Source organism: Antechinus flavipes, chromosome 3 (assembly GCF_016432865.1).
Source record: "Antechinus flavipes isolate AdamAnt ecotype Samford, QLD, Australia chromosome 3, AdamAnt_v2, whole genome shotgun sequence".
Taxonomy (NCBI): Eukaryota; Metazoa; Chordata; class Mammalia; order Dasyuromorphia; family Dasyuridae; genus Antechinus; species Antechinus flavipes.
Window position 1 is genome coordinate 593,726,455 of NC_067400.1, and position 141,910 is coordinate 593,868,364.

Sequence of the window (141,910 nt, forward strand, 5' to 3'; positions counted from 1 at the left end):
GGTACATCCAATAAGCCATAAAAGTTGAACAAATTTAGTTAGAATCACAATCGCATACATTCCCCTACTTCTTTGCAACTTCTATCTCTTTTCAAGCTGTTAAAGCTTAAAACTACACCAAAATTTTTGGAAATTTTTTTCCTTTTTTCCTTCAATAGTATTTTATTCTTCCAAATACACATACAGTTTCTAATATTCATTTTTGTGAGATTTTGTGTTCCAAAATTTTCTCCCTCCCTCCTTTACCTTCCCATCTCCAAAAGACAGCAAAAAATCTGATATAAGTTAAATATGTGTATTTCCTTATTTATGTTGTCCAAGAAAAAAATCATATCAAAAGGGAAAAACCATGAGAAAGAAAAAGCAAGCAAACAAAAAAGGTGAGAATATTCTGCTTTGATCTATATTCACTCTCTATAGTTCTCTCTCTAGATGCAAATGACATTTTCCATCCCAAGTCTATTGGAATTGTCTAAGAAGAGCCAAGTCCATCATAGTTGATCATCACAGAATCTTGCTATTACTGTATACAGTCTTCTCCTAGTTCTGCTCATTTCATTCAGCATCATTCCATGTAAGTCTCTCCAGGCCTTTCTGAAATCATCCTGCTGGTCATTTCTTATAGAACAATAATATTCTATAACATTTATATACCAGAATTTATTCAGCCATTCTCCAACTGATGGGCATCCATTCATTTTCCACTTTCTTGCCACTACAAACAGGGCTGCCACAAACATTTTTGCAGGGTCTTTTTGCTTTTTTATGATCTTTTTGGGATATAGAACAGATACTGCTGGATCAAAGGGTATGCAATTTTATAACCCTTAAAAACAAAAATAAAATAAAAATTTAGTTCCCTCCATATATCAGGGAGGTAAGGCCAGCAAACCCCAAAATATTTTTGAGGTTACAGCAATCAAAACAATTGGACCAACAAACATGCTATATTGTATCAGTTCACAACTCCACCAACAGTGCATTAGTCCCAGTTTTCCCACATCCCCTCCAATATTTATCATTATCTTTTCCTGACATCCTAGCTAATCTTAGAGGTGTGTAATGGTATCTCAGAGTGGGACAACTTTTCTAAGGAAAAACTTCTAAACAACAAAGATTTTCCTGATTGAAATGGGCCATCTGGGAAGGAGCAGGGTTTTCTCTCAATAAAAATCATTTGGAGGTGGGGAAGAGAAAGGGGTCACTTTTTTCTCCCCTTGGGTTATTCCTACACTTCATGTTCCCTAGCCTATAGTCCCATAAGGTAAAAGGAAGCATGAGGAGAGCGCAAAGAGTGACATCAGAGAAAATGGGGAGAGAGGGAGGAAGGGGACCTCCACTCAATCCTGACTGCCTCCAAGAACCACACAATTGGAGATGAGGAAGGGACCTCAGCAACCACGTAGTCTAGTCCCTGCACTGGCTGAATGCAGCTGGCTACGCTTTTTGATCAATTTAATTGTCAGACCTGCAATCCTAAATTGGACTCTTTGTAGCTAAGTGGCACTATGAACTGGGCCTGAAATCAGGAAAGACTGGGCTCAAATCCAGCCCCAGACATTTACTAGTTGTGTGATCCTGGGAAAGGAAGGAAGGGAGGAGGGAGGGAGGAAGAAAGGAAGGGAGAAAGCGAGGAAGGTAGGAAGGAAGGAAGGGAGGAAGGAAGAGAGGATGAGAGGGAGGAAGGAAAAAAAACAAAAATAAAATAAAAACTTTGTCAATGTCTCATGCTTTTTATATCCCAAGCACTTCTTTATATATACCTTTCTTGCTCTACTCCTAACCCTCCCTTGCAACAAAGAAAAACTGATCAGTATAGCATCTTTGTTGGTCCAATTGTTTGATTGCTGTAACCTCAAAAATATTTTGGGCATTGCTGGTCTTACCTCCCTGATTTCATGGTCCTTTTCTGGAAAGAAGGACAAACAACATAGTGCTCATCAGATGTCTAGATTTGTTACTGGTCATTGCATTGATTCTGAGTCTGTTTGCCTTTTTGGGTTGCTTTCTTTACAATTCCTTAGGATTATGTGTGTCATTCCCCTGGTCCTACTTACTTTGCTCTATATCAGTTCATACAAGTATTTCTGAGATTCTCTAGTCCTTTCATGTATTGTTCTTCTCCACACTTCATTCACTTTTGACTCTCCTCCTAGACTTTCTCTATTATGTCCCAGAAAATTTTTCACCTTCGAAGCTCACACTAGCCCTAGACTTCACAAATTGGAAACACGTATTTTATGTGGTTCCATCCAGAATCTCCATTTTAAAGGAGGCTACCTATGTTTTCACTCCTCTGCAGGTTGTATTGCTGACGCTCCTGGATTTTGTGTTGTCTTCCTCCATTTGAATATAAGCTCCTTGAGGGCAGAAACTATCTTTCTGGTTGTATTTGTATTTACAGAGCTTAGCACAGTGCCCAGAAAATGCTTATTGACTATATTTCTTTTAATTTTTATATTTTTTCAATTACACAGAAAAAGGATTTAAACATTTTTTTTATTTTGAGTTTCAAATTCTATCCCTTCCTCCCTTCTCTCCCTCACTGAGAAGGAAAGCAATTTAATAAATAGTATACATATGTAATATATGTGCAGACATGCAAAACATATTTCCATATTAGTTATGTTACTAAAGAAAACATACTGAAAAAAAAAAACAAGAAAAAAAGATGGTCTTAAAAAGTATGCTTTTGAGAAGGAAAGCAATTTGATATATATTATACACATGTAATCATGTAAAATATATTTCCAGATTAGTCATGTTGCTAAAGAAAACATATACTGAAAAAAGATGATTTAAAAAATATGCTTTCATCTGCTTTCAGACTCCATCAGTTCTTTCTCTGAGGGTGGATAGAATTTTCCATCCTAAGACCTTTGGACTTGTCTTGGATCATTGTATTTCTGAGAATAAGCTAAGTCAGTTAATCATCACATGATGTTGCTGTTACTGTGTACAATGTTCTGATTCCACTCCACTTTTCATTTTAAAAATATAAATCACCATCATTAGTTTATTCAATTTATGCTATAGTTACAGACCACTACTCTGACTTTCAAGAGTCAATTATAACAGTACTTCATATCCACTTCAAAAAAATTTGCTAAGTATTTTACATATCTAATCACATTTGATCTTATAATCCTTGATGTATTTGTTCAAACTAATTCCTAAAATACACAGCAAATAATACTAATGGCTCAGTGATATGCATTTAAATGAATATAATTCATGGAATGTGTAATTTTATTACTGAAAATGAAAAATGAACTTTTTCATTGGAAAGATAAGGCCACCTTTTGTGATTTATTGGGATTTACATTTGAGTTTTTAGATTAAAGGTACTTTGGGAAATAAGTAGAATAGCTGAAACTTGAGAATAAATCATCTTGTATGTGCTTCTCTCCTAGATGTTCCCACCACTGAATCTGTGACAGACAAGCAAGTTCAGTTCTTAGGGCTAACACTGGATGCCACCAATGCAGAAACAGCTTTATACATACTCTTTTCTTTCTTGATTTTCTTTCTGATTATTGGTATCTGTGGACTAGTATTCCATCACAATCTTTCTTGATTTTCTTTCTGATTATTGGTTTCTGTGGACTAGTATTCCATCACAATCATATACTACAACTTATTCAGCCAATTGAAAGGCATCCCTTCAAATTCCAATTTTTTGATCATAATAAAAAGAGCTGCTAGAAATATTTTTGTATATAGAGATTTTTTCTTTTTTTTTCCTTTGGGATACAGACCTAGTAATTGTATTATTGGATCAAAGGCTATAAACATATATGGCCCTTTGGACATAGTTCCAAATTGCTCTCCAGAATGGTTGGATTAGTTCACAATTCCCAATGTGTCCCAATTTTTCTGTGTCCCTTTTAATATATGTTATTTTACTTTTCTATCATACTAGCTAATCTTATAGGTGTGAGGTGGTATCTCAGAGTTGTTTTAATTTGCATTTCTCCAATCAATTGTGTTTTAGAGCATTTTTTCATATATTGTAGATAGCTGTGATTTCTTCTGAAAACTATCAATTCATATTCTTTGACCATTTAGAAATTGGAAAATGACTCATAAACTTAGAAATCTGATTCAGTTCTTTAGAGAAATGAGGGTTCTATCAGAGAAACTTGCAATAAAATTTTCCCCCCATTTTCTATTTTCTTTATAATTGTGGCTGCATTGGATTTGCTTGTGCAAAACTTTTAAAATTTAATATGATAAAAAAAATAATGCTCTATTGTTTCATCATAAATTCTTCCCTTATCCACAGATCTGACGGGTAAACTATTCCACCCTCTCTGTTTAAATAATGTGCACATTTTGACCTTATCTTGGTATGTGGTGTGAGATATTAGTCTATGTCTAGTTTTTGTGAAACTGCTTCACGATTTTCCCAGCAATTTTTGTCAGATAGTGAGTTCCTGTCCCCAAAGCTTAAATCTTTGGGTTTATCAAACACTAAATTACTATGTCACTTTCCTACTATGTATTGTGTACCTAATCTATTCCACTGATCCATTACTCTATTTCTTAGCAGGTACCAGATTGTTTTGAGGATTATCACTTTGTATAGTTTGAGACATGGTACTAGGTCATGTCTTCTTTTATATTTTTCTTCATCGAGTCCTTTGATATTCTTGCCTGGTTGTTCTTCCAGATGAATGCTATTATTTTTTTTTCTAGCTCTGTATGTTAATTTTTGGTAGCTTTATTGGTATTGCACTGAATAAGTAAATTAATTATATTAGCTTGGTTTATCCGTGAGCAATTAATATTTCTCCAGGTGTTTAGAACTGATATTATTTGTTGGAAAAGTGTTTTGTAATTGTGGTATTTTAAATGGGATTTTTCTCTCTACCTCTTGCTGCTAGATTTTGTTGGCAATATATAGAAATACTGATGATTTATGTGGGTTTATTTTATATCTTGCAACTTTTTTGAAGTTGCCAATTATTCAACTAGGCTTTTAGCTGATTCTCTAGGATTTTCTAAGTAAATCACTATATTATTTCCAAAGAGTAATAGTTTTTTTTCCCCCTGCTTCTTCCAATTCCTTTAATTTCTTTTTTCGCGTTATTATAATCACCATTTTTGGTACAATATAGAATGCAGCAACAGAATTATGATATTGGACATCCTTGCTTTCCTTCTGGTCTTATTGAGGTTTCTAGCTTATCCTCACTATAAATAATGCTTTCTGACAGTTTAAGATACTACTTATTATCCTAATTATTTTATTTATTACTTATTTTAAGGAAAGTTCAGTTTTTCTTATGTTTTCCAGTGGATTTTTAAAAATAAAAAGGAATGTTGTATTTTGTCAAAAGCATTTTCTGCATCTATTGAGATAATCATAAGATTTCTGTTGGTTTTGTTATCATATGGTCAATTATTCTGACAGTTTTTCTAATACTGAACTAGCACTGCATTTTTGGCATAAATCCCACCTGATCTTAGCATGGAATATTTATGATATATTGCTATAATCTCTTTGCTGGTGTTTTATTTAAAATTTCTTGCATCAGTATTCATTAGGAAAATCGGGTAGTTTTTTAGTTTGTTTTTGTTCTTCCTGGCTTAGATGTCAGTACCACATTTGTGTTGTGTAAAAAAAAAAAAAATTGGTAGGGATTCCTTTTTTGCCCAGTATTGGAATTAAATATTCTTAAAATATTTGATGGAATTAAATCCATTAGATCCTGAGGAATTTTTTTTTTGGGTGCTCACTGCTGATTTGTTCAATTTCTTTTTCTAAAATAGAATTATTTAAGTATTGTATTTCCTCTTCTGTTAATCTGGGCAGTTTATATTTTCATAAATATTCTTTCATTTCTTTTGAATTATCAGACTTAGCAGTGTGTAATTGGGCCAAATAGCTCCTAATAATTTCTTCTTCATCAGTGATGAATTCATTTTTTTCATTTTTATATTAGGAATTCGGTTTCTGTCTTCAGGGCTAGCTCTGGCAGTCTGTAAGTTTTTGGTTCTTCCAAGGCGGTATGATTTGAGGGGGGTGACCACTTCTCTCCTGGCCTGTGGTCTGGTCTGCAAATGGCAACAGTTACTTTTCTCCACCCCGGACCTGCGATCATGGTCTCTACACCCCTGCAGCTGCAAAAGGTTCTTTTAGCTCTGGGACCGCAAAGGGTCCCCCGTAGTCTCCTTCTGACCAGTGGTCCGACACATTTGCTATCTGTAAAGTAAGAGCTCCTGAAGCTGATGCTGTGACTGATAAAAATGGCTCCAAAGCCTGATGCTGTCGCCTTGGTACAGCACCACACTATTTGCTCTGGGATCCAAGTCCAATCATCACCCTGCTTAGGCAGGCCTTTCCTGACTATCCCCTAAATTATCCTTGGCTGGAAATTTGTTTCGAGCTTTCTTGAGCTCTCGACCGGTGTTTTAAAACCAACTCATATGTAGCCCCAAGTACAGATGTTATAATTATTGTTCTAATCATCAGTGTGTCCAATTATTAACAGATCAGAGCTGAAAAGGCCCTTAGAGATCTCAGCCAGTTCAAGCCTCTCATTTTAGAGGTAAGAAACCCAGTGGACTCAAGCGACATGTGATTGGTCACTGGAAGAGCTATGATGTAAACCCATGTCAGTAACAAATTGGGTGATATAATTTGGAAAGAAAAATGAAAAGAACTATGATTTGTGGACAGAATGGCCTATTACTGAGGAAGAAGAAAAGATGAAATGACAGGGTACCTGATATGTGGAAAGAGCACTGGCTCTACAATCAGAAGGCCTGGAGTCAAATCCTATATGCAATCATCATGTAACCTCTCCAGGACTTACTTCTTTATATATATGCATACAAACAACACACACATGTCTATATATATATATATATATATATATACACATATGCATACATGTACACATATACATAATAAATATGTACCTGCTGTCATCCTGACAAGAATTCTTTCATTTGTGTTTTTTGTGTCACTAGCACCTGATACACAGTAGGCATTTTAATGAATGTTTACTGATACATGAAAAAAAGGGATTGTATCTGGTGATCTCTGGGAGGCGTAACTGGGAGCTTTTCCAGGTGATCCTATGAATACGAGGGATTCAGAAAAATATAGGAAGATTGGTTCCTAATTCAGAGCAAAATACACAGAACAAACAAAATGTAATAAACATGATAACTACAACAGTGTAAGTGAAAAAGTCATGAAAAGAAAATGAAACTCTGAATAAAGGAAAAAATAAAGGTACTTGAAAAGAATGAAACAAATAATCCTGTTAGAGGTAACTAAGTGTCAAAGTGGATAGAATTTTTAATATTTGTAAAGTACTTTGCAAACCTTAAAAGTGCTTTACTTTTTTATTATTTATTAGGAGGTACAGCAGATAAAATGCCGGACTTGAAGTCAGGAAAACCTGAATTCAAATCCAGCCTCAGATATTACGAGTTCTGTGACTCACTTTTGCCTCAGTTTCTGCAAAATGACCTGGAGAAGGAAATTGCAAATTACTGCAGCATCTTTGCCAAGAAAATTCCACATGGGATCATAAAACAACAAAAAAATGGCAAGGGACTGCTATCCAAATATTGTATACGTGTTCATGTGTAGTCAGTGCACTGGATATTTTAATTGTCTTTGTTTTTCAAAGAAAAGGTTCAGTCTGGAGTATAGGAGAACTTCCCCAGAAATAACCATGATTCAGAGATAAATGGCATGAATTAAGAACACTTGAACAAAATTGAATCCATGTTAGTCCACATTCTGTTTTCATTTAACTTGAATCCATTCATTCCTTTTCAGTTATGGACACAGACATGTGGAGTACATTTTACACAGCTCCGTTTCATGGCATTCAGAAATTTTGGTTCATTGGCAAAATTGCTGTATTAGGAGTCAGAGGAGCTGTTTCAAACCCCGGCTTTATTGCCAGCTCCTTGTGTGATCATATACAATTTCACTCGCCTTCCTTATCTGCACAATGAGGTTGTTGGACCCGATGACTTCAGATTCCTTCCCAGTCTAAATCTATGATCCTGTGACCCTAAGTCTTTTAGTCAATCAACAATCATTTAGTAAATAAATACCTTTAGATGAGTCAGACATTGTGCTAAGTTCTGGGGATACAGTTAAAGAGCAAAAGTCGGTCCCTGACTTAAAGGAGCTCACAGTCTAATGGGGAGGTGACATGCCAACTAGGGACATGTAAGACAAATAAGATGTAATCAACAGAGCAGAACAGACTAGCGTGAAAAGAGAGTTATACCTTTTTCACAAGAATTGGACACCAGGCTAGGTTTCATTGGGGTTTTCCAGTCCCAGTGCTCTCAAGAGCAATTCCGAAGAACCCCTCCTAGGCTGCGGATTAGAAGAAAGGCAGACAATTTAAGCATCCTCCATCTTCTTTCAATGATTAGTTGAGGATGGACATTTTCTTTCACAAAAGCCTGCCACTAAACTAAGGTAGATTCCCTTTCACTGGGAGCTAGAAGCCAAGACTTATGTCTCATAGGCAGCAAGGTGACAATGAAGAGAGAGGAGTGGACCTAGAGCCATTAAAACCTGAGTTCAAATTCTGATTTAGATATTTAAGTAAGCAAGTCAATAGCTTCTCAGCCTCAGTTTCCCCATATGTAAAATGAAAATAACAGCACCTATTTCTCAAAATGAACTTTTTATAAAACTCTTCATCTACCTTAAAGTGCTGGCTATTATTATTAGCTTTATAATTTCTTCAGGGCTTCTTTACCAAGCCGTGGGCTTCAGAAATAGTGGGAAATGGAGGGGAAGGGGAAGTCAGAGCTTCCCGCAAACTATCAGCCAGATGACAACTGCTGCTACTCATAAAAGATGGGATTGCTTTTACCAAAAGTCCTATCAGTGATGGGATCAACCACAAGGGGTACCTACATTAGCCACCCTCCATTCCTTCCCAGAACAGGTAGCAGCATCCTGATTCACTTAATCCCAGGAGGACTCCCATTTCCCTCTAGGTTGGATGGGACTTTAGGTAGGATCACATTCCCAGCTCTCCTCCTCTGGATTTCCCCTCAGCTGGCTTCCTGGTCACAAACAAACTTTTTTTAATTATACAAAAGCCTCTTAGATCAACCACGGGCTAGTTTTCCCATGGGAAAAAAAATAAATTTCGGTGGCTGATTAATATCATTACTTTCTTTTTCATTTTTTTTTCTTCTTCAGTCAAACTTTGTGATTTCGTTCAGCGTTTTCTTAGCAGAGATACTGGAATAATTTGCCATTTCCTTTTCCAGTTCATTTTAAATATGAGGAAACTGAGGCAAGCTGGGTGAGAGACTTCCCCAGGTCACAAAGCTAGGAAGAATCTGAAGCCTCATTTAACACAGGAAAGTCCTCCAGCACTTTATGCACTATGGCGCCACCTGGCTGCCTCCTTGCTTCTTTTTTCATATCATCTACTAAATTCTCACCTGGATGCTGTTGCTCCATTTACTCTGAGCCACTAGAAGGGGTCCTCAAACTACAGCCCGCGGGCCAGATGCGGCAGCTGAGGACGATTATCCCCCTCACCCAGGGCTATGAAGTTTCTTTATTTAAAGGCCCACAAAACAAAGTTTTTGTTTTTACTACAGTCTGGTCCTCCAACAGTCTGAGGGACAGTAAACTGGCCCCCTATTTAAAAAGTTTGAGGACCCCTTTTGAGAGGAATGGGAAGTAGAAGAGAAGGTCTTTTATACCCAACTCTTAAAGGCCTCTTTCCTCATTTCTTCCCTATTCTTCAGGAATGACACATCCTAGAGAGATGGCAAAATGTGCTTATTTCCTGGGGAACAGCTAAACAAAATGGAACATTACTCTTTTGTAAGAAATGGTGATTAGTAAGGATTCAGAGAAACATGAAAAGTCTTAGATGAAGCAGTGCAGAGTGAAGGAAGTAGAACTAGGAAAACAATATCCATGGTGACCAAAATGGGCAAATTAAAAGCAAAGGCAAACTCCAGACTGAGTGCCATATAATTGTAATGACCAAGCCTGGCCTCAGAAAAAAAGTTGAGAAAAGGACCTATCCTACATATTTTATAGAAGTGGGGGACTTTGGTTGTTAAAAAAAAAAATTGCTTAGTCTGTCAGACATAACTGATATATTAGTTGTTTTTTCTGAACTGTTTCCCCTCCGCCTTTTTATAATTTTTCCTTCTCTTTTCTTTTCCCGTTCTTTCTTTTTCTTCTCTTTCTTCATCTTCTTCACAACAGATGAAAATAATAATTAAAAAACCCCACCAATGGATGGTTTATTATCAATTGGGGAATGGCTAAACGAGTTATAGTAGGTGAACAAAAGAGAACCTTATTGTCCTCTTAGAAATAATTAAAAGAGGTTTTGTAAAACTTGAGAAGACTTGTGTGAATTGGCACAGAGACAGTAAACAGAACCAGAACAATTTATATTATTATCAATACCGTAAAGACAAAAGCTTTAAAGGACTTCCCAAGTTTAATCAATTCGGTGATGAGTCATGATTCCAGAGGATTGATGATTAAATATGTTACGTAGCCTCTGACAGAAAGGGGATGGATTCAGGATGCAGAATGAGATGTTCCTTTTTTGGACATGGCCAAGGTAGGAATTTGTTTTACTTGACTATTAATATTAGTGACATTGTATTTTTCTTTTCTATTTTCTAGTGGAAAAGTTGGGAGAAAAAATTTCATTAGTTGAAAAAACTATTTTTCTTTTTAAAAGAATTCAAACAATGGCTTGCTGGGGAAGAGGGAAAAGGTTAAGTATATTTTGAAAAGAATGGTGATGTAAAAACAAAATCTACCAATAAAACTTTTATAAAAAAAAAAAAAAAGGCGGCGGCTGGATAGGAGCCGGAAAAAAGAGAGGAAGGGCTACTTAGGAAGGGGTTTGACATCAGTTTGGGAGGCAATGCTATATTAGCTGTAGCATGAAGGGGACTGGAAAGGAAGAGGGAGGTCAGGAAGCTAAATAGGCATTTGGACTAAAGCTCGGCACAGCCTCCAGTTACGGAATGCTTCATGTTAGGGAGGAGGGTTCTTCTATGACAGGTCCTCGTGCCATTCTGGACACAGAAAATTTCTCCAGCTGCCCTACATGTCATTGAATGAATGGAACTGTTCTGAAATCCCAGGTCGTTAGACATAACTAGCATATGTCGTGTCAAAAAGCAAATCCATCTCTCATTCGTGGGACTTGTTCTTGGCCCAACTGCTGTTTGGCGTCATACCCTGGTTTTCCCCCACAAAGACTGACGGATAGTTGAGAATCTCCATGTGATTCTCCCTGTCCTGTTAGGACAAAAGAATCCATATTCAGTCATGGCTGACTGCGTGCTCTCACGAATTTCTGCCCATGGAGTTTTTCTGACAGAGATACTAGAGTGATTGGCCATTTCCTTCTTCAACTCCTTTTACAGATGAAACTGAGGAAAACAGGATGAAGTGACTTGCCCAGGATCACACGGCTACCAAGCATCAGGGACTGTATTTGAACTTGGGTCTTCCTGACTCTAAGCCCAGTGACCACAATTCCAATGTGATCCAGAGAACAAGCATTTATGGAATTTCTCATTTTCCAGCCATAATATAAAGAAATCCCAGAAAAGAGATTCCCCCCATCCAGTACCGGTTCCTAAGTGCACTGGTCAGTAGACCCCCCCACCATCATAGCCCACTTTATCACTTGGGTCAGTGCTACACTTTAATGCCTAGAAATCCCAGCTCTGATAGCCTGGTTCTAAGGGCCCTCCCAGCTGTGACATCCTATGTTCTAAGGGCCCTCCCAGCTCTGACACCGTGTCCTAAGTGTTCTCTAGGCGCTGACCTCCTGGGTTCTAAAAGCTTTCAGCTCTGACACCCTGTGTTCTAAGCCTCCCCCCTCACCCACCCTGGCTGACATTTATTTGTACCTCTAGATTGTCAGTCCTTCGAGTACAGGTTCAATCTGTCTAGATCACTTCATACTTTGACCCCAAGCCCTTAGGAAGTACCCATCATTCTTGGTTCTCCCATATTTTCTAAAGAAATCTGGCTGAAAAATAACTGTATGGACATGTACACATATATTTAACATATACTTTAACATATTTAACATGTAGGGGGTCTACCTGCCATCTTGAGGAAAGGGTGGGGAGGAGCGGAAAAGTTGGAACAGAAGGTTTTGCAAGGGTCAATGCTGAAAAATTACCCACGCATATATCTTGTAAATAAAAAGCTTTAATTAAAAAAAAAAAAACTGGCTGAGGGGGGTGAGACAGCCCCCAAGATCCTGTGTGCGAGTCCAGCCAAGGAAAGCACAAGAGCTGGGGCTCTGGAGATGCTCCCAGAATGGGGTCCCCTCCGCCTCGGGTATGGGGGAACTTGCTCCCATCAGCACAGGGGTTGCTAAGGGGGTGTGCAGACAGGGTAGCAGGGCCCAAGCTGGAAAGCCTCCACCTCCCACCCCCACCCCAGGGTTGTCTGGCAAAATCGCAGTCACTTTGAGGACTCCCAGGCTTGGAGTTCAAGCAGCAGCGGACCTTAAACGGCTCGGCTCTGGTGGCTTCCCCTTCCAAGGGGCCCAGGCTCCTTCCCCCAGCGGGGTCTCCCCTTCATCCAAGGTCCGGGGACCTTGGGCTAGAAGCCAGCACAGAGTTCTCGGCAGCACAGTCGGAGGTCCCGGGCTGCCCCCAACTGCTCTCTCATGCTCTCCCCTCTTCTCTTTTTGTAGAGTCCCGGCCCAGGCAACTTCTCTTCTTCCATGTCTTTGACCGAGGGGCTTGGTGACTCGCCCCCACCCCTGCTCGGCTTGCCCCCAAGGCTCCTGACTAGGATTTGCTCAGGTCCCCGGGGTGCGGGGCTCTCTAGGGTCATGGTGCAGGAAGAATCCAGGTGGGTTTTTAGAAAAGATGAGGAGCCACTGAAGAAAAAGGGGAGGAGTCTGTGGTTTGGGGGTGGAGGAAAGGAGCATGAAATGGCCCCCTCAGTTCAATAAGCTAATGGGCAGCCCAGGGGCAGCTAGATGGCGCTGTAGTGGATGGAGCACAGACCCTGCAGCAGGAGGACCCGAGTTCAAATCCACCCTCAGATTTGTGTGATCCTAAGCAAGTCACTAAAACCCAATATTCCAAAACGGAAAAACAAACAGTCCCTGACCCCAAGGAGCTTAAACTGTGATGGGGGTGGGGGATGTGGACACAGAGAAGTCAATACAAAATAACCTCTGCAGCCAAGCCCAATGGGACGGACTCCGCTGGCTGGTGAGACGAGCGCGCTCCAGTTCTTGGCCCGCGTCCCCTTCGGGACTGGCCCAAGCTCCCCATTTCTCGGGCCCCGCCCCTCGGCCACTGCTGGATTACGGAAGCCAAGCCCACCTCCTGCCGGCCCAGGCCCCCTCCCCAGCCTGCTACTCGCGAGCCTGGCTCCCTCTTGGGTGGGCTCTGAGCCCCTGTCTCGGTTGACAAGTCGCCTCCCAGAATGAGGGCTCCTTCACTGTGACTGCCACCTGTCCCCCCCCATACTTTCCTTGGTTTCCATTGGTGCTAATTTGGATAAATGGTTTTCCTTGCTATTCTGTGTTCATTGCAAGCTCCGGCAGTCGGGGCGCCCCTTGTGAACCGGGGCTCTCGGCTCCTCATCCTGGGGCCGCCCTGGGCTCAGCCTCGCCCTCACGGGCCCCACGCCTGCCGTGGGAGAGTCTGACTTAAGGCAGGTCCTGTAACTTCTCTGCAGGAAGCAGGAAGGCCCAGGCTCCTGAGAGAGCTCAGCTTTATTTTTAAAAAGGCACAAACAGCTGCCTCTGTCCTCACGGCCCTCACTGCACACAGGACCCAGGGGTGCCTGGGCCCGAGCCCCAGCCCATGCCCTTGTCTCCCAGCTCCTTCCCTGGGGGCGGGGCCAGGGGGCGGTGGACACCAGCGTGAGACGCCTCTGGATAACTCCAGCCTGGAAGTCTGGCCCCAAGGAGAAGGAGCCCCCGCTGGAGGGGCAGCCGGGGGGATCTCGGCCTTTCCCTCCTAGGGGCCTGGGCCTTTCCCACCAACAGGAGGGGGCTGGGGATGGGACGGGCCCTCACGGCCGGGGGAAGCGCCTGCCACCCGACCAGTAGCGCTCAGAAACGTTGCTCAGCTGGAACTGTGTGGCTCGCGACATGGAGAGCAGCGGGTCGGACCAGCACCAGCTGGAAGTCCTAGATGACTAGAAGTGAGAAGCAGAGTTAGGGCTGGGGCGGGAAGGGAAGAAACCAGCTGCTGCTTCCAGGGGCCCCTCCTCTGGGCAGCACAGACCCCCGGCCCCGCCTGCTGCTCCAGCCCCTCAGCTCTCCCCGGCCCCTCAGCTCTCCCCGGCCCCTTGGGGCTCCCCGCGCTCCTCTGCCAGGCACTTACTGAGCGGTAGTGGTCTAAGAGCTCTGCCCGCTGAGCACCGGGGTCCAAGGAGGTCCGGAGGTCCAGACTGCTCAGGGCAGAGCTGCTGGACGCCGGCATGGGGATGTTGTCCCAGCCCATCAGGCAGTGCTGTGAGGGGGAGGGGAGAGAGCAAAGGGTCAAAGCAGCCCCCGCAGGAAGCCTGATGAGGTCACCAACAGCTCCTCCTCCTGCGCCCCCCACCCAGCCCCAGCTCATCCAGCCCGGCCCCCGGCGCTGAAACGCGCCCAAAGGATGCTTCATGTGGCTTTGATGGCTGGAGAGACGGACAAGAGGGTGGGAGGGAGGCTGCTTAGCAGCCGGTCACTCACCCGGGGCAAAGCCATGGTGTCGGAGCTGTCGAAGCTTTTGCGTCGATGAATGGGGTACTGGTGGGGGGGCAGGAAGGTTGACAAGGGGACGCTCACTCTGCAGGGAGAAGGGAGACCTCAGTCCCGTCCTTGCCCCGAAGGCCGGAGGTGACAGAGCCCAGAGGGGCCTCCGGGGATTCGCCAGGCCCAGGCCCAGCAGCCCTTCTCCCACCCTGAGGGGGAGGGGGGGACGCAAGGTGTCCATGGACTCACAGCTGGGGAGCAGCAAAGCCCAGATGCCCAGCTCGGGGGCACCACCAGAGACAGGGAGATGCCAGAGAAAACCCTGCTCACAACGCACACCGCCCCCACGTGCAGGGAGGGCAGCAGTCGGGCAGAGACCCTCCTCTGAAGGTCTCCAGGGGATGCCCAGGGCCCCGTGCAGAGAACACAGAAAGGGAGGAGGGGTTTCTCTGACACTGACCTCTCTTCCAGTAGCCCTAAACCTCCATTTCCCCCTAAAGGGGCAGAGGAGCTGGCCCAGATCAAATCTACAGCCTTGGAAGCTTTGTGTACAACCTCCTGCTGACTTGGCTAAAGGGTCCCGAAGGGGACGGGGAGATTCGAGGCCCCTTCCCCCAGACACCTGATTTGGGTAGGGTGATCCAGGGTCTCCCGGCCCTTCTGGCCGCGGGAGGTCTTGCACACGGGGCAGGTGGCCAGTGGATCCAGGGGAACTGTAAACAGACGCTGGTTCACTCGATAACAATGTAAACCTGAAAGGGAATATTCAAAATCGCTCCAGGTGCCCCCTTGCCCAGCTTTCAGCCCCTGCTTTCAGCCCACTCTCCCCCCGTCCCCAGCCAGGGTCGGGGCTGGCCTTCAGAGGCCCAAAAAGGGAGGAAGCGGCTGGCCAGGCCCATCTCCAATTACTGCCCCTGCTGCTGGGAGACCACTCCGGCCCTGCCTCACGCCCGCTGGATTCTGCTGGCAGAAAGACCCTTGTGATGGCCAGTCCTCCCTCTCTCCCCGCCCCCAAGTCCCTTCCGCCTTCGGCCTGTGACTGGGGTACCAGGTCCTCTCAGTTCACCCCCCAGCAGGGAGCTGTGTCTCCCAGGTGCCCATCCTGGGTGCTGACCATGCCCATTAACCTCCCAGGCTTCAGTCCCCTTTGAGGGACGCTCTGTCCCTGGACTCTCTCCCTGCTGCCCTGGGGCTCCTTCCAGCTCTGGGCCCAGCAAACAAAATGTGGGCACCAAACACAAGCTCCCGGGGCGGGGGGTCAGGAGAGGCTTTGGGCTGGGGGGGAGCACCAGCCTTAGGGGAGCACGTGGGCTAAAGACCATTCCAGGCAAACAGCCAGACCTGGGCGATGGGGAAGAGGGCAGTTTGGCTCAAAAGCAGAGCTAGACTGTGATGTGGGAGCCAGGGAAGGGGCACGTGGCAGGCGGCAGGGAGTGGGGGGCTGGGGGCGGCAGGGAGTGGGGGGTTGGGGGCAGCAGGCAGCAGGGAGTGCGAGGCTGGGTATGGCAAGGAGAGGGGGGCTGGGGGCGGCAGGGTGCCACTCGGGGATGGGGGCCCACAGCAGGCAGCCTGGGATGGTTGGCTGGCTCAGCCCAAGGGTACAGTGCAGTACCCCCGAGGAGGGAAGGCTGGCCTTTCCCAGGCCACCCCCACACTCTCACTACAAATTCATGAGACACACAACATGAAGGTGGCTCCTGCTTTCTCCCAGCTCTCTGTCTGGCTCTTTGGGGCCAGCGGCAGCTGAGGGGGCGCCTCCGAATCTCTGAGCCGGCTGGCCTGGGCGTCCCGAGGGCAGCCGCCCCAAAGCCTCCCCAGTCCTCGAGCTGTTTCGGCCCTGGGGCTGAGAGGAAGGGAGGGAACCCCCTTGGCCGGGCCCTTGGGCGTGACTTACACTGATGGGAATCTGGAGTTCCCTTGTTTCTAGAAGAGGGCAAGTCCAGAGGATCCAGCCTGTGGGCGAGAGAGGGGACAGGTGTGAGAAAGCCTGGGCGGCCCCTCCTCAGGCGGCCCCGGCCCACCCGCTCATCCTGCTCCGCTCACTCTGGGTATCTGGAAATACATTCTTCCTTATTAGCCTTCCGAAAATCCTGAAGATCCGAGTAGTAGTTTTCAGACTTATGGATGACAGGAGATGCCGTGTCCAGCAACCCTAGAGTGGGAAAGGAGGGGCAGTGAGGGTCACCGAGAGGAAGCCGAGAGTCAGCAGGCGCAGGCCGCAGGCCCAAAGCCCAGCACAAGCCGGGACCCTGGGCACCGGCCTTAGCCAGGGGGCCTCGGTTTTCTCCCCAAGCCCAGCCTCTGGTCCGCGCTCAGAGGAGCCTCCCCATCCCAGCTCTGGGGCCGGCAGGCAGCCATACAGTCCCTCCACGGCCACAAGGAGACCTGAGGCTCCTCAGGACCTGCACAGCAGAGGCCCCGAGGGCTAATCCTGCCTGTGCTGCCCAGAAGTGGCTTCTGCAGTGCCGGCCTAGGCAGTTTCCAAGGGTCTCTCCCCGCTCATGATCCACAAGCGGCTCCTTCACCTTCTCCACTCATTTTAGACAAGTCCCAGAGTCTGCCCAGCCCTGGCAGCTTGTCCGGCAAATGAAAACTCCCTGAGGGCAGGGACTGTTTCCCCTGAGTCCTGTATCTTTGAGTTGGAGCCTAGCATACAGCAGGTGCTTAGTACATGGGCTTGAACTGGAAAAAAGCTGAGGAGCCTGGGGTAAAACATTAGTGATAAAGGCAAGTGTTGGGAGCTTCAGGGAATTACTGCTTTCCCCAAGTCTCCATCGCAGCCATGTGGGCAACAAGATATTCCCCGCCCCGCCTTTGTGTCTCAGCCCAGGCCATGCCCCCTGCCCGGAATGCTCTCAGCTCTCTTTAGGAAGGAGCTCAAGGAGCTCCGACTTAAAACATATGGCCCTATGACTGCCAACCCCGCCCACGGTCTGAACACAGGAACACTCTTCCCCTTCCCAAAATCACTTTGTGTTTCCGTATGTGCTTTAATTTATATACTGACTTTACGTTCACAGACTACATTGTCTACCCCCAGCTGAATGTGAGCTTCTTGAGGGCAGGGATTGCTCCATTTTTGCCTGGGGGTCCCCAGCTCCTGGCACACATAGCACCTGGTACATACTTAATGATTATGGATGGAGTTAAGCAGTAAATCCGGGACCTTCCTCAGTCCGGGACCTTTCCCCTCGTGTCCCTGTGATGTGGCCCGGGCCTACTTTCCCAATCTTAGTGTTCACCCACTGGCCAAAGCTTCCATCACAAAGGGAGAGAGAGAGAGAGACAGAGAGAAAGAGAGAGAGAGAGTGTGTGTGTGTGTGTGTGTGTGTGTGTGTGTGTGTGTGTGTGACAGAAGACAACTCACCTGCGATCACATCATAACCTAAATAAGGCTTCGTACGCCAGCTCTCATCAGGAACCAGAAAATCTTTATGTTGGGGATAGTAGGGCACTTGTTCTCCAGGCAGGGCCGAAGAGGTGGGGACCCAGCGCAGCTGTGGCTGGATGGACTGAGAACCAAACCAGGGAGGCACCTGAGAGGACAGAGCCGGCTGTCACATCCCGCTCTTCCCTTCGTGGCTGCCCTGGCTCTGCAGGACACTCGAGCCCTGCCCCAGGACCAGCACTCCACAAATGTTCATGGAGTTGTCACCCCCAGTGTGAACAGGGCCCGGATGGGACAAGCGGAGCCTTTCTCTGGAGGAAGGGGCAGGGTGGGGGCCCAGCTAATTCCCACGGCTGCCGGAGGGCTTCGGGGCGGCCTCACCCACTACCTTCAGCCCTCCAGGTGGCCGAGGGCCCCCACGTGCCCGGCCTATGAGAACAGAGGAGGCCCACTGGGCAAGATGTGGGCAGGGCTCCCTCTGGGGCAGAAGAGGGCCCAGAACTGGATGGCGGCTCCGCCCGCCCCGAAGCACCGCCCACTGCGCTTACCTCGAAGTTCTGCCATTGCTGGATGGAGCTGAGGCCTCCCACGGTTTCTGTTTCGCGGAAGGGCCTCTGGACCCCAAAGGTCAGGGGATCAATGGTGGGCCCCAAGTCCAAGGCCTTGGGGGAAGATGGCAAGATTGCTGAACTGAGCCTGGAACTGGGCCTCTGGAAGTCCTTGGGTTCCTGCCCCTGGGGCTGGTTGAACGGCGGGGACTTGGCCAGAGACATGCTGCTGCCCAGGAGGCTCTTCAGGGCTGTCTCCTGGCTCCTGCCTTTGTGTTCCTGCTCGGAGGCTTCTCCGTCCCCAGTGGCGGCACTAAGGGCTGGGCGGCGGCCCAGGTGGCGCGGGGACGCGCTGGACACGACGGTCTCTTCCTCCTGGGCGCACCAGGCCTCGGGCACCTTGCGGCTGCCCCCCTACGGAGAAGGGAAGGCTGCTCCAGGCCCCGCCCCCGCTTCTCCTCCTCGCGGCCTGCTGCCCCCAGCCTCAGCCCCCCAGGAGGGAAGCGCCTACCTCTTTGATCTTGCGCTTGGGGAACAGCTGGGCTGCCCCCTTGGCCCAGGCCACAGACTTGCGGATCTCCTCCTGCCCCACCCGCAGCTGCCGCAGGAGCTCCAGGTTCATTCGGCGCAGCTGGCTCAAGTCCTCCGACTCTGGCATCTGGAAGGTGCTGTCCGGGGCTTCTGCAGGGGAATCGAAGGGCCTGGAGAGCGGTCCACGCGGGGAGGAAGGCGGGAGAGCGGGTGGGGGGCTCTGGGCCACCTAGGAGAGGCCCTGGTCAGTGCTCCGGCCAGGCCTCGGGTCACCTCGCGATGCCCCTCCCTGAGTCAGGAGCTATCCATTACAAACCGCCCAGGGCGGGTGCAGAAGGCGCACAGGAGGACACAGGGGGGGTGGGGGGTGGGGCAGAGGTAAGTAAATGGCCAGTCCCAGGATACCCCAGTTATAAGTGATAGAATTTGAACCCAGGACCTCTTTCCTTCTCACCTCACGGCAAAAAGGCCGAACTAATTACGAGTGAGATGGGCTGCGAAAAGGGACGAGGTTACCGCCTCTCTATTTCCTGCCCCCCATCAGTTGGACCTCCCATAGAGGGGGTAGAGGCAATCATTGAACTCATTTCAAGGGATGGAAGGTTTAGAGCCCCTTCCTCCCTCTCCCACGAGGGACGCCAGGACTCCAGGCAAAACCCCCAACTCTAATGCTCTGTCTGCTCTTCCCTGCGTGGCCCAAGGGACTATTTTAGCTTCCGGACCTCAGTTTCCTAGTTTGTAAAAGATGGGGGGAAGGGGGAGCGGGTCAGCCTGCGCCTATGGGACCATGGGCTCCAATCCTGGGACACTCCCCCCGCCCCAGCCCTTTTTTGAGGGATCTTCCTACTCCTTCCCACACTCACGCAAGGGGCTACAGACTAAGCAGTCCAGCTCGGGCTGGGCTCTCCGGCCCGCCTCAGTAGCAACACCTTGGGTTGTTTGGTTTTGATTTTTTTTTTTTTAGCAGGCCTCGGTTTCCCCGTCTGTAAAATGGGGAACCCGGCCAACCGAAGTGCTCAGACGCTAGGGCTGGAGTCACGTGGAAGCCGAGGGGAGGGAGGGGCCGGCGGAGCGCACGTGGACGGGAGGCGCGCGCCACTCACCGGCCCGCGGGGGAAGAGTGTAGTCTCGTAAACCCCACAAGCACCCTCCTCCATAATGTCTGCCCTTCCCTGCCCCCAACAAGCCCATCCCCCGCCCCCCTCCGACCGCCCGACCCCGGACCCCGCTTCCCGGGACAAAGGGGGGCAGCCGCCCACTCCTGGGTAAGACGCCGGGGGCGGGGCTGGGGCGGGGCGCGGAGCCCGATCTCGGCGTCCTATTGGTCGGACGCGCAACATGGAGGGGCGGGGCTTCCGGCACAGAGGGGCGGGGAATAACAAGACCATCCCCCGGAAAGCGACCCAGGACCGTTCGGAGGCGGGAACAGAGGCAGAGAAGGCGGCCTTGCGCTTCCCCCTCTCTCTTTCCTCCCCCGCCCCCTTTTCTGCCCCCTTCCTCCCCCCCTCCCCCGGACCAGGGCGGGAGAAGGTGCGCACTCCGGCAAAGCCAGCCAGGCCGGTTCACCCACCTGAAGAAACTGAGTCTGGGGAGGAGGAGAGCGGGAAGCATGTGACTCCCAGCGAAGGCGGACCCGATTTCCTTCCCCTCCCCAACACGCACGCCCTCCCAGCCAAAGCTCCCTCCATGCCGGGCTGCCCCCTACCGAGTCTCCCCGACTAGACTGGAGGCGCCTGGAGGGCAGGGACCACGTGCTCTCGGCTGGCAAAAAATGGCTCTTTCGCGCGCACAGTAGGCCTCTGATCACTAATCCCGGGGCGGTGACGTCACAGTCGATGTCACATGACCCTGAAGCCCCTCCTCGGCTCCTGGTCCTTTCCCAATCCGGGGCTACCTTGGAAACCGCTGACTACTGGGGGGAGGCTTTGGGCTCATCATCAAACCGCCTTTATTCAGCGTTGCCCCCCGCAGTCCCCACCCGGCCCAGTGCAGAGATAGTAGCAGCCAGTACTGGCACTCGGGAAAGTGGCCGCGTCCGCCCCCTGCTCCACCTCCCGCGGGCTGGATCCGGCTCTATCAGTACGCAAAGCGGCCTGAACATCAGACTTTTAAACGTCAAATAACGTGCGACAGCGCGAGGAGACAGGTCACCGTCCGGCTGAGATGTCATCGGCCCAGCTGGGCAGCCCCGCCCCCTGCCTGCCTGCCCCACTCTGCCCGGTCCAAGCTCCGGCTTCCTCATCTCCCCGCCCGAAGGTTGCTCCCGCACCCGTGCCACCCCGCAGCACCTCGCAGGCGTGTACGTTTACCTGTGCCTACCTGCACGTCTCACCCAGGTGGAAAGCCACCTGCGCACATGTCCGCACTAGATGTATATGCGCAAGTGTGGGGGGCACCAGGCGCGGGTCCAGAAGCCTCATCCTCCCGAGTCCAAACCTGGCCGCGGCCGCTGCCTAGAAGTGGGGAACTCTCTTTACCTTGTTTACCTCAGTTTCCTCATCTGTAAAAGGAGCTGGAGAAGGAAGTGCAAGTGGTAGGTGTGTGTATGTACATATACACGTGCATGTATGTATTGTGAATATACATACATGTGTGTTTGTGTCATGTACACAAGATACTGTGTTGCATTGTTTGCACATGCCCGTTTCTTTGTTTACAAACATGTTCATGTGCACATAAATACTACACGTTGTGTATATATGCATGTGTGTGCAGTTGTGTATATATGCATGTGTGTGCAGTTGTGTATATATGCATGTGTGTGCATATAGTGTATAGTACACACACACAGAGGCACGGTGGACAGAATGGTCCTTGAGTCAGGAAGAACTGAGTTCAGACCCAACCGTAGATCTTTATTAGTTTGGATGAGTCACTTAACCTCTCTGCCTTAAACTATAAAACAGGGATTATAATATAGCCCCTCTCTCCTGGGACCATTTTGACAAAGAAGATAGTTTTTGTAGAGAACTTAGGACCTGGCACACTATATACATGTCAGCTTATGATGAAGATGATGATGGGAGTTAATGTGGCTGATGCTGCCACAACTGGTGGTGGGAGTGTGTTCCAATATGAACTGATCAAAGAGGCAACAGTGGTTAATGAATGCAGTGAGGAAGATCTAGTTGGGTTCAAGTGTGGCCTTTAACATTGTGATTCTGGGCAAAAGAAATATATCTAAACCTCAGGTACCTCTTTTGTTAAAAAAAAAAAAAAAAAAAAAAAAGACCTCACCGGGATGTTGCAAGGATCCTTACATTCAATAAATATTTGCTTATTAAGCACTTGCCATGAGGGTGGCCCTGGGCTCCAAGCTCAGGATAACAATTCCTGCTATTGAGAAGCTTGCACTCATTCCCCTGTGACAGCACATGACTTAGCAAGTCCCTTGAATTCATTGAAAACAAAATTGAGTTACTTAAGACCTAGAGTTCTACACTTAAAAATGAAAAATTCAGCGTGCTGCATATGCCTGAAATCAGCATGAATTCCACCAAAGAGATCTGAGGAAGGAGGAAAGTCTCATCTTGATATAATTTGTGAAATGCAAGTCCTTGTATGTACAATTTCAGCAATTACGTGGTAGTTGACAGTATAACACAATATCATTGTATCTGATCTGAGTTCTATTATTTTACGTTTTATCTTCATTGATGTTATTCTAGTCAAACAGCTAGATGGTGCAGGGGACAGAGAACCCTGGACCTCGTTAGGAAGATCTGAATTCAAAACCAGCCTCATCTGACATGAATAAGTCACTTAACCTCTGCCTTAGAAAAATAAAAGAGAATTAAATTTTATTGTGAAGATCGAGTGATAGAGTATATATATTGTTATCATTAGTGGTGTATGTTGTTCTCCAGGTTTGCTTTCTTCAACTTCATCAGTTCATATAAATCATCCCATATTTTTCTTAATTCCTCATATATCTCGTTTCTTATGGCATACTAATTTTCCCAACCAACGTGAACTCCAATCAGCACCTTGGTTTCTGATTTTTTTGTTACTACAAAAAACTCCACAGTGAATATTTTGGTCCATATTGCACCTTTTGGTCTTTGAGTATATGTCTGATAAGGGATTGCTGGGTCATTATTGTCACTTTTCCAGTAGTTAGCAGGAATGGCATTGAGAATTTTTAACATAGGCATGTTTATAGGCAGTGGAGGAAACAATAGAAAGATTGAAAATAAGTGCTAAGAGGAGGGATGATGGGGACAGTTTGTTAGATGAGACACTATTGAATAAGATTGCTTGTGCGGGCAGAAGGAATTGCCTTGGTAAGAAGTAAAGCCATTTCTCTGTATGAGACAATTGTAGGACAAAAGGGCAAAAGACATTTGAGAAATAAAGAGATGAGGAACGAGGGAGTAAAGGGAGCTAATATAGAATGGCCTCAACTTTATCTTTTTTTTTTTTTAAACTTTGATATTTTTATTTTCCTCTAGTCTTTTCAAAAGGAAAGTTTGGAAATTCTGTATTTCATTAAAGGTGTGTTTGTTTTTCCCCCTGTAGCATTAGACTTTTTTTTTTTTTTAAGGTTATATATGTGCAATTATATTATGGGCCAGAACTCTGAACTTGAAATAAGGATGCTTACCAAGGTACTGAGTAGAATCGATGAAACGATAGTTATCTAGTTTAACATGGTTCAGTATGATTGATTTAAAAATCTTACAACAAATAATGGTTTCCTAGAGATATAATGATTGGTTTATACTCAGTGTGGAGCATATAAGCAGGGACTGAGAGCTACAGAAGACAATGACACTAGAAGCTCTCAGAGCCAAGGAGACAGAGATTCATTTCACCTTTAGTCAGGCTCCTGGTGGCTGGCCTGGCCTCCTGCACTTCCCCCACTGAGACCAAGGCTGGTCTGAAAGGCTGTCCAGAAAGCAGTTCGGTCCCTGGAAGGAGTTAGTAAAGGATTTGAACTTTAACCCCTGGCTACTCTTGTGATTACTGAACTGAAATGAAAGCTGCTCCCAGAAACCCCAAGAAAACCGAACCAGAGAACACTACACAATTATGTAAAACATTATGTATAAAAAAATGAAAGTGAATATTCAGTTTGTATTCAAAAATACTAGTTCTTCTTTCTCTGGAGAGGGATGGCATGCCTCATCATTAGCAGTTAAGGACCATGCCAAAGTGTGAAGGGGCAGGTCAATTCTCCAAAAGCCCCCACAGCCGTGAATTCTAACATCCATGAAGGAATTGCAAATCAGCCTTTACTGACACAGATATTGCATGTGGATTGGGAATAAAATAAATTGGAGGCAAAGGGAAGAGGAGAGAGTCAGAGAACGCAACTGCATCTTAGTCTCCTTGTATCATTATCATCCTCCCACATGACATGATCTATTCTGCTGGTCAGAAGTAGATCCCCAGCAGCCATTAGCAGGTGGCTCCCATGACAATTAACCCCTCGGGATTGTGTTGCTGAGACTAACCAAGTCATTCACAGTTCATCAAACAGTGTTGTTGTTACTGTATACATTGTTGCTGTTACTGTATACATTGTTTTCCTGTTCACTTCACCATGCATCAGTTCATGTAAGACTTTCCAAGTTTTTCTGAAATCATTCTGCTTGTTATTTCTTGTAGCACATTACAATCATGTGCTACAGCTTATTTAGCCATTCTCCAACTAATGGATATCCCTTTGATCCCAATTCTTAGCCACCACAAAAAGAGCAACTATAAATATTTTTTAGAAATAGATCCTTTCCCCCTTACTTTTTTGGACATTTTTGGAATATGTACAAAGCAGTGGTATTGCTGGATCAAAGGGTATACACAGTTTTATATATAGACGTAGTTCAAATAGCTTTCAAGAATGGTTGGATCAGTTCACAATTCCAACATCAATGCATTAGATTTCCACACCCCCCCTCCAACAATCCACATTTTCCTTTTTTTTTTTTTTTGGCATATTAGTTAATCTAATAGGTATGAGGTGGTATCTCAGAATTATTTTGATTTGCATTCTCTAATCCAGAGTGATGTTTCTTGTAAACATGCTGTAGGATTTGGGTCTTTAATCCATTCTTCTATAAACTTCTATTTTATAGATTGAGTTCATCATTCACATTTATAGTTACTTTAACTATTTCCCTCCATGCTTTTTACCCTTGGTTTTTTTGTTTTTTATCCCCTTCTCTTACCTTCCATTCTTTCTCTCCTCATGTGTTTTACTTTTGAGCACTGCCTTTCCCAATCTACCCTTCATCTTATCAGTCCCTCTCCTCCTTTTATTATCCCTGTCTCTTTTTATGGGATAACTATCAAATTGAGTGTGTATATTATTCCCTTTGAGCCAATGTTGATTTAAATAAGGGCTAAGTTTTGCCCACCACCCTCATCTCATCTTTCTCTCTTCTCATACCTCTTTTATGTAGAATAACTTACCCCGTTCAGTCTACCTCCCCCTCTTCCAGAATGATTTTCTTTCTCATCCCTGTTTTTTTTGTTTGTTTGTTTGTTTTATCTCCTCAATGTCATTTTATTTCCATACCTTGTCGATATTCTTTCTAATTGCTCTTATAATAAAAGTTAAATTATATTATCTTGCTATATCAGAAGATAAAGTTTAACCTTTACTGGATTTCTTACGTTTTCTTTCTCGTTTCTTTACATTTTTGTTTCCCTTGATTATTTGGAAGTGAAATTTTTTATCTGGCTCTGGTTTTTTAATTAGGTAGAAAGGCTTGAAAGATCTTTTTTGTTAAATATCCATTTCCCCCCCAAAGATTGTTCAGTTTTACTGGATAAGGTAATTCTTGATTGTGATCCTAACTCCTTTGCCTTCCAATACATTACAAATTAGTATTTATATCATAATACTAGGAGATGGCAGATTAGGGTCTCAAGCCCACTCTTCTATGAAGGTGGCCTCAAGACTACTAGTGAGAGGGGGGGAGCCTACTACCTTGCTGCTTTGGGACAGTTTTGATCAGGAAGGGTTTTTTACAGGTAATTTAATTCTGCTCTTATAAATTATACTTCTTCCTCTTAGCTTTTCCCCTGGGGTCCATGTATGTCTTTTTAAAATGATAGTTCTGGGGACCATGTCTCTTTAAAATGATAGTTCTTCAAATACTTTAAAATCGTTTGTTTTTCCCTATTAGCCTCATTTTAAAAATGTATTCTAAAGTACATATAAAAACTCAAGGGTTAAGAATTCCTAGACGTGACTACACAGCAGAATAAATTATATTTATTCAGCAATTTAGGCTTACAAAGTGCTTTATGTACAATCTCATTTGATAGAGGCAGCTAGATGGCATGGTGGACAGAGCACTACCTTTAGAGTTGGGAAGATTCGAATTCAAACCCTATCTTGACACTTACCATCAGTGGAGGGCTGGACAAATCCCCACCTCTCTAAGCTTAGCTTCCTCTTCTGTAAAACCAGGGGGTCAGTGGCCTCAGGTTTCTTTCAGCTATAAATCTATGATCCTCACTTTCATTTGGGAAGAAATTATTCTGAGGGTATTATCACCCCCATTTTAATGATGAATCACTTGTGACTCAGAGATTAAATGGCTTGCCCACTTCTTGTCTGTGAAGTATTTTAAAGCTTATAAGGACTTTTCAAAGAATAAAGTATAACTTCACAGAAAAAGACAATGACCAAGAGGGGAGTCAGCTTCCACCCAGAAATCTCACAGCCTAATGAGCTTGATAATCTCTCGGACTAGGTTTTGTTTCCAATCAGTTAGAAACGAACAGGCAGTACACACAGCCGAGTGCTCATTATGGTGCAAGTACCCTGGACAGCAGGTTGTAGAGATAATAGCTATCGAATTATTCTATGACTAATAATGATTACAGGATCACACACACAATAGGAGCCAAGGACTGAGAGGGGCCATCGGAGATCATTTAGCCAACTCTCATTTAAGAGAAGAAGAAACTTGGGCCCAGGAAGGATCTGAAGTGAAGTGGCTTTGGGGTTTCTAACATTGGCTCCATTACTTCTGTAACCTTGGTAACCTCAGGAAAGTCATGTTAGCTCTTCTGGACTCGTTTCCTCATCTATAAAATGATATTGGGGGAGGGAACCTTTAAGGCCCCTTTCTGCTCAATCTTCGATGCTGGGATTCTAACTAACTCCCATTTTACGTATACTGTGTGTGAGGAAACTTGTAAACAGGCCTCAAGTAGGGGATCACACACACGGCATATGCTGCATCTGGGTCCGTTGTGGTAGCAACCAATCATATGGGTCTGTGTTCAGAGTAATCATGATAAGTAGTTCTTGAGAACTCCATTTGCTTTGAAAAAAATCACAGGCAGTAAACTCTCTGAATTTAGATCAGGTTTGAATTCCTCAACTTTAAGAAATTCCGTGATTTGGGGTTACTAAAAAAATTCAGGTTTGTTGGTTTCCTTAAAATGTTTTTGATCTCTTGAGGCCCTGCAAGCCCCACTTCAGAATGCCTGGGCCTCTTATCAGGCATATTTTATTAAAAGCCTTTGGTTCCAATACATAATGGTATAATCTCTGTGCTCAGCTACCCTTTTAATCAGAGTGATTCTCAAGGTTTCACAATGACTTTAAATAGATGAAATGCAAGCTCAAAGCATTTCCCAACAGCTTTTTATTTCAGTTTCCAATATTCTCAGCAATGATAGAGGACTGATTCAGGAAAATCTATCACCTTAAATACAACAGAGAGAACTCATTATTAAGCTTAGGTCTTGGTAACCCAACAACTTAAAACACACACACAAAAAAAAAAAAAAAAGAGAAAAAAGTTAGCAGCATTAAAATAAAGTGCAATTTGCCAAACTTCTTTTAGTAAAGGGTCTTTCTTCATTGTCACAAATTAAATTTTACCCATTTATCACATAAGAATCTTAAAATTCCCATTTTCTCCCCAGAATTACATTCAAGACATTAAGAGATGTTTTCTTTTTAAAATTTAGATTAAAAAAAACTTCCCACAAATATGACAAAATTCATTGACAACTGTACTTTGTTACAGTGATTTTTAAATCGACCTTTGAGGCTACCACTGGTCAATCCTGGCAAAATATCAAAAATATCTTCTAACCATGTTTCAATCTCAGCAAAGACCTACTATGTATCCATCCTTCTGTTTTTATGCCAATGAGATAGGGAAACAAGTAGGTACATGAATACCACCTAAGTCCCTGACCAATAGCATTATCTTGAGGGATTTTCCTTCACCCCTATTATAACTGCACCTCAGTCACCAACCACTGAAAACTCGGTAGTGGGATCTAAGTTACAGAGAGGTCAGTCTGCCCTCAAATTGCTTTTTTATGTGAACTACCAATGCCAGGAAGATGAAATGGCAGCAAGATGCAGAAGCAAGGAGAAAAAAGCTCCACTGTATGGCCAGCTGGAGGGAGTATGCTGGGGTCCCTGCCTCCCAGCCAAGCTATTTCCTTTGGGACCATCCCATCTCCCCATGATCAGTCAGTCACCAGCAAAATTGCTGTCCTGTTCTCTAGGGCTTCAAGATTCTGCAAGATAGACACGGCTTTTCCCAGGCTCTTTCTGGGATAAGAGAAGAAGCCAAAGAGGGCAGGAGCTCATCTACTGCCAGTGAAAATCATCCCAAAATTTAATGACAGAAAATAGTCTTCAGTGGGCTCAAGTTGCCAAGGTGTGTCTCAACTGAAACTAATGGGGATAGATAGTGGGACATGAACAGGGGAAGGTTGGATTTTTCCAAATTCTCTCAAAAGATTCCCAAGAGTGACTGGCACTGAATGCTGAGCGAGGAACAGCTGCAATGACATGGAACAGATTCTTTAGGACAGACAGGCGAGGCGGGGAGGGAGGGGTGGCAGGCTGTCTGAAATTGGTGATTTCATTTCTCAGGAGGAAGATGCAAAGCAAAACATGGCAAGTCTAAGCTGGGTGAGGAGGAAGGCCTACTTCAGGCACAAATTAAAACTAGCTTGGTAACATCATCTGAGCTGCTCTTTCACTATGCTCACAGATGTCCTGCAGGAAGGCACCATAATCTATGCTTGCTGCCCATGTTTCTTCTCAAGCCATTTCTGTCTTATCTTCCTTCAGCAGCTTCCTTCCTTTCTTTAAACCTACTTGTCTTTCATAAAGTGAGAACTCACACAAATGCACTATAGAAACCAAGGACTTGAACCAGCCACGCAGTGGGAAGAGAATGGCAGAACGCCGTCTTTTTGAAAGTGAACACCACACACATGCACTTCATTTCTCACGTACTGACCTACTGCTGACTATTCTCTCTAAGTGATTTTCATCACCTAAGTTTCCATTTGCAGCAATTCTTCAAATCCCAAACAGTCCTCAGTTGGCTAAGCCTCTCTGGCCCAGCCATTTCATGTGTTAAAGCACTGTCTGGAAGAATGACTCAAGTGCTGCAAAAGGGAAAGGATTAAATGTGATCAAACCAAATTAACCCAAGTAAGACTTCTTCCTAGGCTGGGGCTGGCTATGACTCCCGACTTACTGTAGCTATTTCAAACAAACATTTGTATCTGAGAAGCAAATACAAGCACTCACAAGAGGGACTATTCTCTACTGTTGTATTTCAGCTGAAGAAGAGCAGAGGACTGTGGGTCTACACAGGCTAGTGCGAATACCACAGGAGGAGGGAGGGAAAGTGGGGAACAGGAGTCTCTATTTGAGCACTGAGTTTCTCCAATACTCTTAATATGGGCTTTGGCCAATTCTGAAATCAGGAGAATCATTGTAACAAGTCATTTACCAAATAATCAAAAGACTGAATCAATTAGAACTTGATAAAGTTTAGAAATGACAAAATTTAAAGAAAGCTCAGTACCATCCACAGTTATCTTTACAAGAAAAATTCTTCTGTAAGCATATGGAGACAGACATTCTTCCTGCAAACCACCTCATCTCAACAGCAGGCAAAGGAAGGGTAATAAATAACTAGCGTTTAAAGGCTCAACGCCCTATCAGAAATTGGGGTGCTATCATTTATGTGGCCACTACCACAAGGATTGGCGTCCGTGTCTTGGCCTGAGGCCCCTGCCACTGTCCCGCCTCCGTCTGGGCCCCAACACCCGTTCTTCACACCTCCTGGAGCTCCCAGCTTCCCACACTATCTGCTTGGCTGTAGGTACTGATGGGTGAACATGTTGAGTTCGCTATCCAGCCAACCAGCCTTATTCCTGAAAAGAAAATAATCATCACATAGATTCAATCTGAATTCAAAGTGCCTGTTACATATGTAAGGGAGCCTGAGCTGATCGTCATCATAATAAAGATTTATATAAAATATTAAAGTTTGCAAAGCACTTTATCTAGACTATCTTAGTTGATCCTCACAGCAACTCTGCACACTGGTATTACTACACCCATTTTGCAGATAAGGAAACTAGGCAGAAAAAAACCTAATTTTCAATTCTGTTATTTCTTTTTTTTCCCAAATATATTTAAACACACCTTATTGGATCCTCATAATCAACCTATGAGAAAGGCTGCGTGGGTATCATCCCACCGAGCAAATGAAGAACTAAGGTGGGACCTGCTTGGTGACACTGCTAATCAGCCAGAGCTACAGCTAGACCCTGGGCCTCTCACCCTGTTCCCTCACCCACACACCAGGCCTGACTGTGTGGCAGTTTGCCGCTAAGGTGACTAGCGAGACTGCGAAGAGCCAATCGCAGCAGCTGGCTTCCTTGGGGCCACCAGCAGCCCGCTCACCTGAGGAGTTTGGCTTTGCTCTGCAATGAATCCAGAACCTCGATTTTTTTATTCAGGGCGGCAATCTCTTGTTCCAAAGTCTCCCGAGTCACATCCACTTGTTGACACAGGTGAGCAAAGGTCCCAGACAGTTCCCTAGAGGGAGAGGCCGGGTCATTAGGAAGTGCAGACATTTAGGCTTGTGATGGCCCTGAATCATGAGGCCCTTCAATTCCCTAGCACTAGTGCAGCCAGTCCCCAACACATGCCACATGATCAATGTCCTCAGTATCTCGCACAATTTTTATCTGCACTGCCAATTAGATTAGATTAGATTTACATTAGAGTTAATCTAAAAGAATCATTCCCACTTAATTTTCCAGCTATGGGAAGAGTCATCAGTAAATGTTTATGCCCAATTATCCAAAGTCAGAGAGCTCTGAAAAAGAGAGAGCTGCTCCTGACTTTGCTCAGGTCCTGGGGCATCAGCCCCTTACTGATCTGACCATAAGCCAACCAGCCCACCTCCCTGTCTCTCCCCCTCCCCGCCCTTGCCTCTTACGGGCTGTGTCCCCAAGTCACAGGAGTACATGCCCCTGTTCCCTAGGCCTCAGGGTCAGGGGCGCTAACAGAGAGGTCTGTCTAGTCTGCTCCATCTTGGAGTAAGGCCTCTGAACTCTGGACAGGCTTTGGGACCAAAGGGGAAGCAAGAACTACTCACTGTTGGACCTGGTGGCTGCAGTTGGAGCCAGTGTAGCTAATGATGAGCTGCAGCTTCTCACTGGCATACTCCACAAACTGGCGCTTGAAGGCTCTCTCCTTGGCTCTGGTGGTCCACGTCACGCGCTCATAGACATAGAGGAGGCCGTAGAGTCCCAAAGAAAGGGCGATCAGCCTCCAGCCCACTGCCTTCCAGACCTGGGGAGGCAGAGCACAGTCAGAGACAGAAGCAGAGGCCGGCACTATCTTTTTAGGGAACCCCAGCAATGGCTGGCAGATAGATACAACATACAAGGAGAAGAAAAGCTCCTTTTGGAGTAACAAAGGCCTGGAAACGCAGTGGACACTTGTTAGGTGGGGAAGGATTAGAGAGGAGTGGGCTGTAAGAAAAGACATGTGTGATGAACCTGGAAAAGCACAGATATGTCCATGTGGACTGATGTAGAACCTGGAATACAAAACACAAGCAGCGCTCCACATCACCCCGAGGGGCCTCGGGAGCCTGGCCCTGAGCAGAAGGACGGCTCCTCTGGTCTCTTTGGCCCGGCTGCCTCCACCTCTCCTCAGACCTGCTAATGTTTGCTTTGGCTCATTTTGTTTTTTCTTCTTTAAGCAATTCATTATTCTATTGGATAACTGTGGGAGGGGAAGACTATGGAGAGAAATCCAGCTATTAGCAAACATTTATTTTTTAAAGTGCTGAACTCGAGATCTGAGAGCTAAGTTCAAGCCCTGACTTTGCTGTTTACTGTCTGCATGACCTTGTGAAGTCACTTGTCTGAGACAGTTTTTTCATTTATAAAACCAAGATATTTGCCTGTAACACTGTGAAAGGAGGTCTGATAGAGTGAAGGGACTTTGTAGGCCAAGAACCATCACATAATGATCCAGCTTCACTTTTGAAGAGTTATTTTTCAGTGAACAAAATCAAAGATGAAGGCCCAATTCCCTTCATTGGGAATTGCCCTGCTCGGGGGACCTCGTTGGAGATTTCTGGAAGGCTGGCAGTAGTGCTGTGCGAGGCTCGGCACTCCCGACGCGCACAAAGACCATGATCATGAAAGCCGGGCAGGGAGCAGCTCAACAGAGCACTTAACTACACGCCACCGAGTCCTCATTGTTTCCCAAGTGTTTGCGAGTATGTGTGTCAACACGGTCTCACAACAGCCCTAAGGATGCAGGCAGGGCAGGGGGTCTTATCGCTCTCCAAAGATTACAGCATCGAGAGCTAGGAGGGACCCTAGAAGTCACCCAGTCCAACCCCCAACACTTTCACAGATGAGGAAACCGAGGTGATGAGAGACTAAAAAATCCAGCAGCACACCAAGGTCTCAGCAATTTCACAGAGATCTATGCCAGGACTCTGGCTGCTGGACTCATCCTTGGCTTGACTAGAGCCCAACTTACTCCATGGAAACAGACTAAGTCCACATGGCGGCTCTCCTACTAAAAAGGTGAATGCCCTCCCCAGATGTCCTCTCCAACCACTCTTCTGGTGGGCAGTGCCCTGCACAGACAATGGAAGCTCAAGGAGGAAGGCCGGCCATGAATCCCAAAGAACCCAGCACTGCAGCGTACCCCCGATCCCTGGCTTGGCCCCCTGCCAGCAGCCTGATCCTCAGGTGCTCCTCGTCCACACCCTTGGCACGTCTGGGGGGAATGGAGCTGCAGATGCGATGCTTCTATCCCCCCACAGAGCTCAGGGTCTCACATTCACACACACTCAATGAGTGTCCGCTGGAACTTTCTTGGAACGCCCCTCCCCCCAAAAACTTCTTCCTCCACAAGCCTGGATCGTGCTGAGCACCAAGTGAGGTCATGACATCTTCAGGATCTGCTTCTTAACTGGACTCCTGCTGGCCTCTCAGGCCAGTTGTGACCACCCTGCCCTGGCTGAGAAACCAGGTGACCAAGCTTGGCTGAATCCCAAGGCAGCTTCTGCTTATTTTCAGATGGACAGAGCTCTGGGCCTGGGGCCAAAAGACCTAAATTCAAATCCTGCCCCAGACTTAAAACAAGCCCCTTCGCCTCTGTTTGCTTCCATTTCCTCAAAGGGACTGAGAAAAGTGCCTACATCAAGGGCAGTGGTGGGGTCAGACTGCCTAGCATGGAGCAGACACTAAATGCTGGGCCCTGACATTAGTATCAGATTCACAGACCCAAAGGACCACAGAAATAGAGCAAATGGGGACTCCAGGAGCCAGGTCCAGCCTTCTCACTTTAGAGATGAGGAAGGCAGCCTGAGACGGGCCCCGTGCTAGGACATGGCTGAGCCCATTGAGCTCGGCCCGAAGCCAAGCCCAGCTCACTAAGCTCCCGAGAAGGGCCAGCCCGGCCAAAGCTCTCCCCCTTTGTCCAGGGAAGGCAAAGGTGCTGCTCGGCCGAAGGCCCCTCTGAGAGCGAGCGCCCTTGTGTTCCTTCCCTCACGCAGCCTGAGCGGTTGGCACGTCTCTGGATACTGAAGGAAGAAGAGGGTGACAAGGAAGGCCAAGTGTCTAACAGCAAGGACAAAGCCTGGAGCTCTCGGCAGTCCTGCCCAGCCCTGGCCCTTTCAGATAAGAGAATGGGGTTCTTGGGTTTGGGCCATGAGCCTACCCATCACTTCAAGTCTTCTTAGAGGACAGATGGGGCTTGGCCAGTCAGCCGAGAACATGGTTCTGCAGGAGCCACCGCGCCGCAGCCGGCACGAAGGTGTGCGTGTGAAATCCCACTGAGAGGATGCGATCACAACAGACACCCTGGGCCCCCGGCCCCACTGATGGGATGGGACACGAGAGAAACAAAACAAAAGGAACCCAACTCTTTGGGAAGTTTAAGAATGAGGTGAAATGGGCCTGGCCCAGAGCTCGGCTGTGCAAGGGGAGAGGGCAGAGCTGGGCCCTTGAGAAGACTGGATGCCGGGTGCTGTGGAGGGATTGGCTGGACTGGGAGGAAAACGCAGGAACAAGAGCAGAGTGCAGGGTGATGGGAGCCCCAAAGAAAGGCGGCTTTGCCCTTACCCCTTCAGCTGTGGCAGCCATGGGTGCAGAAGGAGAGAGACGAGGCCGTGCCGGTGTTCCCCACAGTCGCCTCCTTCCCTGCCTGGGCTGCCTCCTTTCAGCTTGTCTGCCAGACAAGGGCCTCATAGGCTCCTCTCTATCTGAGAGTCTGACTTCTAGCAAGGACCCATTGCCCCACGATGGGGAAGTTTGGGAGCTGGGCCACGGCGCCTGGAGACTCCTCTCTAACTGGCCACAGCACCCACCTGGTCAGGCTGCGACAGGGCCCCGAAAGCCCCCATCCCGCTCCCCTACTCACCACTCCGCCGACAACAAGGATTCCCATGGAGGTTCTGGAGGTCAGAGAGGCCAAACCAGTGACCATTGACACCATGAGCTCTTCCTGCGAGAGAGAATTCTGAGGCAAGGGAGGCATGCTGGGGTTTGCTGGAGTTAAAGGTATGGGACGTTGGATCTGGATGGAGAGAAAGGAAAAAAAACCAATTGACATTCAGCCCTGGGGTCCCTGCCACGGGAAATCCCTCCCAAGTCCAGAACGGGCTTCCTGAAGCTGGTGGAGGGAGGGTGAGTCCAACCATAAAGGCAGATGGGGCAGGAAGGCTGGGAGCCAGACACCTGGAGGAAGATTCTGGCCTGAGGCTGGACAAACAGGGTCCCAAAGTGGGGGGAGGGCTTCTCGTCTGCAGAACTGTCAGAGTGGATGCCACTGCTGGACAGAGATTCTCCTGCCTGGCTGGGGCTGAGTCAGCCTTCGTGTCCACTGAGGGCCTTTCTCTAAGCTCGGGGTGTGCTCCTCGTCCCTTTCCCCACTGGGGAGCCTGTGCCTGCTGGAAGGTCGCTCACCTGGTCATTATAGCCCATCAAGGCCCGGCGGCTATTCTTTGGTCCTAGAAACCTATTCACAAGCATAGTCCACCCAAGAGAAAAGTGGAACTCGATGTCTTCCTGAAAGTCAGCACAGAGCTTGTCACAGTTGAGGTCATAACTAAGTGAGAAGCACTGTCGTGGGACCAGCATGTCTATCTGACCCCTCAGGGCTACGGGAAGGAGAGGTCTCAAGCCATCTGGTACAAATGAGAAACAGGAAAAAAAGAGTCAGAATTTACCAACTGATGCTAGGGTAAGCAAATGGGAGCCACCATAACAATTTTAAAGAGCTCTAAAAAGAATATATGAAATTCTACTGGTGCCACGAGCCAAATGAACATCTTAGCTAATCCAAAGGCAGACAAGATTCAACAGTGGATTCTGTATTAGAATATTATTCTAATAATGTTAATATAATTATTTGAAATTTAATATCTAATAATATTCTAATAATAATATTATTACTCTGATGCTATTTAAATTCACCTAATACTTCTACTACTATGAGGCTTACTTGAGGGGTCCATGGGATAGAATATTAAGACTTGAAATCAGGAGATCCTGACTTCAAATTCTGCCTCAGATCTGAGGGGGGTAACCTGGGTAAATCACTTAATATCTCACAGCAGCAGTTAATAATAGCACCAACTTTCCAGTTTTGCTGTGATGGTCAAATTAGATAACACACAGAGTGCTTTGTAAACCATAAATTAGTAGAGATATATATATCATTATGTGATTTCTATTCAGCTTTCCTATACTTAAAGACATCATCTTTGTCCATTTGCAGAGGTAGATTCGACCCCCAATCATCTTCATTGTCACCCTAACAGACCATGGGTTACCGCCCTCTGTTGAAATCCTCCTTCAAATCCTCATGGTGGACATACTAGGTCAAGGGAGAGCTGGGGGCCACCAGGAGACTGGCCAAAGGAGGACTGACTTTTTTTGATGTAGTAGCTCAAAGGCAAGGAGAAGCATTAGAATCCGGTGGGAGGGAAGATAAGCACCGCCCTCCCGGGCAGAGGAAGCTGCCCATGTCCACACCACTCTTAATGAGCTCCCAGAGTGATGGATGTCTTTAACTCCGGGTTGGCTGGCTTCCAACACTCTCCCTCTATGCTAGCTGCCTTTTCATGGGGGGCTACCCACCATGGTGTTAGAGGCCACCAGCCTCTCGGGGTGCCAAGGTGTTAACAGAAGGGGTCAGGCAGGCTTTGCTCAAAGGGAAGCCATGTTTTATGCTGTCATATGTGGATCCCTCGCTCTGTCATGAGGAAGTAGCACAGGCAGGCAGGGCTCCACAGCCCACCCCCCCTTCGGGAGCCCCAGGACAGCCTGGCTTCCTTCCCCACAGTCCCAAGCCCCCGGGGACACTGACCTATCATGTCCTGCTGCATGGTCTTCAGGGACCCGGTGATGGCATTGGAGCAGCGGTCGGAGAGGTTGCGACCCAGCCCCTCCTCGATGTGGCGATGTAACTCCTACAGGGGAGACAAGGTCCCCGTGGCACAGGTTAATGTGTGTCGAAAGCCTGACAACCTCCAGAGCACAAACACTAGCCATTGTTATTAACAATGGCGTCCCTAAGGAGGGAGTCCTGGAGGCTGGAAAAGGCATTTCCGAGAAGCTGTATTTCCGGGAATCTGCTGCAGACACACATGACTACTTAAGAAGCCAGGGACCCAGGGTCAGACTTAGCCCAAGGATCCTCCCGAGCAGCTGGGGCTGAGTCACTGGTTGGGGCCAAGGGCTCTGAGGGCTGGGGGTTTGGAAACTGTTTCATGACTCACATTCTTATAAACCTTGAGAACCACAGGAGAGGGGTGAAAGTCCATCTGGTACTCATCCACCAGCACCGAGAGGCGCCTGATCTCTTCAGCCATGGCGTTAGATACCTACAGGAAACAAAACCCCACCAAAAACAGGCTGATGCCGGGAGCCATTCCCAGGGCTGGGCAGATGGACTGAGACCCGACACCCACCCCCCCTCCCCTCCCAGCCAGCTCACACTACTCCTGAGAACTAAAAGGAGGGGTCAGGAGAGCTGCATGTCCACCCCTTCTCATTGGGCAGATGGGAGGAAATGAACTGCCCCCTTGTAGCCATAGCTCAGGCCCAGCGGGATGACAGCAGTACCAGGCTGGGCAATGAGTGTGCCCCGGCTGCCATGCCCTAAGCCCGGTCCCTTGGCCTGGGGCTTCATCCTCTCCCCTCCAAGGTCTTCTAGCACAGAAGGGTCAAACATGAGCTAAGACACCCCAGAGTACTGAATGCTTACATCAAATGAAAACAAAATTGGGAAATACAGGGAAAAAAAACACTGTGAAGCACCCCTAACATTGCAGCTTGAAGCCGAGTGCGTATTCAGCAGGCAGGGGCCTAGCTCTAATGCACAGGCAGAGCTCACCTGCCTTTCCACCTCCTCGGTGATCTGCTTAATCCGAACTTTGAAGTCCTGAGTAAGGAGTTCTAACTGCTTGTCAATGAACCCCAGCCTGTCCTGTCTCTCTTCTCGTGTTTCCTGGCAGTAAACTCTGCAGAAAGAAGGTGTCGATTAGAAAACTTACTTCCATGAGCCAGCTGGAGCAAAATAGGAAGATCAGAGCAAAAATGCAAATTTGGGAATTCTGACAGTTAACTGTCCTATTCACTTAAAAGAACAATGAGGGAGTCTTCAGAACCCACAAGTTTTTATCCTAATTACTGGCCTCTCAAATCCTACCTGTAGATAAAGATAGGGAAGGGAAGGAGGAAGGGAACAAGAATTTATTAAGCACCCACTATGTGCCAGGCATTTGTTAAGACCTTCATAAAAAACAACCCTGAGAGGGAGATGCTGATTTTATGTTCATTTTATAGTTGAGGAAACTGAAGCCAACAGAAGCTAAACGACTTGCCCACTATCACACGGCTATTAAGAAACTGAGGTAACATCTGAACTGGCATCTTCCTGATCCAAGGCCCAGCATTCCACCCATGGCCTCACAAGCTCTGGAGCCTCTCACTGCCCACCTGGCATCAGAGAAGGTAAGGGTAGGACAGGCAGGAACCCTAAGAGATTAAGACCAGTCTTCTCCTAAGCTTCCCCAGGGTCCATTCTTAACTCCCACCACTGGCCGGCCAGAGCTGCTGTTCAAAACGGGGTCCCCATCTTTTTAAAATGGGCCGCCTCACAGTTGCTGAGATTAGTGGGAGTAAGTCCCAAATCCACAAGTCAATGGGAATGTCAAGAAGGTTTGATATGGTGTCATCCAAGAGCATGGAGTCAGGCTCATGACACTCTGCACAGCCCCAACTCTCAAAACATTGCGGGATCTTGGGCAAGTCACTAGCTCCAGAGCCCCAGCCTCCTGGGACATAAAGCTGGCAGACTCGATGGCCACTAGGGCCTCTTCTACAGTGGCTTGCATACTTGCTTAAAAATAGTTTAAGGGATTTTTTGACAAAGAGACCTAACTCAGTTTCAACTGATCAATGATGGACAGAAGCAGCTACACCCAAAGAAAGAACACTGGGAAATGAATGTAAACTGTTTGCATTTTTGTTTTTCTTCCAGGGTTATTTTTACCTTCTGAATCCGATTCTCCCTGTGCAACAAGAGATCTGTTCGGTTCTGCACACATATATTGTATCTAGGATACACTGTAACCTATTCAACATGTAAAGGACTGCTTGCCATCTGGGGGAGCGGGGAGAGGGAAGAAGGGGAAAAATCGGAACAGAAGTGAGTGCAAGGGATAATGCTGTAAAAAATTACCCAGGCATGAGTTCTGTCAATATAAAGTTATTATAAAATTTTAAAAAAATGAGAAGAAAAAAAAAAGAAATAAAAAAAATAGTTTAAGGGAATTTTATCCCTAAAATTCAATTATTCACTTGACAAAAATAAAAAATGATGGGATAGTCAATGTGGGAAGGGCTACTGCTGGGCCTATGAATTGTCCAACTAGTCTGGAAAACAATTTGGAATAATGCAAGAAAAGTGAAGGAACTGTGCGGTCACTGACTCCGCCTTCCCATTCTTGGCCACATCCCCTAGCCTGCCTGAGACAGAGTGTCCTGATGTAGATCAAAACCCTCCCAGCAATCATTTCTGTGGGAGGAAAAACCTAGAAAGAAAGCTGTCCATGAAGTGGGGAGTAGCTGGAGAAAGTGTGGTACAAGCATGTCATGGAACAGAATCCGTGATGCTTTGAAAAAAGGAGGATAAAAGGGGAATGCACAGAACTCAGAGAAGCAGGGAAGGCCCTGGAGGAGGGATCCAGAGCAGGGTAGTGGGCGAGCAGACTGTGGTGACGGGCCGAGGGCAGCGCAGGCCCCACCCTCCTCCGGTTCTCACCGCTGCTCCTGCGCCGCCACGTGCAGAGAATCCATGATGAGGCGCGCATCCTCCACCATCTGCTTGGCTCTCACCGTGTGCTGCTCAAACTTGGTCTTCACGGCTGACTGCGAGATGCACTCCTGGAGGAGAAGGGCCTGTGAGCGGCCGGCTGTCGGGCAGGGGGTGGGGGAGGGCGGGACAGGGGAGGGCTCACCTCAAACCTCCGCTCAAAGTTCTGAAATTCAAACATTCTCACTTGGAATCCTTCGGCCAGAGCGCCTCCTAGGGGAGCAGGCCAGCGTTAGTGGGTGAGGCTTCGGCGGCGGCCCGCGTGGATGCCCCGCCACCCCTGAACCACTCATGCTGTGCCCAGAGCATGGGCAGGAAAGGAAGCCACTGTACCGAGAGCTCCTCGCCCGCTCCATTAGTGGAGGAGGGAGCACTGATGGATTTCTTGGCGTCCCCGTAACTAGAGATGAACGAGGGCGCCATTACCTCCTTCTGGCATCCCCTGCGCCTTCTGGATCCTGGCGTTGACCACCTCCTTGGCAGACACGAAGAAGATGCGGTCTCCCGCCTGCGCCCGATCCACCACTCCCAGCTCATCCACCAGGAAGCTGGTACAGCGCTCCATGTGCTGCCTGCGGACCTGGAAGAGGCCCAAGGCCAGGAAAAGTGAGGCGTGAGCCAGCCGAGCCAGCCCGCCCTCCCGGGCACCACCTCTGGGCAGCTCCTGCCCCCAGAGGGAAACCATCAGGCGGCCCCTTTTCTGCTACTTGTGCATGAGAAAAAGTCGAGGTGGCGGGTGAACCTGCGCTAAGCCGGAGAGCAATGACTGCCGTCCAACGGGTGCTTCCTCGAGGCCGATCCACAAGGCCTGGCCGAGTTGGGCCAGATGGCCGACAGGCCTTCTCAGCTCTAGGTGCTGTCGGCTCAGACATTCTGTGACGCCGAGGGGAGATCCCGGGGGAAGGGAGGGGAATGGGGGAAGGAGAAGCTGTCCCGAGTCTGGGCTTCCTCCCTCCAATACCAAGGCAGTCTGAAAGCACATTTATGCTGGGGAGACCCGGAGCCCCTTCCGGGGATACACGGGCAGCGACCACCCACCTCCTCCATGTACTCCGGCTCCGAGGCAGAGGCGTCCCAGCGGTTGTTGAGGATGAAGATGTTGGGGCGAGAAAGGCGTTCGCTCACCTTGTGGAAGAACTGCTTCTCCTGTAAACAAAGAAGCCCTATCTCAGGGGAGCCTCGGCCACAGTGGGAGGAAGAGGGGGAGGACAGAGAGGGAGGAGGAAGGGGGAAGGGGAGGGGGGAGAGGAGAAAGAGGAAAGGAGAGGAGGGAAGAGGAGGAAGAGGAGGAGGAGGAGGGAGGGGTTACCGTCTGCATCAGTGTGGACTCCGAGTTGGCCACCAGTACAAACACATCAGCATCTAGGCAGAACTTGTCGATCCAGCTGTCCAGTTCTGTAGTGACATCAATCCCAGGGCTAAAGGGCACAAAAGGAAAAGAAGCATGTCATCACTACAAAGAGAGCAAAGGAGGAACTCGTTTCTTCCCCTGTGGAAAAATCAGAAGGTTCTACACCACCCCCGCATCTGAAGCCATGAGCCCACAGAGCCAGAAAAATCAGGCTGAGCCTTGACGGCCAGCCGGCTGCGAGTGAAAAACCCGCCTTGGGAAATGTGCCCGTGAAGGCCGGCAGCTCATCACCACCAAGCACCGACAGCCCGGAGCTCCTACGGGGCTCGGCACGCCAGTGACAGAGGGCGGCCCGGGCCCGGCCGGCCCAGCTCCGCGGCCGCTCGGTCTCCCTGCTCCTCTCCTCTGCCCCGGGAAGCCCCCAGCCCCAGGGTCCCCAGGTCCCGTGCTCTCGCTCACCTGTCCATCAGCACCAAGTCATCTTTCAGAAGAGAACACTTGGAATTGGGCCACATCACACTCACCAGGCTGCCAGCATTCAGGAGCTCATCCTGGTGGAGGGCGTGGGCCAGCTGGTTTACTGTCTGTGGGGAGAGGGGAAGGAAGATGGCGGCAGATTCGGGAGCTGCTTCCTGAGGGACCAGCCCGCCGCGGCTCAGAGTGAGACCCTAGAGCTCCAGAACCGGAGCCAGAACAGGCTCCACACGTGGGAATGCCCCAACTCCTGAGGCAGCGCCAACTGAAGAGGCGCCTCCTGCTTTCCAGGGCCCATCCCCAGCCTGTCCCAGCCGCACAGACCTGCTCTTCTGCCCCTCGCTTGCCCCCCCACCCTTACTGACAGCCAGCACCCGGGTCCCTTCTCATCCCCAGCTGGTCCCTCTGCACGGCGCGGCCTCTGGGGCCATCCTGGATGACCCTCTCCCAGATCCTAAATCTGGCACCCAGAGGACCGGCCTGACCAGAGCCAACTACAACCGGACCATCTGCACTCCTGGGGCCGACCCTGGGTCTATTTCTGCACCCATGGGTCCTCCCTTCCATGCAGAACTATCCCCTTTTCATCCCCTCAGCTGTACATGGAAGTGAAGTCAAGGGCGGGCAGTTTACAGAGACCGTTCCCTCCCCTCTTCTGAAAATCGGGGCATCAGGCCCCCTCCAACCTGCAGCACCTCCCTGAGGACCAAGCCCCGCCCACACCCCAACGCCTTCCCCAAGCTCCGATGTGAGACAGAGATCTCCTCAGACCTCTAACGGGACCCCGAGACCAAGCACATACTGCCCTTCCTCTAACCAAGTACATCAAATGACAAGTCCGGGGCCACACAAGGAGGGTCCATACCCCCGGCAGACTACCTGCCCCTTCATACTCTAGAGAACAATGCCGGAAACAAATCGTCTGTGCTCAGGAGGCCTCCAGAGGGCTCAGGGCCTGCTCCGGGCCCCCCGCCCCTGGGCCCTCCTGACCAGGCCCGAGGCCCCCCGGGGGCCCTCGGCTCTCATTACCTTGACGCTCTTCTTCTCTTCGGAGCCCTCGGTGAGCAGGAAGGCCTCGTGGCCATCTGTCCCCTCCACCCGGAGGAAACAGTTGGTGGTGTGGCCAATCCCCGAGGGCAGGACTTTGTCCCAGAGCATGGCATTGATCACGGTGCTTTTTCCATTGCTTGTCCTGGAAGAGAATCACAGCCATCAGCAGCCACCCACAAGGACGCTGTTGGCTAAGTGCAGACTGCCGCCAGGCAGCCCACAAAGGGGCTTCTGGGTTTGGGAGGGCTCTTCTGGGTCCACAACTTCTTCTCTTCTCCAGACTCAATCACCCCAAATCCTTTCTCATTTTATTAAAGGGAGATAAGGTGAGGGGGAGGGAGAAGATGCTAAAAAATAAACCTTCATTTATTTATTTTGTTTTTAATGCCCCTCTAAAAACATGGAGCCCCTCCCTCTCACCCAAAGGTCACTCTTCAAGGAAGAGTGACACAGAGGGAAGAATGAAGGGCTCTCCCATATGCTCTGAGAGCGGTGCTTTGTGGTTTACAAAGTCTCTCCTCACAACAACCCGGGAAGCCGGTAGTCCGAGCTTTACTCCAACTTGGTACATCCCAGGATACGAAGTCCTTTTAAAAATAGTTCAATCTTGCTGACTCATCCAGCTTCGGCTTCCACCTCCTCCCAACCTCTCCCTCTCCCCCCCTCTTTTTTCCTCTCCCTTTTCACGGCATTTACAGGTGTCAACAACTTTCTCTTCACTCTAATGAGATCGTAAGATCTTGTTTTACTGGTTTTTATGAGGGAATACTATGTACTGTTATTATGTGTTGGGTTCCTCCAAACCAGGGAGGTCAGCGCCCTGAGGACAGGGACTATGTCTCATTTACACTCTCTCTTCTTCAAGCATCTGCTGCCCCGGGCTTTGTACAAAGGAGGTGCTTAATAATGTTTATAGATAAGTCAAATGTCCAAAAAAAAAACGCCATGCTATTAACCCCCCATGGTGAGGGGCTGAAGAGCTAGATTCCTCATTGCCCAGCTCCCCGAGCAATAGAAGCCAAGCCGAGTTTCTCCCTGCAGTTTCCAGATCATCCCAGATCAGTCTGCACACTGAGCCCAGCTCAGTCTCAGCAGCTTTTATTTTAAAAGAGGATCTCTGGGCTCCAATGTAGGAAGAACAAGACAAGCCAGTGGGCCTGGAGGATGCCATATTTGCTGCCAGTGTGGACCCTCAGATCCACAAAGGACGGGGCTGAGGGGGCTGGGGTCTCACCTGCCAAAAAAGGCCACCTTCATGTGCCGCCGGGCCAGGACCTCACTGATGCCCTTCACCTTGGCCAAATAGGCCTTGACCTCCAGTACCTGCTCTTCGGTGGTGACGGGATCAAGCTCCACATTTCTGTGAGTATCTGGGGGAGGCAAAATGAAGTCGAAGAGTCAGACATACAGAAGAGATGGTGGCAAAATGAAAAGGTTGGGGTTCAAATTCTGCCTCTAATCTTTGTTAACCTGAGCCTGTGATCTTCTCAACAATACAATGATTCGAGACAATTCCAAAAGAATCGATGGGAAATGCCATCCACATCCAGAGAAAGAACTAAGAAGTTTGAATGCAGATGAAAGCAGTCTAATTTCATTCTAAGGTTTTTTTCCCATGGTTTTCCCTTTATTCTGTTTCTTCTTTTACAACATGACTAATGTGGAAATGTATTTAACATGATTGCACATGTATAAGCTACATCAGATTGCTCATTATCTAGGGGAGAAAAAAAAAACTAAGGACTCAAAATCTCATTAAAAATGAGTGTTAAAAACTATCTTTATGTTTGTTTACCAAAAAATGGAGCTTTTGGGCCAAACACCTGACTTCCTCAGGCCCTCATGTAAAGGTCTGCAAAAAAAAGCCCAGCGGCCACTGAGATTCTTCCTAGTTCTGGGTCTATGAAGTTTCGAGTTTGATAGGACATTTTTATTAATAAATGACACAAAGAGTCAGGTGGTCAAAATAATTCCAGAAGAAAAACCTGAATGGTACCCTGAAGCAATGAAGCATCCTTGAAAAGATATAAACCTTTATTATCTCATTAATTCTCAGAATTGTAGAAGGAGGAGAGACAGGAAGGATAAGCCCAATTTTCTAGACAGAGAAAACAAGGCAATGGCTGACGTGGGAAAAGAACCGGGGCCTGTGGGATTCTCGGCAGACTGCAGTCTGGAGAACCTGGGAGGCTCTAGACTCTAATCCTTCTGGCTCTGGAAGACCCCAGGGTTCAGATACATTGTGTCTTACTTCCCTGGGGCCACCTAGGTAGTAACTACTATTGGGAGATCTGAAGCCATGTCCCTGGACTCCAGACTCGTGCTGGAGTGAGTTAGCAGTGGTAAGGTAGGAGACTTCAGTAATCTTGTGAGCCTCCTGGCAAACTCTAAGAGACCATTGGGACACGCCCCCAATTCCTTGTCCATTCTGAAGCCTCTGAGACATGCTCACTAGCAGCCCTAACACACCCGACTGGCTGCTAACGCTGAGCAGGCCACGGCAGAAGCTAGAAAGCCCAGCCGTCTCCTGGTCCACACGCCCAAGGTCAGATACTTCTGCCTTGATGTGACTGCAGTGACTGGAGCGTCTGGAATGTCCAAGTGACGAGCGGGAGCCCTTCTGGCTGGACATTAGCTGCTGTATTAAAAACAAACTCACAAAAGCAATGACCAACCCAACTGCACCTCCCCCACGCTGCTATTAATCCAGGATAATCTGGGGACCATGGGGCCTGGGAGGCTCAGCTCTTCCACCAGCCCCTCCCACTGAGAACATTCCTTGCTATCAGAGAAGACAAACAGGAAGGCCCCATCCCCGGAGGCACAATCCACAAGCCTTCATCAAATGCCCAGTAGCTTTTGTCAGCTGGGCCCAAAAGTAAACAGCAGAACAGCAAGCCAAATGATTCTTCGCAAATCACACAAACTTTCTCCACCATCTTTTACAGACCAATATTCCCCCTGGGATGCTAAGTAGCTAAGAGTCACAGAAAAACAGGATTCACCTCAAAACTTCAGGAGATCCGAAGGGCAGCAGAAAGCCGGAGTGGATGTGAGTCAGCCATAGCTTATGCCCAACAATTTATGTCCACAAAGTGGCTTTTACAAGCGATATCCTTTAGGAGCCACAGAGCACTTCCAAGTTTAGGAATCCTTTCGATAACATCATCTTGTTTAAGTTTCTTAGTAATCCTCTGAAGGGGGGACTATCAAGTTTTATGCCCATTTCACAGATGAAGAACTGGAAGCTCAGAGAGATGTACCTTTTTCAAGACATGTCTAATTCAAGACAACATGTCTAATAGGGATCTGAAGTGGGACTTGAACCCACACTTTTCCTGGCTCATGGGCTCGGGCCCTACCTGGGTTTCATTATGAGGGGGTGACCACACCAAAGGCTTTTACCCTCTGGCTCAGCAGCCTGAGCAGTCTTAAAACTATTAAGGTACAAAGGAGGGGCCACTCCCCTTGGAAGTTTCTTACTCTAGTGAAATCTGAGGCCTGGACAAAACTTTAGGCCAACCAGAAAGGGGGGGAGGGGAGGACCAGTCCTGTAGTAGGAGGGGAGCGGAAGACAGCCTGGGGGTTCCCAGAATTCATAATAAATTCAGACAAGGAGGGAAAGGCTCCCCCTGGGTTCAAAGCCCCTGTGGAGCCCTCACTGCCGGCCTGTGAGCTGGACTGAAGGGCCGACACTGGATTCCTGCCACGTGTGGGTGCCGGCCCAGAGCACCTGCCAGAGCCAAAGGGAGCTCAGAGGTCACTGCCAGCCCAGCCCCGCCTTCTTCTCTTTAGGCCAGAGAGGTAAAAGATCATAGAGCTTATAAATACCAGTGGGCCTGGACTGCAAGCTCTCTGGTACTAAACTTAGCTCTGTTCTAATCTCTCATCCAAAGCAATCCTAGAATGGCAAAGCTGAAAAGATTGCGGGAGACTCTGCGTGCTGCCATCAGTCCCAGAACACCCCGAGTGAGCTTCTCCCTCTGGTGACTCCTCCAGCCTTCACTGCCCATCCTGGTCTGCTCTCATTGTCTCCTTCCCCTCAAGCAAGGACCCCCTTTTTCTGGCTCCCTTCCCTCCTTAGACCAGAAGCTCCCCACAGGCTTCTATGTACATATGCTAGAGCCTGGCCCACAGAACATGCTTTCTAAATGCTGCTGCCTGCCCTGCAGCCCCGGCCTCTCCTTTCCCAGGGAAGGCAGCCAAAGACAGATTTAGCCACTGACCTGCAAGACTTCAGACAGTGCAACCATGCTCATGAGGAAAACACAGCTGATTTAGAGAAACGGGACAAGCTTAAAACTCTTTCCATTGCACACATGGTAGGAGGAGGCAGAAGCGCGAGTCTAGAGTCCAGGGACCTGGCTTCAAATCCTCCCTCGAGTAGTTACTACCTAGGTGGCTCTAACAGGTAAGACACAATGTGCCTGAACCTGGGGTCCTCCAGAGCCAGAAGGGTTAGAATCTAGAACCTCCCAGGTCCTCCAGGGCCAGAGGGTTTAGAGTCTAGAACTTCCTGTGATGATCCTCATTAACAGCAGGGGCACCAGGAGCCAGGGGGTGCAGAGCAGCTCAGAAGCAGTAACTACCCCCCAGTTCAATCCATCCCCAGGCCCAGAAGAAGCTGAACTGTTTAGAAGTTAGCCTGTAAGCTCAAGCTCAGACACTGGCCAAGCACAACACTGGATCCGGATCCAGGTCTGTTTATCAGCTGTGTGACCTTCACCTTTGTCACCTGTCCAATGAGGGGCTGGGCTTTCCCCCTCCCCCTCCCTTAATGCTGAGATCCGCTGGGATCCCCGATCACTGTTTCCTATGGAATCTCAAGAACAGGGAGAGGCCCAAGGGCCAGTGACAGAAGCAGTGCTTCAACCCTCCTTAATTAGGACCCCGTGTGGGGATGAGCCCCCCAGCAGGGACGCTGTGACTCACAACGGCACCAGACATCTGGGGGGGACTGACTAAGATGCTCAGCACTGTGTCAGACCCCACTTACCCTCTAGGAACGTCGCGCTCTCCTGAATATATGCCCCCAGTTGCTCAAAAATGCCATTGATCTTCTTCTTGGCAGTGACAAAGTGCTTGAGTGGAGACGCATTCACCTCGGCCATGTGTCTTTTGTCCTTCTTGATTGAAACAATGGGGTTGCAGTGAGAGAAGATCAGGGACATTGCGCTGTGGAGAAAAGCAGCGTCTGTGAGGGCGACAGGCCAGAGGTGCCCGCGCTCCTGGAAGGGCCTCAGAGGCCCACCCCTAGTTTTACAGGAGAACCAGCTGGGACCCTGGATGGGAAGGGAGCTGCACAAAGTCCCCCAGCGGGCAGCAGGATCTGAGCTCCTGTCCAGGGACTCCCAAATCCAGTCTCCTTCCACTGCCCCACAGGGCACTCTACATAAACTAGCGTTGGTGGGTTTTTTCTGAATTGGAGGAAGGAGAGCTAAATAGCTATTTCCTGGATCAGACTGCTCTTTGATCTTTTTACATAAAGCAGAGAGTAAAATTAGCCTCCGATTGCTTGCCCCTAGCCATCACCCAAAGACACAGAGCACTGTGAAAAGAACATGGGAAAGGGAAGATCAGAGGTCACAGCCGAGACCCGAGCAAAGGACCGTGAAGACGCTGGGCTCAGGGAGGCATTGTGAGCAAGTCACGAGCTCCTCTGGGAGAGGTTCGGTCACGTGAGAGCGAGAAGAGCTGCCTTCTCCAAGCACACGGAGGTGATCCAGTACCAATGAAACCGGCCCCTTCCCTCCGGGCAGAGGGCTGGCAGCCGGCCGAAAGAGCCCGAGCTTGGCTGGGCCGCCAGTCTGGCCGTGCCTATTCAGTGTCCCAGGGACAGAGAATGCACCTCAGAGGCCGTTCTGCCCAATGTCAGAGCTTGTGACAGCCAGGACGGCCTCCAGCATGCGACACGATCAGCAGTGGGAGGCAAAAACAGATCAACAGAGAAATGGGCTAAAGACAATAAGAAAGCTGTAAAGTCGTGTGCCGGGTTCCAAAGAAACCACCAAGTGCTGAATGGGGGGTGTCTCCTTGTTAGAACTTCAGCTGCTCCAGAAGGGGACTGTATCTGTGCCCCAAACACCTAGCAGAGGGCCTGGCACATAGAAACTGCTTTGGAAATGCTTGCAGATGGATGTGAAAGAGTTTTCATGCCTCAAAGCTCAAAGGGCATCAAAAGTGTGATTGCCAACTGAAAAACCCTACCTGATTCCAGCTTGCCTTAAAAGAAACCTAATACCCAGAATGAAAGTTAGATCGATCTCAGGGCACTTTAGACCCTGATCAGCTTCTATGTGAAATACTTTAGGAAATGCTGGCTCTGAACATGCAAGATAGTGCACCAGCTGCGAGATCGAGGAGACTTGGGCCAGGTAAAGATGAACTGAAAGAGCGTCCAGCCTGAAAAGAAGACTTAGGCAAGCCTAAATTACTGTTTGTCACCTTTCACGGAATCACCATGAGGAAATTGAAGGGGACTTGCTTTTTTAGTGGCAGAAGACAGAACTAGGTTCAGTGGATGAAAAGCATATTTCACCAGAGACAGAAAGAAAGCTTCCTAGTGGAGCTATCCAAATGGGAGTCTCAGGAGATAGATTTTCCCATCACTGGAGCACTTCATGTAAAAGCTGGAAGATGCTTTGATGGGCAGGTCATGCAGGGCTTCCTGATGCCGATAAAGGATGGCCAGGGAACCTGTGAGGCCGGATCCAGCTCTAAGATTCTATGGCCCCAGAATCTAGGAACTGCAAATGTGCTAAGTGAGCTCTCTATCCCAACAAGATCTGAGTCCAATCCACACCTGTCAAACTCCTAAAAGATACTGTCTGAATTCATAGCTTCATCCCCATGCTCCTGCATAGCTACCCCCAATGAGCGCAACAATTCACCCTCTTAAGATTTCCCTCTTAAGAATTCCCAGTACTTTGGGTTCATTTGAATGTCCCCTTCTACACAAATCCTTCCTTAATCTCCCCAGTTTTTAGCTCGTTTCCCATCTTCTAATTGTCGTGTATTTACCCATGCTGTACTCTCCTGGTTTAACTAAACCGCTCAAAGTGAGAACTCTCCAGTTTGCTCATTTTCCAATCATCTAAGCAATGCTTTGTACATGGTAGAGGGCAATCAATGTTTGTTAAACTGAATCTCTTTATAAAGAGATTCATCTTTTTATAATTCAGCTATGACAACATGGACATGCAAGGCCCAATTAGAACTAAGAATAGAGAGTGAGGGAGCTAGGACCCAATGATAACCATACCCTTTTGCTTCTGATACCCAGAGGTTAATTTTCCCTCTTGCCAAGATGCCCCTGCCTCTGCCAATCTGATGTCTGCCAGCTGCACCACTTCCCCATTCAGCTCTCAACTCTGTAGGGGAAAGGGAAATACAGTATGAAGCATGCCCAAGGAGGGGGTGAAGGTAACTACAGCAGGAAAAGCATCAGAGATGCTCATTAGCATCTGTAAGAAACTCTTCCAGAAGCAGAAAGAACATCTAGGAAGAGTGGATGACAAAAATCAGCCAAAATCAATCCAGAAGAACAAAGGGAAAGACAAAGCCATGTGAAGAGAAGTGGAAACACCTGACTTTGGGCAAGAAGGGGCCGTAGACTGGACAACCGGAGGGGATATGACTGACCCCACTTCACTCGCCATTGCCATATCTTGTCTAGGGATCTCCTATGGCTATGGAGCTACTTTCCTTTCCTTAAGAAGTCACCCAGGAGAGACTGAACAAGGAGAAAACCAGTGACATGCTGAAAAGAGACAACTGGAAACACAATGTGGTCTTGCTCTTCCACTTCAGGCCAAAGGCCTGATGTACAATCAGTCTCTCAGAATGGAAGTCCTTAGCCCATAGCAGCTCTATTCCCAGCTCTACATGGGCTGAGTGGACCACACCCATGTAGGAAAAATTAAGCAAGCAGAGCAGAGTCATACAACTGAGGAACAGGCCCATATAAAGAATAAGGGAGAGCTCTTCCCAAATTTTTTTTACTACCCAAATTCCAGAGTCTCAAAATATATTTCTTCCCAGTCTCCACTGATCCAATACTTGGCCCAGAGTTAAATCCCTTTAGTCAGAGACCTGTAATAAGACAACTTTCCCTATAGGAATATTTGCCCAGGACAGAGAACAAACTACATCCACAAGAGGGTTACCTGAAAACTAGTCAGCACATTATAATGAGATGTTTTTTTTTTTTTTTTTTACTTTAAGTGATTATTTGTGAGACTAAAGAGCTTGAAACCAGAAGCGTTATTATAAAGCAAGTGACAAGTTAAAGGCAGATGAGTTATCCAAGGAAATGAAATGAAAGCAGTTCAGTGAAAATGTAAAATTCTTAGATGTAAAGGGATTGAAGAAAATCTTAAAACTACTCAAGTTTTAACTCCTCAGCAGTGAATGCCCTCCAAGGTTCCCTGTTGCCCTCAACTGGACTTGGAAACAGCTGGAATAGATAGGAAGTGGCTTCCTGCTCCCTTGGTCATCTGAGCCAACCCAATCAAGCTCCTGATCTGCCACAAATTCATTCTTCTAAATCAGGAGACTTCCTCAACCCTGCTGTTCTAATTGGCTCCATTTTATTCTGCTGCTTGCCCTCTGGGATATGTAGTCAGTCAAAAAACACGTAAGTACCTACTGTGTTCCAGTCACTAACAACACACCAAAGAAATTTGTAGTCAAGCATAATAGCCTCAAACGCTTATCATCCTTGGGAGATATGACCCAATTTCTTACGATAATAATGAATCACTAGCTTAACTTTAATGTATCACCTAACATTTGGGACTTGGGATCTCAAGCAAGAGCTAAAATGGCCCTTTTGCATTTCTACAATTTATTCTACAATACAAAAAAGGAAGCCAAGAATGTGGCAGAATATAAAGTAGTATGCAAAGTTTCTCTTCCTTAATCTTGGAACTCTACAACCTGGTTTCCTCCCATATAACCCCTTTAACTCTTCTGGGAGGTCCTGAGTTTCCCACTTCCAAGAAGGCTTTAGGCAAGTGGGGCCTTTCTCTTGGAAAGAGAGCAAAAAACAATCATAAAACTTCAGGAGGTAGAGATAGTCTGAGAATAGCAGATAATAAGCCAGGTTTGGAGTCACAAAGGCCTGAATTTAAATTCTGCCACTGGCACCTAATTGTGTGGATCTGGGTGAATCATTTAATATCCACGTGCATCAGGCCAGTTTCTAGGGAACATCTAGTCATGGATGGCTCGGATCTACTCATAATGCTAAGGAATTGCTATTCCCATGGAACAGGGTTGCCACATTGTTTAAATAAAAAAGTTCCCTCTGAAATCCTGATTCACGGTCATTCCGACTTCACTTGAAGATGGCTTGATTATCAGAACTGTTACTGTCTTGCTACGTCTGAACCCAGAAACAAACTCAAGTCTACGTTTCCGTTGCCACTAGTAGGATCTATTTCCGGTCTCATCAGGCTAGCTCATAGCTGAGTTTAATGGAAGTCAGTTAGGTGTCTGGGGATGTAGGAAGGAGAATGAAGCAAAAGTCTCTCATGTGCCTTTGGGTATGGAATGCAATGCCTGAATTCACACCATTTTCTTACCCAATTTTATGCAGAGCAACTTCTAGCAGGAAAAGGGAAAAAAAGGATCCACAGGACCGTCCACCAATGTAATTGATACAGAGAAGGAGAAGCTGAGAAATTAAAACGGAAAAAAATGAAAAGAATGGAGATGAAGGAGAGTTTTTCCAGCCAAAGTCAGGAAAGAACAATATGGAGAAGATGAAGAATCACAGCACTGCAGAGAAGGGAGAGACCAAGGGAGAGACATTTGCTAAAGAGTATTTATGTTAGACTCAGACGGTCACTTTCCTTTTTTCCAGCACGTTAAATCGTTCCACTTGGATGCCCCGAATGCCAGCACTTGCCGTAGGCCACGGACAAGAGCTCTGACCCAGCACAGGGAGGGTTCAGGTGGGAATCACTCTGCCGAGGGGGCTCCGCCGTAACTTGCTCAGTGCCAGCCCGGGCAGCCCCGGCTGCTCCCCACCAGCCCGCAGAATCCAGACTTACTTTTCCAGAGGTGGGATGTGTTCACAAGGCTGACATCATCAACTCTGCTGGCCTGGAAGAGAAGGGAAGGGTCCGGCACTTCCCCTCACAGGTCGGCGGTCCCACAACTGTCAGAAGGAAAGGGGGAGCTGTCACGGGGCGGCCGGCTCTCTAAACAAAAACCAGCCCCGGGCTCAGGCGGCTCCCAGAGGCCTCCTCCTGCAAGGGCACATGCCAACCAGCTGGGGAGGAGAGCAAGGGCAGGGACTAACCCTGGGGCATCACAACAACCCGGGCACGTGTGCACGCCGTGTGCCCAACAAAGAACAAGCTGGCAGAGGGGGGACCTGGCATGGAGGGGAAGGGGCCCTGGGACGGCGGCTGGCACAGAGAGGGGAACATGTAAGGAGAAGGGGGGCTGGTACGGAGGGGAAGGAGAGGCTGGCGGAGGGGGGATGGAGCACGGAGAAGGGGGGCTGGCACGGAGGGGGGATGGAGCACGGAGAAGGGGGGCTGGTACGGAGGGGAAGAGAAGGCTGGCGGAGGGGGGATGGAGCACAGAGAAGGGGGGCTGGTACGGAGGGGAAGGGGAGGCTGGAGGAGGGGGATAGAGCATGGAGAAGGGGGGCTGGCATGGAGAGAAGGGGGGCTGGCGGAGGGGGGAGCGTGGCACGGCCGGCAGAGGAGGGGCACAAGTATGGAGGAGAAGGGGGCCTGGCCCGGGAAAAAAGCTGTCCGGGGGAGGGAGCCTGGCACGGAGGGGGCATGGCACGGAGGGGAGAAGCTCACACAGGGGAGGATCGGCACGAAGGAGGGGCACCGGCAAGGGTGGGAGGGGGCCTGGCCTGGGGACAGAAGTTGTTACGGGGGCGGGAATGGAGGGTGAGGAGGGTCCAGCCCGAGGGAAGCCGCAGGAGTGGAGGGGGCGCAGGCCTGGAGGGGAGGGGCGAGGCCGGGGCTGGGGGATGCGAGCGGAGGCTTGGGGGCTCAGCCCGGCTCTCCGCCCGCCCGCCAGCGCCGACCAATTCCCGCGGCCTTCCCCCGGAGCGCCGCCGCAGCCACCATCCGCGCTCACTCACCTTCACCTTCTCTGAGCCGCCGCCACCGCCATGATGCGCCGTGACATCATCAGGCCGCGTCAGGCCGTGGAGGGGAGGGGCGCAGCGTCCGCTCCCCACCCCCACCATACGCTTCTTCACTTCCCTCTCCGGAGTCGGACGCAGGAATTGACCGGAAGCTCTTCACGAGCACCAAAAAGGTTCAGAGTGACCCCGGCACGCGCGGGGCGAAGCTTCTCGTCCAAGCCCTGCGGCCCCGCGTGGGCCCTGGCATGTGACGTCACTAGCGTGGGCCGCTATGCACCCTGGAAATCGTAGTTCTAAACGGGAGGCGGGCGTCGCTCCGCGAGGGGCGGGGCCCTGGGCTGTGCTCGGAATGTCAAGGGCGAGGCCGCCCGGGGAGGGGGCCAGGGCGAGGGTGGAGGCGCCGCTGCCCCTGCGCCCCCACCCTGGAAGGGAGAAGTCTCTGTCAATCATCACGCACTTAGGGAGTGTGCAACAGTTTGCGGGGTTGGAGGGCCCAGTTCAAGCCGGACTGTGTCCCTGACCCTGCAGGGGTGACTTTGGCCCCTGGACCTGGGAGGCGGCAGCTGAAAATGAGGAGGATGATATTTGCAGCAAAGACCCAGTTGCCTGGGTTATTATGTATTACGTAACACGTATAATCAGGACTTTGGGATTTGCCTCTGTGGGAACCAGCTGCCCCAAATAGAACATAGCGGAGACCCTGCCGCTGAGAGGGATGAGCCGGGATCTCGGCTTTTCCCGCCAGGACGGCCCGGGTGAAAGGCGCGCCGAGCACCTGCTCTCCCCCAAACTCGGGACTCGGAAGTACCCTCCGACTCGGGCAGATCCGACGCCTAGGGGTGGGATTACTAAATACCAAAGGCTTTGCGTCCCTTCTCGCAGCTAACCGAGGGGGCTCACAGAGCAGACTCGCGGCCCCCCGTGGTTTACCAGTGGCTGCAGGCCGAGCGAGGCCCGGAGCAGGGAGACCCAGACTCATCATCCCTCTCTCTCACAAGACCGGGAGGGACGGGGGAGCTCGGGAGGGCCTTCCTGGGCACGGTGACCGGAAGTCCCGGTTTCGGGAAGGGGCGCAGACTGCCTCAGTGGAGGAGGGACAGGCCGCCCTTTCCGGCGGAGATCCCTTCCGACCTTGAGAGCTGGGATTCCCGCCCCAGCATCCAGCACGGTGTTAGGCGCCCAGTCACCGGAATCGATGTTATGTTCCACAGCCAGAAACGGAAACCGTCTGGTCCGATCCCTCCATTTTGCCAGTGAGGAAACCGAGTCACAGGGAAGGTTAGTGACACGGCATCAAAGGGGCTAAAGCTGGAATATCAGAGCACAGCCCTGAGTTCAAGTCCAGCCTCTGTCACTTAATAGCTTTGTCACCTGGGCAAGTAATTTTTTCTCTGTTTGCCTCATTTTCCTCAACTTGGGCACCGGCCTCCAGTGGTTGTGAACATCAGATAGAATACTCATGAAGTGCTGGATACAGTGCCCGGTGTGGGAGACACCACATAAATGCTCTTTTTATTCTATTTTACAGATGACAGGTGTGGATTTACAGCTTCCTAAAACTAAAGTTGTGCGTGACCGTGGGGGCCATCTATTCCCCCGCCCCACTGTGCAGATAAGGAGACTAACGATGGTGCTTTGGTATTAGCTGAATTTAATTATTCAGTCAGTGCAATAACATCCTGTCTCTGAAGCAGAGCCAGGGAGTGTTTGGGGATGGCTGCATTCCCTGAGGTCAACCTTGAGGGAGTAAAGGCTTCCCCTGAAGTCCCTGGCTCCCCAGCACAGCAACCCCGGCTTTTTTAACCAGCTACCTAAGTTACTTGTAAAAGAAACCCCCCCAACACACACACTCGCAGATCTCGGTGGGGCGTTTTGTTAAGTTTTAATGTTAAAAATTCTTGTTTCAAACTGTCCAAAGAGTGGTGTGTGTGTGTGTGAATACCAGCCCCGGTCCCCATTCTTCAGGGGCTGCCCAGCCAATGCAGGGACTGATCTGAAACATAAATAGATTCCTTGCCTGTCTCCTTGCACACCTAGGCCCCTCCTCAGACAAGGGGAAGCAGGACGTCTGAGGACAGGGCCGAAGGGCCTGGGAGGGGAGGACCTGGGAGCTGTCCAAGGTTCAGCTGCACCTGGGGGCTCCCTCAGCGGCCTTGGCTCAGCACCCGGGCCTACTGCTTTTGTTTGTATTTTTGGCAAGGGGACAGTCGGGGTTAAGTGACTTGCCCAGGATCACACAGCTATTAACTTTCAAGTGTCTGAAGCTGGATTTGACTCGGGTGCTCTATCCATTGCACCACCCAGCTGCGCCCCCATTTCTTGGAGTCTGCACAGCTCCACAGGGTGCCCCGCAGAAAGTGGGGGACACTCGGCTCCTAAGGAGCGGAGGAAAGCAGAAGGAAGGGCAGGCAGTCTTTAAGGCCAAGGGCGTCTCCCGGAGCCAGCAGGCCGCAGCCTTGTGAGAAATAAGGTGAGCACCATCTCTGGGGCAATCCGTTCCGATTCCCATCCTGGGCTCTCAAAGAGGGACAAGAAGCCCCCTGAGGCTCGGCTGAAGGCAGCCAAGGGTCAGTCCTGGAGGCTCAGAAAAGGGGAAAGGTCCACAGGGACGAAGCCTGGGCTCCTAAGGGTCGACAAAGGAGACGGCGATGTATCGAGTTCCTCTGGTGGTCGGGAGCCCCTCGTGGTAATGGGTGAGTCGGCCCGGATGCATGAGGGTCCACCCTTTTCGGGGGGCTCTGACGGAACAGTTGTAGCGGATGAACCGGCAGCCTCCTCCCTGGGATACACGAGACGGGGATCAGTGGGGAAAGAAGTCCCCCCATCTCAAGTCCCCTACCCAGAATGCTCTGCCCTGACCATCCCTCACAGGCCCAGTGCTCTCTCCCTGAGATCCCACAGCCTTTGCTTATATCTTCACATACTACCCAGCGTGACTAATTACAGCAAGAGACCGCTCCAGAGATCCTCGAAAGCACAGGGGACTCAGACCCTTTGTTCTGGACTCCGAGCTCTGCTCCCAACCCATGGGCTTCCCCAATTTCCCAGCTCTCTCCCTCTAAACCCTGCCTTTACCCTCCTCCCTCTAGAAAGCCCTGATGGGGCTTTTTCTAGGGGGATCTTGACCTGCCATCTCACTGATATGGAAAACCCCCACTGGGGGCAGCTGGACAGCTCCCCTGTAATTTAGTCTTACAAGAACTACCAAGGGCACTGAGAGATTAAGTAGTAGTCATTACTGAATGACAACAGTAAAAACTCAATTTTAGACAGCATTTTAAGGCGTGCAAAGAGCTCCATGTATGGTCATGGATTTGGGGCTCACAGTCACCCTGGGAGGCAGGTGCTGCTAGCACGCCCATTGTGCAGGAAAGGCACAGAGCCCTACAGGTAAGTCTTTGGAATGTGGGTCTTCCTGCCTTCCTCTCCTGGGCCCTCCCTGCCCGCAGGGCCACCCAGCTGGCAGGGGCCATGGACAGGACTTGCTGCCCCAAGGTGTGCCCACTTTCCTCCCTGATTCCTCCCCCCAAGGCTACCATCTCAGCCTTTCTCTGTGTTCAAAGCTCCTTTGGCTGGATCTCCCAGCAGGGGCTCTCACCTCATAATCCACGCCCACCCTATTGAGGGCAATGTTGATGGTGAAGGTGGAGGCGTCGTGGTGCGGCATTAGGGAGGGCTGTTCATCCGGCTTGTAGCGGACCACGAAGGCCAGGTCAAACTGGGCCTGGAGGGAGGGAGAGGACAGAAAGCAGTGATCACTGACCCAGTTCTTGGCACAGTAACCAGAACCCTGGGTTATATGGCTTTGGGGGGGGAGGGGCGGTGTGAACACATCCTAGTTCAGGCAACTGACATTTCTGGTGGGGGTTCTGTAGGAGGGAGGGGAGAGAGCAGAACCAGGGAGTCTCCTCTGCAGCACCTGTACAAATCCTTGCAATAATCAATAAGTCAACCAACGTGCCTGGTATTCTCAAGCACTGGGGAAAAATTCAAACAGTCCCTCCCTTCAAGGAGGAACCTTTTATCTGGGAAGATGAATAACGCTGAGCTTTCAGGAGTCCTGAGTGCTAGTGCCCAGGGTCACGGGCAGGGGATGCTCAGAATCCCAGCATTCAGGAAATAAAATTCAGGAAAAATTAGCTCTCAGACAAATACCAAAAATGCGTGCTTCTGCCAAATAACAAGGCATTCTGGCCCCCAAGGCTGTGACTCTGGAGACAGAAACAGACTGCAGAAAGCCTACACAGAACCACTATTTCTCAAAGAAAGCTCAGAGTAAGGTCAGAGCTGGGGGGAAGGACGGATCCACTTTCTCCCAAACGGACCCTCAGAGCTGCTGCCAATAAGGGTCTGGCAGCCCTGTGCTGGCCCTCTGCATGGGACTCAGGAGAACTGGGAGGGGAATGGCTGCAGACAGAGCTTCAGCTCCTCGGAAGGATGGACCTGACCAGGTGACAGCCTGCCCCTCCGTAGTGCTCTCCTCTTGCTGCCTTTGCAGCAATTATTCCTGTTGAGTAACCGTGATGGATGATGCAATGGGAGGATCTGAGTTCAAGTCCAGCCTCTGAAACTTAATGCTTCCTTGCTGTATGACCCAGGGCAAGTCATCTAACCCCAATTGCCTTGTAAAACAAAAACAAAATTAAAAAAAATATATTCTTTGTCATTTGGAAAAAGGGAAGAAGACAGAGACCAATTGCCTTGCAAAACAAAGAAAAATTAAAAATATATATTCTTTGCCAGGTGAAACAAGGGAAGAAGACAGAGACTGAGGAAAATTTAGGTAATGCTTAAAACAAATAAACCAAAAAATAAATAAATAACCAATTGCTGAACTGAATTGCACAGAGGCTGGCTTGCCTAATCCAGTATTGCTGACGTCCTGCCGTGAGACAGCATGCTACTGAGCAAGTCTCACCCTTTTCCACTTCACCTCTTCACATGGGTACCAGGCAGCCAGCACGGCAGTATCCTTCCCCTCAGGAGGCTGTCATGCTCTCCTTCCTTCCATACTATGGATAATGCCTCAACCTTGCAAATAAGTAGTAGCCCAAGAGATGCGATTGTGCAAATGGAATATTCCATTCAAGCCAATTCAATTCACAGGAAGATTTAGAGCTGGACCTCTGATGTCGTTCAGACTATTCCCCTCCTTTTAGAAATTCAGCACCTTTATTAAAAACTTTTTATATGCTGTGTTTATAATTGTTTTAAAAATCCTCTATGAGATCTGAGGGAAAATGGGATGAAAAAATCGCCCCCTTTTCAAACTCAAGGTATCTGTTTAAAGAACTCATTTGCCACTTAGCACTGGTGGCTTTGTAAGGTCCCAGGGCCTTGATTAGCTACTGATATTATTTGTTCTTGTTTTAAACTATGTCTTTTGATCATATTGTAAAATCTCCAAGAGTACAGGTCTTCTATATCTACACGATAATGTGTCCAGAACTAGTCACATCACAGATGTACTTAGTAAAGAAAAAAATGAGTGAAAATCTTAATGAATCCTCCCTCTTCTCAAGCAGAGAGATGGTGGGCTCCAGATAAAGAAAGCCACACACACCATCAGGAAGAGTGTCTGTTCCTGGCTGATTTTCTTTGCTACAAGGAATGGCTAGGCGGTGGAAAGTTTTTTATTAGAAAATAATTGGCTTAGAAAGGTATTAAGAAAACTTTTAGGGGAAATGGTATATTAGTTATCTGGATGAGAAGATGCTCAGATCGATTTTAGAAATACTTCAAGGGCATGGGGCTTTTCAAGTAACTGTTCTCAGATTCACTGCAGAGCCAGTTGTTAGGCATCCCCACCTTGAAGGGGAAACTCGATAGCCTTTGTTGTCACCCAGAGCCCCCAGAAGTACTTGGTCTGTGCAGTCAGTAGACTAGTAGAAGAGCTGACTTGCTTTTGCTTTCCTGGAAGAAAGGAACATCAGGGGCCATTTTTCTTCCCATTGTTTAGCCTGGGCCCTGCTGGGCAGACAATACCAGCCCTCTCCCCAGGTCCCTCGAGTTCTCCCTTGGGCGAATGAGCTAGCTTCCTGAGCCCAGGAGGGGGCGGTCCTTCTTGGCTTTCTTACCCTGGTGTAATATCCTGGGTAGAGCTTCTCGGTCATGGGAGCGATGTATTCCACCAGGAACTTGTGCCATTCCCTCTCAAACTTTATCTGATTCATGTGGATGTCAATCGTCGGGACGTTTTCATAGCCGCCCTGAATTCGAGTGTCCTGGAACCCAATTCCCAGAGGACACCAGTTAGTCCGACTGAAACAGAACCACTGCCCTCTGTAGTTTGAGAGTAGAGCATGAGATACCCCTCTCCCCCTTCTACTTTGAAAGTGGTGTCTGTGATAGCCCACTGCCCCTTATTCTTGGAGAATGGAGGATGAGATACCCCATGGTCCCTTATTCTTGGAGAATGGAGCATGAGATACCCCACTTCCCCTTGTTCTTGGAGAATGGAGCATGAGATACTCCACTTCCCCTTGTTCTTGGAAAGTGGTGGTTGTGATACCCCACTGCCCCCTGTACTTTGAGAGTGGTGCATGAGATACCCCATTGCTCCTTGTACTTTGAGAATGGTACCTGTTGTTTTTTGCTCAATAAAAAAAAAACTTTTCTCCTCTACAAGATAAATGCAAGAATCTGACTCTAAGACATTGAGATGGTACAATGGTTACAGTGCTAAGAGTGGAGTCAGGAGGACCTGAATTCAAATGTGACCTCAGATATTTAACACTTCCAAGCTGTGTGACCCTGGGTGAGTCAGCCCCAACTGTCTCAGCAAAAAATAAAAAAAAACCCAAAACATAATAATCCTGTGAGGAAAATGGTATTGTCCATCCCCACTTTATAGATGAGGAAATTGAGGATAGGAGAAATTAAGCAACTTGCTTAGAACCACATAGCTAGGAAGAGAATGAAAGTGGATTTGAATTCAGTTTATCCTGACTGGGCTCTGCCCACTATGCCAAATAGCTGCCTCTAAACATGGTTGGCTATTTGAGCTTTTGGTTTCATTGAAATGTGACTGGTGGGGAATTGGCTGTATTGTGTCGTCATGGATGAAGAGCTCTCACTGTGCTACATTCTTTCCTGTATGGTCCCTCCTTGGAGAGGAAAGTCACTTAGGAGGCATGCCGGGGACTTCCATAATGAAACATCCTCCCCAGGGAGGCCGGAGGCCGTAGATAAAAAGAAAGTCCCCATACACTACATCAAAATATTTACAGCAGCACTTTTAACTGAAAACAAAGTGAAGGCCCAGCAGTTGGACAGTGACTAAGCCAATTTGTGGTACATGAATGTAATGAAATATTCATCAGAGTGTTCTAAGAAATGCAGTATGTGATGAATACAGAGAAGTGTGGAAAGCTTAGAAAACAATAGACACACTGCCTGCAGAAATGTAAATGGAGAGAACTAGGTCCAAAAAGAAATCAAAAGTAAATGTTGCAAAAATTCTGGCTTGAAAGAATAGAGATTAGAGCATGCAAGTGTTTTTCTTTTCTCTTCTTTCATTCCTTCTTTCTTTACTTCCTTCCCTCTACCTTTTTTCCCTCCCTTCCTTCCTTTTCTCCTTCTTTCCTTCCCTCCCTCTTCCTTCTCTCTTTCCTTCTTTCTTCTCTCTCTCTCTCTCTTCTCTCTCTCTCTCTCTCTGTGTTTCTCTCTCTCTCTCTCTGTTTCTCTCTCTCTCTCTCTCTCCCTTCCTTCCTTCCTGTAATGATGCTACACCTTCCTCTCCTTTCTTCCTTCCTTTCCTCTTTCCCTCCTTTCTTCCTTCCTTTCCTCTTTCCCTCCTTTCTTCCTTCCTTCTTTTCTTTCCTCCTTCCTTTCTCTTTGTCTTAAAAATACTAAATATTTTTAAAAATACTGAGACTTTTTGCCTTAAAAAAATTATATTTTGTCTTTAAAATACTATTACTATTTGTCTTTAAAAATACCATATATAGGATACTTCTAGGGAAGAATAGAGGGAGGGATGGTGGGGGGAGGAAACTATGGTAATGTTAAAAAAAAAAAAGAATTATTAAAATCATTTTGTGGGTTTTTTTTTAAGATGTATCCTCAGAGCCCTGTGGACTCAATTTTGCTTTTTTTTTTTTTTTTTCCACTTGAGTACCTTTGTTTGTGGTGGGGTTCCACCATATTTAACTATAAGTAGCAAGCTGGTAGCCGTGGATAGAGTCTTGAATCTGAAATCAGAAAGACCTGAATTCAGATCCCACTTTGGACACTGACTACCTGAATGTCTCTGAGCACATCACTTCATCCCTCTTAAGGATCAGTTTCTTGATCTATTAAATGGGGGGAATAATAGCACTTACTTCCCAGGATTTTTTAAGGAGCCAATGAGAGCAAATGAAAGGGTTCTGCATACCTTAAATTGCTATAGAAATGCTAGTTATCTTTATTAATCATTATACTCCAATTGTTTCTTGGATTGAAAATCGTTCAGAATGGAAATAATCAGGTTTCTGAATAATAGGATCATACATGTAGAAACGGAAGGGAATTGAAGCCAACAGAAGTTAAGTAACCTATCCAAATTTATACAAATACTAAATGGCAAAGACTGAACTTGAAGTCAGATCCTCAGACTTCAAAGTGAAGGATATTTAAATCTGTTTAAAATGAGATCTGAATCTTTTTGTGTGTGCATGGGTGGGTGGGTGCAATGCCTTTTTGGTAATATCCGGTGAAGTCTATTGATCCTTTCTCAAAAAAAAGTTTTAAAATGAATACATATATAACAAAGGAAATCATTTTTGAAATTCACTTTTCAAAATTAAAAAAATAAGTTCACCAACCCCAGATTAAGAACCCCGTGACCTTAATCACAAACATTTCATTTGCCATTGCTTAGCTGTTTCTCTTCTCACATATTCTACTAAATCATATTCATGATCTTTTCATTTTTTTTTTTTTTTGGTTTGGAATTTTGTGTGGAAAAAATAAAATACAATGATCAGATTAGGTCTGTTTCTTAGGTAAGCAACCCAGTGGATGGAGTGTCAGGCCAATCAGGAAGACTATCTTCCTGAGTTTAAATCTTATTAGTTATGTGAGTCACCTCACCCTGTTTGCCTCAGTTTCCCCATCTGTAAAATGAACTGGAGAAGGAAATATTAAACCACTCCAGTATCTCTGCTAAGAAACTCCAATTGGAGTAACAGTCAGATGTCTGAAATGACTGAACAAAAAGAACTTTCTCATCTCTGACAAGTCATACTCCAGTATGAGCATTCTATGTGCTGAGGCTCCTTCCAGTCTAGTATGAACACATAGAGTGATTTAAGCAATGGTGTCAGCCATTAGCAGACTGGAAAAGAAATGCAGGTGTCCAGATTGGTGAGCCTTCCACCCCAAAGGGCTGGACTATCCTTCTGAGGGAACTATTCTTCTGAAAACCCAGAGCAGCCATTTATAGTTAAAGAAGGCTAGCAGGGAGGAACAAAGGATATATTTGAAATGAAGCAAAAAAAAAAAAGGAAAATGAGCAAATGAAAGTAAAAAACATCAATAGATTTTTTTAAAGAAGGCTGTTCCCAGAGCCAGGGAAAGTGGGCTCAACTTGCTGTGGAAACAAGAAGGCTAGAAACTGAAGCTAGAGACCTATCCCACCCATCCTTTCCTGCCAGCCCCATGGCTCTTGCTCTATATTAGCAACAGTCCCCCTGCTCAGCCCCCATGCCTGCCCTCTTGGGATCTGTGCTGGCTCAGGGACCTGGAATGGAGAAGAGGTCCCCCTCACCTTGTTGTCGCCAGCCGACCACTGGCCGAAGTGTTCCATCTCCTCCACCAGCTCATCGCAGGCTGTCTCCGTGAAGATGGGAAACCAGTACACATCCGGACAGGGCTAGGGGACACAGGACCCCCAACCACAATCATTTACTAAGTATCTTTGGGGGCAGAGCCCTGGGCTGGGCTGTTAGGGATACATGGAATTTAGCTCAGATACTGGCTCTGCTCTCTGAGAATTCACAGTCCAGTAATGGAAAGGGTGCACAAGATTCTACGCAGGTCATGTAATCTGGGTGCTTCAGAGAGGGGAGGGTCCGGGAAGAGTTACTAGGCTAGGCAGGGGGCATCTGGCACATGCATCAGGTAGGAGAGCCAGGGATTCTAAGCACAGGAGATGGGGAGTGAAGGCGGAGCCCAGAGCATGTGTGGGGACAAGGGGGTTGGGGGGTAGCGTGACCAGAGGGGCAGATTATGAAAGGACTTCAGTGTGAGACAGAAGAATCTGAATTTTACACAGAAAGATTGAAGGAACCATTGAGGATTCTTGGGCAGGGGGAGATCATATGAATAGATCCAAAAGTTAGGGATGAGTGTGGGCAGAGCCTGAAGACTGGGAAAGAGAGGGAAAAAGGGACAAAAACAATAGAGGGAAAGACAGGAAAGAGGGAGAGAGAAATATAGAGAAATAGCGAAGGAAAGAGGGAGGGAGAGAGAGGAGGAGGAGGAGGGAAAAAGGAAAGAGGAAGGGACAGGAGAGAGAGAGAGAGAGAGAGAGAGATGGAAAGAGAGAAAGGGAGAGAGGGACAGAGGAAGAGAGGGGAAAGAAAAGGATTTGGGACTGGAATGTCTGGGTGGGTGGAGGGAACAGGAAGGAAGGATTTGGTAAATTGGCTTTCTTCCTTTTTTCCATCCTTTATTGCTCATCCCCACCCCCACACCCCACTGCCTGTGCCTAAATCTGCCAGTCGCCCTGCCTCCCTCTGACTAAGAACATGGCTTTACTAAGTCTCAAGCTTCCCATGGAGCTGTGGCAAGGAGGACCCTTTGGGGGAGATCCACACTGGTCAGGAAAGGATCTAGTTCCTTCCCAGTGAATACCTGGCTCCCACTTGTTCCCCAAATCCCACCATGGCCACCCATTCCGCCCTGATGACTCTGCTCAGAAGCCATGTCCAGAAAGCCTCCTGCTGAGGTGATGGGGACACCCGTCCAGTCTGGATTGTCTGGGACAGGCTGGAGAAGGGGAATGGGACTGATCCCTACAGACTCAGAAGCCTGGCCCTTTTATCCCAGCCCCATCAGTGGGCCACGACTGGGGACAACCACCCTCGTGACCGGATCCTGCTTTTTTCTGGCCTGCAGGAGTGGGCTCCCCGCCAGGACACAGCAGGAAGGCACATCTGTGCTGGCTCAGAACCCAAAATAGCTCCCCAGCTCTGGGACTCCCCCTCCCTCCTGCTCTCCCCCTGCTACACAGCTGCTCACCCCCACAGCGGGGCTAACTTACCGTCTCCACCAGCTTCCCCTTGAGGGCCTCTGTGTAGTTCTCATGGATGTATTTCTCCTTCCAGTCCTGTGGAAGAAAGCCCAGGGTTTTTAATGGAGCACTTTCCCAGCTCACAGAATTGTGATATCAGAAGGCACCTCACAGATGATCTAACCCAATTTATGCCCACCATTAGCTCAACTTATGCCCACCGTTAGCCCAACTTATGCCCACCATTAGCCCAACTTATGCCCACTGTTAGCCCAATTTATGCCCACCATTAGCCCAACTTATGCCCACTGTTAGCCCAATTTATGCCCACCATTAGCCCAACTTATGCCCACTGTTAGCCCAACTTATGTCCATCATTAGCCCAACTTATGCCCACTGTTAGCCCAATTTATGCCCACCATTAGCCCAACTTACGCCCACCGTTAGCCTGACTTCTGCCTGCCGTTTTTTCAAAGCCTGTTACCTTGGCATTGGTCAATCAGTCAGTCAACTTTTATTTACAGCTGGTCATCCCAGCACATTGCTATTACTTTGTCTATAGTATTTTTCACTTTGTTCATGGAGGATTTTCCAGGTTTTTTTTTTTCCTGAGAGCCTCCTGCTCATCATTTCCCAGAGAGCCCTATTCCATCACAAACACACACCACAGTTTATTACCCAATTGATGGGCATCCCTTCAATTTTTAATTTTTTTATCCTGAGAAGAGAGCTGCTATGAATATTTTTGTACAGCTAAGTCATTTTCCTTTTTTCCCTGTTTTTTCCAAATCTCTTGGTATTCATGCCTAGTGGTAGTTTTGTAGGTCAAAGGATATGCATGAATTTGCAGCCCTTTGGGCACAGATCATATCTTTTTATCATTTATCGCATAGGGCGTGGCTCTTATTTTTTAATATAAATTGGTCAATTTTGTTAACTGTGTGCTAAGATTTGGGAATACAAAGATAAAAAGATAGTCTTCAAGAAGCTCCCAGTCAAATGGAGGAGCCATGTAAACAACTATGTTTTGTTTTGGCTGCTAACAAGTGAGGGACTATCCTATAATTTCCTGCGCCAATGGCACAGACTGTGTTTAACAACCAATTAACAAAAATGCTTTGGTTACTCATTGGGTGTGATGGGAAGCAACACTGTGTGCCCAGGGATTCTATTCAAGAATCAGGCCAGGGAAATCCAGGGCTCCTCTGCAAGCGTCGTTTAAGATCAAATGAAAAATATCCCAGAAGAGGCTCGTTTCCCAGCCAGGAAAAGGGGACGGATCCACCAGTGGGATCCTGCCATCGATAGAAGGCAGACGAGGCAGGAAATTTCCCCGAACCAAGTCTGGCCTCTGATCTTGTGGAGGAGCCTCCCAAAGAGCCGCCTTCCCTTCCTGGCTAGGGTGGCCAGCTTATGTCCCTATCCACAGCAGTGAGCTCAGTCCAAAGCACCCACCCATGCGCGGACACTGCCAAAGGTCGTTCTGTTCCGATTGTGACACTTAAAAGCTCCTGGAAATCTGTGGGAAGGACCTGGGATCAAGGGCCGCAGGACTAGCTCTTAGGCCGAGGAGTCCCTAGCAAGCTTCCGCGCTTAGAGACATAGTTTTGTCCTGGGGCTTGAAGCAGCAAGACTCGTACAAGATGACACACATGGGATTGATGGGAGATAATCAGCACTAGACACCAAGGTTAAGGGTGAATTGGGCTTCTCCCTCTCCCTCACCCCCATTTTTAATCTTGTCATTTCTGGACCCGCAGCGGCTCTCCTGCCCTTTCCTTTCTCACTCCTCAGTTACCCAGGACTCCCACCTGCTTCAGATCTTTCCACCCTCCATTCAGCCACCAAAGCAATTTTCCTAAAGCGCAGGACTGAGCCCGTCACCTCCCTACTCAATAAGCCCCAGTGGGCCCCTGTCCCATCCGGAAGGAAATACAAAATCCTCTGCCTGACATTCAAAGCCTTTCCTAAAACAGCTCCCTCCTAATACCTTCCCACTCTTAAACCTCACAGCCAACACGGGACAATGGCCTCCTGGCTTCTCCTGGAAATCTTTCTCCTCCTTCTTCATTCTTCCATCCCATAATGGTTCCCTAATTATCCTGGGTGTAGTTTGTTTGTCCGTACCACCTGCTCCTTGAGGGCAGGAACTGTTTTTTGCCCCTTTTGTGGCCCTAGTGCCCAGCACAGAGAATGTGCTTGATAAAGGTGGGTACCTCCCAGGTAAGACTAACACTGGCCCTTCCTCAGAAACTGAGCAGGCTGTCTCCCCCACCCGCAAATGGTGACCACCCTCTCTCGGCCTCCTCTTCTCTGTCCGAGCCCCATGAAAACCAGAAGGAAAACCAGGTTATCCCAGGGCAGCCTTTTCATTTCTAGAGATGTGTGTGTGTGTGTGTGTGTAATAGGAGAGGGGTCCAAACCCATGCGTCCCTCTTTTTGACCTGTTCTGATCCTTTTCTTACCTCTGGATTGTTGAAGATCTCCCAGAGGTCATTGTGCAGGTGAGTTGTTTGGTAATTGTCCACAGACAGCAGGCGGCCGAAGGAATGCCGGTTGGTCACAAACAAGAAGACATTCTGCGGGATGGAAAAGGATGAAGTGAGCCCTTTGTCATTTTCACTTGTGCCCAACTCTCCATGATCCCATTTGGGATTTTCTTGGCAGAGAGCCCGGAGGGGTTGGCCATTTCCTTCATTTGACAGATGAGGAAACTGAGGCAGACAGGGGGAAGTGGTTTGCCCAGGGTCACATCCCTAGTAAGAATCTGAGGCTGTATTTAAACTCGGGAAGAGGTGTCCTCTTGACTCCAGACCCGGCACTTTATCCACTGTTGCATCTAGCTGCACTATAGATTTCCTGGTCGGGATGACTTCTAAAGTCCCTTCCCATAGCTTCTTCCCAGCCTCTGTCCTCATCCTGCCTCCCTAGCCACTGGACTTAGCCCCTCGTTCCCAGGACTTCTATAGGCAGGTTTTCATCTCACCTTGCTTAGAAATGGGCATCCAGGCTACTTTCTGACCATCTTCACTCCCTGCCATAACCCAGATACCATTCCCTTCCTGGCTCCCTCGGTATTGTGTTTCTCTATTGGAACGTGAGTTTCTTGAAGGCAGAAACTTGTTTTGGGTCCCCAGCATTTAGCAAAGTTCCTGGCACAGAGTGAACACTCAATAGACGCCTTCTCTGTCTAGTGTGCTCTGGCCCCTGCTCCGAAGGGTTGTTATGAGGGGCTAATCATTTAATTCGTAAAAACACTTTGCAAGCTTTCAAGCACTATATCAATGTGAGTTTCAATGATGGCTTTAGAATTCTGGACTTTAAGACTCACAGAACAGTCATGATTATAGCTGACATTTATGTAGGAGGGTTTTACAGATTGCTCATACTCTGGGTTCTAACAACCACTCCGAAATAAGAACAATGACGATTCCTATTTACAACCCTGAAATAAGAACAATAATTTATATTTACATGGGGAAAGGACCTGGACCTATGATCTCACTTGGGGGTATAAAGAACTTCCAAATGAAAATATTCCTTTTATCAATACAGGAAGGCTCCTCCTCTGTAACCTTGGGGAGCCTGCCATAAGGCATTTGTTAGGCTGAAACAAGGCGAGGCTCTCGGAGGACTTTGGGAGACTTGGCAAGGCTGGTTTCCTAGTTGATAACTCCTATCTGAGCTCTTGGATTATTTCCTGACAGTTGACAAGACCCGAGTGCATTTTTTAAACAGGGTGCTTAAAAAAATGAAAATAAATAACAGGATGGACCTTGACTAATGGAACAAGGAAACGGCGTGGTCTTAGTTATACTTTCTGTGGTTTTCTGGCACTTCTATAATATATAACAAAGAAAAACATGTCAGTTCGAGATGTGAGCTTGAACTCGCCTGGTCCCACTTATATTTATTTTACTCACTGTTTCGTCCGGCACTCAGGCCGATTGCCAGCTGTAACCGTCTCGATTCCCGGAGAATGTGGCTAAATAGGTTATCCCCCCTCTCATCCTCTCCCTTCTTGGCACCTGCTGCCCTGCCTGGACCAGCTCATCCCTTCTGAGTTCACCACCAAGGAGCCAACTCGAGCCTTGATGACTGCTTCCCTCTACCCCCAAACTGTACTACCAGTTACACTCCAAACTCTATTCCGTCTCCTGTCTGGAGGGCTCAGTACCAAACTCCTCCCAATGCCTTCCTTTAGACAGCGTGGAAATTGCACTTTTTGCATCTGCAGCTCTACCTGGCTCAACTCCATAGAACAAGGTACCTCCTCACTGGGCACTTCTAGTTCCCCTGCATCCCCCCAACTCTGACCCTGCCTCCTTTTTTGCTTTGTTTCTCCCTTAGATTAAAAGCTTCTTGAAAGCAGGGACCGCTTTCTCTTTATTAATTTCTCCCCAGCACTTAGCGCAGTTTTCAGAACATAGTAGGCACTTAATAAATGTTTACTGGATTGCATCCTCACAACCCTTTTAGGGTAGATACTATTATTATTCCCCTTTAATAGATGAGAAAACCAAGTCTTGGAGAAGCTTACCATAGCTGGTAAGTGCCAGGGGCAGGATCCAAATCCTAGCTCCGAGCTCAGCATTCTATCTGTTCTACCATATTATACACTGACCTGCTCGCGGACGTTGGAGCAGAAAGCCATGTCAGCGTCCAGCTTGCTGCTGTGAAATAGGTCCTTCTGCTGCAGGTCGCCCCGCAAGGTGCTGCCTTTGATCAGGTAGATGTTGGAGATGTAGGGGACGTTCCAGACGCCACTAGGAGACAAAGCAAGAGAGGGGAGGCGGGGGACGCAATCACTCTCAAAGCCACAGTTTCCAATCTGGGGCCATGACCCCACAAAACCACCTGGGGGTTCCCTGTTTCCTTTACTCCCTTCCTCTGAAACCCACTATTTAAAAACCGAGTGACCTCTAAGCCTGGATTCTGTCCCCCTAGCCTAGAGGGGACAGAAAATTAGACTGGCAGTTCAGTGAGTTCAAATGCTCCCTCAGATTTTCACTAGCTGTGTGATCTTGGGCAAATGACTTAATCTCTCTCAGTCTCAGTTTCCTTATCTATAAAATGGGAATAATAATAGCAACTATAAGGTCACAGAGTCAGTCTCTCAGATGAGATAACATTCAATGAGATAAAGTACTTTGCAAACCTTAAAATATATAAATAATGGTGGATAGAGCACAGCCCTGAAGTCAGGAGGATTTGAGTTCAAATCTGGTCTCAGACATTTAACACTTCCTGGCTATGTGACCTTGGGCAAGTCACTTAACCCCAAGTGCCTCAGCAAAGAAAAAAATTTAATAATAAATAAATAAATACTAGCTATGATCAGGAGCAATTATCATTGTCATTATGACCAATAGTAGTATTGTTATTATTATGTACTCTACATTCAGCTAAACTATACTACACTCCAAACTCTCTATTTTATCTCCTGGTTGAATTCATCCCCACAACCATCCCCATCACTACCTCCCATAATTCTTTTCTTCCTCCAAGCTTAGGTATGCATGAGAATGCAATAGGTGCCTCTGCAGGATTTGGAACCAGAGGATGTGGATTCAAATCCCACTCTGATGTCCATACCTTCCTGTGACCTTAAATAGTTCACTTAACATAAAACAGTCTGATTGGATGGTCTCTGAGGTCCCCAGTCAGTGATCAACAATGATGAAAACCCCATATTTATGTAGTTTCTCAAGGTTTACCAAACACTTTCCTCACAACAACCCTGTAAATAGAGGATGGTACCTTTATCATTATCCCCATTTTACAGATGTGCAAAACTGAGGGATGAGCAGTATGGCAGCGCCCAGTTTGAAGTGGGAAGACTGACGTGGCTGTTTGCTATCCGTGTGTCTCAGACAGCTTAGCTCAACCTCCTGGTACAATTTTCCTCATCAGTGAGAGGAGGGGATTAGCCAGTTGGGATCCAAGTTTGAGTGATTTTTCCCAAGATAGTAAATGACTCCACTGGGATTCAAACCTAGGTGCTAAAGTTCTAGATTTAAAGCTGGAAGGGACCCTTGGAAGCCATCTAATTCGATTGGATCACTTCCAGGTGAGGAAGCTAAAGTCCAGAAAGGAAACCACTTTGCCCAAGATTTGCATAGCTGTAAGATTCAGAGATGGAATTTGAACCCAAGTCTTCTGACTGGAAGATCACAGTTATTTCCATCATACTATGTTTTTGAAGAATCATTTTCAACCATTTGACTCTGTGACTCCACTTGGGATTTTTTTTTGACAGAGATATCGGAGTGGTTTGCCACTTCCTTCTGTAGCTCATTTGACAGATGGGGAAACTGAGGCAAACAGGGTTAAATGACCTGCTCAAGGTCATACAGGTAGGAACTATCTGAAGCTGCATTTGAACAGAAGGACTCCAGACCAGACATGGCTCCATGTAGTGGCCCATACAATTATCACATCATCTCCTAGTCTTGTTTCTGGGGAGCTTCCTGAATGGAAAATTCCCATCCTCCCTTGGAAGCCCTTTGCTGGATTTAGTGCCCTCCACATTTAGTCCACTTCCCCTTTTTACAGATTAAAAAACTGAGGCTAAGAGAGAGAGAATAGCATGCTTGAGAACCTACAGATGGTTCCCAGACCCAGTGCATTTTCTGCTGGACGACTTCTTCCCTGCACACTGAATTCTCTCTTGCCAAAGCATTGCTAAATGCAACAAGGTTAATGGAGACTTGAGGGCCATATAGCTTTTTAGCCTCTCAAATAAAAGGCTACTTTCTCCCACTGAGAGAACAGTTCAGGAGGCAGACACTCACACACGTCGCCCTTGGACGATGTCCACGTAGTCTTCGGAGCGGGCGTAGAAACCATCAGCACTCAGGGCCCCCCAGAAGTTGGACCACAGCCTCCCTGCCCGGATCACCAAGGGAGCGATGACAGCTCTAGGCAAAGGGGAAAGGGGAAAGTCAACAAATCAGCGTGCCGGGAGAAAACAGAGCCCCCCACTCTCTCTCCGTGAGGGGCCGAAGCAGCCTTCCAAGAGAGAGAAGGCGGTGAATCCCAGGCTCAACCCACCAGCAGCACAATGACTACGGCATTATGGCCCCTCCACTACTCCCACAGGGCCAACGCCAAGGGACCCCAGAGGCCTTTCCCAGCCAGGGATCTCTAAGCGCCAAAACGCTTGGGGCAAGCAATAATTTAGGTCAGTCTGGGCTCTGAATGGGGTAATGTCGAGATAAGTCATGGAGTGCCAAATATCCATAAAGACATTTGGCAACTCTTCTGCAATAAATGCAAACTAACAATGATTTATTTAATTGGGTTATATTCCTATAAGAATATCAATATTTTACATTTCTGGAGAATATGACTTGAGATCCTTCCAGAATTGTTTCATCCCCCAGTCCTCCAGACATTTCCCCCCAAAAGCCTCAATCTGTATTTGATCCTGGACTCACAGGTCTGACCCCACTCTCTCAGGAGAGCCTAAACCTGTCCCACTATCAACCTGAGCTGGTCCATCCCTCTTTAGGAGACATGGTAGTCTTCCCTGCTTCTGGGGGATTCACCATAACAATGCTGGATTTAGTGTGGAAATCCAATCTGCTGAGTTTAGACTACTCTGAGCTGCTAAGTTGCTTTCTAATCTATAAAGTTCAGTTCTAGTGCTACTTCCTCCAGAAAGCCTTTCCTGATACTCCCCAATGGGGGTTATCCCCCTCTGAAAATTACTTATACAATGGCTGCCATAAAGTAGGTACTTAATAAATGCTTACAAACCATCAATAAGCATTTAAGCACCCACCAGCCGAGGTGATGGGGATACAAGAGCATAAATGACGTAAGAGACATATTCCAATAGAGGAAACAAAATGTACAGAAGTTAAAATATAAAGGCTAGAGATGGTTTGGGATTTCATTGGTGCAGAGGAAACTCCTTTTACCAGCACGGGTCAGGACCCCAGAGACCACCCAGTGGCAGGTAACAGGGGAATAGGAGGAGGGCCATGTTTGGGAGGATGGGGTGCTACTGCCTCCCCCTGTCCCTCTGAGGGCAGGGACCGGACAGGGGCAGGGGGGAAGGGGCTTCTCACTTGTTCTGCTCGATCAGAAGACGGAGGGCATCTGGGTTGGTCAGGGCCACCTCAGCATCCATGCTCAGGTAATAGGTACAGTCTCGGTCCTGCCGACACAGGTCCCTGTGGGGAGAGAGAAGGCGGGGTCAGGGCTGGGAAAACCAAGACTCCCTTCCATGCCGCTGTCCTTGGTGCCCGAATGCCCAACTAGCCCAGACTTGCTGACCAGGAGAATCTGCTTTGGGCATCCTCCAGAGACCCTGTGTTTTCTTTCCTTCTTTCCATTTTCTCTACTTCTATCTTTTTTATTCTATTTCTTTTACTTTTTTCTTCCTTTTCTCCTATCTTCTCTGTTTCTGTTTTCTTTCTCTCTTTCATTTTTTTTACTTATATTTTCCCTTCTATCTTTTCTACTTCTTTTTTCTTTCTTCTTTCTTCTCTACTTTTATCTTTTTTTCTTTCCTTTTCTTCTAGAATCTTTTCTAGTTCTATCATTTTTCTTCTTTTTTTTGCTATCTTTTTTCTTTTTCTTCCATCTTCTCTACTTCTTTTTTCTTTCTTTTTTATCTTCTCCACTTTTTTCTTTTTTTTTTTTGCCTATCTTCTCTACTTATTTCATTTTTTCTTCTATCTTTTCTATTTTTCTATCTTTTTCCTTAAACTTGATGGCTTTGCTACTTACTAGCTGTTTGATCCTGAGCAACTCACAACTTCCCTGGGATTCAGTTTCTTCATCTGTAAAATGGGGGGATTAGATTACAGGACCTTTCAGATCTCTTCTAACCTTAAGTTGCTTCTTTTTTGCCTCTTTCTCTTCTCTTCTTTCCTATTCCCTCTCATCTATTTTTCTCTTCCTTTTTTCAGGAATATAAATTCGTTTCTCTGCCTTAGCTCTGACAATTATTTGACTACTTTGCTAGATTGTTATTTCTGGTATTGTTATTTTTAAAGACATGCTATATTATTTCTACAATCTGTTTTTTAGTAGAGACATTAGTCAAATCACATTTCAGCTCCCCCATAGATCTATGTCTTTTATTTATTATTTATATTGCATTAGGAAGTCCTGGATTTATATCCTACCTCAGACCCTTATTATCTGAGTGATTCTGGGAGAGTCATTCTCATTCTCTCTCTCTCTCTCTCTCTCTCTCTCTCTCTCTCTCTCTCTCTCTGTCTCTTTCTCTCTCTCTCCTTTAGTTTCCTTATCTGTAAAACCCCACTTGATGGCCTTAGGGGTGCCTTCTCTCTCTAAATCTACCATCCTGTGTGACTGTGAATGCTGATGGCATTTGGATACATGAATGTAGGGAGGAAAATGTCTCCCTTTATGAGTCAGCCCATTTATTTTCTTTGTCGTGTCACATTTACCAAGAACTTTGTACTCCTCCTCCCCATGTTTGGCTCTCCAGGTACCTGCTGGGCTCAGCAAGGTCACCAATTCCTAATCAATAATAATTTCTGGCACCCATGAGTCGTTTTATGCTTTTTTCTTTTTTTTTTTTTATTTTATGTTTTCTCAAATCATCTCATGATATCCCTGTGAGGAGCAGGTCAGGGATTATACCCATTTTCTAGATGGGGAGCCTGAGGCCCAGGGGACTAAAGTCACACAAGAAGTGACAAAGCTAGGATCTGAACCCTTTAAGCCCAAATGTAGTGCTTTATGCACGGCACCAAACTCAGGCTGGTCTACGTCCAGGAAGCCGAGAAGCCGCTGCCCGGTCCCACCTCCCTTCCCAGACTCACGCGCCCATGTTCCGGGCATCGGCGCCCCTCACACGCTGCTCCGGTCCCACCAGCTTGACCGTGTGGTACTCACTGCCATGGTCTGCTATGAACTGCTCCACCTGGGCTTCATGGTGCTCCTCCTGGAAGGGAGAGGGAGGGGCTAGGATGGGGGGAGGGGGTTCAATCCCCCTGCCCCATCAGACACAATGGAAGGCATTCTGTCTAGTGGCAGGAGGTTGCAGGGTAGGGGATGAGCAGGGATGAGCAGGGACAGGACCCACGGAACAGTGGATGAGACCCACAGAGCACTTGGCGAGCCCAGCCTTATGCATCCGGGTATCCAGACAGGGGGCATTAACAGTCTGACTCAGGAAAGAGCACAAGCCCTCAGGAGCTCATTCCCAGCCCCTCCCTCGTGCCCCTGGCGGGCATCTGCTGCCCTGAATGCCCTGGATGCATCCACCTGGAGCCCACTGCTCACGTGATTGTGTATGAAGAGTCGAAGCCGTTTCCGGGGGTAGCGGAGGTTCAGAAGCCTCTTGAAGAACAGGGAGAGGAACGGAGTCGGCTGTTCTATGAAAATTCCGATGAGGACTGAGGGCAGAGCTTCATCCTGTAGGAGGAGGAGGCGGCTGTGAGCATCAAGATGAGGGGATTCCGCAAACCCCTCCCCTCATACCCAGCTTCCTCTGAGCCATGCATGGAGGGGGAGACCCTCACACAGAGGGAATGGGGGGGACCCACCTGGCTTCAAAGGCCAGATGGGGGAAGGGGGAAGCTGGAGGCAGAACCCAGGAGCCTCAGCTACCAGAAAAGCCTGGGCTGCAGCTATACTGTATGGGATAACTGGGACCACCTGCTGGTCCTCTGGCCTTTTCCTAAAAGGCAACAAAGAGAGAGCGGGAAGTACCCTTTGACTCAAATCAAATCAAACTTTCTTTTACAGTTGGGGAAACGGAGGCTCAGCGAAGGGTAAGATCTTGGCCAGGGTCCCACAGGGAGTCATTAGCAGGCACAGACCTGGAACCCAGGTTTCCTGGCTCCTCACAGCAGTCTCCATCCCAACATTCCTGCATACCCCAACCAGCAGCATCCCCCTACCCCGGAATACATTGTGGATATGAACTGAAGCAGTCCCCGCTCCATAGGGTCAGGGGCCACTTCCCCTCTTGTCTGTGCACTTCGCACAGCATCTCTGCAAGCCAGAACCTTGTCCTGGGGACCACTGTCTCTGTAGAGACTTGTCCGTCTGGTATCCTAAAGACCTGACTGTCCTACAGCTTGCTCAGCACTAAGGAAACCTGCTTACTTCCTAGGGCTTGAGCCCCAGATCTGCTTACTGGCCTCGAAGCCCCTTCTAACCCCAGAGGGAGCCCCCTTTCCCCAGTGTCTAGGTGCCTTACCCCAATGGCTTTCAGGCTCCGCAGGCCCTCATCACACACGGTGCAGCCCGTCTCGAAAGTCCAAAATCGAGGGATGTAGTTCCCCAGATAATTCAACTGGAGCTACAAAACAGAAGGGGGCTCAGCATCCCTCTCCCCACCTCCTCTTCCTCTCTCTTCTTCCCCACCTTCATAAATAAATACAAACCTGGGCAACCAATACGCTAGCTAGCTTCACTCAATTGTTTTTTTTTTCCTTTCTTTTTTATTTATTTATTTTTTTTGTTACAAAGGATGGCTCCTTGTGTTGGGGAAAGAGGAGGGCCATATGCAAAAAATTTTTTAAAAAGCATGTGTGAAGAGAGTTAAGCTTTTATAAAGCACCTATGATATGTCAAAGATTGTAATGGAAGCTTTATAAATATTATCTCATCTGTCCTCATAACAATACAAATAACATTATTATTATCCCCATCTTATAGTTAAGGAAACTGAGGCAGATAGCAGTTTAGGGTCACACAGCTAGAAAAACTGACTTTGAACTCAGGTTTTCCTAACTCCAGACCCAGCACATTATCCATTGCACCACCTAGCTGCCCTCAATGAAAATAAGATAATTTGTTTAAAAAAATCCCTATGTAGGAGTCACATCTCTGGTATTGTGTAGTTGAATTACTATCCTTCTGTCTCCACCTTTCAAAATAATGCCATTTGTAGGATTTCTGGCAAAATCTGACCCCAAACCTTTGAGATAAATGAGGATACCCAAAGCGGGCTGGGGTTCTCTGCTCTAGAAATGGACCATCTCTGCTCGGTGAATCTGCAAACTGCTCTCGGAAGGATGTCATTCTACCGTTGCTAATTAGATTTCCTTTTCCCAGATATTCTCTGGTACCTTAATCGCTCTAAGTCACTTGATCCCAGAAGCCTTTGTTTGACGGAGGCAGAGAATGAATGGATGGATGGATGAAGGAAGGAATGAGGGGGAGAATGAATGGATTAATCAGCACTTACACTGCGCAAAGTACTCTGAGAAATGCTGAAACAGAAAAGCACGAAGGCTCCTGCCCTCCAAAAGCTCACATTTTAATTTAGATGGAGGCAATGCATACAGGAGATCTCAGCGGCAGGTCGGCGGATGAAAGAGTACAGAGTTAATAAGTCAGCCAGCATTTATTAAACACTCACTATGTGCCAGGCCCAGGGGCCTGGAATAATTCCGTGCAGGCCATCTGTGCTGCAGGACAAACAGCCTGGAGCCTGGGTATGAGCTCTAGGAGCTTTTTCTCTGTGTCTGTGAGGTCTTTTACATGCAGATAGGGCATGAATTCCCCACCCTCAGTGAGGTTCATTTCCCCAGCCAAGGCTGAGATGGCAGAATGGAGACAGAAGATGAAACACGAAAAGCACAGGCTAAACACACAGGGCAGCTCCAAGCACAGGAGGAAGGAAGGGCAGAATCTTGGTCTGACCCAAGCCAGGGATGTCCTACCTTGGTGGGCCCATTGCCGTGTATCAGGACGGGCAGGGTGTCGTACTCCAGGTTCCTCGCTCGGACTTGAGCCGTCTCGAACTTGAGTACCACCTCATCTAGAAATCACAGCCCAGGTTATCGCCTGCTTGTGGTCCTGGGGAGAGCGCTGGGGGCTTCCGGATCTTCTCGGGAAACCAGAGCAGAAGCCCCGGAGGAAGGGCATCGCTACTCTCTTGGTTCCCAGGGCCATTCAGAAATCAGTGTACCCAGGACATGTCCTTCCACTCACTGTGGGACACTGGGAAAAGCATGCTGCTTTCCCGAGCTTCAATTTCCTCATCTGTCCAAGTGAGAGCAATGCTCCTCTCACTGCCATCTCAGAGATTTGGGGATTCAAGAACTAGAGTTTATAAACATGCGATAAAAATTATGAAATGTATAATATGCTCTCTATACACAAAGTATTCTAATCTGTGCCCCAGAACCTCTCTGTTAAAAATAATCATAAAAATCTACATTTATACATCACTTTCAAGGTGACAAAGCATTATCCTCTCAATAACCCTATAAAGAGAGGGATAAATATTACTGAACATCCTATTTTGTACTATAAACAGGACCTGAGGTTAAAAAGTCCGGGATTCAAAAACCTCTCTTATACTTAATAATCATGTGATCATAGGTCAGTAATTTGGTTTAAATCTTAGTCCATTTGTCTATATTTCCTCTTAATAACCCTATAAAGGGAGTGATGAATATTACTGAGGATCCTATTTTATACTATAAGCAGGATCTGAGATTGAAAAGTACTGGATTCAAAACTTGCCTCTTGTACTTAATAACCATGTGATCACAGGTCAGTAATTTGATCTAAGTCTTAATCTATTCATTTATATTTCCTCTCAATAACGCTATTTTAAAGGGAGTGATAAATATCACCAAAAACCCCATTTTGTATTAGAAACCGGGCCTGAGGTCAAATAAGAAATCCTGGACTCATCTTGCCTCTCACATTTAGTAACTATATAATCATAGGTCAGTAATTTGATCTGAATCTTAGTCTGTTCATCTCTAAACTACTGGGCTGTTGGGAGGAAATATCCTTGTAAACCTCATGGAAGTACATGAGCTCAAATTCTTATAATCTCTACTTAAAGATTGGGATTGCAAATTGGAATTAAATCTGCAATTTAATTAGTATAAAGCCAGCTACCCAGGGAGCCAAGCTGCTGATTTCCACTTTATGGAAATGATGGTGATGATGATTCCCACCATTTCTACAAAAAGCAGCATGGTTAGTACATGGAGAGTCTGCTAGGTAGGAAGATCTGGATTCTAGTCCTGCTTCTGACTCATCCTGGCTGTGTGAACTTGGGTAAATCATTTAACCATCCAATGCTCTAGTTAACTCTTTAAGCCTGTGAGTTATAGAGAAAAATTAACCTGTGTTGGTGAAGGGAGTTTCCTTCTCTGGGAGGTTCAGTCCTTTAGCATTTATGTAATACTTTAAAGTTTAAAAATCACTTTAAGGGAGCCTCACAGGCGTGATGTGGTTTGCTCCAAATCACATAGTTAAAAGAGTGGTAGAGCTGGAATCTATTCATTTCAATTATAGTATTCTCTCTTTAACAAGGATAATATTATTAAAGATAATAAGATTAAAAATAGCTCGCCTGTAGTCTAGATCTATTATCTCACCGAATCCTCCCAACCACCCTGTGAGGGATGTGATATTACTATTATTATCCCATTTTACAGATGAAGAAACAGGCTCAGGGAAGCTAAATGATTGCTGATTCACTCACAGGTACAAAGTATCTAAGCCAATATTTGAACTCAGGTCTTCTTGACTCTGGACCCAGCACTTTCTCCTTGTTAGGAAGACTTTCAGAGTGCAGGGATGTGTTGTGTAGTGTGTGTGTGTGTGTGTGTGTGTGTGTGTGTGTGTGTGTGTGTGTGTGTGTGTGTGTATGTCCTCATTTCCCCCTTCCCTCCAAGGGGTACGGGGTCCTGCAGGATCACCTTCCTCCCTGCCCCACTCACTCACCTAAGGCTCCATCCAGGTTCTGGAAGATTCGGCAGCGATGGTCCAGAGTGATGTTGATCTTCTCCTTCAGAGGAGGGAAAACCAAGCTGGCCAGCAGCCCAGGACCCCCCCCTTACTGGCCCAGGGTCTCCCACTCTCGCCCTCCCCAGCGAGGAAGTGACTGGCACAGGACTGCCTGGAGTGGCAGTCCTGTAATGAGGCCCGAGGGTGCTGGCCCAAAGCGACCTCCCCCTGAGAATCCAGCAAGAACAGCTTCCTTCCCCAGTGTTCTCTTACCCTCTGTTCCGGGTCTAAGAAGATCTTGGTGTAAAAGAGCTGGTCACTGTCACTGTCCTGGCCGTCCCAGCTGGCCACCATCTTGCTCAAGTTTGGGGCGTAGCCAATGAAGCCTGGGAGGGAAACAAGGGGGAAAGGGTGTGGATGGAGACCCAACCTCTTTCCTCCCCGGTCAGCTCACCTCGTGTAGGAATACTCCATGTCCGATAACATTCCTTTTTTACAAATTTCCCAAAGAACCCAATTGGTTCAGAAAACCCTCAGAGAGCCCCAGAGCTGGCAGCAATGCCAAGGGCCATTGAGCCCCATCATGCCATCTCCACTGTCCCAAAAAGTGGTCCTGCCATCTCTGCTTGGAGCCTCCCAGTGGGGAAGGGCCCACCGCCCCTTTGGGAAAACTCTCAGTCTTAGGCAGTGTGACCTGACATACCCAAATCTGCCCCTTTGCAGCCTCCACCCCCTTGGGGCCACACAGGACAAGTGTTATCCCCCTCCCACAGAGCAGCCTTAAAACTTGAGGGCACCAATTGTGCCCATTCTATGCCTTTTCTTCTACAAACTCAGCATTCTGAGTTCTTTCTATTGATCCTTATGGGACAGGGACTTGAGGCCCGCCTTGGTCCCAGCGGCTCTCCTACAGCACACAAGCTTATCAATATGCTGGAATAGAGTATGGTGAGCCTGTTACCATTCTCGTCCTGGGCTCCTGAGCTCCATTACTGTGCCCTAAAATAGCCTTAGACATAATCTGAGTGGGGCTACCTCATAAAATCCCAGAGCCAGATCCCACAGGGAACATCATCCATTTTACAGATGAGGAAACTAAGGGCCGGAGAAATGCCGAAGATCATAGAGAGTCTCCCAGGCGGGATTCAAACTCAGGCTTCCTGATTCCCAGTCCAGGGTCCAATCCCAGAAACTGTTAGGACGTGGCCCAGTTTGTGATCATCACCGGCAGAAGGACTCCCTTGTTCCTTACCTCCAGAGCCTAAGAATCTCTTCCCATCATGGACCTGGGGATACTTGATCTCTAGCCTCCGGTCAGGATAGATGAGCTCCTCAGCTGAGAAGACCACCCGGCTCTTGGCCTGTCGGAACTTCTTCAGGAGTTCTCTGGGGCCAGAGGCGAACACCACGTCATAGCTGTGGGGGAGGGAGGAGACAAGGGGTATAAGCTGGAGGAGCGGGGCCTGAGAGGCTGGAGAGGGATAAGAGGTGGGGATCCGAGGCCTGTGGTGGAGACAGGCCAGAGAAAAACAAGAGGGGGGATTCGTCAGGACTTCCCTCCTTATAAACCTTAAAGGGTTATATATCACTCTTAGCTATTATTATTACAGATGGGGAAACTGAGGCCCAGAAAGATTAATAATAGGACATTACAGCCTTAAAAGGAAATAGAGAGCACTCACAAATCTGCTGATTTCTGACTCGCTAACTCTGCTCATCTTGGAGAAACACAAGAAAACAAAGACAGCATCAGCACATCTTTCACAAAGAAATGACTTTGCCCATCAGTTATGGAATCCTAGAGCTAGATCCCAGAGACAGCTAGTCTAATCCCCTCATTTCCCTAATGAGGAAATTGAAGTCCAGAGAGGCAAAGTGACCTGGAGGATCATGGAATCATCGATTTAGAGTGGAAAGGGATCTCAAAAGCCATCTCATTCTCATTTAATGGCTTTTAGGCTATTTTTTTTATCTGTAAAATGCACCTACTTCCAAGGATTGTTGCAAAGATCAAATGAGAGAAATTGGTAAAGTGCTTTATACAAGCTTAAAAGGCTCTATATAAGTCCTAGCTATTATTATTACGGGTGGGAAAACTGAGGGTCAGATAGCGTCTTATAGGACGTGATACTATAGGATATTATCTTATGTCTTATAGGAGATAAGATACGGTCAGATAGTATCTTATAGGATAGCTCTAGAGTTAGAAGAGATCTAAACGACCTCATTTTACAGGTGAGGAAACTGAGAGCCCCACACAGAAAATGAACACCTTGTTCAAGGTCATACAGTGACAGAGCCTCCACCTTCAGAGACGGAGTTACTTGGGCTGTATTGGACACATACCGAGTTCTCTCTCTGGTGGACATGAGCTGCAGCAAAGCATCTACACTCTCTCTGAAGATGGCCTCTCGCCCTTAGCCACCGTCTCTTAGAGGTCTGACCAGTTAGGGCCATACCAAGATTGGTAATAAGAAGAATAATGGTGAACCATCCGGTGCTTTCATATTTGTTCACATCCTATCTTATTCAAGTTTCACAACCACCCTATGAGGTTCCTCTTATAAGTACCATTATCCCCATTTTACAGCTGAGAGAACTGAGGCTTAGGATGTAAACTGCCTTCTCAGTAAGATAACATCAAAGAAGGAATGCCTGAATTCAAGGTCAAGGCTCTATAGACAATGTCACCATGCTCCTTTCCATGGAAGTCAAGTTTTCCTTGATGTGGAGCTAACAGGCCCATGGGTAACTGATCAGACAACCCTCTCCTAACTCATTACAACTAAGCCAACCAGCTAAGTAACAAGTGGTCATCCAGCTCTCCTGGAAAATCTCCACGGAGGAGGAGGAGCCCACCACCTTCTGAGGCAGCCCAGGGCACCTTCGGACATCTATAATGGTTATTATATATGTATATATTATATTTTACGAAAATTTTTCCCAGTAAGATGCCGAAGTTTGCACTTCTGCAGCTTCTACCTGCTGTCCCTGGTCCTGATTCCTGGGGACAAATAGAAGACAAAATGGAGAGAGGGAATAGATATTTATATAGTTCCTGCTAAGTGCTAGAAGCAGCTAGTGGATCAGTGCATGGATGCTGGACCTGGAATTAGAAGACATGGACATTTCCTATCTGTGTGATCCTAACCAAGTCACTTCACCTTGTTGCCTCAGTTTCCTCATCTGTAAAATGAGCTGGAGAAAAAAATGACACTTAACATATCCCCTCTCCCAAGTCTTCTCATCTCTCCTTCCTTCCATCACTTCTCATGGCCTGACCTTGGGGTCCTTCATGTCCAGAGGTAATTTATAATCTGTGATGACCCAGCAGCCATCTCAGCTGTAAGAGGCTGGGACAACCTGTGTCATGGGAGTCTCTTGGATGGCCCTGAGCAAGAAGGGCCATACTTAATTATAATAGCTGATAATTACATAGTACAAGTGCTTTACAATTATTATTTATTGGTGAGGCCATTGGAGTTAAGTAACTTGCCAGGGTCACACAGCTAATAAGGGCCAAGTTTCTGAGGCTGGATTTAAACTCAGGTGATCCTGACTTCAACTGCCTAGCTTCCCTTTGCTTTACAATTATTAACTCATGTGATCCTCATAACAACCTTGGAAGGCAGGTACTATTATTATCCTCATCTTACAAATGAAGAAACTGAGGAAAATGCCCGGGGTCATACAACTAGTGAATATCTAAGGCCACATTTGAGTCCTCCTGACTCCAGGCCCAGGGCCCTCTCTATTGGGGCCTTAATGCAGATCTGTTTAGATAGGTCTTGCCTAGATTTCCTTCCTACCCCACCATGCCCTTAACTCAAAGCCAGAGTCTGGCTGGATCTGTCTCCCACCCTCCTTTCAGAGGCCTTTCTTAGGAAAAGCAGATTCATGAATCAGAAAACAGAAACAGAAGAATGCTAGACACAATGACTGTTGTCATTGTTGTTACTCAAACCAACAAGCAGGCTCAATCCTGAGTACTTATTGACTAGTTAAGAAAATGAACCAGCCCTTTTCTGCAGTGATGGGGACCAACAAGGGGTGGGAGATCTGGAGTATTTGTGATGTATTGGTTGATTGCATATAACTGATTGATTCTCTCTCTCTCTCTCTTTCTCTCTCTCTCTCTCTCTCTCTCTCTCTCTCTCTCTCTCTCTCTTTCTCTCTCTCTCTCTCTTCCCGTCTCTATCTCTTATTCCCCACCTGTCTCTCTTTCTCCCTTGCTCTCTCATCCTTCTTTTCTCCCTCCCTCCCTTCCTTCCTTCCTTCTGTCTTTCCTTCTTATTGTTCTTTGTTACAAGGAATGGTAAGAGAAGAGGGAAGGCTACATCTGGAGATGAAAATGATAAAAAAAATGAAATATAGCAATGAAAATAAAAATAAGTCTTAAAAAATCAGTTCAGCCTTCCCTGGGCACCACTGGAAGTCCTGGTGAGTGCTCACTTCCCCCCAGGGAAGACTGAGTTCTTCAACCCTTCCATGACAAGCCAAGCTACCTGGGGACATCTCACCTGTCTGTGAAGAGGATGACCTGGTCTTCCTTATCTGCATACTTCTCCAGAGCAGCTTTCAGGAGCCGGACTTTTTGGCCACCTCCCAAAGTAGTTTCCTTCTCCCCACCTTGCCAGTCCTCTCCAAGGCCGAGGACCTGCCAAAGAAAGGTACCTTTAGCACAGACTTGGAGATACAAACAAATTAAAACCACTACACTAAGAAAGACACTTTACCAGCCCAGCCTCCCACCTGGATTATTGGGGATCCTTTGTTATGTCTTGGACTTTGGGGGCAGCCTGGGGAAGCTTATGGGCTTCCTCCTTCAAACTGATCTTTTGATGCATAAAATTCAAAGAATGACAGAATAAATCAGTTATGTTGGAATACAGTTATTAAAATATTAAAACATCCACAGGTTCAGAACCTCTGGTCTAGCCCCTGATCAGAATTTAGGATAGATGCCGGAGAAGGGCAGAGGTGGCCGATGATGGCAGATGATCTGGGGTCAGAGGCTGGGCTGTGCACTGAGGTTGGGGGAGAGAACTCTGGTCACGTCACTTCTCTAGGTCAGTTCTCTTCTCCATAAAATGAGGAATTGAAGTGGATTATTTCCAAGATCCCCAATAGCTTTAAAATATGTACTCTTTCCTAAGAGGAATTTGTATTCAGAGATGGGACAGTTCCAGTTTCTTCCAAAAGGAACAACTTGGCAACAACCAACATTCTTGAGGCAAGTAAACACAACCTGGATTTTTATAGCCCTTTATTAAAAACCCAAGTATTTTATCTCAGCAAAACCCTGAGGGCAGGCAGGGCAAATGATAAACATATCACAATTGATCAATCTAATGGCTTTTTCTCAGTCCTCTGTCTCTCTCTCTCTCTCTCTCTCTCTCTCTCTCTCTCTCTCTCTCTCTCCACCCCTCCCATCTCTCTCTTTCCACCTCTGTTTCCTCCTCTTCTTCCTCCTCCTCCTCTTTTCCCTCCCCCCGCTCTTCCTCTCATCCTCCTTCTTCTTCTCTCTCTCCCTATTCCTCTGTCTCTCTCTCCCTCCCTCCCTTCTTTTCTCCTCTTCCTCCTTCTTCATCATTTTCTTCTCTTTCTCCCCCTTCAGTTTCTCTTCTCTCTTCCCTCACATCCCTGTCTCTCTGTTTCTGTCTCTCTCTTTCTCCCTCTCCCCAACAGCCTCTCTTCTCCAGAATTTCTGGATACTGCTTTCTCTTAGTTCTCTGTCTCCTTTTTGAGATTGCCATCAATTTTATTATCAACTGTGGGTGTCTCTCCCCAATAACTATCTTTGTCTCTCTTGTCTTTTCTCTCTATACTTTGAGGTCAGTGGGTCCCATGGGTTTAAATATCATCTCTATGCTGAGATAATAAATTCTCCCTTCTTAGCTCTAGGCTCATATGACCAACTACGTTTTGGACATCTGAAACTAGATATCCCATAGAAAGTCAACATATCCAAAGAAGAATCATCTTTTCACACACTCCAACACACCCACTCCCCCTTTCCTAAATAACCTATTTCTATTGAGAGGTCACCCCAGCCACCGGATATGTGACATGGGTATCATCCTGAGCTTCTCTCTCTCTTACTCACTCCATAGAGACAATCAATTGTTAAATCTTGTTTTTATCTCTACAAAATCTCTCCAATCTCCCCCTTCCCTCCACTTACACAGGCACTAGGAATATTCAGGCCTTCTCCATCTTATTCCAGTACTATCACAATCATCTCCTAACTGTTCTGTCTCGATTCTCTCCCCTCTTCAATTCATCCTCTACTCAACTGCCAAAGTAATCTTCTCAAACCACAGGTCTCCTATTTCAAACTTCAATGGTTCTCTGTTACTTCTAGGATTCAATTTAAAGTCCGTTTGGCTTATAAACTTTCTTTCTATCTTTTTAGTCTTCTAACACATTATTTTCTCTTTCTCTCCAGGTTTCTTCAATATACCCATGTCAATCCTACTTTTCCTCATACATGGTGTTTCCAGTCTCTGGGCCTTTGCCCTCGCTGCCCTCCATGCCTGGAATGCTCTTCCTTCTTACCACTGTCCCAGAATCCCCAGCACCCTTCAGATCTCATCTCTAGTGTCATTTTTGGCAGAATACCTTCGTCAATACGTCCAGCAGCTAATGCCTTTCCCTCTCAGGTCACTTTCGAGATACCTTGAATATATTTTGTATATCTGTGCATACTGCTTTCCTCCAATAGAACATAAGCTCCTGAGACAAGGACTGTTTTAGTTTTTTTTTTTCTTTGTATCATTAGCACTTAGTACAGCTGCTTAGCATACAGGAGGTGCTTAATGAATGCTTGTTAAAGTTGATCCCTACTTTACAAATGGAGAAAGTGAAGTTCTAGGAGTTTAAGTGACAAATTCAGTTCAATTCAATTCTATATCAAGTGCCTACTAAGGAACAGGTACTAAGCTAAGAATCAGGGATACAATGAAAACACTGAAATAACTCATACCTTAAGGAGCTCACATTATACTAGAAGGAAGCAACATGTATAACTATGATACAAAAGATCCAATTTTGTTCCAGGAAGCACTAATAACTGAGAAAGGGGTAAGTAGGACTACTGGGAAAGTGAAAGATCCAAGACTTTCTATCATTTTGCATTTACTAATTGATCTGCACAGTCGTTTTTTTTCCCAATAGAATCTTCTTAGCTCCTTGAGGGCAGAAGGGACTATTGTTTCACTTTGACTTTAGAATTTCAGTATCTAACAGGTGAGGTGCTTAATACAGATGAGGTACTTAATAAATGCTGGTAGACTAAACAACCAATCTGCACTAACAAAGAACTATTATTTTAATAGAGACAACATGGAGGGGAGAGAGAGAGAGAGAGAGAGAGAGAGAGAGAGAGAGAGAGAGAGAGAGAGAGACAGATAGACAGACAGAGAGAGAGAGAGAGAGAAAGAGAGAGAGAGGAAAGATTGATAGATACACATATACATATATATATATATACACATATACATACATACACACAGAATATATATGTAAAGTGATAAATTGTTATTCTTCTTTGGTTTGTAAAGAGAATAATGACATCATAGGATGATCTCTTGACTCATGGGTAAATTGGATTTAAGAGAGGCAGATTTGCACTAAGTCATCATCCTTACTCTCTCTTCCAAAATCATCAAAAATCTAGTGGCAAGACAAATCAACATGTTTGGCAATGGTCTGTGATACAATGGATGACCACGGTATCTCTGATGTCTGACCAAGCTTTAAGCGCTCCAAAGTCAGCAGCCTTTATGGCCATTGGAAAAAATTATTCTCCACCCTTTCTGCCAAGGAAAGTTTTCAATGTTGAGATAGATGCCCCCTAATTCACTGATGCATTTGAGACCCCTCAGTTACCCTCAGCCTGGTTTAGCCCATCTGCCCAAGAGAGTTTATTGGAGTATAGCTGCTGCACTTGCTATAGCTCTTAGGAGTCACAGGTAAACACCAAAGTTGGAGGAACAAGGTAGGCAAAGTCTTCACACCACAGGTCCTAGGCCATCCGAAACATCTTAGTACAATAAAAGTGAATGTTTATTATAAAGGAAATAAAGTGGTCTCATTATCACAGCCATTTACAATAGACCAAAGGCAATGAATACCTTTCTTAGTTGTTAGTCAACTGACATTTGTTAAAAATCTACTAAGTGTTTTATCATATAAAAAAAACCAGACAAGTTTTTAGAACTATTTCAGTTTCTAGAGGCCATTTTTGTAATCATAAAATGATTAGGAGGGAGATCGAAAAGGAAACAGCCTGCTGAGACCTAACATAGCCACAAGAAAGGGCAGATACAGGCTAAAATGGAGTTAGTCATGTCAACTGCTTAGATAGCACTTTTGCTTCCCCAAATGCCTCTTTCTTAGAGGACAGGTCTTGATCCTTCCAAGGATTTTCTGAAAATAACGAAACGTGCTGACAGTGAGATATAAAAACTACACAAATTACATAGGGCCATAACATAAAATTTCAAAGCATGTAATCTTAGCCTTCTGGCAGACAGTATGATATTTTAAGGGCTGCTAGATGGTGCAGTAGATAGAGTGCTGAGATTGGAATCAGGAAGACCCAAAAATAACCTCAGATACTTCCTAACTGTGTGACCCTAAGCAAGTCACGTCACCCTGTTTACTTCAGTTCCCTCATCTGTAAAATTAGCTGGAGAAGTTAATGTCTCTATCTCTCCCAAGAAAACCCCAAATTCACTAAGAGTCAGCCATGACTGGAAAAATGCCTGAATAACATGATATTTTAAAAGCCTCGGAAAGGGGCCTTATTAAAACATCTTCCTCTTTCCTTTACCACTGACTTGCTTCATTTTGGGCACATCATTTGTGTGTTTTCCCCATTCACAAAATGGGAAAATATTTGCCCCACCTTCCTCATTAGTATTGTTTTGAAAAATCATCAGGGTTTGCCCAAGGTCACAGAGCTAGTTGCAAGACAAGATCGTTAAACTAACAATTATATTTTTGTAGCAATTCACCAAAGTCTAATAGCATCAATCGGTCTTATATTTTTCTTTTTAATTGGTAGGGAGAAGGTTGATGGAGAAGCTTTTTTAGGAATTTTGCTTTCACAAGACAGCCAGCCACAGGCATTTCCAGGGAATTGAAAAACAACAAAAACCAAAACAACTTATGTAGCTGAAATGCTTTAAGTGGTTTCTCAGTGCTTGCTGTTAAAATCCCGACCCCAAGCTTAATAATATTTCTTTAAAATATGATAGTTTGAGTGCACACCTTATACATTTTATAAGTATTGATGCAGAAACACATTCGTGATTCGTGCTTTTAGCAGCTGCCCCAGATCTGTACTAGTCAGAAAGTCAATAAGTACTGAGTAAGTGATGTTTTTAACTTATTAAGTGATGATGTTAAGTATCATATGCCATGGACTGTATTAAGGCAGATACAAAAGAAAAACTGCAAAAAAAGAGATCCAAAGTATAAATAACTATACCTGTGCAAGATCCAGACAGTGTAGACTGAAGAGAATGTCTGAGGCAGATGGGGATGGGACAAGGGTTGAGGATGGTAAACAGGCTTCCTGCTTCCAGTGAGATTTGAGCCGATTCTTTATGGAAGCTTGGGAAGGTTCGGAAAGGGGATGGGATAATAATACAAGATAATTTGGGAAGGAGAGGCACAAGTGTGGGGAGATTAGGAAAGACCAAATACAAAGCTCCTTAAAAGGCAGCAAAGATCTTGGGATCATAATGCTGGAAATTTATTTAACATGTAAAGAAAATAAAACCTGTGTGGTTTAGGGCACTTGCTCAAGATCGCTAGTTTGTATTAGAGAGAAGATTTGAACTCAGGCCCCTGACTTCTAAAAAGGAACTCTAGATTGAACTCCTAATTCTGCCTCTAACTTTCGGACCACAGGCAGATAAATATACCTTTTTCTTTCTTTAGGGTTCAAACTCCTCATTTAAAAAATAAGTAAAGTAATCCTCAAGTTACTTGCCTCAGATGATTGCTTTATAATCCTGAAAATTTCATATAAAAAGGAATAAAATAACTCCCATTAAAAATAATAATTTTAAATTAAAATAAATTTTCTACTTAGCCTACAAAGCCTCTTGTTTGGCAGTGACCATAGCACTGGACCTGGATTCATAAAGACCCAGATTCGAATTCTGCCTCTGACAGACTAATTGTCCAACCTCAGGTAAGTCACAGAACATCTCTAACCCTTATTATTGTCTTTTGAATAAAACAACAACAATAATAATAATAATAATAGCATCCACCTTACAGATTTATTGTGAGGAGTCAGTCAAGTATTCATTAAGTTACCTACTGTGTACCAGATACTGTGCTAAATATTGAGCTACTCTGGAGGACCTCAGTCCAAGGGGAAACAATATTCAAACAACTATGTACTGTCATGTTTAAAAAGTTCAAAAAATGGAGGCAGCAAGTTGATGCAGTGGATAGAGCATCAGCCCTGAAGTCAGGAGGACCTGAGTTCAAATCTGGTCTCAGACCCCCTTCCTAATTGTGTGACCCTGGGCAAATCATTTAACCCCATTTGCCTCAACAAAAACAAAAACAAAAAAGTTTGAAACACATAGTTTCTGGGTAATTCAATCATTTTATTAAGGCTAGCATGTTTTTTTTTAACAAAATGATGTCAGTGGCACTCTCAAATGCTACTGACCCCTCATAGATTACATGCCCTTGAATGAGTGGGTATTCCTAAGGGTAGCAATCAACTCTGATTGGTTAACAATTAATGAGAGTGAATACTCCAATGAGGGACTGGACAATATTCCAAGGAGAATCTTGGGGGCACTTAGATCACCCAAGTCTTAGTCCAAGAGACTAATTAATTTCCATATCACCTATCTGAGAAAAGGGATAATCCATATTTACCCAGACCTGTCTGAGCAAATACAACAAGCAAAAATCCTCCTGTTAGCCTGAACTTGGAATTTCTTTTACTGCCTGCTTAGTTCGTAGCCTGAGTAAATATTTCAATAAGATTTCCCACACTGATTGAGTCCTAGATGAGGAAGTAGAAAAGGAGAAAAACTTTGGTCCTGATTCAATAATAAACTATTCCTACAAGGAGAAATAATCATCTCTGTCAGTACAAACAAGCTACAGGCAGGACAGTTGGAGATGTCATGGATAAAGCGCTCTGCAAACGTGATGAGTTTCTCCAGGGACTGAGAACTTCTTATTTCTTTAATCTCTCCCCACAATCCCCAGCACAGTACTCTGCACACATGGAGTGTGCAATATATTTTCTTGGCTAACTAGACAGTTGGATATGTTTCTTTAAAGAGGGAAAGTGAATGCCCTGAGGCCTGGTTCTACACATTTGGATGGACATTGGGGGAAGGAAGCAGATGAGAGAGAAAGAGAGGAAGATTTTGTAACTCAGAGAGGATGTAACACCAATTACACAACTACCCCTCGGCATCCATGTATGGCAAATGGTCAGGGAGCAAAACTGGGAATTCCCATTGGTCCCTCTTTCTGTTCCTCTTTTATTAATTATTAATTCTACTCTGGGGTTTCTTTGAGTAAAGATTTTGCCCTCTTTCCTCCTACCCCCAGATTAATGTTCAGACCCATTTTGGTTAAAGCAAATGTTGAAGGAATAGTAGGTCCTTTCTTTAGTCCCCTCTAATTCCTGCCCGACACCATTTGGTCCAGATGGCTATATCTCCCCAGCCAATGATGAAAGACCTCTCACCTGGACTTTATAGTTGAAGAACTGGGCGGACCTCTTGAAGCGCCGGAATCCCTCTGTCTCCTTGGTGGCCACCGTGAGAACCAATAGGTTATCTGGGAGATAGATGGGTGGGAATGGCAGGAAGGGGGCAGGGTAGAGATGTGAGAGAGGGTAAGGGGAGAGGAGAAAAGAGGAGAGAGGAAGAATCCAGAGATAAATATGATCATATCATATCCACATCTGGGATCCCATCAAAGTGAAGAATAACATAACCGTATCACAGAGTTAGAATCAATTGACATGCATTTATTAAGCACCTATTATCTGTGTGTGCCATCCTGGGATCCCATCAAAGTGAAGAATAATGTAACCAAATCACACAATTGGAACCAAGTGACATGCATTTATTAAGCACCTACTATGGCTGAATACTATGTTGAATGCTAGGGATTCAAAACAAAAATTAAGCAGTCCCTTCCCTTGTGAAGCTGTAGACATTTCACCATCATCATCAAGTCCTATATAAAGTATTATGGTTTGCCTAATGTTTTACAGATATTATCTCATCTGATCCTCACTATCACCACCCCAGTCACACATTATTCCCATTTCACAGATAAGGAAACTGAAATAGGCACAAGTTAAGTGAGCTGCTCAATAGCACCTGGCTAGTGCGTCTGAGACAGGATTTTAACCCCCGTCTCCTGGCCCCCTCTTGGAGAGAGAAAGGATGATTTGGGGGTTAAGGATAGTAGATAACGGGTTAAGGAAAGGCTTCCTACAGAAGGTAGAATTGAAGCAGAACTTTGAAGGAAACTAGAGATTTTAAGAGGCAGAATGAAAGAGGGAGGGCATTCCAGGGAGGGACACAGCCTGTGCAAGGAGAGCGGAAACACAGTCCCTGTAGAAGGAAGAATAAAGCCTGCTCAGATCACTGTGGGAGTGGAGGCGAGCAATGTGTAATTAGGCTAGCAGGGTTATAGAGAGCTTAAGGGCCAAAAAAAGAACTGACGTTTGATCCTGGTGGTAATCGGAATCACGGGGTTCTCTAAGTAAGAGAGGGATATCTGGGGCCAAATCTGCATTTGTCAGGGTGTAGAACCTGGAGGCAAGGAGACCACAATTAGGAGGTCACAGCAGTCCCCCTGGGGAGTGATGGTGAGGGCCTGATGGAGGATGCTGGCTGCTGGTCAGAGAAAAAGGGATGGGTGTGAGAGCTTCCAAGTCTGGGCCCATCTCGATGTAGAAATTAATCATGAGTTATCCATGTAGGCAAAACTCATAAGGGCCACCAGGGGGTGCCAGAGGGCGCAGAGTGCCAGCCTCCGGTCAGGAAGACTCAACTTCATGAGTTCAAATCTGACCTTGGACACTTAGGATCTGTGAGACCCTGGGTAGAGGGCTGTCTCCAGGTGTCCTGATCTATGTCCGGCCACTGGACCCAGAGGGCTCTGGAGAGGAAAGTGAGACAGGTGACCTTGTCCAGCCCTCCCTCATTGAAATCCAACTCACTTGCATGTCATGGCATTCCCCTCCCAGATTGGCTAAGGTGACAGAAAAAGATAGTGATAAAAGTTGGAGGGGATGTGGGAAAACTGGGATACTGGTGCATTGTTGGTGGAGTTGTGAAATGATCCAACCCCAAAGGGCTATCAAACTGTGCACACCCTTTGACCCAGCAGTGTCTCTCCTGGGCCTGTATCCCAAAAGCATTATAAAATGGAAAAAGATCCCCATGTATAAAAATATTTGTAGCAGCTCTTTTTATGGTAACAGAGAATTGGAAGAGGACTGGATGCCCATCAATCGGGGAATGGCTGAATAAGTTGTGGTATGTGAAGGCAATGGAATATTATTATTTTATTTAAAATGATGAAAAGCTGATTTTAGAAAGATCTGGAAGAATTTATATGAATTGACACTGATCTAAGCAAATAGAACCAAGAATACCAAGAACAGCAAGAATATATGATAATCAACATGAAAGACTTGGTTTTTCTCAGTGGTTCAGTGATCCAAAGCAATCCCAATAGACTTCAGACAGAAAATGCCAACTGCTTTCAGAAAAAGAATTAAGGAGACTGAATATAGATCAACATATGCTATGTTCACTTCATTTTTTTCTGTTTTTTTTCCTTTCTCCCATGGTTTTTCCCTTTTGCTCTGATTTTTCTCTCCCAGCATGATTCATAAAGCAATGCATATTAAAAATAAATAAATTTACTAAAAAAAAAAAAGAATGAAGGACAAGGGGCAGTTAGATGACACAGTGGATAGAGCCCTGGCCCTGGAGGCCTCAGACACTTACCACTTACTAGCTGTGTGACCTTAGACAAATCAGTTAATCTGAACTGCCCGGCAGGAAAAAAAAAGGGGGGGGCAAACTACTACCACCCTAAGACATTTATCCCTACCTGCCTCAGTTTCCTTATCTGTAAAATGAGCTGGAGAAAGAAATGATAAACCACTCCCCAAGAAAACCTCAAATGAGATCATGAAGAGTTGGACTCTACTAAAAAACTGAACAAAACCCCCAGATTAATAGCAATAATAATAATTTAATAATAATAATAGTTGTTTTGTGGGTGTAATACCTTAGTGCTTTATGTCCAGGGCCTTATTTGAGCCTCTCAGAACCCTACGTGGCAGGTGAGACTCAGGTGGGTTAAGCACCTTGCTCAGAATCACAGAGCCAGAATCTAAGCAGAATTGGAAGGCAGCTCTTGCAGCTCCAAATCCACAGCTCTACCATCCCTCCAGGCACACAGCCAGAATCTATGCAGAACTGGAAGCCGGCTCCATCACCCATCCTACCATGTGAGTCACTGTACTGTAAAAGGGATGGGAGAAAGGGGTGGGCCCTGCCCATCTGAGTGCGGATAGCCTTGGGAGCAAGGGCAGCCAACCAGACTAGTAGCTACTCGGCAGATGGCTGCAGTCTGCTGGATCTGAAGAGGTCAGAGCATTAAGTTGATCCAGATGCTTCAGGGAAGAGGAAGCTTAGCTGAGGCTTCGGGGCTCTGGGCAGTAGGTTGTCATGGTGAGGGTACGGGAGACAGCTTGGCAGACTGGCTGTCAACGGTACTGTCAGGAGCTGGGGACTAGGGAAGAGGGACACAGTCTACCCCCCCCCTTGGGGATCACTGGAAGGAAGACTACTTTTCCAGCCTAAAGGCAAGCAGCAAAGTGCTGCAGGCTTGGGGCCCTTCTGGCGGGACAGGGCCCTGGGGAGCACAAGAAGGAGCGTTGGGTTTCTGAGATGGAAAAGGACAAAGAAAGGTGTTTGTGTCTGCACACGGGAATTTGAGAGCCCAGAGCTGGGCCAGGAACCCACCCAGCTCCTCTCTGCAGCTCGTGCTTCGAGGGTTAAAAGGAAAGAACAAATAGTCCTTTTTTCCCAAAGCACTGGAATATGACACAAGATCCTGCCTCACTGCCCCCCTCCCCTCCCACAGCTCCCCTCGTTTGTCTGGGAAATATTCTCACCGGGCTGGGCAGTGAGAGGCCAGCATAGAAAAGACAGACCTCCCTTTTTTTTTTTTTTGGCCTTGACTTAGAAATCTTCACAGACAATTTTTCTCATCTTCCTTTTTCTTACCTTCATTATTATACTTCCCTTATTATGAAGGCAGTAAGTAATCAAAATGGAGCCAGGAAGGTTCAGGAAGAGCTGGATTCAAATCTGCCCTCACATACTTATTGGCTGTGTCATTCTAGATGAGTCACCTAACTTTCGCTTCCTCAGTTTCCCCATGTGTAGAGTGGGGGTAATAATAGCACCTACCTCCCAGGGGTATTGAGAGGATCAAAGGCTGGGGTGCTCAAACTACGGCCGCAGGCCAGATGCAGCAGCTGAGGACGTTTATCCCCCTCACCCAGGGCTATGAAGTTTCTTTATTTAAAGGCCCACAAAACAAAGTTTTTGTTTTTTACTATAGTCCAGCCCTCCAACAGTCTGAGGGACAGTGAGCTGGCCCCCTATTTTAAAAGTCTGAGGACCCTTGATCAAAGGAGATGAAATCTGGGAAGCACTCAGCATGGATCCTGACACAGGGAGATTTACAAAATATTCTATTAAACTTCCAGACCTGCCTTTTTGCCAAGGGCACAGACTTGCTCATTTTCAGCTGCTATTCTAACCAAACTGCTACTCTAACCACTGTACCACCCATTATTCTCCACTCCTTGGTGCTGAACCCACTCAATGCTCATCCCAAATCTAGTGCCTTCTCTCATTCCCCTTGGGCCCTCCCGGCCCAGCTAGGGGAGGAATGTGCCTTCTGGGTCTGCAATCATGGAAGAGAATTCTGTTCCCAAAGCCAGCCAGGCCCCTCCATCACTACCAGCCTTCCAAAACTTGGCCTTTACCCTCGGGCTAGTCCGGCCAACTGCTGTCTCCTTCTCTGTCCCAGCTGGCTCCGGCAACCAACGCCATCCCAAGAGGGGCAGAGCCCAGCATTTCACAGTGGGAGCCGCTGCTGCCCCACACATACGGCACTCACTACCTCAACCTGGCTCCATCGAGACATATAACAGTTAAATGCCTCACTCAGATCAGAATGTTTAATACTTATCTGACACTCAGTCTAGGCTTTTGGGGGGCTCTGGAATAATAGGATGGTGGGGGGAGAGTAAGGGATGGCAGGCTGGCCATCATGGTACTGGTGGGAGCCTGGGGCTAGGGAGGGGGGGACACCGTCTACACTCCCTTGGGGATCACTGAAGGGATCCCTCAGCATAAGAGGAAAAATGCTAAATTCAGACTCAGAGGATCTGGATTCTAATCCCAGCTTGGATCCTTACCGACTGTGTGACACTGAAGAAGTCATTTTCCTTCCTCTGAAATATAAAAAGGAAAGTGGTGGACTGGATCAGAAGTGTTAAACACGAGGCCGATGGGTCACACGTAGCTTGTGATACTCCCAAGTCTGGCCCAAGTAGAATTAAAATGTAATTGGGAAATATTTAACAAAATGGATAAAAATACAACAAAATAGATGCATTATGTTTTAAAATTAAATCATTCTGCAAGCCCACTGGGATCCGAAAGTGTGGGTGAGTGGCCCCCATTTCTACTGGAGGTTAGCACCTCAAGTGCCTTGATGACTTTCTAGCCTTAAATCTAAATAAGTAACAATTCAGAGGCAGAGTCTCTTGGCCTTTGCTCTAAGTGCTTTAGCACTTTGAGAAGCCCCTTAAGAGAACTAGCTATGCTAATGAGCACATAGTAGACACTTAATGTTTACACCCAACACTATCTAAGTGCTTCACTGGGAATCTTCTGATGTAATGGGACAACATCATGAGGGCAGGGGAGCAAGAGGCACAGGTTTGAGTCCTGCGTGCTATGGGGGATGCCGGGCAAGTCCCTTTATTTTTCTTGGCCTCAGTTTCCTCATCTGTATAATAAGGGTGATAATAGGGACAATAACTACCTCACATACCTAACTGTGAAATTTAGGTCACCTTTGTATGTTCCTGTCCCCTCAAACTTCAGGTTGGGGTGGGGGGGCTCCTTTATCAGACTATGGGCTCCCCAGAGACAGGGAATGTGTTTCTTCCCTCCATATCCACTGTGTGCAATCCAGGCTCTGCCCACAACGTTTTTAGGCTGAAAGCCTAACAGTGAGGTCCCCAGAGGGACATACGATCACCTACCATTAGTTACTGGTCTTTGTTGTGGATCCAACTCTGTACTACCAGGAGCATGAGATTATCTCCGTTTTCTTTTAGGTAAATGCTCATAAACCCCATTTATCCTGACCCAGAGGCTGGAACTGAGAATGAGAGTGGGCCCTTGTCATTGCCCATTAAGCTTCAGGTAACCCATTTCCAGCTGGATATGACTCCGTGACGGGGCCTGCTCTGGGCCAGCTGGAGAGGAGGAATACACAGGGGACTGTGGCTAAGTCCTGAAGCCAAGCTGGCCTCTGTCCCTGAGGACCACCAAAGAGGAAGGAAAAGCAGAAGATGGGCTCTCTGGAAGGAGAGGGAAGCAGGGTCCTGAAATGACCCTTAGGAAAGTAGAGCCAGAGGGAGGAAGCTGCGGATTCTCAGATGAGCAGCAGACACCAGGCCTGCTTGTGCAGGTGCCAATAATACAGTTTATTTTATTTTTTTTTTAACCAAAGGCAGACAAAGGACTTCTCTGAGCCCAGCTGGTCAGGCAAGCAGGCCTTTGTCTGGGAAGCTCAGACACAGAGATCCTGGACTTGAGTCCCTGGCTCCATCGCTGACCAACTGACTGACCTGGGCAAGATAAGAAATGGTTTGGCTCTGAAATTTCATCAGCCTGGTGGGTTCCCCAGATGGAGACTCTTATAGTCTTAGCCGACAGAGAGATGTAGAAAGGAAGGGAGCTACTTACATATGTGTGTGTATATATATATAAATATATACATGCCTGGATGTATGTACATTTACATATCTAGATGTATACACATATATATACCTAGATGTATATACATATGCAAATATGCTATTATTGTTGTTGAGTTGTATCTGACTCTTCATGACTCCAAAGACCAACTCCAATTTTTTCTTGGCAAAAATACTAGAATGTTTGCTATCTCCTTCTCCAGCTCATTTTACAAATGAGGAAACTGAGAAAGCAGGTGAAGCGATATGGCCAGAGTCATACATTTAGTATCTGAGGCCAAATTTGAACTTAGGAAGAACCTTTTGGACTTCAGATCCGGAGCTTTGTCTACCTGGCTAATCTGTCTAGTGTATTTGTTTTATACTGTTATTTGTCTGCATTTGAGTCACTCTAATAGACAGACTGAAATGAAAACACAGAAGCAAACCAAAAAACTCATTCAAGAACAAAAATAACAGTCTTAGAGAGTACCTGGGAGGCAAGTGACTCGCTCACCATCACAAAACCAGTACGTGTCCAAGTCGAGACTTGAAGCCAAATTTTTGTGACTCCAAAGACAAAGACAGAAAACTATTTCCCAAGTGAATGCCCCTTTCTCCCTTGTGACTCACTTCACTCTTCCTCCAATAATGTTATTTTACTTCAATGGTAAAGTCCATGAAGGTGGAGACCAGTGCTTCTCCACATTCCTCACCAGCTTCTAGACTTTTGCAAATATTCTTGTCTTAAGAAATAACACATACAAACTGTGCATGTAATGATTATGTCTGAGCTTGGCCTGAATAGGAAAGGAGGAAGAATACGTCCCTCTCTTCTTTGTAGAAGTAAGAGGCAATGATTATGGAATACTGCAAACACTGTGAGACTCAACTGAGATGTTGGTTACTTTTGCTACTTGGGTTTTTTTTCCTCTTTCATTTTTCATTTTTGTTACAAGAGATAGATGGAAATTTGGATGACAAAAACAAAAGACCTCAATAAAAATTAATTCACAAAGAAATATATGTAATTGTAATAACTAATCTTAATGCTAGAAAAAAGATTTTTAAAAAAAATGTAATTCCCCCTTTTAGTAGAGGTGGAGGCCTACAGGTACACAATGCAATCAAAGTCACTATGTCATTTGTTTTTGTTTAACTATCCTTTGCAACAAGGGAGGGATCATTGGATGGGACTGGAGAGAGATATTAGGAAATCTCTGATTTAAAAACATAAAGCGTCATAAAATCTATAAATATGTATACTTAAATATACACATATATTTATATATCAAAGATATTTTACATATATTATATATATTAATATATAAAAAGGAGTAATGCAAGCAAAACTTCAGGGATCTATAATTTTTTTGGTGTGGTTAGTCTTTCCTCCCCAGGTAGATAACCCCCTTTTAACCAAAGGGATGGTCTCTAAGAGAGGCTGTGGCCAAAAATTTCAGTGCCATGCAGCCAACCACGTGATGAGCCGTATAAGTATTAGAAAATGTCTGTGCCATGAATGAATGAATGAATGAAGGGATGGATAGATGAATGAATGAATGAACGAATGTCTGGGCTCCAGTATGGGATTAGTCACTAAACCTCTGTGTCTCGGTGTACGGGGCTGATGGTCACTGTCTGTCCCCTCCCTTTCCTTCCTCCCTGTCTCCCAAAAGACAGTCTGAAGATGAGTGAGATCATGTTGCGGTGGGAGTGGGGGATGAGGGTAAGTTGGACGACTTAAGAAATACAAGGAGTTATTCATTAGGCAACTCTAGGGCTCAAATGAGTAAGAAATGGTTGATCTGCTGCTGGGTCTTTGATGAAAAGCTACAGTCAGACAAGAAGCAGTTGTCAGGTATGCTGGAGACTGTGCTAGGCGCTGGGGAATACAGGGGAAGGAAGACGCTGCCCCAGCCCTCAAGGAGCCTGCATTCGAATGTGGAAATTTGCAGACTACTGGGCACATACAAGATAAGGCAGGGAAGTTGGCAGATAACCTGAGCAAAGTCCCAACAGCAAAAGGGATCATGGAAAAATCTCCTGCAGAAGGGAGATGTGAGCTGAAGAAGAAACCTGGGAGGCTAACAACCCAAGAGGATGCTTTGGACACAGAGGCTAAAGGACCCCATCTACACAACCAACTCTAGCAGAGAATGTCAGGACTGGGAAGGATCTTATTTACAACAGACTGTCAGAGCTGCTAAAGACCTTAGAATGAATAATGTTAGAATTAGCAAGGTTTTTAGAACATAGAGAAGGGAGAGCTCAGAACAGTGAATGGGAGGAACTTTAGAACAGAGAATATCAGAGGTGGGAGGGCCCTTGGAACCTAGTGTCTCAAAGCTGGGAGGAGCCTTAGTACTTAGAGTTGGGTCCTTAGAACCCAAGATGTCAGAACTGGGAGGGCCCTTAACCTAGAATCCAGAATGTCAGATCTGGGAGGGCCCTTAGACCCAGTATGTCAAAGCTAGGAGGGCCCTTGGTACCCAGAATGTCAAAGCAGGGAGGGCCCTTAGAATCCAGAATCTCAGAACTGGGAGAGCCCTTAAAACCCAAGATGTCAGAGCTGGGAGGGCCCTTGGAATCCAGAATGTTAGAACTGAGAGGGCCTTTAGTACTCATAATCTTGGAGCTGGGAAGAGTCTTAGTACCCAAAATGTCAGAGCTCAGAGGGCCATTGGAACCCATAATCTCAGAGCTGGGAAGGACCTTAGAACACAGAGTGTTTGAACTGGAAGCAGCCAACTGGTCCAGGAGGAAAGAGGAAATACTTAGTTGAAGGTCACATAGCACATTATTTTCAGCCAAGTTGTAACCTTGGCACCTGGAGAGGTGTGTGTAGAGGTGTGAGCCTCCTTGTGCATTACTTGTTGAATATATTGCTTTCCATCTCCCACCTCTGTCCCTTTGCAGAGATATTTCTCTCTGTCTCTGTCTCTGTCTCGCTGTCTCTCTATCTCTCTGTTTCTCTCTGTCTCTTTCTGTCTCTCAAGTCTGCCAGGTTCTTCCCTTCCTCCCTCCCCCTTTTCCATCCTCTCTCTTCCTCTTTTCTCCCCTCCTCTTTTTCTCCCCCCACCCTTCTCCCTCTCCTCCTCTCCCTTTGCACACCACCCAACCCTCCTCGATTCACCCTGTCACACAGACTGTGCCAAATACATGCCTGTCAACTGGGGGGTTGCTAGTCGTGCCCCATGTTTGAGAAGTGTGGGCTCGAACCCCTAACTTCTTCAAAGCCATTTAAACTGGCTGCAGTGGCTCTCTCCTTTCTCCACTCCTAAGCCGGCAGCCCTCATTTCAAGCCAAGGGCGGACCAAAGAGCCCGAGGGAGGCCGGCGTGCTGGGACCGGCCGGGGTAGCGGCTGCGGAACTCGGCTCCCTCCCTCGGGCAGGGGATTTCTGGGCACTTTGGAGAGCGTCTCCAAGCCCAGCACGGAGGTAGCTCCGCCTCTCCCAGGAGGCGGAGTGGCAAAGGGCTCCAGGAGGTTCAGGAGTCACCGAGAATCCCGGGACCCCAAGGGCCTTCCAGTGACAGCCTCGAGTGCAAGCCCCTCGTTTTAGAGATGAGGCGACCTGGGCCCCGGGAGAGGAAGTGACTGCCCGGCCCAAGATCACCCAGCAGCTAAGTGTCTGGGCAGGGCCGACGATGACCGGAACGGGCTTGTTTCCACACGTTATCACAGGGCTGGGGACCACGGGGCAGCCCTTGCCATGCCTGGGCCTGATGCCCACCGGGGGTCGGGGCCAGAGTCCAGAACTCCAAGCCCTAAGGCCGCCAAGGCAGCCAATAGCCGCCCCCGACTCTGCTCATCTGCTCCCCGCTTCCGACTCCCACCCAATGAGTGCCCCAGCGCGGACTTCAGGCTGGGAAGGCTGAGGCTCCCGGGGGAGGGGGCAGGCCCCTGCCTCCAGGCTCCTCGATTACTCCCCCCCCCCACACACACACACCTCCCAAGCCCCTTACCCTCTGGCTTCGGGTCGCTCTTGGCTTCGGCCAGGATGAGCCAGCAGACGGAGGCCAGCAGCGGCCCCAGCAGCAGGGGCCGCATCCCGGCGGTCGGAGGGCTCACAGCCGGGTAGGCGGGCGCCGGGAACTGCTGCCTGGGGGCTCGCTCAGCAGGGAGCCCGAACCACTGGCTGCAGCGGACAAAGCTGGGAGGGACAGCGGCAGAGATTGCTGGAAACTTCGGCCGGCCTCAGTCTGCCACGCAAGGAACCGCCAGCTCCGCCCCGCCCCGCCCCGCCCCGAACGGACCCGGGGAGGGGCTCGGGGCGTAGACGGGGAATTGGGGTACTGCAGGAGGGGCCCGGTTGGCCAAAGAGCCTCAGTCATCCCCTCCCCTTTCCCACTCAGCCCACCACGTTAGCATTGGGTCAGGTCTGCAGAGTCAGAACCGGGAAGGGCTTTAGTGGCCTTTCTAGCCAAGCCCTCTCCATTTTACAGTTGGAGAAACTGAGGCTCCGGAGAAGGAGAAGTGATTTGTCCAAGCTGCTAAGGACCAGATCACGTCCTCTGACGCCAAATCTAATGTTATTTTCCCTTGAAATCAGCTGTGGGCAGTTCTCCAATGGAAGCCATTTCCCTAATTTTGAGAATTCTAGAGATCTGATCCCATTGCTCATCCTGGCTAGATCCTTGAAAGATCAGGACTGTCTTATTCAAACTTTATCTCTGGTACAGAAATAAAATCAGCACTTTCTAGAAAAATTGTCTATTGTTATTCCTAGGACTTCTCTAACCAAAACATCTTTCCCAACAAATTTGTTTATCACAGTGCCAGGCTCATAGTAAGCAACTTAAGTTTTTTCATTCATTCTGCACAGAATAGGTACTTGTCTGTCCTTCCTTCTTGAAGAGGTCCATGACATCAGGAAGATCTGGTGTCAAGTGAATCGGATTGAAGGGAGGGAGGGCTGTGCAAAGTCACTAGTCTCACTTTCTCTTGCAGAGTCATGGGGTCCAGTAGCAAGATATAGATCAGGATGACCACAAATGGAGTGGATGCAATGGGAGGCACTGGCCTTTTTGAGCTAACGCTTTCCCAATCCTCAGTTCGTCTGAGGCAACACCAGTGATCGAGTCTAGATAAGAATAAGACAAAGAATGATCTCTTTTACCTCATTAAAAAAAATCAATCTGGAAGGGGTAGATTCTTAGGATTTCTGACTAAAACAGAAATAATTGCTATATACGCCATTAGAATCCAAACAATGACCTAGGGAGGCATGGGTTGAGACCTATCGCTGGCCAATCAATAAGAGCCAGTGTGATTTGGGTTTAAACCATGATCCATAAAAAGGAAATCTAACAATCTGTAAATTGTTATATCTTGCTAGGTTTTAGTGATCAAAATTTGTATTCTTTTCAGCAGAGTACCAGAAATAAAGATATGATTCCCTAAGTGCACAGAAGAAAGGGAAAGAAAGCAAGGAGCTACATTGCCCAATTGAAACTGGCCAGCATCTCCTTCCATCTCCAGGGAAATTGCTCCTTTTCTCTTCAGTGTCTCAAAGTTCATTCAATTTAACAAACATTCATGAAAGGCAATAGAGATATAGTCAACAGAGTGCTGGTCTTTTGCAGGAAGGGAATTCCCTTCATTGGAGAAGCCTTAAATTCTAATCTCAATGCATTCAAAACATTGCACTAAAGGCTTGGGATTGTTAAATCCGTTTGACTCTTCGTGGTTCCATTTGGAGTTTTGAAGTGGTTTATCATTTCATTTTCCACCTCATTTTACAAATGAGGAAACTGAGATCAAGTGGCTTGCCCAGGGTCACACAGCTAGTAAGTGTCTGAGGTCATATGTGAACTCAGGAAGGTGAGTCTTTCTGACTCCAGACCCAGCACCCTGTCTGCTCTACCACCTAGCTTCCCATGGGATGCAAAGATTAAAAAAAAAAAAAAGCCAGGTCCTCTCACAAGAAGTTTGCATTGTCTTAAGGATTGAAATTAAGCAAGCAAGCAGCAAGCACTAAGTGCCTACAATGCACAGGCAGTAAACTAGGTACCAGAGATACAAAGAAAAAAGTTTGAAACAGTATCTGCCCTCAAGTGGCTTACATTCTAATGAGGGAAACAACATGCACACTCATAAAATAGCTACAGAATATATACAAAACAGACATAAGGGAACTAGAGGAGGTACAAGCAGGTATTAAGATCACCACAATGACATTCTCTCCTTCCCTATCTCTAAGTATTTCTTCATAAACAATTTGATGTGAATACAGCTCCCACAGCAGGAAGGAGCCAGAAAAGGATGCCAGATATAGAGGGGAGGGAATGCAGGGAGCAGGATATGTCAAATTTTAGAAAGTCCAGGGAAAATCCTAAAAAATCTTCCCAGGAAAGTGGCTTCTCAGGATGGTAGGCACTGATCTGAGAGGTTTTTTGGTTTTGTTTTTGTCTTATTTTGGATTTTGGTCCAGTCCAGTTGGTTTGTTTATTTTGGATTTTGGTCCAGTCCAGTTGGTTTGTCTCCAGCCCAATTTCAGAAAGCTGTTGCTTCTTCTCGCTACAGTTTTCCCTCCCATCCCCCCAGGCAGTGATTTCATCTTCCTGCCTTCTCCAAAGTTCTGAATCCTGGACTTCACCCAAACTTCATTCAGACTCAAGGTCTGCCTTTTTAAGAAGCAGCTGCTGCCAACCCAGATGTTACTACCAGTACGTGCAACACGTGCTCCTTCTGTCCTCAAGCTTGCCAGCAGTTTAAAGGCACAGGCACCGGCTTTCTTGGGATTTCAAAAGGGGAGCTAGAGCTTGCTCGATTGGCTGAACTCATTCTGAAACGTGCTAATCTACATTCCTCCTTTCCTTTGATTGATTCTCTTTACTGGTAGTCTGAGTTAGGGTAAATTCCACGAGGGTATCTGTTAAATATTATCTAAAGTCAGTCTACCAGTATTTACTGAGTGCTTACTATGTGCCTAGCAGTAACACTTGAAGAGCATCATAAGAGACTGAGGAGGAAGAACAAAGCGTGTAAGATAGGAGGGACAGCCACCAGATTTTTATTAATAATAAGAGACGCTATCTAAAAGTAGAATGGGCTCCCTTAGGAGACAATGAGTTCTTCAGTGCAATAAACAAAACCAGAAGGCAGAAGGAGGTTGTCATTAAATATAAAGATAGTTCCCAGGTCTTATTTTGTAGAGAAAGAAAATAGTTTTATCATACATTCAGAGGCAAGGGGTTTAGATAGCTTTTTCTAGGAGATTGACTCAGAAAGGGAAGAGAGTTGTAGGATGGTAGTTGAGTGGTAATAATTGGTTCAAGTGAAGTAGTGAAATTGTCTGTGTCTCAAAGAGGTCATAGAAAAGAGAAAGGGATCTACATGTATAAAAATATTCAGAGTAGTTCTTTTTGTAGTGGCAAAGATTTGAAAACTGAGGGGATGCCCATTCATTGGGAAATGGCTGAATAATTGTGATTGTGATGGAATATTATTGTGCTATTAAAAAAAAGATAAGCAGATTTCAGAAAAACTGGAAAAGATGTACATGAAAGCAATGCAAAGTGATTAGAACCAAATACACAGTAACAGCAATGTTGTGTGAATAATAACTATGAATACTTTGTTTTTCTTGTCAATTTCAAACAACTCATGTTGAAAAATGCCATTCATATCCAGAGAAAGAACTGATAGAATCTGAATGCTAATCAAAACACACTATTTTCACTTTCTTTTTGTGTTTTTCTTTTGGTTTGTTTCTTCTTTTACAACATAATGAATCTGGAAATGTGTTTTACACAATTGCACATATATAACCGATATTACTTACCATCTTATGGAGAAAATGTAGAACTCAAAAAATTCTTTAAAAGTGTCTTTATAAATAATTGGAAGCAAATTATTTGAAAAGGAAAAAAAAATATGGTGGGAGGGATAAACTGAACCCTTTTGAAGATTTGGATATTTGCTCTGATCCATTTTGTTATAAAATGTACTTGGGTCCCTTGCTAAAGTTCATTTCTGAATGATCCCTTGGTCATTATGATTGGGGTGTTGTGTGGAAGATGACTAAGCTGTCTCCCTATTTTGAGCATGCTTCTTGGGATTAAGGTAACTTCTTTGAATTTCCAACTGGGGAGAGAAAGAAGGATTTGAGAACATGTGCTAACTTTGGTTAGCCTGAGGTTGGACCTCAAGTCTCTGACAGCCTAGTCTGCTTTGTTTCTATCTTTGAGGATCAGTCATTAAATAGTGATATCCTAAGAGACAAATGTTTCCAACCTTACTGGTGATTTCAGTGTTCTGGGAGTTCCTAGGTTGATTGTATTTGCCTAATAACAGGTGCATCTTGTAATTACATTACTTCCTAGAGGAGATGACCCCTCCAGGAGAATACTAGGGCTAAAAAGTCTAAGATAACCCATGATTTCTGGCTAGCCAGAAGGTCTGGATTTTGCTCATGCTTTAGAGATACAAGGTGTGCTGTTCCGCGTAAAATTGTACTCCAAAGTATTTCTTACCTCTTATATAGGTATAATGGGGTATTATTCTCAACTATTTGATAATGCACAATTATGAGTCCTTTGTATTTTAAGTAGCTCTGTTCCAATTGATTAAGTCCTATATCTACTATGTGCTTTGTAAATTGAGTATCTTTTCTGGAAGAGACTCTCTTTTAATACCAACCCAAGACATGAACCATAGTTAAACTCTTCTGTAGACACTCTCCCAGGAATTTCTAAATAGGGACATAATGAAGCAGAGTTTGAGAAACGTCTCATTTCCTCCCTTTGGGATCAGACCCCTGTTGGACTGAACCCCAGAGTCCAAAGCAAGAGCTCCTTTTGGTAGGGAGTCTCACCTGATTTGAAAATACACAATAGGGAAGGAGCTGGTAGATAGCTTGAAATTCTATTATCCCCTCCCATTTCTTCTTCCTCTTTTGTTTTCTGATCTTCCTTTCTGAAGGTATTGGCTGGCCACTCAGAAATAGAGTGGTTACACAGCTAGTAAATGTTTGAATCAGGACTTGAACTCAGGTCTTCCCGATTCCATGTTGAGAGATCTATGCTCCATACCATCTGGATTAGATGGCCCTGCAGATTGTTTCCAATCTGGAAACCTTCTCTTTGAAGAAGTTATTGGAGAATTCTAGAGAAACTAGTTGAGAGAGTACTATAATCCTTACAAGGTCTGTCCTAGGGTGATGACAACTGGGCAGTGGGGGAGGTGGTGGGGATGGTGATAGAGGCAACATCCAGAGTACTGTGTTCAGTACTGGTAATCACATTTTAGGGAATACATTGACAAGGTGGAGATCCTTCAAAGAAGACTCAACCAGTCTATCAGTGAACACTTATTAAGCACCTACTATATGTCAGGCACTGAGCTAAGCACTGGGTTTGTAAAAAGAAGGGTGACCATGATAACGAAAAAATGGAAAACCAAGACATACCAGGAACAACCGATAGAAATTGTGCTGTCTAGCCCGGAGAAGAGAAGGCTGATCGGGAACTAGAGAGCAGGCTTCAGGTTTTCTAAAGGTTGTCAGATGGGGGAGAAATTAGCCAAGATCTGCAGGAGCTCAGAGGGCAGAGAGGAAGGAACAGTGAAGAGTAGGGGAGGGGGAAACCATTCCTAAGGATATCCAGACATAAAGTGGTCTGCCTATGAGAGAGCCCAAACTGGACGTTTTCTAACAGGGGTTGGATGTTGTAGAAGGGATTCATTTTCAGAAACGGGTGGGCTGTATGGTCTTTCAGGTCTCTTCCTATTGTCAAACTGCACAATTAATTACTCTTCTAGGTCTTCCTCTTTCTCTTCCATTCACTTATCAAACTCCCCATTTTCTTTATGGCTCCCTTCCGTGTTTTCTGTTTGTTCTCTTCCCACCCCTATTCTCCCACCCCCCGCTATTTTTTTCCCCTTACCCTTCCCTATCTAATATTTCCCTTCCCTCCTCTCCATCCCCTCCGGCCCTTATCTTTCTCCTCTCTTCCTCTCCATCCCCTCCGGCCCTTATCTTTCTCCTCTCTAGCCCCTCCCCTTTTCCTCTTTGACCCCGCCCCTCTCCTTCTATGGCCCTTCCCATCACTCCTCTCTGGTTCTACCCCTTCCCGCCCCTCCCTTTCTCTTTTTTGGTCCCCTCCCTCTCCTCTCTGACTCCTCCCTTCCCTACTCTCGGGATCTTTCCTTCCCTCCCTTTTTTCCCAGCTCTTCATTTCTCCTTTGACTCCTCTCCCTCCTCTAAGGTTTCTCCTTCTCCTTTCTGATCCCTCCTTCCATCCTCTCTGGCTCCTCCCCTCTCCTTTTCTAGCACTACCGTCTGCAGCCCCTCCCTCTCTCTTCTCATCCTTCATCCCTCCTCTGACTCCTCACTTTCCCCTTTGGCTTCTCCCCCCTCCTTTCAGGCTCGCCGATTTGCTCTTTTTTTTCTCTGGCCCCTCCTCTTCCTCTCTCCTCTAATCCATCTACTTTCCCTGAACCCTCTCTCCCTTGCCCTCAAGTTTTCCCAATCCGTCGCAAAATGTTCGGCTTCAGGACATCTTCTGGTGGCGCTTTCCGGCGGAGGGCGGGCCGGGCTGGGCCCAGACCCTCTCTGACGAGCTGGAGGCATCGGCGACTGCGCAAAACAGCGAACGGAAGCTGAAGGCAAAGGCGACGGTTGCGCAGAAAGTCGAGCGGAAGCTGCAGAGGACGGCGGCGGCTGCGCAGAGCGTCAGGCGGAAGCTGAAGGAGACAGTGGCGGCTGCGCAGGACGACGGGCGGAAGCTGAAGGCGTTGACAGCGCCTGCGCAGAGTGTCGAGCGGAAGCTGGGAATAGTGGTGGTGGCGGCGGCAGCGGCGGCAGTGGCCGGGAGCGGCCCGGCGGCGCCCCGATGTGGCTGCAGCAGCGGCTCAAGGGGCTGCCGGGGCTGCTGTCCAGTAGCTGGGCCCGCCGCGTGCTAGGGTTACTAGGCTTCTTGCTGCTGCTCTCGTGGTACTTGGGCGGACGGGCGAGGCGGACGAGTTCCGGGACCGGGCCGGGCCTGCATCTGCTGCCCTGGAACTCGGGCCCCGGCGAGCCTCGCGCCGCGGCGCCCCAGGCCTGCGTGGAGGCGGCCACTCGCGCGTGGCGGGCGCTGCAGGAGCGCGGCGAGGCGGTGCCGCTGAGCTCCCGGGCCTCCGACGGCGCCGCGGCCCCGGAGTTCCCCTCGGCCGAGCCGCCCGCGCTGGTGGGCAACGGCTTTCTGGCCTTGGACGTGAGCCGCAACCGGCTGTGGGTGACGCCCGGCGAGCGGCAGCCGCCCGTGGCCCCGGAGCTGGCGCCCTTCGTGCAGCTGCGGCCGCTGAGCGCGCAGGCCGAGGCGGGCGCCTCCGCGCTGCTCCTGCGCCAAGGCCTGGTGCGTCGCGTGCGCTGCCTGCAGCCATCTGAGCCGCCGCCCGGGGCCGGGGCCGGGGCCGGAGGGGCGGCGGGGGTCGGGGGGCCGGCGGCGCCTGCGGGGTCCGGGACCCAGTGCGTGCTGCTGCAGGAGGACTTCCTGGCGCACCGGGCGCGGCCGCACCTCTACGTGCAGCGCATCCACATCCACAACCCCACGGAGCGCGTGGCAGCGCTCTGGACCGTGGGGCCCACTCCCAGGCCTCCCCTCAAAACCTTCACCAGCTCGCTGGAGAAGGCTGGCGACCACCAGTTCCTGCTGCACTCGGGACACTCGCCTCCCCTGCCCAACGGCAAGGTCAACCTGGTGGTGGTGGCCACCAAGAAGCTGGTGGACCTGCTGCAGGTAGCCCCCAGGTCGCTGCTGGACGAGGCCGTGCTGTGGGTGGTCTACATTTCGGAGCCCCTGGAGCTGCGGGCGCTGAAGGCCAAAGGGGCCAAAGAGATGAAAGAACTGAAGGCCCTGCAGGACATGGCCCGAAAGGAGATTTTGGAGCTCATGGAGATCCCCGTGGCCGATCTGCTCCTGGACCACCAGCAGCTCTGGGCCCAGCTCTTTGCCTCAGGTACATGGCCGGGGACCCCTCTGGGTAGGAGGGGGTGGGGTGGGGTCTGGCAGGTAGTTAGAGATTAGGCCAGTCAGAACTGGAGGGGTGGGTGTGGGTGTATGTCAGGATTTTGTCCTCGATGCTGCGGGCATCATGACCCTTACTTCCCCGTGGCCTGAATCTCTGCCACTGCATGGTAAAAAGTCAGCAAAGCAGAGGAAAAGTGGGTTTTCGTTTCATTCTATACATTCTTGTAAGTTGTCTGCTTTATTTGAATGCTTTAAAATGGGATACTTCCTAAAATAGAAGAGCAAGATTTGTGGTGTAGCAGACCAGTCATTTGAAGTCTTTTATGTGGAATGGGATAGTTGGAATAAATTTTGGTTGTCTCTTTTGGAGTTATAAATAGGGTGTAGGAAGAAGTGTGGATCTGCTCTGAGAAGCAGTTTTTTAAAAAGCTTACTCTCTGGTATCAGGAAAACCTTGTGTTCCAAATATTTCTCCTTCCCTTTCCTCTCTCTTCCTCCCCTAGATAACAAATAATTCAGTATATGTTAAACATGTGCAATTCTTCTATACATATTTCCACGTTTATCATACTGCCCAAGAAAAAGCTCAGAAAGGAAAGAAAAAGGAGAAAGATCCACATTCAGTCTCCATAGTTCTCTCTCTGCATGCAGATGGCTCTCTCTATAATAAGTCTGTTGGAACTGGCCTGAATCGCCTCATTGTTGACACGTCCATCAGAATTGATCATCACATAATCTTGTTGCTTTGTATGATGTTCTTTTGGTTCTACTCACTTCACTTAACATCAGTTCATCTAAGACTCTCCAGGCCTTTCTGAAATCAGCCTGCTGATTGTTTCTTATAGAACATTCCATTATTTTCACATACCATAACTTTCTCAGCCATTCCCCAACTGGTGAGTACCCACCCACTTTGTACTTCCTTGTCTTATAAGGCTGCCACAAAACATTTTTGCATATATAAGTTCTTTTCCTTTTTTTAATGACCTCTTTTGGATACGGGCCCAGTAAAGACACTGCTGGATCAAAGGCTATGTGCAGTTTGATAGCCCTTTGGGCATCATTCCAAATTGTTTTCCAGAGTGGTTGGATAAGTTCACAGCAGAAGGATACTTCTAGTACTGGGTGGATCAAACCAGGGCCTGCTGGCTAAATGTCTTTTGCTCTTGAGAGAAAATTTGGGGCATTTAGTAGATTGCAAGTTCAGTATGAGTTCAGAACTAAGGCCCAGAAAGCTAATGTGATTTTAGGCTGCATTAAAAGAACCAGAGTGTTTAGAATATGGAGTGTGATGAAGTCTACTCTACTCAGGTCAGGCCATATCTGGACTATTTTGTTAAGGCTTAGGCACTGAATTTTTTTAAGAACATCGAAAAAAGCAGGAGGGCATCCAGGATGAATGCCATATGAGTATCAGTTAAAGGAACTTGGAATATTTTGTGAGGAAGAGACAAGATGATGCTCAGAAGGGACTGAACTTGAAAGATAGCAAACAAGTTTCTCATCATTGGTGGCAATACAGTAGAGCTTACATGACAGTGTAGATGTAATAGATAGGATTCTTGTCTATTGATCCAGTTAGGTGGCCTCTGAGATTTTTTCAATTTTCTCCATCCCGAAGTGAAAACCTCTTTGTTTCTCCATTCATAACTTGTTTCCTTCCGTTATTGTTACAGGGGTTGAAATGAAGAAGATCAATGATGCTCACACACCATCTAGCCTGACTGTCAACTTGACACTGTATTACATGCTGTCCTGCTCACCAGCACCACTGCTGAGTCCGACCCTAAGCCGGTGGGAACGAGACCAGATGGAGTCAACTCTGAATTATGAGGACCACTGCTTCAGTGGTCATGCAACCATGCATGCAGAGAACCTTTGGCCAGAAAAGTTGTCCAGTGTTCTCCAGATCCTACAGCTCTCTGATGTGTGGAAGTTAACACTCCAGAAACGGGGGTGCAAGGGTTTGGTGAAGGTGGGGGCCCCTGGGATTATGCAAGGAATGGTGCTCAGCTTTGGGGGTCTGCAGTTCACAGAAAACCACCTTCAGTTCCAGGCAGATCCTGACGTGCTCCACAACAGCTACATCTTACATGGGATTCACTACAAGACTGATCATATCAACTTGGCTGTCCTTCTTGATGGGGAGGGAAAGCCATTCCTGCATGTGTCTGTCAAGCCCCACAGCCCACCGGTCAAGATCTATGCCTGTGAGGCTGGGTGCCTGAACGAGCCTGTGGAACTGACCTCAGAGCCCCAAGGTCACACTTTCCCTGTCATGGTGACCCAGCCGATCACCCCCCTCCTCTACATCTCCACAGATCTGTTACATTTGCAAGATCTGAGGCACACTCTGCACCTGAAAGCAATTCTGGCCCACGAGGAGCACATGGCCAAACAGTACCCCGGCCTACCCTTCCTTTTCTGGTTCAGTGTGGCCTCCCTCATCACATTGTTCCACCTTTTTCTGTTCAAACTCATCTACAATGAATACTGTGGGCCCGGAGCCAAGTCGCTCTTCAGGAGTAAGGTATAATAAAGCTGCTGCCTCTAGCTGCTCTCTGGGCTTGTTCTGTGCCCAGGGTGATCCTGGCTCTGAGGGTGGGACACATCCTGAAGCATGACGATACCTTCTTTCTTCAAGTTGTCCTTGTGCTTCCTGTGTGGGCAAGGCCAAAGGAGTAGGGCGGTGATGGCTTCCTCACTTGCTGCAGACCAAAGGGCTCTCAGCAGCTGGTGGGAAGAACAGAGAGATGGCAGTCCACCTCTCAGGTGCTGGTTAGTTAGGAGAGCAGTGGACCTCAGAGGCTTCCCAGTAGTTTGGGTGACTCCTTTCCTTGGTTTTTATTTGCTGGTGGCACCCATCTCCAGACCAGTGTGATGCCCATGGTCAGAACAAGGGTGGCATCTCTCTTACTGCCTGTCAGGTATCCTTGACCACCTCTGAGCATCTGGTCCTGTCATATCAAGGATGCCAGGGAATTTAGCTCCTTTGTTCCTGGATGACTATCCCATAAAATGGCCCCTTTTTTGCGGGGGGGATGGTGGTGGAGTGTTAGTCTTTTGTAGCTGTCCTGTGGCAGGGCCCTAGGAAGAGTCCCTTGGACTGCTATAGGACTGGGATGGACCTATGGGATTAGTGTAACAAGGACTATAACCTATAAAGGATTGAATGTGGTTGGTGAGACCTGAGCTACAAATTGCTTCCTCTGTTCTGTCCTGAGATGCAAACTTAGTGGCAGAGAAGCTAAGTGGTCTCGCCTCCTCCTGTCAGCAGGGAAGAATATGCCACAATAGTTTTTTGGATCAAGCTGCAATACAAATTTTTCCATGAGTACTAATAATGGGGTAGCCTTAAGGGACCCAGAAAGGCCTCAGCAGAACTTGCTTAATGGTGCTGGAAAAGGGAAAACATCACTGTAGCCTCTAAAAGCGTGGCTTGCTTAATGGCCAACTCAAATGTGAGGATGGAGAAAGAAATAGCTCCTTTACTGCAAAAATGGAAGAGGAGGCATCAGGCACTTGGAAACTGTCCCTGTCTCTCATGATAGGAGAACAGCTTGGAAAGTAGTGTGTAGAAGGCCTCCGGTTGTGGGAACAGGTGTTCAGTGTACATTACTTGGAGTCAGCCCTGCCTAAACCAGCTAGGGCTGTTCTTCTGCCCCACACCTACACCTGGCCTCCATGTAACCAAGCCAGGCTCAGCTCCCGCTAAATGTCCCTGCCTTAAGTTACTAGGTTAGGTTTTTGTTTTTTTTTTTTTTTTTTTTAAATCTCCATTTGCCCATTCTTGCAGGCGACCATTTCCCAGGACACCAAAATACCCTTTTGACCTGCATTCCTCAATCCACCACTTGGTGGCCAGCAGTGCCCTTTTTCATCATTCCTCTGGCATTGCTGTACTAGGCTGGTAGCTAGTTGCAAGGCTGAATCCAAGCCAGGGTAAGATGCTACTCAGAGCTCTGATCAGTATCCTGCCTTAATAGTTCTGTAGCTGTGAACAGGAGTTGGCGGCGAACAGTAACACCTTGTTTTATTGATTGAACAGGAAGATCCCAGTGTCTGAGTGAATTAACAGTACCGCTTTCAGCCTCCATTTGCACAAGACACCCAGCACCCGAAAAGTCCTGCTGCTGCGAACAAGGGACCCTTTGAAAGCAACAACCCTATTGTGCCTTGTTGGGGGAAAACCAGTGACTCGGAAGTGTTTGTGGCTGTTCAGGAATTTTACATTGGAATGAATGCGTGTCACTTTGGAGATAAGGGAGGGAGAGAGGCCGTTTTGATGTTTTGTAAACTTCCACCTTAATAAAGTGAACCTATTTGGAAATTACTTGAAATTGACCTTCAGATTTCCCCCTTTTCTATCTTCTTCTCCCATCCCCTTACCCTGTTCTCCTTTTTGGAAATCTCAGCTAGAAAAACTTTTTCCTAATTTAATGTCTTCTTTCTTGAGTGAACTTTTAATTTATTTTTGCCTGGAAATTTTGGATGTTTCAGCCTTCACTTTAGATAGCAGATCACTGAAATGATTTTGGAGCTGTTTAACCATTAGAAAGCTCGGCTGTATGTTAGTAGCATGGTTCATTCCCGGTCCAGGCAGAAGGGGGCACATAGCCTGCTTGGAAGGATGTAGCATTACTGGGTTAGATTTGGAATGCTAACTTTCTTAGCCTACAGAGATTTGTGTGTTTTTGTATTTTCTGGCTGTTTGGGGATGAGCTTGGGAGGGGGAGTATTGGGCTTTCTAGTGACTGATGATTGTTGAGTTTTCAGATACCAAAGCTTTTTTGTTTTGTTTTTGAATAAATACCTTTCAGATATGTATGGTGTCAAGTTTTATATGTGAATAGCACCTGTCTTAAAGTCTCATCACTTCCCCCACTGTCCAAAGTACACTGTATGAACAACGCCTTCCAACAAGTGGGTAGGCTAGTTTCGCTTCCTTCCTAAGAAGGCCAGGCCCCTTTCCAATCAGAGGTAGGCCCCTTGATTGTGGTTAGTCAGCCCTGATGAGCGCTTTGATTTTTGCATTTGCTGGTTAGCCTGGATGAACAGGGCTGTAGGTGCAAGTCACTGTGGCTGGCCAAAACAAACACATCCAGAGTCTTCTGGGAGGAGCCCAGTTCTGTTTCCAGTTACTGTTATCAGAATGGGTGTAGGGAGATGGCACCTAGTTCCCTTTTTAATACCATCAGATAGTCTAATAATAGCATATGTTCGATAATATATCCCAAATGCTTTGCCAATCTGTATCTCAGCCTTCCCTACAGCCCTGTAAGGTGAGTGGACTCTTCCCCATTTTACAGGTGAGACACCTGAGGCCCAAAGGATCATGGCATCCAGGGTCACAGTTTGCCGTGTGCTGTCCAATGTCACTGGTTCTCTCTGCATGTGTGTGACTCTAGGAGGCATCTTCAGTGACCCCAAATTCTGAGATACTCAAGAGATGGGATTTGAGTCACTGTCCCCTAGAGTGCCCAGGAAAAATGATCCCTGTTTTCAGTTACTTCTCCATTCCCAGATAGGCTTCTACTTAACAAGAGAAAAGAGTCTGGTCTACTATAAATGCAATTCTCAAGTATAAAGTGTCAGAAAAAGCCCATCTCAGATCTGTGCCTGTAAAATTTGGACGGATTAGGTCTAAAGTCAGGTGAGTGTCTTCTAGTAAGCTTAATAAATTAATAAATTCTTGAATCACATTTATTTTCACTGTGATCTTAGATAGCTCATTTACCCTTCATTTGTAAATAAGGACTAGATGGCCTCTGAGGACCCGTGTTCTAGATCTTCCAACACCTGCATTTTACAAGTAAAAACCGACCTAGGCAAGCCACATAAGTAGGCTTCAAACCCAAACCTCTAATTTGATCATTTTGTTTGCCTTCTGTTGATTCAAATAGATTGCAAGTTGCTCAAGGAGAGTTTTCTTTCTATGTCCTAAACCTTGGCCATAGAAATACCTGTTGGATATATGCTGAGTGAATAAAATTACAGTAAACTTGAACATTTGCAAGTTTCCATAGGATCAGATATTTGAGACATAGGAGACTTTTGATATTTGGATCTAATCTAGCTTAATGACAAGAGAGGGATAAAATAGCCTGCCTGAGTTAGTAGGAAGCAGCACAAGGGTTCAAGAATAGGTACTCTGACTATATCCAGCCTTTCCCCAGTTTTACAATTGCCTCCCTAATGATACTGTAGCCCTAGTGGGGAGAGGAGAGAGGTCAGAGAAAAAGTGATGGGATATCAAAACTACTTACTGTCTTGGCCCTAAGCTGATTCACTTCGCCATGCAGTAGTTTCCTTGTCTGTAAATCCCTCAGTTCTAAGTCAATGGCAACATATTCACTGATTTTTTTAGTCCCCAACTTCAATTCTCATTTCAAATCTTCAGCTCTCACTTGGAATAAGGCAGGAGCCTCCCAACTGCTTCTAGTCCCCTCTTAAATTTATCTTTTTGCAACTTGTTCAGATTAATCTAAATGCATAGTTCTGATCACCTTTCCTGCTGGGAAAACTCCAGGCCTATATTGCTTAGTGAACAAAATGCAAGTTTGCCCCAGTATTGAAAACTATCTTCCATTCTAGCCATTTTCCATTCTCTCCCCTTCATGTTTGGTTCTAGCCAAACCTGTGTACTTGCCATTCCCCGTTTTGGGCTCTACTCTCTCCCCCTAGCATGAAGCATAATATAGTGGAAAGATTGCAGGATTTGACTTAGGATGGCCTGCAACTGAGCCCTGGATCTACTATTTAACAAGTTAGTTCAATCCTCTAGGCTTCAGTTTCTCATCCATAAGATGAGGGAGTTGTATTAGGTGATTTCTAAAGTGTCTTCCAATTTTAAAATCTGTGTTTGTGTTATCCCATTTCTAGAACTACCAGCATCTCTGCTTATTGAATTCCCTTCCTTCAAGGCTTTGAGAAGGCCTTAATATGGCTCAGATGCTGATTCATCCATAAAGCTTCCGTGGCTTCTCCCACCTGTCCCCTCTTGAACACCAGTTACTAGTGCTCCTCCAAGTTGTGCTGATTTTGTATATATTTTTATATGGACTTCTCCTGTAATGGAATGGAAGCACCTTGAGAACTTGAGACAATTTAATTTTTGTCTTTATATTCCCATGATCAAGTATAGTACCTGGTATATAGTAGGTGTTTAATGCTTGGTTAGTAGAGTTGTCGTCCTTGTTAAAGTGAATTAAAATTATGTTGGAGTTGAGTATGTCTGACTATGACTGATTAAACCATAAAAGCTCAGAAGATTCTACCATGGGTGGTCCACATGAACATTTGGACTGGAGAAGTCTCTTAAATTTGTTAATCTCACAATTCTTTTAAACTCCTGCAGTTCTGGTTTGCTCATAGAGCACAGCACCTTCTCTGAAGTGGGCACATCATGGTGGTCCTGTACCAGTATCTCCCATTTCTTTCAATTGATTCCAAAGTTCTTAATAAGTGTTTGTTGAATGACCTGTCAAAGGAAAAGCTTTTTAGCAGAGATCCCTTCCAGCTCGAACTTAGGTTCCTTTTAGCCCTAGTTTTTTAAAGATCGTTTTTAGTACTAACATTAAGGCATTTCCCAGCTTTTCGGTCTGTTAAACTCTTTCATCTCTAGAATCTTGTTTTAAGGGGCCTAATAAGTGATGATCTCTTTTTAAAGTTCCTTCCAGCTCTGACATCTGGTGCCAAAGGTCCCTTCTAGCTCTTAGGGCAGGAGTGGGAAAATGTCCTGCCCATGGCTGTTTAAGGCCCAGGAAATCATTTGTTAAGGCAACTGAAGGTGATGTTGAGCTGAAACCTAGGTACAACTCTCACTGCTTGAGTTCTATAAATATCCAAATAGCCATTGGCAGAAAAAAGGTTCCCCACCCCTGTCCTTGGGACTGAAATTTTCTAAGAAAGAAATTCCTTTTTCTAAAGAACTTGGACATTGTTCTCTGAAACCTGTCAGCCATATGAGTTCAGCTTCTAATGTTACAAGTATGTTCTATAAACCTAATTTGAAGAACAAAGCTCCCATTGACATTATCAGAATGTTATCCCAGAATCATAGAATTTGGATTATAAAGGGAATTCTAGATCTCAAAGTATAGAAACAGCTGTGAAACCCTCAATTTGAAGCATCTAAATGGGGAGAAGAGAAGGTCTGTCAGGTGCCTCTCAACTTTATTTGGAAGGGGTCAGATATAACCTTTGATACCCTATAAGTATCACATATAGCCCTCAGAACACAATGTCGGAGCTTGAAGTGACCTTAGAACATAGAATCTTGGGAAAAATATGTTAGCTCTGAGAAGAGCTTTTTTCCTCTCCCATTTTCTCTTGTTTAAGCAGAACAAAGAGGCTTTTGTTATTGGATTTCTCCAGCATCTGAGACTTGTAGAAAATATGCAATACTCAGGCAGCTTCTATTACTCCCTAAACTCTAGCTGTGGAGCCCAATGACCAAAACTGAGGATGAATTCTTGAGAAATTAAGAGATTTTTTCCCCTCTTTGAGGGAGAAACAATCTAGGAATTCATAGGCTTATAAAATGATGGGAAGAGCCCTTAGAACATAGGTTTTCAGAAATGGAAAGGGAATTAGAACATAGGATGTCAGAGTTGGAAGAAGACCTTAGAACACAGAATACCAGATATAAGAAGAGCTGTGAAATAATACATAATGAAAGGAAATAGGATATTAGAGCTGAGAAAAACTTTTAAATGTTTCTATTGAAAGAAACCTAGAACTTGGGTAAATCTTTTAATCCCTTGATGCCTCATCAAGCCAAATGGGAATCTGTCAAAATAGTATTGTGGATTCACTTCTTTTTATATTTGCTACTCTATTATTATATTCACTATTCTAAGTTTCAGGTCTGGGTCATCTAACTTCTTAGATGTGGTCATCTAATCTCTTCATAAAAATCTCAGTGATGAACCTCCCACCTCCTAAGACAAGGCAGCTCTTTCTACTTAGGACTCTCTTATGGTGCTTCGTGGTATAATACATTACTTGCATATTTTCGGATATCAGATTTTTAATGATATGGTTGTTCATCTACTTCCAAATTTTTACCTAACAGCTTTAAACTATGGATGAAAAGTGAAGATCTCTCTTAGAAATTGTTATCCTGCGATTTCAGGCACATGGCAAGACCTGGCAAAGAAGAACTTGTCTTTAGGAATACTTATTGCTTCTTGTAGAGGGCAGAAACTATTAGATTGATGCACTGAGGTCAGGACTGCTGAGCACTTGAGGCTAACTTCTGATTGGACAATACTCTATGGGCATATGCTTAGAAAATAGTCCTTTCCACTATTCGTACTGGCTCAATGATTGGAGTATAGAAGATTGTAGGAGGGACTAGGGGGTGGAATAAGACTAGCCAGGGACACACTCTTGGCCATAGACGAGGGAGAAGGTGGTTGCAGAGAATTTGCTTCCATCCTGTTCAATCCTGCGTCTAAGACCAAGAATAAAGATTAAGGACTTTTGCTTATCCTGACTCGGGCTGATTCTGGGGTGTTCTGGGTGCTAGCGTGGCCATTACAGCTTCTAAGCAATGATCTATGAGAAAAAGAATCAGAAATGGCTGCTGTAGAATCCCTTATTTATTTCAAGGTGCAGCTCAGGTACCATTTTCTACAGGAAGACTTTCCTGTTTTCCTCAACTATTTTCCTTTCCAACTACTTTGTATGTCTATATATATATACATATACATATACATATACATATATATATATATATATATATATATATATACTCATTCAGTTTCTATTGGAGAGAAAGCAATGACTGAACAATGAAAGGGTCCTATCATTAAAACCACATAAAACCTTCAAAGAAAAGTTTCCCTTTCTACAATTTCTTTTCTGTCTTCTTTAATTGTATTGTACAGTAGAGGACTATGTAGGATTAAAAAGCTTTTGCATAAATGAGATCAATGAGGATCATATTGTGATTTGAGTCCATTTTAAGAAACTACTGGGGAGTTATAAAATTTAAGTCACTTGTTCTCTTTTGTTCAGTTTAATCCTCCAATCAGGACTTTCTCTGATGGATTTTTATAGCACAGTTGTGAAATCTCTCTTGTCTCTGTCTCCTTCCCTTTCCTTCTCTCTGTTTCTATTTTTTTCCATGCATCTGTCTTTCTGCAGATCTTATTTCCTTCTCCTTCTGTCTCTCTCGAGCTTTCCTTCTCCCTCTTTTTGTTTCACTCTGTCTGCATCTGTCTCTTATTCTATTACTATTGCCCTAACATTGCCATATTAGAAATATGATACAAATATAAAAAGGACTCTGTATGAAGTAAGTTGGTTTACTTATATGGTCTTACAAGAAATGCTCCAGAGGCAGTCTCTGGGCAGATCTGTGCTTATAGACATGAGAATAAGCCTTTTATTTCTTATCCTGAAGCACAAGGTCTCTCCCTCATTGCCCCAATTGGCTAGAGATGGCAAAATTAACAGACTTCTTAGTCCTCCCATTGCATGTTCCGCCTTCCTCGTTATGCGACCCATTTTCAAAAAATGGCAGAAAACTCCTCCTTTGGGGAGGAGATGTTATTAACAACTTATTGAGCAGGCACACTCAGTGCTTGCAGTTTCCTTTTACCCACTTCTTGGTTTGGGATGATTTATCAGTTCAACAACTCATTATCTTGTTTTGTACAACTAATTCAGCCAGCTGACGTGATTTTTCTGCTTTTATTAAGTACAACTTTATAGGTGGCTCACAAGCCTTGAAATGGTTAACCATTTAATCTTAGAGAAAATGGATTTTTAAAACAATAGCAAAACATAAATAAAACCAAACAAGCTTAGATTTCTCTTGAGAGAATGAATGAATATAAAGCAAAGGATGGGGAAGTAATTCTGTTCCATCTTCACAATTCTGAGCCTGTTCTATGTGTCTCCTGCAGAATTTGGCGACATTTCTGGCCTTTTTGTCTCATTTTTTATTCTCCTTCCATTTCCCATGTGCCTGCCTCCTCGGGGGCACCATCTTTGAACCCTGTATCACCATTTCCATGTTGTTGGTATTCTTTCCTTGACTCCAGCATGCTCATGCTTCTGACATACTCCTTCTAGCCCTGTGCTTTTAGGGTCTTATTCCTCTTGAAGACTTCTGTTCTCCTTTCCTTACAAGTAGAAGGAGTCTCAGTATTAGTCATTGGTCAGAATGGCTCATCAGGGGCCCAAGAAAGGGGTGCTGGAAGTTCCTGTCTGCCAGTGGATGTTATTTTCAGTGCCCTATTACATTAGAAATGAATGAAGGCCAGTTTACCTTCTCTGTTTAGTCTTTGTCACAGAGGATGACTTATTGGATGGGAGAGAGGGGAGAATCACATAGCCAACAAAATGATGGAATAGAAGCAATTAGAAAATTCTTTAACCCAAATGAAAGTAATGATATGGCAGGGAAAGAGTCATTACAGCTGATTTCACAACATAAGAAATTCATACACGTGATGAAACTTCATGAACCAACTTTAGAATTACAATACTTAGATATCTAACTCAATGCTTCTTTTCCACTTACTCCGTAATTGTTTCAATGAACATACATCACACGACCTCGGGCACTAAAGGTACCCAGGAACTCAACCTAGACCAATGGACCAAGGAAGGGAAATAAGAAAAAATGAGTGAAAGAGAAATATTAAAAAAGAAAAAAAAGGCCAGACACACCAAAATTATCAAGAGGAAAGCTTCAATAAAAGTCCAATATACAAAAAGAAAAACCAACGAGGAGATCCTATGATGGAAAAATAAATAAAACCTCAAAAAGAATTCAAAGTATTTTAAACAAATAATATGAAAAAAATGAGCTAATATTACATGTGGAAAGTATGGAAGTTTACTGAACTGTACCCTTTTACCTTCCTTATTTGGGTTACTTATTATTATTATAGCACAGTGTTTTACTCTGAAATCGTTGGTCTAATCTGAATGAGAAATTCTTCTCTATCTTCAACTATTAGTACTGAAATAGAATCCTATGTTTAAATCATCTTACATAATCCTTATCAAAGACTTGCCCATTTGTAAACATTATAAAATGTGAAAAAAAAAAAAAAAAACTTTTGCCCTGGTCAGCCCAGGAGTAACTCTTCTCTGAATTGATTAGTGTAATCTTGATCTGCCTAGAGAAGTAGAAAGTTTGGGGTTGATATAAGTATCCCTCAAGGTCACCTTTGATCAAATGGAAAGGAGAATCCTTAGAGGGATTAGTCAAAAACTTTAGGAAAATGATTGTCCAAATGGGTCAAAAATGTAAGTGACTTTTGTTGTGTTTGTTTAAACAACAAAACTGTTTAACTGAACTTTCACCTGAATCTTTAACTATGATTTATGTTATTGTGCAATTTTGTCCTTGGAAATATTATAGATTACGAGTGCTGTTGGCTTGTGTCAGAAAATGATTTTCAAAGGCAAGATGGATTTTTGTCCTCTTTCTAAGTAGAAATGCTTAGATAAGTTTTGTTCTTGTTCAGTCATTTCAGTTGGGCCCTACTCTTTATAAGCCCATTTGGCTTTGGGTTTTTTTTGGATAAAGCTATGGAGTGATTTGCCATTCCTTCTCCACTTCATCTGACAGATAAAACTGAGGCAAACAGGATGAAGTAATTTGCCTACCAAGTGTCTGAAGCCAAATTTGAACTTGGGTCTTCCTGACTCATTGCCCTGGCCCACCTAACTGCCCTTTATTTAATTAATAAAATTGTATGTAGGGCTTCATTCATCCTTGACACTTTCAGGGCCTCCTACATATCTTGGGTCCAGTGCTGGAAAATATGACAACTTAAAAAGACAAGATCAGGGGATCTATAACACTCCTTAATACAGACTTGAGTCCCAAAAGCAGAGTGCTGATTTTTTTCTTTTATATCATGAAAAGAGAGAAAATTATTCTGAGAGATCATGCAACAGCACCAAGAAATTCCAGAATGTTTTTAAGGGAAAATAAAATGAAATTCATAAAAGAATAATGGAAAATGAATTTAGGCTAGAAATTAGAACTCTCAATGTAGAAATCAAAGCTTTCATTGAAGAACTTAAAAAAAATTAGCAGAGTAGAAAAAATGAATATGGAATGAAGACTTTCTTCAAAGTGGCAGAAGCCATGAGAGATAGAACACACTATCTGGAAACTAAAAATACAGAAGTGAAGGAACATGTGGCAGAAGCAGGAGATAAAATATTAAAAAAAAAAACACGTTAATTCTCAATATGCCCAAGTACTAATTTTGAGTGCAAGACATCCAGATCATGGATCATGGGTCTCACAGAAAGACCTGACAAATCAAAAAACTTGAATTCCATAAAAATACCAAAAAAAAAAAAAAAAAAAAAAAAAAAAACCTATCCAGAACTTTATTTAGGCTATGGACAAAAAACCATCAGGTAAGAGTGATGTATAAGATTCCTTTCTTTCTGATTCCCAAACCCTCCTAGTTGATGTAATTATCAATCAAGGACCTTTTGATTCACAAATCCTGGTCCCTTTGAATTCCATTAGAAGATCCCTGCCTGTCCCAGTCCCATCTGGATCCGAGCCAACTTGGGGCTACACCCATAGGTCCCTCTAGTTAAATCTCCCATTATAAAAGGGCCAAGCTGGGACCCCCTTTTTGCAGAGATTCCAAACATGCCAGCCTTATGCCTGGCATGTCAGGACCCTCTGTCCACTGGAACTCTGGAACCCTTGAAGGAATGTCTATAACCTAAAGATATAAAACCTTTATCTCAAACATTAAGAGGGAAAGGTTTTAACCTAAGGGAGACTAACTAAATAGGACAATTGGAGAAACTGGGTCATGACATTAAAAAGGGAACTTTGACACAACATAGGGACCCCATATCTAGACCGCATCAAGAGAATTTCCAGATTGTGTTAAGAAAAATAAAACAAAACACTCTGGCAGTAAGTAATTACATTTAGTATCTATGACAAACAACAAATTGTCCAAGCAGGCAAGAAAAAGACCTTCAGCTGTGAAGGAAGGGCAATTTTGATAATATAGGGTATGAGAGAGGAGAGACATATTTGTAAATAAATGTGATATAAAAACAAAAATCATCAGTAAAAATAGAATGAATATTTATATTTTTTTTAGATTGAATGTTTTAAATGAATGGCTATTTAAATGGTTAATCAGAAAAAGATATATGCCATATTTATCAATAATAATAATAGCACCTACTATGTGTCAGGCACTGTGTTAAATGCTTTACAAACATTATTTCATTTGATCTTCATAACAACTCTGGGAAATAAGTGCTATTATCCCCATTTTATAATTAAGGAAACTGACACAAACAAAACTTAAGTGATTTGTGAAAGTCACACTGATAATAAGCATCTGAAGTAAGATTTGAAGGCCCAGTCTTCCTGGCTCCAGGTCTAGTACTCTATCCACTGTATCACTTAATTGCCTCCTCTAAGAAAGGTCTCTCTGTCCCTTTTGGGAATAGATCCCTGAAAAATGATTCTGAAATACTTTTCTGGCCAAATATAGCTTATACTACCCCTAGGACTCTCTGTTCTACCACTTGGCAGACACTTTATATCAGCTGAATTTGAATAAGAAATATTTTCTGATTCCCTTAATGTTTGATATCCTGCAATTATCATGTATTTATTTCTCTCTCTGTGTGTATGTGTGTGTTTCCCCCTTAAATAAAAATTCTTTGAGAACAATGGACTTTTTAGTTTTATTTTTTATATATCCAGAACTTACAACAGTGTTAGGCACTTAACTAGATTAGATAAGACTAGATTGAAATATGCTTTGTTCTCCCTTTAATTGGCAGAAGTCCCCTCTGCTCTGGCCCAAGCAGGCCCCTTCCTTTGTACCCGATATATTGCACACTTCCTCTAGGAGTTTCCAGGTAACCTACTTTCAACACGGCTATAGCTTTATCTCTCAAGCTTTGGATTCTTATCTGTAAAATTATGCTAATGACACTTGCAAGACCTGTTTATTTTTTTTTCTCTTTTTATTTTATTTTTTTAAATTTTATTTTATTTAATAATAACTTTATATTGACAGAATCCATGCCAGGGTAATTTTTTACAACATTATCCCTGCAAGACCTGTTTAACTGGGTTGTTCGGAAAATGAGTGAATATAAAATTCTCTGTGTTCAATTCAATAAACATTTATGGAGAATCAACCATGTGCTAGGCACTAGAGATACAAAGATAAAAATAGTCTCTCAAGAGTCACATTCTACCAGGGTAAAACAACACAATACGTCCAGGTTAATTAATATTCAACATATGTAATGCATACAAATACTCAAATGGATCTGGGATGGTATCTAGTTGGGTGTTCCAACAATATTGATTTTAACCCATTCATGGCTGCCCACTCTGTTTATTCTGGACAATAACTTCCTATTGGGAATACAATATGTGACTTTGCTTTACCTCTGATAAACTTTTTCTTCTCTTCTTATGAGAGGATGATGGTGATTCAAGGAGACTGAGAGGCAGTTGCTGTTCTCTGACCACCCCACTGAAAGGCCATTCTCTGACCTCTCTCCTCTTGCCTCTATCTCCAGTTTATTTCATTTCTGTCCACAAGCAACACCTGTGTCAGCTAAGGCTGCCCCCACAACTTCCTCAAAAGTCACAATCTACAGCTGCAGAAGCTCTCGGGGAATTGACCTGCCCCTTCACCCAGGCATGATCCTTAACAACTTCCCATGAATTCAACTATACTCACCCACGAACAAAGATCTTTTTCATTTTTTCCTGATGTCTATAGAAAACCTGGGCTGTTTATCTCCCTTTTAATATGTAATTAGCCCATCCTCTTTTTTTTTTTTTGTATGTGAAATCTTTAATTTTTTTATTATAGCTTTTTATTTTTTTTAATTTTTGCTTTTTATTTACAAGATATATACATAAATAATTTTATAGCATTGACAATTGCAAAACCTTTTGTTCCAATTTTTCCCCTCCTTCCCTCCACCCCCTCCCCTAGATGGCAGGTTGACCAATACATGTTAAATATGTTCAAGTATAAGTTAAATACAATATATGTATACATGTCCATACAGCTATTTTGCTGTATAAAAAGAATTGGACTTTGAAGTAGTGTACAATTAACCTATGAAGGAAATAAAAATGCAGGTAGAAAAGAGGGATTGGGAATTCTATGTAGTGGTTCACACTCACTTCCCAGAATTCTTTCTCTTGGTGTAGCTGGTTCATTGGAACTGATTTGGTTCATCTCATTGTTGAGAAGGGCCACGTCCATCAGAATTGATCATCATCTGGTATTGTTGTTGAAGTATATAATGATCTCCTGGCCCTGATCGTTTCACTCAGCATCAGTTCATGTAAATCTCTCCAGGCCTTTTTGAAATCATCCTGTTGGTCATTTCTTACAGAACAATAATATTCCATAATATCCATATACCACAATTTACCCAACCATTCTCCAATTGATGGGCATCCACTCAGTTTCCAGTTTCTGGCCACTACAAACATGGCTGCCACAAACATTTTGGCACATACAGGTCCTTTCCCTTGTTTAAGATTTCTTTGGGGTATAAGCCCAATAGTAACACTGCTGGAACAAAGGGTATGCACAGTTTGATAACTTTTTGAGCATAGTTCCAAATCTCTCTCCAGAATGGCTGGATGTGTTCACAATTCCATCAACCCATCCTCTTTTTTGATAGTATTTTTCCATGATGATATCTTACTTATTGCAACCTGCTTCTTATTTACCATATCTTTGCCATTACTCTCTGTATGATATTAATTTTGTTTCTTTGGAGACTACATTTCTATCTTTTGAACATCTTGTACTGGATATCCCATAGGTATCTCAGATATTTCCAAAACAAAGCTCTTTTTAAAATCCAAAACAAGCTTCCTGTCTTCTAAACTTCCCTATTATTGCTGAAGACCCTACTCTTTCCAGTCATCCAAGTTCACAGTGTCATCCTCAACTCCTCTCTTCCCCTCATCTGTCAAATCTAGCTGTTTCTAACTTTGCAACATCCCTCATAAACATTCCCTTCTCTTATTTGCACGACCACCATTATGGTGCAGGATCTCAGCTGTTTTGACTTGGACTATAGAAATAACCTTCTGGTTGATCAATTTGCTTCAAGTCTTTCCCCACTCCAATTTCCCCACTCAGTTGCCAGGGTGATTTTCCTAAAGGACAGTTCTGATGGTACCACCCCCGCTCAATAATCTCCAATGACTCCCTATTACTCCCTCTATGATCAGTCCTTTGTATATATCTTTTCTGTACTTAGCCATATATATAATTTCTTCACATCCTGGCTGGTTTCTAATTTTCTAATCTTCTTAGACTTTATTTTAGGCCTGTCAGATTCTTTCTGATCGAATTTGGAATTTTCTTGGCAAAGATACTGGAGCCATTTTCTTCTTCAGCTCATTTTACAGGTGAGGAAACTGAGGCAAACAGGAGGAAGAGACTTGCCCAAGGTCACATAAATAGTAAGTGTCTGAGGCTGGATTTGAATCAGCATCCTTCTGACCCCAGAGTCAGTGCTCTATCTATTGCACCATCTAGCTGTTCCTAAATTCTTTTCATTGGAGAAAGTATTAATAATTTAGAGGCGCAAATAGTTTATAGTCTTTAGTTTATAAGTTTTTGACATATCTCATTCTTTGTTCCTGACTCATGTTTCCCAATATTTTTCTTGCCATTATACTGAAGTCCCTAAATATCAAAATTTAAGAAAGTTTCCTCTAGTCAAGTAAAAATCAACAAGCATTAGGAAATCGTTACTATGTGTCAGGCACTGTGTTAAATGTTGGGAATACAAATAAAAACAGAAAGAAAAACACTTCCATTACATTCTAATGGGAGAAGACAACACATAAAATGAAGTTGAAAACTAAGGGGGAAGAAGGAAGAGTTTGAGGTACTCAGCTTGGGTATAGCCTAGAGAGAAATAAAGACATGGCTGGTCTGGTTTGTCTCCATTATGGGAGAAACCAGTCAGTTTAAGGAAGGGATATACTACAGAGACAGAGAATACTTCCAAATGAGAGAAGGGTTTCAAGGTTGGCATGTAAGAGTGAAATAACCTTACAGAATGGAGAGGTTTCTGAGCTATTATAGAGAAATACCAGAAGAATCAGGAGTACAACCTGGTGAGAGACCTCCTTCCTCTATAATAGACATGTTGGTTCATGAGCCGGAATTGTTTTTATTGGAGTATATTTGCCAATACTTATCAACAGTTCATCTGGAGGCCTGTATTTAAACTTAAGCATTAAATTATAGTTAGTGCAAATCATTTTTAACTTAGTGTAATCAAAATTGTCCATTTTATAGCTAGGAATATTCTCTGTCTTTAGTTTGGTCATAAATCCTTCCCTTCTCCATAGATCTGATGGGTAAACTATTTCTTTCTCTCTCAATTTACTTATGATATTACCCTTTAAGTCTAAATCATGAGCAGCCACAATTGGACATACCCACTTGAACCACCAATATACCCATTTTGCCATTATCTTGGGATATGATACAAGATGTTGGTTTCTACCTAGTTTCTGCCATATTGCTTTCTAGTTTTCCCAACAGTTTTGGTCAAATAGAGTTTTTATTCCTGAAACTGGTGACTTTGCATTAACCAAACAGTAGGCTTCTATGGTCATTTACTTCTATGAGCACCACATTTTAGGAAGGGTTTTGATAAACTAGTGTGACCAGGAAAGGCCGACCAGGAAGGGTAAGGCGTTGAATCCTTGCCAGTGGGAAGACTACAGATGGGGGTGAGGGAGTGAAGGGGAAAGCATAGTTATTATTCAAACATCAGGACTGCCCTATAAGAGGGGGATTAAATTCATGATGTTTGGGCTCAAAAGTCACAGTGGAAAATTGCAGAAAAGAAGATTTCAGATTGATTTAAGGAATTTTTAAAGGAAGAATTCCTTAACAATTTGTTGGTGTTGTGTATTTATTTTAGTCACTTCTGTCTCTTTGTGACTCCATTTGGAGTTTTCTTGACAAAGACATTGTTTGCCATTTCCTTCTCCAGCTGATTTTCATATGAGGAAACTGAGGCAAACAGGGTGAAGTGACCTGCCCAGGGTCACACAGCCTAGTCAGTGTCTGAGGTTTGATTTGGACTCAAAAAGACCAATCTTGCTGACTCCAGGATGGCACTCTATGCACTATAGCACCACCTACTGGCCCATCTATTTCATTTGATCCTCATAATCCTGAGAAGTAGAAGTGCTATTATGATAGTCATTTTTATAGATGAGGCAGCTAAGAATAAAATGACTTGCTCAGGGTCATATGGCTAGTATATAATTACATATTACTCCTCTCTACTTATATTTTTTTAATTTTTTTATTTTTTTGAAAAAAATTTCTTTACATTATCCCTTGCACTCACATCTGTTCTGATTTTCCCCTCCCTCCCTCCCCTAAATGGCAAGCAGTCCTATATATGTTAAATATGTCACAGCATATCCTAGATACAATATATGTGCGCAGAACCGAACAGCTTTCTTGTTGCACAGAGAGAATTGGATTAAGAAAGTAAAAATAACTCGGGAAGAAAAACCAAAAGGCAAACAGTTTACATTCATTTCCCAGTGTTCTTTCTTTGGGTGTAGCTGCTTCTGTCCATCATTGATCAATTGAAACTGATTACTCCCCTCTACTAATTGAAGAACCAAAATGGCCTATCTTTTATTTCTGTGCCTCAGCAAAAACCTTAAAATACTTTCCCCTCTCCTCCCCTCTGCCTCTTGGAATCTCTAGTTCCCGCCATGAAAGATTCAGCTCAAGGGAATACTCTTTAAAAGAAATCTTTCCTGACATCCATTTCTAGTGTTCCCTGATATTGCTTTATATATGTTTGGATTCCACTTACCTATTTTACATGCTGCTCAGTCGGATGTAAACTCCTTGAGGACAGAGAATATTTCATTTTTATCTTAATATTCCCATTGCTTCACATAGTGTGTAATGCATAATAAAATTAACAAGCATTTATCAAGCACTTACTAGGTTCCAGGCACTGTGTTAAATGTTAAGGTGGTAAATATAAGTGTAAAGAAAGACATTACCTGTCCTCAAGAGGCTTACATTCTCTGGAGGAAGACAATACATGAAAAAGATCTGAAAAGAGGGAAGGTTTAAATGAAGGTACTTAATCATGGTTTAAAAAAAAAAAAGGTTCAGAGTGCCAGGAATACAACATGGAGAAAAATGAAGACATGGTGGGGTCTTTTCCTTAAAATGGAAAGTCTGAGACCAGTCAATCAGAAGGAAAAGTTTTGGGGCAGAGATGCTTCCAAATAGACAAGTAGTTCAGAGGTAGAGTGAGCTTCCAGGATAAAGAGTATTCCAGGAAATCGCTAGAAAGAGAGATGTCTTAGAGAAGAATGAAGACATTTAAATAGGTATTAATACTTGCTGAATTGAATAATTTGAATCCTTTATGGTCTGAAGAGGAATAGAAAGGCTCCCTGGGAGTGGAGAGGACAGTGCTTAGGAGGCTAGGGATGGAAACAGCCATTTATGTTTTGTGTACCTGGGTATTAACATGTGCCTCTTGCATTAGATTGTGAGCTCCTCGAGGGCAGGAATTGTATTTACCTTTCTTTGTTTCTGTCCCCAGTTCTTAGTACAGTACTAGTCTATAGTAGGTGTTTAAGAATCACTCTGATTCATTAAACCCTCCAGGGTGCATTTGTCCTTTTCCCAATCTTCACTTGCATTCTAACAAGGGTATTCAGACTTTCCAAATACTGATTCTTAGTGCTAGTTTAGTCATGAATACATTGTATAACCTTCAATAAGTAATTTTATTTCTCTGGGTCTTGGTCCCCTTGTCTGTAAAACGAGGGAGTTGGGCTCTGTGCAGGGAAGGTCAGGCTCTGATCCAACTAGAGAAGCCGCCCTTGGCTATAGCTTTAAATACCCGGTTCATCCAGTAATACAAAAAGAATCAGGAGACAGGGAGCCCATTTCTAGAACAAGTTAGTTTTATTGTTATTGCTGTTGTTTGGTTATTTTCAGCCATATTTAACTCTTTATGACATGATATAAGGTTTTCTTGGCATAGACACTGGAGTTGTTTGCCATTTCCTTCTTCATCTCATTTTAGGAATGGAAAAACTGAGCAGACGGGGTGAAGTGACACGCCCAGGATCACACAACCAGTAAGTGTCTGAGGCTAGTTTTGAACTCACATCTTCCTGATTCTAAACCCATGCTCAGAACACGTTAGATGTGGTGGCTCCAAAATATCACAATTTGAAAGGCTTTTATTAGAAACTGGAATTTTAGAACAAGAACCTAGAACATTAACACCTAGAAAAGTTTTGAAAAGTCAGGCTGTCAGAGCTGGAGAAACCTGAAAGCAAAGAAGAGTATTTCTGGAAAAGAATTTAGGAGTTTCATTTTTACAAAAGAGCAAATTGAGTCCTAGAGCATTTAAGGAGCTACTTGCCCGAGAATCAGCTACGAGACCTGGCTACATCTGGTTGGGATTCAGCACCATGGACAGAACCCCGCAACCCCGCCCCAGTATCCCATTGGCCATCTAGGGCTGTCTACATCCCGATCCAAGTGGTCCCAAGATCCAGTCCAGGCTCTCTATGGCCCTGCTTCGACCGGGTGAGTTGGGAGAGTTTTTTGACTCCATCTCCAGCCTCTCCCTCCCCAGGTGCCTTGGCCATCCTGTGGCCCGCTACCCTTCTTCCCTCTCTCTCTCCTCCACCTCCAGAGTCCTGCCATTCCAGAACCTTCGGGCTCAGAGTTGGGCTGGGAGCTGGGCTTGGACATTTTCCGGGCGAGCCAAGATCCAGCTTCCTTCTCCGGCTGAGCCCAGCTTTCTTGCTGTAACCCCATACTCAGTTTCTGTCTCCCCCGGCTGGTAGCCGAAGACGGAAGCGACAAGAAAGAGTTGGTGAATAATGGTAACCTCCGGCTCCGACAGCCGAGCTTGGCCCGGCCTTATGACCCTGGAACGGGACAGGAGTGACTCCTGAGCGGGCATCCTCATCTTGGTCCCCAAGGACCAAGATGGGCTCTCTGAAGAGCCGTCGGAAACCGTCGGGGTGGTAGGACCAGGACGGCGGCTGCGATCGCTGCGCAGGGTGAGTCTGTGGGAGGCCGGGGCGGGGTCCAAGGCGCTGACCCGGAGTACTTCCACAATCCCGGGGGGTGGTAGTCGGGGGAGCTCCAGAATCCGAGAGAGTACAGTGGGTGTCCCATTCCCTTCCCCACCTCACCTCCAACTCGGGCTGTCCCCACCTCACTCGCCCTTACTCATATCCATCTTCAGAGAACGACAAAACTCGCAGGTGTGGAACAAGCCCGAGAGGGGGCCGGTCCGCTCCGGAGCGGAGCCCGGACTCATCTGTCTCCTTGGGGTTCCCGCTTGGCGCATCCCTTCCTGCAGGCAAAGGGCTAGCTTTAGCTTTTCCCCAGTATCCAGGAGAGTGAGGGACTCCCCCAAACTAGTTTAGAGCATCCTCTTCTTCCCTCTGTCTTCTATTTCCCTTCGGTCTCTTCCTTTTCCTTTCCCTTCTCCGCCCTCATTTTTCCTATTCTTCCTTTTTTCCTCCTTCCTTCCTTTCTTCTCCTTTATCCTACATTTCTCTTTCTCTTCTTCTGCTTCTTCTCAGCCTTCTTTCTCGGCTACCCTCTTCTACACGGTCTTAATGAAGCCTAAACCCAGTCAAGGACAATTTCTCTCTTACTGCTTTTGCACTGACTCATTTTTCCTCCCTTCTTCCTCCATGCACATAGCACACCACTTTAAATCCCTATATTACTCCATTTTTCCAAATCCTTTTTATGTGATGAATGGGAGGTCCCTTCTGACCAAAGTTTCAGCATTTGGAAGGCTCCTTAAGGTTCCAGAAATTCTCTCACCCTCTATCCTAGAGCTTATTGGTACTTCCCTTCCTCTCCTAGTCCCACTTTCCCTTTGCCTTTGGTATTTTGGGGTGGAATTGTTCTCCTAAGAAATCAAATCAAGATGAAAATTTTGCTCCATATTATTCATCAAGGGGTAGGGGAGGGAGGATAAAAAGTTATGATTAATAATGGAGAATTATTAATGAATAGATTTATTATTTAGTATTATTGATATTTATTAGATTAGATTAAATTAGAATCACCAGGAGAAGCAAGTTACTTCTCTAATCTCAGCAGCGTTTTCTAGTGGGAGAATCCTACCATCCCAGATGAGTTGTTCATATGGTCTTTGGTGATGGTGTTTATGCTCTGCTTATTCCAGATGTTCTTCTCCAATCCTGGAGTCAGCCAGACAGTGAGGAGAATCTTGGGTGCTTGTGTGTTCTCTCTGTTGACCCTCTTGAGTTTCATCACCCTGGACTTGAGGGACAGCACTGAGAGGTGGAGGAACACAGAACTGGTCCTCAAGGATCTGGCATCCTGCAGATATCTGTTGGTGGTGCCTTTGGTCAGGTTCCTCCAAGAAGAAAGAGATACCTGCTGGCCCCCACGGGTGGCCTTCCCATTAAAGAACGACAGCCTGTTGTGTAGGGAACTGCTGGACCACCTGGAAGCTCTCTGTAGAAAGGAGGAAGACAAGCTATCTCTCAGCAATCCTGGATCCCAAAATGAGCAGGTCTGCTCATCAAAATGGCACGGCAAAGACTCAGTGTCTCCTCAGCCCTTAAGCAGGGTTCACTGCTCTCTGTGCTCATCTCAGAATTGCTACAGGCCCTAGGGGTCACCCTCAGGGCACTGAGGAGTAACCCTGATCTGGTTAACGTGGTCTCCTTGAGGATTCTCTTCCAGGTTCAAGAATTCCTCATCCAGGTCTTTCAGCAGCCCCAAGACAGTGGGAGCAGATGGTATCAAACACTCGCCATCCTTAACTTTGCCCTTCTCGCTTCAGAGAACCTGTCCTTCTCTCTGCCTATATCAGTGGAAGGGCTTTCCACCTTTCAGCCTTTCTCAGCACTCTCTCTCTTGGGCCCTGGGAAAACCCTGGTTCAGGGCCTTTGGGACAGTGGCCACAAGAAGCTGGATGGGAAAACGAGGGCCATCCTCTCATCCATGAGCCTTAAGGTTACCTTGTTGCTGCTGACTGGCTTTATCTACCCTGTCTTCTTCGTGTCTTTCAAGCAGATGGCTCTGTGGGTCCAGAACTATGCCCAGAACCTCAGGACCGAGGCTCTGAAGCACGAACGGAGGCTGGCCAAAGACATCCTCCATCAGATGCTGCCCAGATCCGTGGCAAAGCAACTCCAGAGACACAGACATGTTGAGGCCGAGGACTATGAGCAGGTGAGACTGTGCTGTCATATTCAGTTATTGCCTGATCTTTTCCCATAATCCTCCCTTCCTCTAATCCCACTGTTGCCACCTAGACTATGACAATGTTCTACCATGGGGCTTTCATGTGTCAGATCTCTCCCCCACGTCTACTCCATCCTTCACACTAATACCAGAATAATTTACCTTACCCATAGATCTGACTGCAATACTCCTCTACTCAAATATTTTCCATGACTCCCAATTACTCCCAAGTAACATTTGGATTTCTTTTGTTTGTTTGTTTGTTTTTTGATGAGGCAATTGGGGTTAAGTGACTTCCCCAGGGTCACACAGCTAGGAAGTGTTAAATGTCTGAGATCAGATTTGAACTCAGGTCCTCCTGATTTCAGGGCTGGTGCTCTATCCATTGTGCCACCTAGCTGTCTCCCCTCAGTAAAACTTTAAAAGATAAAAATTAAATAGAAAAAGACATGCAAGTCAATGAGCATTTATTAAGCACCTACTGTTATGAGCCAGAACTTGAAACAAAGTGATAATCAAGGGAGATGTTAGAATCCTAGTATTAACTCGATGGAACAGATAACAATGCTTATTGGTTCACACACTAGAGCAAATCCTTACAAAGTGATAAGTCAGTTGCCTAATTTAGCATGGTACTGGGCAAATTCTCTAACTCACTAATGTATTTAAGTACTCACTGGAGTTCACAAGTATGGGAGATTCACAAAGTTAACTTTGTGAATTCACACCTCCCTTAATCCCTCTCTCAGAGGAGGAGTCAACCTTTGGGAGATCATATATAAAGAAGCTCTTAGAGCTTCAGGCTAGTTAGTTCTGAACATTGCCCAGAGTGCTCCTCTGGGAGGAAGCCCACAAGCCCATTCTTGGAGGTGGAGTCAGATTCATTCCATCTTCCACCTTTGTGCTGGCTGAAGGCTGAAGAAAGCAGAGGCAGAAGCAAAGGACAAAGCTGCAAGAACTCTTAGAACCAAGGAGAGAGAAAGAGGCCTCTAAGAAAGCTTGGAAAGAGATAAGAAATAAACATTTGGATTTTATCAGCTGGCTGTATTTGGAGTGATTATTACTCAGAACTGAAACTAAGGCTGCCTCCAGAAAACCTCCCCAAGAAATCTGCTCAGAGAGAACCATTATATTTTAAAGAAGAGAATACCACAACCTACTAAGCCAGATACTGTGAATACAGAGGAAGGGAAAAAAAAAAATCCTGTTTTCAAGGCATTTAACATTCTAATGTAAATAACAATGGAATATATGTAAATGTATCTATATTCATATATGTATAGTATATATATACACTCACACTGTATATATATATATACATATATATATGTATATATTATAATTTTTCATTTGTTTTATTGTGTTTAACTGCATGGCCTGTAGACCATGGTACGCCAATGCTATCAATGGACTTTTCTTGGTAAAGTTACGGGAATAGTTTGCTATTTCCTTCTCCAGTGGACTGAGAAATACATAATACATACACATAACACACACACACACACACAAATATACATTTATGATCAATAGTAAATTATCTCAGAGAATCAGAGAGAATCACCAAGATTAATGAGAACTGGGAAAGTCTTCTTTTAGGTGAGACTTTAATTGAGACTCGAAAGAAGTCAGGGAAGTTAGGAGCTGGCCATGAGGAGGGAGTGTGTTCCAGGCCTGGGAAAGAGCCAATAAAAACACATGGAATCTGGAGCTGGACGGACCCCGGGAACAAAGACCCTGAATTAGGGTCTCAGCATGAAGTGATGAAAGCCTCCAGGGGGATGGCAGTGTCAGAGGAGAGAAGGGGAGCATTTGAGAAAGTTTATGAAGGTATAAAGGGCAACTAATTGGCTATGGGGGAGTGGTGAGAGTAAAATGAAGATGAACTGGGTTACAAGCCAAGGCCACTGGGAGCCCCTGCTCTGTTAGGTCCCTAGTTAATTCTGCTGTGGAGTTTTTTTTTTCCTTTTCAAGGTTGTCTTTGGTTGATGTTTATTGTAACTGAGCACAGCTATCCAAAGTAGGGAGAGCGACTTAATCAGGTAACGCTCTTTACTATTAGGGATAACTGGGCACTGGACTGGCTAGTGAATCAGGTGGAAGGACAAGGATATGCTGGTAAATATTTAACAACCAGCTCTTAGGTTTAATTTGCGATATTAACATTGTCTCCATCACTTTTTTGAGTTTAGACAATTAACAGAACAATAAATCAAGCCTTGGTTTGTGGCACTTGCTGCTGGTTTCTGAGGCATAAATGTTCATATTGATAGCAAAAAATCTGCCTTAGAGATGCCTAGTGCCAGTCTCTAGAGAGCTGACTAAAGCTCCAGCAGCCATGGGCATCTTCCCTCCCTCATGCTCACTTATTCATTCTAGGGGTCTCCTTCTAGCATTTCCAATTGAATCACCTAAGTCTGCTTAACAGACATGGGCGGATGAGAAGAGAAGGTGAGCCAAAATAGGGAATACACTGAAGAAACCAGTCTGTCCAAGACTTGGGAAGATCCAGGCCAAATTCAGTGAGTCTCTGGAGAGGGAAAAGTTTGCTTGTGGGAGGAACCAATTGGTTCCATTGGTCCTAGAATGAGCAGATCATTACCAGTGACCCAGATTCAAAGATTGTTACAGATGAAAAGGAACTTGTGAATAATCACATCCAACTCTCCCATTTTTACAAATCAGAAAACCTGCGCTCCAAGAAGTAAAGTTGTCTTGATGAAGATCTCACAGCCGATTAATAATAAGTAGCATTTATGTAATAATAGAATAATAATAGCTAAGATTACGCATAGTATTTTAAATTTTGCAAAGCTCTTTATGAATGTTACATCATATGATCCTCCAATAGCCTGTGAGGAAAGTTCAGTCATTTCCTCTATTTTGCTGATGGTTAGTTAGTTCTCACAACAACTGTGTGGGGTCACTAGGATATTACTTTTCTCACATGGCCTCAGTTTTTCATTTGGAAAATAAAGTTCAGGGCATAATTTGGGGGTCAATAACCCCTAAAGTTCTTTCAAGCTTGAAATCTATGACTCTGTGATCAAGTCAGGGACAGAGTAGGGAGTTCAACCACGTCCTCTACCTTCCAACGTCAGGCACTTTCCATTAGCAGGTGGGAGGGGACTTCCCACCTGAGATCTACTACATGTGAAGATTCTGGGACAAGTCAGCTTTTCCAGTGCCTGTCAATCCATGGAGCAGAGAATTCCCATATGGATGCTTGCTCTTGTTAGATGCTCCTCGGGGTCAGTGGTTTTCAAAGTATAGTCTGATTGTTGAGGTTCCAAAAGGATTTAGCCCACTTCAATTGGTGTTACAATTATAATAAACTTTGCCCCTTGACTTAGAGATGGATTCAAGCCTGAAAATTCTTTTGAGACACCTCGGGATGTTGATCTGCAACCTCAATCTTTTTGGGGTCTCCTTTTGAACCTCAACATTTGGTGGCCATGTATGGGGAGAGTCTGGCTTCTCCTGATTTTATCCCCTCCTTGTTAAGGTAAGCCCCCCTTTCTTTTCTCCCTCGATCCTACAGCTGGGACACCCCAAGCAATTGGAAGAAGGCTTGACTGGATCGTCTTGAACTCCACTCTCAGCAAAATTTCCTTCACTGGGGACACCCAGACTTAGAAATTCTTGCAATTTTTGTAAATTTCCTAGGGAACCTTTGTCACCTTTTCACCTTCTTTGGGATACCAGAGGAAATGAGGTGCTATAGGATGGCTTTTGGTAAAGAAATATATAACTATATTATTATATTCTTAAGGCCGAGAGACTTTAGGATCAGTGACAGGCAGATTGATAGAACAATAGCACTCTAAGGTCAGAGGACCTCAGTATTACTGCTATATTTCCCCTAGAAACTGCATTCCATGTAATTCATCATGATGACCCAGGGATGTCCTCTAAGACCTTTTTGGGAGCCTGCAAGGTCAAAACTATTCTTCATAATAATACTAAGGCATTTAAATTTCAAGTGTGATAAATATATACAGTTAAAAAAACATATAAACAAAAGGTCTTTGGGGTCCTCAATTTTTTAAAGAGTCTTTATACTCTTTGGTCTTGAGACCAAAAAGTTTGAGATTCCCTGCTCTGGATGTAATGATTCTTTTCCTCTCCCCTTTGTTGTCTGAGCAGCTGTAGAGGCAAAGAAAGAGGAAATTTTATTTGCATTTTATTCCCTGGTGCTTTTGTGGGGATAATTACTCCTAATTAGTCCCAGGTGTCTGGATCAAATCAAAGCTTAGGAGGCTGAAGAAGGAATTAGGAGGGAGAGGGAAAAGGGAAAAAAGGAAGGGATTGCTCTAGAATTTGAACCCAATTGGAAAAGAAGGAGGACCCTGTGTAAGATAGACTATCTTCTAGTTTGGCATCTTGGGTCCCTGAGGTGGAATTAAGGAACCAGGGGACAGATCATGAGCCAGGAGCCAGATTTGATGAAGGAAACAGAGAGGTTAGTGGTAGCCCAAAGATGACCGCTCCATCTCTGACCCTAGTGGGCTCCCCTGGACAGTCCTCAGAGTTGGGGGTGAGATTTGAGAGGCAGAAAGCCCACAGCTGCTAAGCCTCAGAGTGAACCTTACCACTAGTAATCAAAAACTCATTTTCATCAGTGGAGTTTCATCAATGAATTGGTTTGAACTATGGTCCATCTGTTTTTCCAAAAGGGGGAGACATGCTGTTGTCTCTTATTCTCCTAGAAACACAGAGCTTGAGGCTCATTGGGAAAGGACTGTTATTTGCATTTTGTTTCAAAGTTGCTTTGTGGAAGATAATTACCCCTAATTAGGACAGGGAATAGATATAGAACAAAGCTTCAGGCAGAGGATGTCGGAATAAGGGGTAGGGAAATTGTTGGGGTAGGACATGCTGTAACTTTGATCAAATTAGAAAAGAATGGGGATTGAGCGCTAGACTTCAGAAGCCTGGTGGTGAAATAAATTTATTTATCTGTCCCCAGAGATATGGTGAACTGGAGATGCATAATGAAGCATACAGTGTCAAACAATGTACTGATGTGTTTTGCTTCGTTAAAAGAGAAAGATTTAGAAAGAGGACTATGGGGACTGGTTATGGATCACAACATAGTTTTTTTTCGCCTTTTTTGTTGTTGTTTGCTTGATTTTGTATTATTTCTCTTTTTTCTTTTTGATCTGATTTTCCTTGTGCAGAATGATAATTGTGGAAATATGTATAGAAGAATTGCATATGTTTAACCTATAGTGGATTACTTGATGTCGGGGGAAGGGAGAGAGAAAAAATTTGGAACACAAGGTTTTGCAAGGGTGAACATTGAAAACTGCATATATTTTGAAAAAAAAAGCTTCTTCTTCTTCTTCTTCTTCTTCTTCTTCTTCTTCTTCTTCTTCTTCTTCTTCTTCTTCTTCTTCTTCTTCTTCTTCATCTTCTTAAAGCAGGGTTTGCGGTGCTGTTATTGGGAACCCACAGCCACGTAGAAGTAAAGAGCACCAGTAAACATTTATATTAATTTTTTTTAAAGAAAAGGATGAGGAGGTGACAAAGAACGACAATTTTACTGAATATCCCTGATTCCTGAAATGGTCTTTCCCCCCATCTTGGTTCCTGGCTGTTTCTCGAACAAGATCCTCCATTTCCCGACCCAAGCACTCCCCTCAGACTGTATCTCACGCCTGGAATCCTCTCCTTCTGGGTCGCAGCCTCTTGCCTCTTGGCTTCTTCAAGTCTCAGCTAAAATCCCATCTTCTACAAGAAGCCTTTTCCGGTCTTTCTTCATTCTAGTGTCTTTCCTCTGCTGATTATCTCTAGTTTATCGCGTCTATGACTTGCTTTAACGTGGTTATGATACTGGAGTGCTTTGCCATTTATTTCTCGAGCTCACTTTACAAACTGAGACTGAGGTGGACAGGTTTAAACATTTGCCAAAGTCACACTATTAGTAAGTACCTGAGCTTGATTTGAACTCAGTTCCTCCTGATTCCAGCTCTAGAACTCTTTCAGCTGTAGCTGCTCCCCTTTTTTCTGTTCACAAAATCCCAGGACACCCTGAAAATGGGGCTGCTCTTTTTGGTGGGGCCCTCCCCATCCCTTGTCTCCTGTTCTGCTTCCTCAGGAGCCAGGTGACCATCTTCTTCTCAGACACTGTGGCTTTCACCAGTAGGGCAGCCTCCTGCACCCCCCTGCAAATGCCTCAGTTTCCCCATCTATAAAATGAGCTGGAGAAGGAAATGGCAAACCATCTTTACCAAAAAAAAAAAAAAACCCAAAAAAACCAAAAACCCAAATGAGGTCAAGAAGAATCTAACAGGATGAAACAACTTCACAGCAACTAGGGAGAAAGTCAGTAAGTGATTCACACCGAATTCTACTTGTAGGAATCTATATAGTCTTCAACAATATCCTCAGGCACAGGGGAAAGCTCTCTGCCCTCTTTGTTTCCGGCAGTCCACTCCTTTACAAAAGCACAATTATCTTTAAGATTAGGCTCCTCGGTTAACCTGCAGGGAAGACAATTAGAATATAGTATCTATTGCCCAGTTTGATATCTTTATCTTGGAGAATCCCAGTGTCCCCAGGCAAGCTTGATTACCAAACAGAACTACATCACTCCAGATCCCCGGTACTGTGATTGTCCAACCCTCTGTGACCTTTAACCTGCCTCAGAACTGAAACTGGGGGAGGGGGAGGTACCCAAGTAGTCCTTATCCTTACCTAACATAGTGTGTATGTAGGAGGCTGGTTGTGACAGTGATGATGAGTCCTTTGAATTTGGGGCTTTACATGAGGTTTGTCAGTGCCATTTGTAGGGTGCACATTTACAGCTCAGAAAAAAAGACTCTACAAATCAGATCTTGGTTTATTGTTTTGTTCATTATCTAAAGTTAAAGTGATGGAGAAAATATACATAATTCAGATTGAAGTTACAAGTATGCCGGGCATATGTTTTCAAAAAGCTGGTTGTTAAATATTTACCAGCATATCCTTGCTCCCAGGCCATTCATTTTGCCAATCTTGCAGAAACACAGAATCTCAGGGTGGGAAGGGTGAGATGTCAGAAGAATTGGGGGCTCCTGACCAGGAATCTCCTCTATACCCCATTTGAGAAGTGGTCACACAAACCATTCTTGAAACCCTTCAGGAAGGGGAAGATACTACAACTCACTCACCTTTCAAGAAATGATTCTTATTATTCTAAACTTACCAAATATCAACATGAACACTTCCTTACACACAGCAAAACAGAAAATGAGGATTGGACATACAACTAGAATCTCTATTATTTACATCTCGTGTTTCTTTTAAGCATATAATACATTCAACAAGTAACTTTTAAACTTCCTTATGGTGAGAGTCTCCCCAGTTTGCTTTCCCAGACTGTCTGCTTCCATTCCTTCTCCTTGCCTTCCTTTCTCTTCCCCACAGGCCCCTGTGGTGGGTTACAAAATGCCCCGCTACAGCCTCTTTGGAGACACGGTCAACACAGCATCCAGGATGGAATCCATCAATCTGTGTGAGTGCCTCCAGTTAACTGGCTTTCCCTGTCACCTTTCCTTAGACCTCTCACTGAGGAAATTAAGGTCCCAAGAGAAGAAGCCCACGAGAACTTGAACTCGGTGAGGTCCTTTGATTCCCAAAATCTGCCCTAATATTCTGCTCTTTTCAGGAGGCCTCCCCTCCCCAGTGATTTTATTTTCAATCCCCTCCTCAGTCTCCTTCTTGGTCTCTCTGCTTCCCTGAGGCAAAGAACTCTTTAGAAAGTAATCCCCACGGCCCCAGGCTGCAAGGAACTCTTGTCCCTTTCCTTGAACAGGAACACTCATTCATCTTCCCTGGGGCGTAATTGGGGCT

The 141,910-nt window shown here is 45.8% G+C and overlaps 4 protein-coding genes and 1 long non-coding RNA gene across 7 annotated transcripts; 2 read left to right on the plus strand and 3 right to left on the minus strand.

The window, feature by feature from the left end:
• Nucleotides 1-12,197: 12,197 nt before the first annotated feature.
• Nucleotides 12,198-20,980, minus strand: MIIP (migration and invasion inhibitory protein). Of its 2 annotated transcripts, none has more exons than XM_051988531.1 (10): nt 20,890-20,980; nt 19,165-19,413; nt 18,654-19,067; nt 18,085-18,253; nt 16,761-16,869; nt 16,612-16,670; nt 15,340-15,469; nt 14,715-14,811; nt 14,365-14,493; nt 12,198-14,176 (listed from the first exon to the last, which is right to left on the minus strand). In XM_051988531.1, exons 2-10 carry the CDS (start codon nt 19,309-19,311, stop codon nt 14,051-14,053), a joined length of 1,380 nt encoding a protein of 459 aa, XP_051844491.1. In that variant the 5' UTR covers nt 19,312-19,413; nt 20,890-20,980; the 3' UTR covers nt 12,198-14,050. The 2 variants fall into 2 exon arrangements, with proteins under 2 accessions (XP_051844491.1, XP_051844490.1); XM_051988530.1 differs by lacking the exon at nt 20,890-20,980 and adding an exon at nt 20,288-20,373.
• Nucleotides 20,981-21,625: 645 nt separating this feature from the next.
• Nucleotides 21,626-39,783, plus strand: LOC127555861 (uncharacterized). The gene is made up of 3 exons (XR_007952302.1): nt 21,626-21,717; nt 38,310-38,477; nt 39,007-39,783. It is a non-coding gene; the product is annotated as an uncharacterized LOC127555861 (long non-coding RNA).
• Nucleotides 27,776-53,944, minus strand: MFN2 (mitofusin 2). 2 transcript variants are annotated; one of them, XM_051988527.1, is made up of 20 exons: nt 53,829-53,944; nt 52,771-52,877; nt 52,300-52,391; nt 47,712-47,890; nt 43,950-44,085; nt 42,695-42,857; nt 41,651-41,775; nt 41,150-41,258; nt 40,879-40,986; nt 40,267-40,420; nt 39,986-40,053; nt 39,790-39,911; nt 37,858-37,984; nt 37,241-37,345; nt 36,829-36,931; nt 35,424-35,644; nt 34,879-35,034; nt 31,583-31,779; nt 30,883-31,017; nt 27,776-30,347 (listed from the first exon to the last, which is right to left on the minus strand). In XM_051988527.1, exons 4-20 carry the CDS (start codon nt 47,884-47,886, stop codon nt 30,278-30,280), a joined length of 2,274 nt encoding a protein of 757 aa, XP_051844487.1. In that variant the 5' UTR covers nt 47,887-47,890; nt 52,300-52,391; nt 52,771-52,877; nt 53,829-53,944; the 3' UTR covers nt 27,776-30,277. The 2 variants fall into 2 exon arrangements, with proteins under 2 accessions (XP_051844487.1, XP_051844488.1); XM_051988528.1 differs by lacking the exon at nt 52,300-52,391.
• A 1,362-nt stretch (nt 53,945-55,306) lies between these two features.
• Nucleotides 55,307-102,051, minus strand: PLOD1 (procollagen-lysine,2-oxoglutarate 5-dioxygenase 1). Its single transcript, XM_051988529.1, has 19 exons — nt 101,793-102,051; nt 91,490-91,581; nt 84,267-84,403; nt 80,999-81,162; nt 80,020-80,132; nt 79,744-79,807; nt 77,715-77,812; nt 76,244-76,345; nt 75,322-75,453; nt 74,859-74,980; nt 73,128-73,232; nt 71,847-71,972; nt 69,677-69,818; nt 67,518-67,631; nt 65,083-65,148; nt 63,586-63,690; nt 59,912-60,058; nt 57,433-57,558; nt 55,307-56,613 (listed from the first exon to the last, which is right to left on the minus strand). The coding sequence occupies exons 1-19, from the start codon at nt 101,875-101,877 to the stop codon at nt 56,458-56,460; spliced, it is 2,196 nt and encodes a 731-aa protein (XP_051844489.1). The 5' UTR covers nt 101,878-102,051; the 3' UTR covers nt 55,307-56,457.
• A 6,533-nt stretch (nt 102,052-108,584) lies between these two features.
• KIAA2013 (KIAA2013 ortholog) lies at nt 108,585-114,604 on the plus strand. Its single transcript, XM_051988532.1, has 3 exons — nt 108,585-109,770; nt 111,458-112,311; nt 113,830-114,604. Exons 1-3 carry the CDS (start codon nt 108,663-108,665, stop codon nt 113,845-113,847), a joined length of 1,980 nt encoding a protein of 659 aa, XP_051844492.1. The 5' UTR covers nt 108,585-108,662; the 3' UTR covers nt 113,848-114,604.
• Nucleotides 114,605-141,910: the final 27,306 nt, after the last annotated feature.

Excerpts from the sequence above, each read along its gene's own strand:
- MIIP (XM_051988530.1), bottom strand. The coding sequence starts at position 20,341 with ATGGAGGAGGGTGCTTGTGGGGTTTACGAGACTACACTCTTCCCCCGC. Across the intron at positions 15,470-16,611 it reads AACTCCAGATTCCCATCAGT|GTTTACATTGTTATCGAGTG; the intron begins GTAAGTCACGCC and ends ATTCCCTTTCAG. Across the intron at positions 14,177-14,364 it reads TCTTAGACCACTACCGCTCA|TCATCTAGGACTTCCAGCTG; the intron begins GTAAGTGCCTGG and ends TCTCACTTCTAG.
- MFN2 (XM_051988528.1), bottom strand. The coding sequence starts at position 47,886 with ATGTCCCTGATCTTCTCTCACTGCAACCCCATTGTTTCAATCAAGAAG. Across the intron at positions 31,780-34,878 it reads TCCTTGTTGTCGGCGGAGTG|GTCTGGAAGGCAGTGGGCTG; the intron begins GTGAGTAGGGGA and ends CTGCCTCCCCAG. Across the intron at positions 30,348-30,882 it reads AGCAAAGCCAAACTCCTCAG|GAATAAGGCTGGTTGGCTGG; the intron begins GTGAGCGGGCTG and ends TTTTCTTTTCAG.
- PLOD1 (XM_051988529.1), bottom strand. The coding sequence starts at position 101,877 with ATGCGGCCCCTGCTGCTGGGGCCGCTGCTGGCCTCCGTCTGCTGGCTC. Across the intron at positions 84,404-91,489 it reads TCTTCAACTATAAAGTCCAG|GTCCTCGGCCTTGGAGAGGA; the intron begins GTGAGAGGTCTT and ends TTTCTTTGGCAG. Across the intron at positions 76,346-77,714 it reads ACGGCAATGGGCCCACCAAG|CTCCAGTTGAATTATCTGGG; the intron begins GTAGGACATCCC and ends TCTGTTTTGTAG.
- KIAA2013 (XM_051988532.1), top strand. The coding sequence starts at position 108,663 with ATGTGGCTGCAGCAGCGGCTCAAGGGGCTGCCGGGGCTGCTGTCCAGT. Across the intron at positions 109,771-111,457 it reads GGCCCAGCTCTTTGCCTCAG|GGGTTGAAATGAAGAAGATC; the intron begins GTACATGGCCGG and ends TTATTGTTACAG.